Source organism: Xenopus laevis, chromosome 7L (genome assembly GCF_017654675.1).
Source record: "Xenopus laevis strain J_2021 chromosome 7L, Xenopus_laevis_v10.1, whole genome shotgun sequence".
NCBI classification, from domain to species: Eukaryota; Metazoa; Chordata; class Amphibia; order Anura; family Pipidae; genus Xenopus; species Xenopus laevis.
In genome coordinates, this window is record NC_054383.1 from 127,680,574 (window position 1) to 127,824,752 (window position 144,179).

Below are 144,179 nucleotides of genomic sequence, written 5' to 3' on the forward strand. Positions count from 1 at the left end.
AACATTTATTAGTTAATAGTTTAGTAATTGAGACTAGTTTATCTGGGTTGAACCTGGAAGCTGCTTGGGATAATACTAAATAAAGTAAATATTCCATGCCCTGAGTTGCTGCCAGTGGCCACAAATATACAAAGAATTATCCTGGACATCTTTAAATGAGATAAGCGATGTACTTTTGAGGCCCATAGTGCTTTTTTGTGTTCATCTCATATGAAATTTTATATATCCTGGACACTGATAAGTATAAGTAATATATTTCCTGGCTCTGGTTTGGTGACTGTGCTGAGAAGCATATAAAACATATTTCAAGGTCCTGAGATGCCACCAGTGCGGATCAGTATGCATTGTATATGTATCTTCTCTTTCAGTAAATTTTCAATGTAATCTTCCTCAACCAATAGATGCTCTGAATTACCTTCTATTAACCCAAGATATGCTGGGTTGTGAACTTCCACTCCTTCCTGCTGTTGCCTCCACACTCTTTTGTACTATATAAAGTGGGTCTATTCTAACAGGGCCAGACTACATGTGGGGATACAAAGAAGGACTGAACCTTATGCAGGCATCTTAAATGCATTCTAATAGCCATGATGCATTAAATCAATTGTTCCTCTGTTACCAAATGCATTCCTGTGTCTCCAATAACAATATTAATTAGATTTCCGGCCAGGTAATAGCAAACTACATGTCAGGTTTTTATGGATATATTTTCCACCTCTCTTCCAATTAAAACAACAGAGTCCGAATTGCACTTGGTCACATTAACTTACATACTGTAACTTGTACCTCAATTTACTCCCAGGTGTGCTAGCTTTATGAACCTGTCTACACCTCAATGTATTATTCTAAAAAAAACAGTAGAGATTCTTTATACTTTATAATAAGTCGCCACTAGTCACCCATGCTTATCTTGAGTGTCCTAGGGGTTATTTATTAAAGTCTGAATACCAAAACTCAAAATATGTGAGTTTTTTTAGCTCAAATTTTTTGTGATTTATTATACCCCGAGGCTGCTAAAAGTCTGGATCTGAAAATACTCCATCTTCATGCTGTCGGGGTCCTATAGAAGTCAGTGGCAAAGGTCCCATTTCAAGTTTTTTTTTGTTACTTCGACCATCGAATAGGCTACTTCGACCTTCGACTACGACTTTGACTTCGAATCGAAGGATTCAAACTAAAAATCGTTCGACTATGCGACCATTCAATAGTCAAAGTACTGTCTCTTTAAAAAAAACTTTGACTATCTACTTCGCCACTTTAAACTTACCGAGCACCAATGTTAGCCTATGATTTAGGTTTGGGAGAGGTACCAGGATTTTTAGGGGCACATTTACTAAGCTCGAGTGAAGGATTCGAAGTAAAAAAACTTTGAATTTTGAAACCAAAAGCAAACATTAACATAAATACATAAAGTCTGTGCCACATGCATGCACACAGTATAGCTAGGTGTGCTCTAATATTCTAAAATTTGTTCACATCCTTGTATTTGACAGCTTCAAACTATTTCTGAATGATAAATATTTGCCTTCCTTTCTCTCAAACTCTTCTGGACTCCAAACTCCCTCAATCAATGGTACATGATTAAGCTCTTGTTAATTTAAATGGATAGCACTTTACTCATAAACACCAACATTTCCTTGTAGTGGTGTATTCAATACGTTAAAGAACAATAACTATAAAAGTATTTAGAAGTTGATCAACAGAATATTTGCATAAGATAATTAAATGGTGATCTGAGAATAAAGGGATTTACATTTGTATCCAATTAAGGTTTATGTTTCAGTAGGGATTATTTACCTTACATTCTTCTTCGCTAAAATGATTAGGGCTGATTAGAATAGAATAGTGTTAATCTTAAACCTTCGATACAGCATAACATGCATTGTATTAATGGATTCATCTCCCCTTCTTTAAATAATGATATTTTTAAGCTATTGCGAGTTGTTTTCATTTAAAAAAAATTAAGTTTGACAGCTTGTCTATGAGTTTAAAAGGAATAAAAATTGTCCGCCAATTGGGTTCAGAGTTCTTTGACACATAGGGGCCTATTTATTAAAGGTCGAATTTTAGTGGTTTTAGAGGTTTTTGAACCCACGAATAAACTCACAAACTCTAAGGGTCAGATTTATTAATGATTGAGTTGTATTCAATACAAAAAATTTAAGGTGTTCAATGGTATTTTTCAGTCAAAACACAAATTTTCAGGTTAAAAAATAAAAAAAATTGGGGTTAAAAAAACCTAAACTTTTGAAGAGTTTTTGTAAAAAAACTCTAAGTTTTACGATTTATTATACCCCAAAGCTGGAAATAGCTTGAATCCAAAAATTATCCAGCTAAACCCTGTCAAGGTCATGTAGAAGTCAATGGCAGAGGTCCCTTCAACCATTTGAAGGAAGATGTTTATATAGTTTTTTTTCAGTTGGTTCTGCTTGAAAACTTTGCGTTCGGGTTATTCAACTTGAATTCACTGATTTGAGTTATAAGTTTTTTCTTAAATCAGAAAAAAATCAGGTTGTGAGTTCATTGGAGGTATTAAAAATCTCACATAGCTCTTAAATTCGACCTTTGATAAATAAACCCCTAAAAATGGTGCTCTAAATATTCTGAATACCTCAAAAATCTCTAAAAAAAATTGATATTTTTTAGACAATTCCTAACATAAAAAATGTGAAAACCTCTAAAAGTCCAAATTGATTCAAAGTGGTCCAACAAGATCAGTGCCTCTCCCATTGACTTCTATAGGACCTCAACAACTTTAACCTGGCAAGTTTTGCATCAGTGGTTTTTGTGGTTTTTTAACTTAATAAATATTGAATTTTTAGAGCTTTTTTTAAACTTTTCTTTTTAGAGATTTGTTATAAAAAAAAAACACAAATTGATTGTTAGTAAATAGGCCCCATAGTTACATTTGTGCCATAGACATATTCATCCAGCTCAGCCATTCTAATAATGTATAACTCATATTCATGACTAATAGTTAATATTAGCAACATTCCCATAGTAGTTTTTGAAACCATGAATGAACTAATTTTCTCTAGAACCATGAATGCCATGTTGATTTATTAACTTATCTGAATATAAAAAGAACAGTGAATGATGCACTAAAAAATATGGAAACCTAAAAATGTAAGTTTTTCAGACAATTACTAATACTAATAGGATCAGCGCAACTCCCACTGACTTCAATGAGCCCTCAACCGCTTGTTGTTTTACACTTTCTAAATCATTTAGAGGAAAAATTTGATTTGTGAAAAAAATAAAAATTACAAATTTAATTAATAGGCCCCTTAGTCAAATATTTAGTTGATAAATAATCCAAATCTTCTGGATTTGTTAACATAAATAATTTTCAAAATCATTAGCCTTGTGTGAATCCAGTTCACTGTATTTGTCTAGAAAGCAAACTTGTTAGTTTATGTTTGGCATGCCAGTCCTCTGTAAAGTCTTTATTGTATGTAATGAATTCCTGAATAGCACCTCTTTATAGCTATGTGAACTGATTTACTGCTACCAATTTGGAACTTTAGCTTTCATCAGCTACAATTTTAACCCTAATACTGCTACCACATTCAATTTTGTTGCTCATTTATTAAAAAATGCAAATTTTAAAAACTCAATCAATTAAAAATATTTGAAAAAAACAGCTCAAACGCAGTAAAAAAAACATTCTACCAATTATTTTCAATGAGTCTGCAAAAATTAATCTTGAAACGTAGCTTGAAATATGGTAATACCATTCCCATTGAATTCTACAAGAACTCAATATCTTTTCAATGCTGAGTTTTCAAGTTATAATTCAAGATTAAAAACAAATTCAATTTAGCGATCAAAAACTAGGATTGCAGTAAATTTGAATTTGAAAGTTGATAAATTTTCCCCTTAGGGGCTGATTTACTAAAACTCAAATTTATCTAATTTTTTCTGAAAACAAAGTCAACTTAACTCCCTTCCACAATTTGAACTCATTTATCAAAATTTTTTTTTGAAAAAATCAGAATGACAAAACACAACAAAATTGAGCGTAAATTTGTATTGTTGAATTGACGCTTCAAAAATTCGATTTTATTGAGTTTTCCCTGTGAAAACTACTTTTCGGATTATTGTCTGAAAGCACCTAATTTTTCAGATTACCAAGCGCAGATCACGATGTCAAGAAAACAACTTCAGTGACATCTACCATTGCCTTTGACATGACCGCGACAGGTTTGAGATGGCGTATTTTCAGATTCTGATTTTTAGCAGCTTTGCTGTACGATAAGTCTCAAGTTTTTTTTTCCATGAAAAATTTTAGTTTTCCCCCTAAAAACCTTGACCAGAAAAAAATGAGGTTTATAGTTGGGCCCCTTAATGTGTGTGTGGGGAGTAGGCACCCAGCATTGACAGGAACCTATTGTTTCCTCCATGGGGAATGCAGTCCACACCTAGGGGCTGATTCACTAACTTCGAGTGAAGGATTCGAAGTAAAAAAACTTCGAATTTCGAAGTGTTTTTTGGGCTACTTCGACCATCGAATGGGCTACTTTGACCTTCGACTACGACTAGGACTTCGAATCGAAGGATTCAAACTAAAAATCGTTCGACTATTCGACCATTTGATAGTCGAAGTACTGTCTCTTTAAGAAAAAACTTCGACCCCCTAGTTCGCCATCTAAAACCTTCCGAACTCAATGTTAGCCTATGGGGAAGGTCCCCATAGGCTTTCCTAAGTTTTTTTGATCGAAGGATAATCCTTCGATCGTTGGAATAAAATCATTCGAAGGATTTAATCATTCGATCGAAGGATTATTCCTTCGATCGTTCGATCGAACTATTTGCGCTAAAATCCTTCGACTTCGATATTCGAAGTCGAAGGATTTTAATTCCCAGTCAAATATCGAGGGTTAATTTGCAAGGGAAAACATTAAAAAATAATATTAAATTTTGCCAGCAATAACACTGAAAAGACAAAGATTCATAAAATATTTTCAAATCTTAGTAAATCATTTTCAACAAAGCATAATTTGTCGCTGACTCCCAAAAGCTGTCCAATTTTTCATCATCAGGGAACACAATCATGAGTGTCAAACATCCAGCGGCACATTTACTTAGCTCGAGTGAAGGAATAGAAGAAAAAATACTTTGAATTCGAACGTTTTTTTTGGCTACTTCGACCTTCGACTACGACTTCGAATCGAATGATTTGAACTAAAAATAGTTTGACTATTCGACCATTCAATAGTCAAAGTACTGTCTCTTTAAAAATATTTCGACCCCCTACTTTGCCAAGTAAAACCTACCGAACATCAATGTTAGCCTATGGGGAAGGTCCCCATCGTTCGATCAAAGTATTTGCGGTAAATCCTTCGACTTCGACGGTTAATTAACCCTCGACCCTAAGTAAATGTGCCTCCCATTGTCTCTCTAATACCCACCATACTGTTCTTGACTCTCAGTTCTAGTTTACCCAACTTATTTGAAGGACTGTGTAAGCTGATAGAATTCTACTATTTTTGTTATTATTGGGGCATTCTGTGTAAACACTATTATGTACTTCCCTTCTATGCCATTGTTCCTGCTTTGCCAATATTTCCCATCTACCATCAATAGTTGCTGACTTCTTCTAACCTTCCTATGTATAAGCACTTAGCTCCATTGTTATTGGTCTATTTCATATGCTTTTACATACTTTCAAACCCCTCTATAATTATTCTAAACATGTTTAATCTGTTTTAACAGATATAAAAAAATAGCCTGACCTCTACTGAATGGTATGCTGTTCACAAAAAAGAATACTTCTCCCTGGTTACTGGCATGACTTGTTCCTTGGATTTGTTCTAATGTATGCATTAATAAGGAATCTTTCAGTAGGTATGCAGGTGTGGCTCCAAACAAAAGGTTTATATATGCATTTAATTGATACATAGTAAAGTATTTTTATTTCACTGGAACAATCTGTTTTCAAAAGGAATCATTCATCGTCATTTAAAATCTTGCCTTGACCTAGAGCATACCTAGCATTCTTACTGTGCAGACATGTGGAGGCCTAATAATCAAAGGCTGGATGTTTGTGGTTTTAGAGGTTTTTGATACCACGACTAAACTCACAAACTCTAAAACCACGAATGTCATGATGTTAATTAAAAGATCCAAATAAAAAAAATCACAATCGGGAGATAATGTTGAATGAAAAATATGATTACCGCTAAAACCTCTAAAAATTCTGTTTTTTGAACTATTCCTAGTGGGAAAAAATCTGAAATCTGTAAGGAGCACTCGCCGGCGCTTCCTTTAAAAATTCGTGGAAAAGATCTAAATTGATTGTTGTAGTATATGGGACCCTTAGTTTGTGGATTTAAGGGTTTTTTTTTATCAATGGTTAAATGTTTTTTATACCTTGACTGAACTTAATGAACTCACAACTTGAATGGTTTGGAATTTAAGAAGAAACCCGAATGGAAAAAACTTAATTCAGCAAATTTGAGATGCGAAACCCAGAAACTCGAATGAATAGAGTTTTCAGTGAAGAAAAACTTGAATTGTCCGAGTTGATCAAGTTTTCAGCAAAACCCTCGAACTCTGAAGACTATTAACATCTTAAATGGTTCAAGGGACCTCTGCCATTGACTCCTACATGACCTCGACAGGTTTTAGATGGTGTATTTTCAGATTCAAGCTATTTCAAGGGTTGGGTAATAATAAACCTCAAAAACTCTTATTTTTATGGAAAACATAACTTAAAACCTTAATAAATAACCCCCCCCCCTTATTGTTTGGCTTTCCATCGAAAGCAGTGACTTGTAACCATTTCTTAGGGGCAAATTCACCAAGGGTCGAATATCGAGGGTTAATTAACCCTCGATATTCGACTGGGAATTAAAATCCTTCGACTTCGAATATCGAAGTCGAAGGATTTTGCGCAAAATACTTCGATTGAACGATGGAAGTAATAATCCTTTAGTCGAACGATTAAATCCTTTGAATCGAACGTTTTGAAGGATTTTAATCCAACGATCGAAGGATTATCCTTCGACCAAAAAAACCTTGTAAAGCCTATGGGGACCTTCCCCATAGGCTAACATTGGGTTCGGTAGCTTTTAGGTGGCGAACTAGGGGGTCGAAGTTTTTTCTTAAAGAGACAGTACTTCGACTATCGAATGGTCAAACGTTTTTTTGTTTGAATCCTTCGATTCGAAGTCGTAGTCGATGGTCGAAGTAGCCCAAAAAACACTTCGAAATTCGACGTTTTTTTACTTTGAATCCTTCACTCGAGCTTGGTGAATTGGCCCCTTACTGTTCTAGTCTTCGTTCTTTACAGCTTAAAATGTAGGTCTGGTGGGCCGTGAGCAGTTAGGTGGAACTACAGAGAACTGGATCCTTAATCAAAAAAAGCCACTTTATAAAAAGTGCAGTCAAGAATTCACAAGATACGAGATCTACAATTGAGCTAGAATTGCAGGCACTTTAAATATTTTAAAGAGCATTGGATGCCATAACATCATGCCCAGTGGCAACATGTCAGCACAATAACATCCAGGTTTATTGTTGGAACAAAAAAAAATTTATATAAAATCACCTTTATGCAAGTCTTAAAAAATTTACTATATGCAAATAAAATTCTCACTGTAATAACTACGTAACAATATTACACTTTCAAAGTTTTTTTTATAAATGTAATACAATTCTACCAATAATGCAAGAACATTCGGGGCCCTGTTTATAAATAGCTGGGACTGTGGTTCTCATATAATTTCTGCACTTAATATTTATTTTAAAAAAACTATTTCAACACAAACCTTTTTTTTTTTTTAGCAAATTGTTGGAGTATATAAATTCTGAATATTTTTTTTTTTTATTTGACCTGTGCAAGGACATTTGGGGCCCTGTTTATAAATAGCTGGGACTGTGGTTCTCATATAATTTTTGCATTAAATATTTATTTTAAAAAACAATTTCATATAATTTTTGCATTAAATATTTATTTTACAAAACTATTTCAACGCAAACCTTTTTTCAGCAAATTGTTGGAGTATATAAAGTCTGAATATTTTTTCTTATTTGGCATATTTATAAGAGATTTCAAGACTTTACAGCAAAAAGTTGTGAAAATTAAAAACCTTCATCAAAAAAAAAAAACTTTATTTTTGCTCGCGGAACATTTTTTTTCTCGCATTGGAGTCTATGGGGCATCATTTTTTAAAGAGAAACTTGGCAAAAATTTGGCTCATCGCTACTATGAGCATCTTTAAATAGTTCAAGGGACCTCTGCCATTGATTTCTACATGAACTTGCATGTTTTAGGTGGAGAATAGTCAAATTAGAAATGTTTCCAGGGTCGAGGTGGGATAAATCTCACATTTGAATTTAAATTCGAGCTGGTGGTTTTAAATTCAAATTTGTAAAATTTTACTAAAAATAAAATTCGAATTTTAATTTACCATTCGAACCTTAGTAAATCTGCCCCTACATATTGTATTTATCACTTGGGGGCACATTTATGAATGGTCGAATATCGAGGGTTAATTAACCCTCGATATTAGGCTGTCGAAGTAAAATCCTTCGGCTTCGAATATCGAAGTCGAAGGATTTATCGCAAATACTTCAATCGATCGATCAAAAGAAAAATCGTTCGATTCAACGATTAAATCCTTCGAAACAAATGATTAGAAGGATTTTAATCCATTGATCGAACGAAATTCCTTCGATCAGAAAATAGCAGAAAATAGCTAGAAAGCCTATGGGGACCTTCCCCATAGGCTAACATTGTACCTCGGTAGGTTTTACTTGCCGAAGTAGGGGGTTGAAGGTTTTTTTAAAGAGACAGTACTTAGACTATCGAATGGTCGAACGATTTTTAGTTCGAAACGTTCGATTCGAAGTTGAAGTCGTAGTTGAAGGTCGAAGTAGCCAATTCGATGGTCGAAGTAGCCAAAAAAAACATTCGAAATTCGAAGTATTTTTTCTTCTAATCCTTCACTCGAGCTAAGTAAATGTGCCCAATAATGTGGTATGCATACCTTTGATTTGTCACATGTGAAGATACAAGTGCATAAACATGTGAGACTGATTTTATTGGCAGGCACACCTTTGAAAAGATGCTTATTGAACACAGATAAATCTAAACTAAACTGGGTGTGGAAAGTGGCATATTAATGTACAGGACAAAAGTGTAATATTTTATACAACTTCTACAGAAAGGGCAAGGGCCCCATTCAGCCTTCTGGATTTTCTTGCTCTGCAACTGCCAGCCTTGCCAGCATTGTACAGCCAGCCAAGGCTGTCATTAGGATGATGGATACTGTATTCTTACAACATCTGAAAGAAAAAACTTAGTCCACCTCAATCCAGAAGATTGAGTAACTAAACAAAGCAAGTTACTTAACTTCCTGCTGAACTAAAATAATTAAATGATTAGGATGTAAAATGTTCCTCCTAAAAACATGTTTCTATGAACAAAAAGGGAGTGCTACAACAGGTTTAAACTATAGGATCCTGCAAGCCCTGGTGCTTCCTTCAAGTTCATCATATCCTACAGCAAAGTATAAAGATAAAGTTCCTTGACCATTTTGGAATTCGTCTATTATAAAATATTCTGGTCTCCTACTGGCCTTTAGACAAACATGGGAACCATTTTTTATTACTGGTAGAATCTGGTTAAGCTGGTATTTACATGCATGGCTTTTTTTTCACCTAATGGGTTCCAAGAGACACAACTTGGGAAGTCCCATGAAGAATAAAAATACTAACACATCAGCACAGTCAGGAAGGAATTTTTTTGGAGAGGCTTCAAATGGGGTTTTCGCATTCCTCTGGATCAACTAGCAGTTAGGCAGGTTAGATATTATGGTTATATATTAAGTTTGAACTTGATGTACGTGTGTCTGTTTTCAACCTAACTTACTATGTTATGTTATAGCAATAACAATAAACTTTATACAAAGAATAATATTTCTTTACATTTCCTTTGACAAAGGCAGCTGCTTCTAAATAGCAGGTACAAAACATAATTTCCAGTGGTGTAGATTTTCTTTTGACAGTCCCGAATTGTGGACATAAAAGGAGTAAAGGCTTACCAGAAAGTGGGCAGGGATTAGTGCAAATTGGGGAGTGTCTAACATGATCTTATTAGTGTCGTCCAACTGTTTCCAAAGAGCTGGCCAGTTATTGACCATACAACATGTTCAGGGGCAAGATTATATTTTAAAGAGGTAACTTGAGCTGTAGTAAGTGGCTTGAGATCCCGCAATGTTGGGAGGTATGTGTATAAAACAAGAGAGGAGCCATATGCTTGTATTTCTACCAATATCCTCTCAAAGATGACTCACTTTTTAGGGTAGTCTCACTGGGGATCAAAAGTACTGGTGATCTTAACATCATTGCATGTGAGATTGTTCTCCTCAGCTTCTATCCAGCTCTACTGGAGCTCCATGACTCTCCCTCTGAATCAGCTCAGCAGATGCACCCTCTTCCCTGAATCCCTTGCAGTTTCTCTATATTTTGTTTTACAGAATGGATGTTGAGAATCATTTAATGTTTTTGTGCATACTGGGAATCTACCCCCTACTGTAAATGATAAGGATATTAGAAGTCACTGAGGGGTTCTGTGACCATATAAAGTCACAAGGCTGCAGGCTGAGTTATACAGGGAACTCTGAGTATCACTCATGTATTATAAGGAATAATGTACCCCCTACTGTAAATGATAAGGATATTAGAAGTCACTGAGAGGTTGTTCTGTGACCATATAAAGACACAAGGCTGCAGGCTGAGTTATACAGGGAACTCTGAGTATCACTCATGTATTATAAGGTATAATGTATCCCCTACTGTAAATGATAAGGATATTAGAAGTCACTGAGGGGTTCTGTGACCATATAAAGGCACAAGGCTGCAGGCTGAGTTATACAGGGAACTCTGAGTATCACTCATGTATTATAAGGGATAATGTACCCCCTACTGTAAATGATAAGGATATTAGAAGTCACTGAGGGGTTCTGTGACCATATAAAGGCACAAGGCTGCAGGCTGAGTTATACAGGGAACTCTGAGTATCACTCATGTATTATAAGGGATAATGTACCCCCTACTGTAAATGATAAGGATATTAAAAGTCACTGAGGAGTTCCGTGACCATATAAAGGTTATGAAAAGTCACATTCTTGCAACTCTTCTGAACCGGTTCATGGCTGCTTAAACCTTATTCAACCTGCTCTCGGTTACATATGACACAAGGCATTTGTGATATCAAATGTACTTCCTAAACAATAATCCCATGTCTATGGTAGTAAAGTTATTTACAGTATGAAATTATAATCCAATTGTGATAACAGCACCTAAAATTTCAACAAACAAAAAATGCATAGACACAACAATTAACCCACAGAGTGAGCTGTTTATGAGTGAGGTGGAATCCACCCAAATGTCCATTTGATAATGGAAATGGTAACAAGCCATATAATTAAGGACTTAGTGCATAGCTTGAAGTTCAGGATGAGTATATGCAGTAAGTAGATATATATAGATGTGTCTTTTTCTTTCATTTTCCTACTGCTCTATATCACACCTGGATTGTTCCCTTTCTGTATGAATTTGCCTAATGGAAATAATAATAAATATCAATTTATATTGCTTTACTGGTTTATTTCCCCACGTAACTTTTTTGGTCTTACCCAGGCCGGGCACAAAATCCTTTTCAACCTGCCAAAGGTCTTGTATTTTGTTTATGATCCCATTACAAGAAGCTGCAAGGGAGTATGAGCACCTCCAGGACTTTTGGCTCCTTCTAAGGCTATCTCAAAAGGCAGGAGTTTGATTTAAAGGTAAACTAACACAAATATATCTATCTTAAATCCAAGATTGCTAAACATCCCAGCACTGCAGCTTACAGCAACAGAGGTAGTTGGGCTGTAACTTACTCTTTAGGGTTGCCATGTTTACACCACTAGAGTTGGGCGAATTTGACTCGTTTCGTTTCGCCAAAAATTCGCAGCCGGCGAAATGTCACTGATGCCCATTAAAGTCTATGGGTGGCAAAAAATTTTTCGGCGAAACAAGGTGAAAAAATTCGCCCATCCCTATTACCCACCGCAAACTCAAGGTAGGGGGCAGGTGCTGGCATCACTGGGAAGGACAGTGAGGTCATGGGGGCAGGTCTGTTACATCACAAGGACAGAGCTATGATGTGGTGATCGATCAATCACTATGTCCATTTCAGAGAGTCACTGTCAGGATCTGTAAGGGATTTCTATAGGGAATGGAGGGCAGAAACTGTGACAACCCACATGAACTGAGAAAAGAAAGGTTGAAGAACGGGAACAAAATCGCGATGGAGCAGGCGAAGGCACAAGGACAGGCTGGAGTGGGACGGAGCAGGCATAGAATCAAGGACAGACTGGAATGGGACAAACCAGGAGAAAAATCAAGAACAGAGCAGACAAGACTGGATCTTGTGACCTGGTGTTTAGGGCAAGCAGCCAACAACCAGTAAGTGCCAAGATCAAATCCCATCAGAACCTGTGTCAACTCCGGAGAGTTTCCAGATTAGGAAAACCGGGCAGGCAGTTTCGACCCAGACTGTTCAGGTCAAAATCGGACAGGTGGAAACCCTACTACTGTTCCTGATATGCCCAGTGAGCTGCAAACTTTCCTGCTGGCAAAGATCATCTTCAAATAGCATCGCTGAATTTTAAATCATCTAAACTGGAATTTACCATGTGATAATTGTGTATAAATATATTTTTTTTTCAAATCAAAATAAAAAAAAACTATTTCATCCCTCAAATATTGGCACAAACTGTAAGTAGACACTTACATCGTTGTTCCCAACATTTTAGACAACATATGAGACAACTGAGCCCATGACCCCCCATTACCCAGACACACCCAGTTCCCACATATTCCTTGGGCTACCTGCCCAGCCCACTTTTCCTGCAAGTTCTGACCCTTTTGGGGTCCATGGTCTAGGACTGTTTCTCTGAGATATGGACCATTGGGAAGTATAAAGAGAAGTAAGGTTGTCCTTTCATCGCTTTGGGCAAAATGTGCAGTACACTGAAACAAACTTAAATTGCTGTGCTGCTCCTGTGTCCAACCAATCCTGTGCTACCTGGGAGAGTAAAAAAAAATGGCAGTGTGGTGCTGCCCAGCCAAGTACCAGGCTACTCTCATGCTACTCTCAACTGTTACCCTTTGTACAAACACACAAGCTTCAACAGTCTTGCTGCACTAAATCACAACACAGGACACAAAACAAGCTGGAGAAATATAATATCAAGTCAAGGTTGATGTAATGAAAATGTAATCAGAACACCATGCTCTTTAATTAAATTGCATCAGTTCAAACAGAGGGAAATACCACTATAATTAACCACTTGTAATTATGACTTGCGTCTGTAGTGTGTAAATAGAATGGAATTACAGAACATCTAGAAGCACCGAGTTCTTTTGATCATCATCATCATCATCAAGAGCTTGAACTGAAACAGAACTCTCATGTTTTAAAGCAGAGACAGAAGAGAAGATACGGGGAGATTAGTCGTCCGGTGGCAAATCGCCTCTTCTTCGGGCGACTAATCTCCCTGAACTGCCTCCCCGCCGGCTAGAATCTAAATTGCCACAGGACGGCACTCGGGGCACTTCATTTTCCAAATTCGCCTGAAGTTTCCTCGTGAGGCAACTTCGGCAAACAAAGCCCCCTGAATGCCATCCCGCGGGCGATTTACATTCTAGCTGGCGGGGAGGCCGTTTGGGGAAATAAGTTGCCCAAAGAAGAGGCGATTTGTCGCTGGGTGACAAAATCTCCTCGAATCTTCTCGTCTGTCTCTGCCCTTAGGGGAAATAATTTTGAAACAGCACCACCGTATTTTTCTTATTTCTTAAAAGCCTTAAATTGTGCATACGGGCATCACAGCAACGTTTCAGGCCTTGCAGCCTTTTATCAAGCTTGATGCCCTAAGGGGACACCATATTTTCCTAGAAAAGTCTAGAAAAGTCAGGATATTGCTTGGATTGTAACTTTGCCATACTGGGGTATTTAAAAGGATAATATACCTGATTCATAAATGACATTGTCTATGTATCTCCAATACATGCTCCTCATGAATACAGTGCTGCCGAATGCAGTTTGTGCTACCTCATCATATTGACACAACTTCTGGTGTATCCCTGGTTCCTTTTAGATGGTGGCCCTGCACCAGGGAATACAAGATACTCAGTGTGCCTCTATGGGGCAGATTTACATAGGGTCGAATATCGAGGGTTAATTAACCCTCGATATTCAACTGCCGAATGTAAATCCTTCAACTTCGAATATCGAAGTCAAAGGATTTACCGCAATTAGTTAGATCGAACGATTTTTCTACGACCTTCCCCATAGGCTAACATTGCATCTCGGCAGGTTTTAGGTGGCGAAGTAGGGGGTCGAAATTTTTTTAAAGAGACAGTACTTCGATTATCGAATGGTCGAATATTCGAACGATTTTTATTTCGAATCGTTTGATTCTAAGTCGTAGTCAAAGGTCGTAGTAGCGAATTCGATGGTCGAAGTAGCCAAAAAATTCATTCGAAATTCGAAGTATTTTTTCTTCTATTCCTTCACTCGAGCTAAGTAAATGGGCCCCTTAGTGTCCGCTAAGTGCCTCAAGTTTGTCCTGTGCAAGCTTCAATGCATGTGAGCAGCTTTACAATGGTTGCAACTACACTTTATATGTATCTAGAGAAGACAATGTTGCACAATTTTACTTAAACAATAAAAAAGCTCTTGATAATTCATAATACACTCTTAAAAGAAGATTATAGTCGTTACAGAGCATGTATAGAATACCTGAGGGAGAGAAAAGGCATCCCTATAAATCACCTGGTACAAAGGCACGACAAGAAGGATAAATTCCACACGTTAATAGAAGGATAACGGCTTGACTGGTCCCTGCTTTGTAGATTTCATACATTCCATCAAGTGCATAGACTGGGATATCATTTGGTTCCGGTCCAGCTGAAAGGCGCATAATGATGACCAGCTATGCATTTTTTTAAAAAAAAAAAAAGACAATAGAAGAGGCAAATGGTTATTAAGTGATTAAGCTTGGCGCTGGCAAACTTTAACTGACCCCAAAAAAAACTTTGCTTAAAGGGGTTGTTCACCTTTAAATTAACTTTTAGTATGATGTAGCGAGTGATTTTCTGAGACAATCTGCAATTGATTTTCATTTTTTATTATTTGTGGTTTTTGAGTTATTTAGCTTTTTATTCAGCAGCTCTCCAGTTTTCAATTTCAGCCATCTGGTTGCTAGAGCCCAAATTTCCCTAGCAACCATGCATTGATTTGAATAAGAGACTGGGATATGAATAGGAGAGGCCTGAATAGAAATATGAGTGATAAAAAGTAGCAATAACAATAAAGGTGTAGCCTTACAGACCTTTTGTGTAAGAAACGCCGGGAGGTAAGCAAAGATCTCCCGGCGTGTCTTACACAAAAGCTCTATAAGGCTACACCTTTATTGTTATTGCTACTAGGTCCGCTCATATGCGCAGGAGCGCACTTCTGCATCTGAGATCTGGCGCTGAGTGTCATTACGTCACTATGCAGCACTGGTTTGAATCTTTTGGCGCCAATTATTCTTTAAAAGCCTGATCCACCATTTTGATAGTACCCAAGCTAGGCTTCAGTTGTTCCTGCTAAAGCATTTTTGACTTTCGATCTTCTGGTTTTTACTTCTGTCTGACCCTTGACTACAATTCCTGCCGCCAGCCTTGAACCCTTCGCCTGATTCTCGACTTCTCTTTCCCTTGCCGGTACCTCGCTTACAGGCTTGTTTCAAGTTACGCACATCCTTGTTGGTTTCCCCAGCAGAAAGCCCGGGGGCCCAAAATGGCGTCGGTTAATACCGGAATCCACAGGGTCCACCTGTCCATTCAAGGGCATCCTTCGTTTAGCAAGGTTCCTGATAACGTGAATGTTACAATTTGTTATTTAGATAGGGTCAGTGACCTGCATTTGAAAGTTGGAAAGAGTCAGAAGAAGTCCAAAAACTATAAAAAATTAAAACCAATGGAAAAGTTGCTTAGAATTAGTCATTCTTGACTTAAAGGGGAAGGAAACCTAGTCGGCGCAAACCCCCCACCCCCCCACCCGTTTGTTGCCCAACCTCCCTCCTCCCCCCTGGCCTACCCGTCCCGCTGGGCAAATGCCCCTAACTTGTTACTTACCCTTCTGCGCAGGTCCAGTCCAGGGAGTTCACAGACGACATCTTCTTCCACGCGATCTTCTTCCTGCTTTGAACGGCGTTTTGGCGCATGCGCAGTAGGATAATTTCGCCAGTACGGATCTACTGCACATGCGCCAAAAGTCACGCATATGCGCAGTAGATCGTACCGGCGAAATGATCCTACTGCGCATGCGGCGTTCTAAGCAGGAAGTTTGCGCCAACTAGGTTTCCTTCCCCTTTAAAGGAGAAGGAAAGGTTACAACTAAGTAAGCCTTATCAGAAAGATCTACCTAAATATACCAGTAAAACCTCAAAGAAACACCACATCTTTTTCCTTCTTTTGTGTACTCATGGGCTTCAGTATCAGACTTCCTGCCTTCATCTTAAATTTTTGCCCCGGGCGTGAGCATGCTCAGTTTGCTCCTCTCCTCCCCCTCCCTTCTATGCTGTAATCTGAGCCCAGAGCTATAAGTGAGCAGGGAGAGACTCAGGTAGGAAGTGAAGTCACACCAAGCTAATACTGCAGCTGCTATCCTAAAAAGAGAGCTTCTAGAGCTTTTTACTCAGGTATGGTAAAACATTCTACAGAATAAATATATCATTCTAGCTTGCACTATCGCAGCTAATATATTGGCAATAAAATGCCTCCGTAGCTTTCCTTCTCCTTTAAATGTCCTTTAATAAAGAAAATGAATATTATTGTTCATTTTAGTAGTCATCAACAGAGTGACAAAAACATCCACTGAGAATTAGACTAAGAACAGAAGAACTCAGCATCAGCAAAGAAATGATCCTTGCTATCAAGCACCAAGGTTATGGAATAATGGAGAAGTAATGAGTAATATGTACTTATTTATTTCAATAACCAGTAGAAAATGATCAATAATAAATAATGTAAATATGAATAAATTACTAATCTGTATTGTGATTTTTAAATTGTGAGTGAGGCCCTAATCTCAGGTACAGTGGCGTCACTTTATAGGAAGATTCCTCTATAGTTAATGAAAAAAATCCCCTCCCCAGCCGCTCTCTTACCTGGGACGCAAGTCAGGCGGGAGTAGGCGGAGTCGGGGGAGTGAGCCAGGTGGAGGTGGGACATGGGCGGGAGAGAGGCAGGACAGGAAGTGGGAGGGAGAATGGGGATTGGAGTACGTTGGGCCCTTCTGAAGATACTTTTGCAAGGGGGGCTGCTCAGGTAATTGACGGTAACACAGAGCATGTGCTGGTAATCAGTAGAAGATGGGGAGCTACTAGTGCATATTAGATTTACAGTTATTCTTTGCTAAAAGGCCCTGGTCTTGTATAGAAACCCAAAACCATAGGTGTAGCTAGGGTTGCCAACTTTTCCCCCAGTGGAGACCGGGCAGGGGCGGGGCCATGACATATAGGGGCTTGGCTGTGATGCGGAGGGGCGGTCCATTACTTTGAGGGGAGGGCTATGGCGCGGTGATCAGCGATTGGCCAATCGCCATGTCAGTCATGGGGAATTCTGCCCGGTTTTCCATATTTGTAAAACCGGACAAGAAAGTTTTGACCTGGGCAGCCCTTCAAAATACCTGGCTGTCCGGGTCAAACCCGGACAGGTGGCAACCGTAGGAGTAGCATTTCTAGCCTAATTCTTTGTTGAGCTTTACTTCACCTTTAACAGGTTTAATTAAGAAGAACCTGCCCAGTCTGATCATTGCCTGTGGTGTAACCTGTAATCATCCTATTGCAGCATCAAATCTCATGTTGCGCTAGTACTTGCTGGAATGAATCACACACTTACATCTCCATAAAACACCTGGGTGCAAATAGAAATTCATATAAATTGCCATAATACCACGCCACCGAAACTTGAATGTCATGTTGAACTAGGACAATAGCAGCCTTGCTCACACCTTTCTTGGTGCCTCGGGGGGTTGGGGCAGAGCGAGCCTGGATATGATCCAGTTTCACTCGAGCGGTAATAACTATCTAATTATTAGCCTTTATTTATATAGCACTGAGATATTCTGATGCACTTTATAGAGATTACCATTCATTCACTACAGTTGTTCACCCTTAAATTAACGTTTAGTATGATGTAGAGAGTGAGACAATTTGCAAATGGTTTTCATTTTTTTTATTTCGATATATAAATCTTATTCAAATCAATGCATGGTTGCTAGGGTCATTTGGACCCTAGCAACCAGATGGCTCAAATTGCAAACTGGAGAGCTATTGAATAAAAAGCTAAATAACTCAAAAACAAATAATAGAAGATAAAAGCAAATTGCAAATACATCATACTTAGGGGTCCGTTTATTAAAGCGCGATAAAAATATTCGCACAAAATATAGACAATTTGTGGACTGGCGCAGTCGGGGCCCACCGGGTTGTGAACCTCGGGGGGCCTGTGCGCATGCGCAAGTGGCGATCAAACAGCGCCGCACAACTTTTATTTCCGTTCGGGGGGCCAATCTAGGACCGGGACTGGACCGGGGCCCACCGGGTTTTTTCCCGGTTTCCCGCCGGCCCAGTCCGACACTGGACAAATATGTTTTCACCAGTTTACTAACCTGCAGTAAATATAAATGTGCTAATTTTCTTGAGAAAAAATATGTTTTCGCCAGTTATCGCATTCGCTGAAAATAACGCTACGTACACATTAAGGCCTGGTTTACTAAACAGCAAAATGTGCAAAAGACTAAATTTACACAAGAATATTCGCAACATTTTACCGCCACCTATGTAGTGGCGTAAAAGTTTTTTTTCGCCAGAAAATTCTTAAGGGGCAGGAAATATCCCATAATACTTTTTTTTTTTTACCCATCATTCTTTGCTGACAGGCTATCTGGTGCAACAGCAGCAGTTTCAGCTCAGAGTCGTATTATTGGCAGCGGCATCACAGTCCAAGGATTCGTCAGCCTCTACACTTTTTTGGTTTCATTGTGATTCGCTACATTAAACTGTGCATTTCTGTGAACTAAAGAGATTGACTGGTATGATTTCTTGTTCATATGATTCTGTTGGCAGAAGGGTTTATATGATGCATAAATGTCTGATTGGTGTTACTCTGGTAATGTTGTTGGATGGTATAATCATCAGTCAATAAAGTTTATGAGTTTTGAAGATGCATTTCTCGCCATAAATGTCACAGTAAAAATTGCCATAATAACCGCCATAAAACAAGACTATTTTATAGCATAAACATTTGCAAAAACGTAATTTGTCGCCAGAAAATTCGCAACTCGCTAAAATTACTGCTAACGTAAGCTGGTTTGTGATCGCAATGACTTCTGAGCGCATCGCTGTTTATTAAACTTAGTCGCTGCGAATATTCTGGCGGAAAAATATTCTCAGCGATAACATGCGGAAACTTAAAGTCAGATTTAGTAAACGGACCCCTAAAAGTTAATTTAAAGAATGCAAGGATTCAATGTGCCAGAACAATACAATTTACAATAAGCAGTAATACATATGCACTAGACATCATCATAGTCCTTTACTTCCAAATCCTCTAACTATTTCATTTAGTGTAATATCGCTAATGACCCTTCCTGGCAGATATTACGTCTGCTATATGTTTTTTTCCCAAGGTTACTGCCTTTATCTAGCAGTTTACTGCATTTAAGTAAAAAGAGGCCACCTTGTGGGTGACAACACAAATTGCAGTTTTTAAACAAAAACAAGGAACCCAGCTAATTTTAAGCAATTTTGGTTGATATAAGTATAAAGGGCAGTAACAGCATGGAATGAACCCTCCATACACACTCATAAACAACATTTACTTGCCATTAAGAGCCAACGTTGTGCTCAGTCCTATCAATTCATTCTTAGAGGGACCCAAAAGAATAAGAAAACCCAATAAGCCCTTCATGCAAGGAAACATGACCAGAACATTTCCCTTTCGTGGGTGGTTCAACAGTCCAAGCAAAGTAAAACTCCTTTGCATCAATAATCAACCTACTATATCAGGACTAACTTAATAACTACAATGTGTGCAATTAAAATGCATACCTCCCAACTGTCCCGTTTTCAGCTGGACCGTTCCGCTTTTGCATACCTCCCAACTGTCCCTTTTTCGGAGGGACAGTCCCTCTTTTGACAGCTCAACCCGCAGTCCCTCATTTGTACTGGAAAGTTCCTCTTTTCTCTGCACTGAACAGCCAGAAAAAGAAACAACGTTTCTCACTTTATTGGCTTTTAGCAGAGAGCCCAGAACAGCTAACAGGTGCAAATAAGATACTTTGTAACAATTTTGAGACACAAAAACACAGTTCAGATAAGAAGAAATATTTTCAAACTTTCATAACCTGCCAAATTTTGTAAAACAAACATGGTAATTAGGGGGTGTGGCCACAGAAAGGGGTGTGGTCAAAAAAATGTCTTTTGCATTTGTACTGAAAAGTCCCGACTTTCTCTGCACTGAACAGTGCATACTGAGTCGTTAAGTTTCATTGAACTGACAATTTCCACTTGGAATTGCCAAATATTAGTCACCCCAAGTGATTGTATTTACATACCTGACACCAGAGCTGGTGCTCAAAACTGCACCGCCCCGGGTTTATTCCAGTAAGGACCACGGAACGATCCTCTTCCATCTTCTTCTCTCTTCATGTGGCTGCGCATGCGCAGTAGAGCTAAACTTTAATGAAAACGTTGTCTATTTCATTCTACTGCGCATGCATTTGCCTCGGGAAATTTCAAGAAAGAAGAAGGCGGAAGAGGAGCGCTCCATGGTGCTCACTGGAAGAACACCGGGCCGGTGAAAGGGGCACCAGCCCAGGGGGTGTCAGGTAAGTAAATACAATCACTTGGGGTGCCTAACTTTTGGCAGTTCCAATGTGGAAATTGTCAGTTGAACAAAACTTTAACAACTCAGTATGAACTCAAAGTACCATGATGCTTAGTGGTATTTTTAGTGTGCTCCATGTGTCTAAAATCAATTTGACCTGGGTACTCGGGCATTTGAACACCACCTTTTTGTATGAAACTTAGAAAATATTCCCAAAGCATGCTTATAAGTTAAAAAATACAAGTTTATCTACAGCACTTGTGGGATGATATTGAGAAATTACTAACCAGACTCACTAACCTAACCTTACCTAAAGATGTTTTAACGTTTCTTTTAGGGAAGCCATTTCCTCGGCTGCCCAGACAGTCCCAGACCTTAGTCAATCAGATCTTGACGGCAACCAGATTGGCTATAGCAGCCAAATGGAAGGCTTTAGATCCCCCGTCTTTGGCTGAAGTAATTACCCGGGTAAACCATAATCGCCTCTTTGAAGAGAGGATTGCTTTCCTTCAGAACAAATCACAGCAACATTTGAGGGTCTGGACTGTTTAGGTACTCGAGGGTCTGGCGCACTGAGACTTTTTGTTTTGTAGTTTGCCCGAGAATGTCTTTGATTATTGCCATGATCTATGCGGGAATCTTACTCATACCCTGCTGATATTAGCTACGTTGGAGTTGACTAACCTCGGCTGTTTATTTTGTACCTTTGTCCCTTCTTTCCTTCCCTCTTCTTTAGTCTATATTCTTTTCTTACTCCCCCTCCTACCCTCCCGTCTGTCTCTTCTTCCTTTTCTTCTTTACTTTTTTCCTTTTAACCTACCTTCTTTATCGAAAAGGCCTTACGCAAATAGCAATTGTTTATTTCTGCTTACGATATGCTGTTTTATGCTGTAAGGCTCATGATTGTGTATGTCTACTTTATTCCATAATAAAAATTTTAAGTTACAAAAAAAAAAAAAAAAAAATACAAGTTTATTACATATTATAAAAAGTCAAACAATCCCCTCATGGCGCCTAACGCATTTCATGCTTACTTAGCACTTAGTCATAGGCAATCTCTAACAAGTCAGTTCCTTTTTAATCCTTAAATACTAGCTGTTATAGACCCTCCCCACAATAAAACCAATCACAATCTAACACATAGGGGCAGATTCACTAAGGGTCGAATTTCGAAGTAAAAAATACTTCGAAATTCGACCCTCGAATTGAAATCCTTCGACTTCGAATATCGAAGTCGAAGGATTTAGCGCTAAACGTTCGTTCGATCGATCGAAGGATTTTTCGTTCGATCGAACGATTAAATCCTTCGAATCGAACGATTCGAAGGATTTTAATCCAACGATCGAAGGAAAATCCTTCGATCAAAAAAAGGTTAGCAAACCTATGGGGACCTTCCCCATAGGCTAACATTGATTTCGGTAGGTTTTACCTGCCGAAGTAGGGGGTAGAAGTTTTTTTTAAAGGGAAAGTACTTCGACTATCGAATGGTCGAATAGTCGAACGATTTTTCGTTCGATTCGTTCGATTTCGTTCGTATTCGAACGAATTTAACCAATTCGATGGTCGAAGTACCAAAAAAATACTTCGAAATTCGAATTTTTTTCATTCGAATCCTTCACTCGAGCTTAGTGAATCGGCCCCTTACTGTATGTTGTATATCATCCATTAGAACCAGGGCTATTGGCTCCGTTTTTTAGTTGTCATCATATGATGTAGACGTTACACAATCCATGTTTCGGGGTATTACAAATAAATACAAGTACACAATGTAAAAAGATATAAAAAGTAGTAAATATAATTATATATAGCAAGTTACATCAAAAGTATAATTCAGTCCAAGTGACAACCTGGTTCGTAAATGGAATATCCAGTATACTTCTTTTTTACGCAGTTTTATCAAAAAATCTCTTCCTCTGATACCTATTCTAATCTGTTCTATTCCTTGTATGGAGAAATATTTTAAATGACATTCCAATCATTACATTCTGCAAAATGTCTAGTGACCTTGGTTTTGTTACTTAGCTTGATATTGCTGACTTTAGTATTTCAGGATTAAAAAGGAACTGAGTTGTTAGAGATTGCCTATGACTAAGTGCTAGGTAAGCATGAAACGCGTTAGGCGCCATGAGAGGATTGTTTGACTTTTTATGATATATCATAAACTTGTATTTTTTAACTTATAAGCATGCTTTAGGAATATTTTCTGAGTTTCATAGTTATACCTCTGTTTGGCCACAAGCTTGAATTGTCAGACAGGCCGGAATCAGGATAGTAGAATGTAGAATAGTCAGTGGATAAGTAAAGGTCGGATTGGAGGGGTCAGAGTAGTCACAAGCAGCTACCTTGGTCATCAACAAGCTGGTCATTATTATGAGCCCTACAGAAAACAGAATTCCCTCACCTAAACCACATATAATAAAGAACAATGTGTGGAATAGAAATGTTTAGAACAGTGTCAACATCAGCTGCCATAGACAAGAGCAGCAACAGCCATTCTTTCTGTCAGAGAAACTTTAATTTAGGTTCCTCACATGTTCTTGAGTCATCCGTGTCCACCACCCTTCATAGCCTACACTGATAGCACTGCTCACAACCTCAGTTACCTGAAAATGCAAAATACTCTGCCAACTTTAATATTTTCTTCTTTGTCTTCATTTGGATACAGGGTTTTCCATATTGTTGGAAAGGTGTAGTCTAGAGCAGTGATCCCCAACCAGTAGCTCATGACTAACATGTTGCTCTCCGACCCCTTGGATGTTGCTCCCAGTGGCCTCAAAGCAGGAGCTTATTTTTGAATTCCAGGCAAGTTTTGGTTGTATAAAAACCAGGTGAATTGCCAAACAGAGCCTCAATGTAGGTTGACAATCCACAAAGGGGCTACTAAATGGCCAATCACAGCGCTTATTTGGCACCCCAGGAACATTTTTCATGCTTGTGTTGCTCCCCAACTCCTTTTACTTCTGAATGTTGCTCACGGGTTCTAAAGGTTGGGGATCCCTGGTCTAGAATATAAAGAATTGGCAGCACTCCCAGGCCTTGTATAAAACTGCCTTTATTCTTTCATGTATAGCAACAGCAACGTTTCGGACCTGCAATGGTCCTTTTTCAAGCTGACAAAGCATAATTGATCATTACCAACAGCTTCCTTAAATAGCAAACATTATCATGCCCTCCAGTGGTCACAATATTTATTCTAAAAATACATCAAGCAGGGTAATGTCCACAATACCACACCATGATTGTTACATATTTCACATCAAAAGTATAAATATATCAAGAAAAGATTCTAGGGCTCACTTAGCTGTTTAGCCCATCAGCTCCACTTGTTGTTTCTTATTCACCACTGAGGATTTAAAAACAAAGGATAATATTAAAAACAATTAAAAGAACAATACTACAGAATGCCATGCAGTCAAAATATGGTACTTAACTCATATTCCTTGTTTAAACCCCTTGGTGCTAGTGTACCCAGCCTTTTAATCCAACCTGCTTTACACCTGAGGAGCTGTTTCACTCTATCCCCACCCCTTCTCCATTTGGGGACATGCTGTAACACCTGAAATCTCAATTGTGCCACCCCGTGGCCAGTGTCCACAAAATGGCACGCTACTGGATTTTGTCTCACATTCCTTTTTATATCCGATTTATGTTCACCAATTCTATCCTTTAATTGTCTGGTTGTCTGACCTATATATAACAATCCGCAGGGGCACTTAATTGCATATACAACATAGGCTGATAGACAGGTATGAGATCCTCTTATCTTAATAGCAGTTCCTTTATGTGGATGATATATTATATCCCCCTTCACACAACTATTGCAGTGTCTGCATGATAGACAGGGAACGGTGCCATTTTTTGCATCACATAGTGTTTGTTGCCGAAATATCTTCTTAGGACCCACATCACTCTATCACGCAGAGACTGTGCTCTCTTATACGAAAAAATTGTGTTTTTTGAAAAACTGCAACATTGGGACAGTCTACTTTCAGAATGTCCCAATCTTTTCTTACAATCTTCCCAGTCTGATTTGATAGAACATTGTAGCTACTGGTAAAAGCCACTCTTTCCCCCATTTTTGGTTTTGGTGTCTCACGACTCTCCAATAGCACTTCCCCTTTATATTTCTCCAAGGCTTTTCTCGGATATACTCTGTGTGCCAATTTGTTCTCCATTTCACCCAAATCATCCCTTTCTGATACTATTCTCTTAACCCTAGAAAATTGGGACTTAGGCACTGATCTTTTTATATGTGCTGGATGAAATGAGGAATACAACAGTATTTTTGTCTGTAGGTTTTACATACAGATCGGTTTCAAGGATATTCGCATTTTTGTACACCAATACATCCAGGAAATACATTTTTTGTAGATCTGAGTGTACAGTAAATTTTAACAATGGTAAGTATCCATTCAATTCATTGTGGAGAGACGAATGTGGCCCCACCCACACCATAAAGATATCGTCTATGTAGCGAAACCATGATCTACAGTATTGTTTAAAGTCATTATTTTGATATACATAATTCTCTTCGAAGTCTTTAACAAAAATTTTAGCATAGGAAGGGGCCACATTCGATCCCATCGCCATTCCACACTGTTGTTCATAAAAAACATCCTGGAAAAGAAAATAGTTTTTCTCAAGGATCAATCTTAATAATGTAACAATAAACCATTTCTGTGCCCCATCCCAACAAGGATCACTATGGAGGCACTTTTCTATCGCCTCAACACCACCTATATGTGGTATATTTGTATATAGACTCTCAATGTCTAGTGTGACAAGATAGGCCTCTTTTTCGACATTTTCAATCTCCTTGAGGTTAGTCAAAAATTGTGATGTATCCAAAATAAATGACTTTTGTATCTCTACATATGGGCGCAGAACTTTATCCAAAAAAATTGCTATCGGATTAAACACTGACTGTACCCCTGCCACAATCGGATGTCCCGGAGGGCGTTCTATATTTTTATGAATTTTTGGCAGGGTGTTCAGTACAGGTGTCACTGGGTTGGGTTGTTCTAAAAATTGATATCTATCACCTTGTTTTCAACCGCTTCCTTTAAAAGAGATTTTATCAGTCTCTGGATATTAGGGAGGGGATCAGTGGGCAATGGAATATAAGTCTTGGTATCTCCCAACATTTCATCAATGCTATTAATATAATATGACTTATCCATTACCACCACTGCCCCTCCCTTATCCGCCTGTTTTATCACTAAATCTTTGCGGTCCTGCAATTTCCTTAATATAAATCTCTCATTTTTATTTAAATTAGTCATGTTGTAATTAGATTTACCATCATTATACATTTTTTCCAATTTTTTTATATCATCACTCACCATACCAATATATGTATTGACTCCCCAATGGACCTTATCAGGTGTATAATTACTTTTAAGGTGTAAATCTAACATTTTCAATGTAAATCTATTTTCATATTGATCACAGTCATTACCTTCCAGTTCATTTGATATTTCAGTTGTCCCAAAATGTGCTTTTAATTTGAGAGTTCTAAAAAAACGTGCTAGTTCTAGATCAATAGTGAAGAAATTGTGAAGAAATTGTTTTTAGAAACTGTTCTAAAATATTTTATTCCACACATTGTTCTTTATTATATGTGGTTTAGGTGAGGGAATTCTGTTTTCTGCAGGGCTTATAATAATGACCAGCTTGTTGATGACCAAGGTAGCTGCTTGTGACTACTCTGACCTCTCCAATCCGACCTTTACTTATCCACTGACTATTCTACATTCTCCTATCCTGATTCTGGCCTGTCTGACGATTCTCTGCTTGTGCTGGCCTGGCCTGCCTGTTCCTGGTGGTGTTCTTCCTTCCAGTATCCTGGTGAAACAATGGTGCCCCTTTGCTCGTCCAGAATCGTTAGCTTTGACCTCTCTCAAATAAGACCTGGCGGCATCCGATTAGCCGAGGGCTCCTCCCGAGGTGAAAGGCGGCGGTTAGAGGCAGAAGTGAGAGCTGAGACCAGGGAGCTTAGCTTGGGTTCTAGATATAGGGTGCCAAACATGACACCCTGAATGCTTAGGACCTGGGGTTTTCCGGATAATCAATCGTTCTTCCGGATAATTCTTCTCCGTACCTTAAGTCCACTAGAAAATCATTTAAAGATTGAATAAAATACAATAGGCTGGTTTATTTCCAATTATATTTTAGTTTGGATCAAGTACAATGCCCTGTTTTATTATTATTGAGAAAAAGTAAATCCTTTTTAAAAAGCTCATTCAGAGCTTTCTGGACAACAGGTTTATGGATAACAGATCCCATACCTTTAGTCATCCCCATTGTGTACTCTTCCCATCAAATTACCATTACCTTTCCTTGACTAATCTTGATGTAATGCTAAGAAATTATTCTTTGTTTTCCAAGTAGGGTGATACTCTATGGGACATATATATATTTCTTTTTTTGTATATAACAGCTTAACTTAATATGGAATACTGGTCTTTCTACTCCTTTTTACAACAGTCATTGACTTGTGTTTCCAAAAAAAGCCGTTTGGTTGCACCCTTGAAAAGACCTTCTTTTGAGTGAAGGTCAATACACGAAAGATTGGCTGCAGTGTAAAGTGCAAATACAGTGTAGGGAAAGAAGTTTAATTAGTTCAAGTAATAATTAAAGACCAGGTGGCCCATTTACTAACAGTCTAATTCCTGGCGGTTTTTCCACTAATCTCTAAAAATTTTTAGTTTTCCTGTTTTTTTTTTAAAAGTGCTAAAAATTCGAGATTTATTAAGTGAAAACCTTTAACACAAAACTTTGGCAAGTAAAAGTCTTATATTCCTGGCATTTTTCCACGAATAATGAATCAATCAATTAAAAAATGAAGAATTTATTATGACATAATGCGTTTCGTGCCTGCTGGGGCACTTACTCATAGGTTGAATGGCACATCCCTGTACACAGGTTATAAAGGGGCTGTGACCAATCACAAATCAACAACCACATGTTATCACTTTATTCAATCAATGATTATCCACCTAGTGGTTAAAGCGCTAAATGTTGCCAACATATCTGTGCAATACAATGTGCAAAAAGAAAAAAAGAAAAATAAAGAGGAATAAAAACAAAAGAAAAAGGGGAAAATAATAACATAATATATTCTGTACGTGCTCCTCAAAAAACACAACAACCATCCTTATATGCAAAAATATTAATGAATAGTAAGAAAAAAATAAAGAAAATAATAAAGAAATTAATTTCTAGAAATAAAATAAAGAAATAATAAGAATAAAGGTTGGTGGGAAGAAAAGTTTGTTTATAACACGGATAATCTGTTTAAACATCATTTTGTATTCTTTGGTAGATATATCGATGACCTAAAGATTTTTTGGCACCAACACAAACCATATTATTATTTTTCTGGATCTTTTTGATAAATAGGCCTCCCTCTATAGACTGCCTGGTCGTTTCAGGCAGGATCCCAAAATATTTGTAACCCCCTCTGAGGAACCAATAGGGCTGAAGTTGTGCTAAACAAAAAATAAACATGCTAGACACCCAGATTTTGCTTATATAGTGGGTATTTTATTGGTTCTGTACAAGGTGCTTATAGTGAGCATTTTATATAAAGCACAAGAATTTTCACTGCATGGAAAGTAAACGGGATTCTGTTTTACTTGCAAATTGATTATAACCTTGCACAAAGGGAATGACCACAGATATATGTTGGCTAGTGTATAGAGCTGAAAAGATGAGAAAACTATGGGTTAACACTAACTTTTAATAGCTTTTGATGTTGACAAAATACAGAAAGACAAGCAAACTCAAAGAGCCTCAAAAAGCAATCTTTACTTTGCTAATAAATCCGAAGGTGGCTCAACATGTCCTGTTTGTTGTCACCCATATTCCTTCAAATAGCTGACGTTACCAAGATGATTAAAATAAGGAGATCTTATAGGAGATGCTTCAGTGAAAGTTTATAAAATTTAAAGGACCACTTCGTCTGTATTCACTAGGTACCAATAGAAATGCATTTCATATTATGCAGGGTTTAAAGTGCAATAAATTGTGCAAAATCGGGAATTTCTTTTATCATTTCCATGTTAATGACTCCCAGAGGCCATATGGTAGAGTTGGAGGCACTCAGGAAAATTCTTGATCTCTACAGGAGACTCAGGAGTGTGATATTAAGGGACCATTTACTAAGAATCAAATTTTGATGTTTTTCCACAAATCTCAAAAAATGTGTGGTTTTGCAATTCTGAGATTAATATGGGGGCCGATTCACTAACTTCGAGTGAAGGATTCGAAGGTAAAAAACTTCGAATTTCGAAGTTTTTTTTGGGCTACTTCGACCTTCGACTACGACTTCGAATCGAACTATTCAAAGTAAAAATCATTCGACTATTCGACCATTCGATAGTCTAAGTACTGTCTCTTTAAAAAAAACTTTCGACCCCCTAGTTCGCCATCTAAAAGCTACCGAAGTCAATGTTAGCCTATGGGGAAGGTCCCCATAGGCTTGGCTAACTTTTTTTGATTGAAGGATATTCCTTCGATCGTTGGATTAAAATCCTTTGAATCGTTTGATTCGAAGGATTGTATCGTTCGATCAAAGGAATTATCCTCGCGGTGATCGCGGTGATCCTATTGGACCGTTCTAAAACAATTTGGACTTTATTTTTTTTTCGCTAGGAATTGTCTGAAAAACTTGAGTTTTTCAAGGTATTCACATTTTATTTTGGCACATCGTTCAATGCAATTTTCCTTTCGTACTTATTGTATTCGGATTTTTCAATAAATGTCATGACATTCGTAGTTTTGGAGTTTGTGAGTTTAGTTGTGGTTTCAAAAACCTCTAAACCCACTCAAATCCGACCTTTGATAAATAGGCCCCTAAATGTGCTTATAGAAAGTCAACTTAGACTTTATGGTCAGTCTTTATTGGGAAACCCAGCCAGAATCCGACTGATAAGAGAGGAGAAAGGTTTAACCCTCTCCATGCAGGCATTTGTGACCTATCCATGGAACTTGGTTCCATACAGATCAAAGAGTAACCTGGAAATTAAGGATTAAGACTTGGTTTTGTGCTATGTATGTGGGGCAGGTTTATCTGCTCAATTCAACACCAACGAAGAAGCAATGCCATAATTTGGATTGGTGCACCAAATGGAATGCAAATAAAGATGGGAAGAAGGAAGACCATGCAGAACAGAGATTCATGGGTTGGTTCTGTAGAACCAGTTTATTCCTAAACTTACTAGTTCTAACATCACACACAACAGTCCGAGTGCCATTTTTGTAATGGACAGATAATGAGCTATATAAAAACCTCTATAATTAAAAGCACTTTATTTTGGCACATGCCTTCACTTCCCTGAATCAGAGCTACCCTTTAGTGGCATTTCTAACTGCCAGATATGTGGCATGCTGCAGTTTACAAGTCAGACGGGCCAGACGGCTCTACAAAACATTACAAAACCTACCCAGGGCACTAAAGGTCATTCGAGTCAAGTTAAGTCAAACTTAAGAAGGATCCAATCCGGGGGGTATTTGTGTTTTGAATGCAGTGGATTTTCATACTTACAGCCATATTGCAAAGCAAATCATCCAACTCAAGTAAAAATGATTGGGGGTGTGTAGTCCATTATGTTGCCTTGCACTGAACCCACAGAACAGCCCACCAAACATGCTTGCCCCAATGGATCCTTTGCACAAAGCCTAAGTCTTAGGCAAACTCACCGGTCGCTTAATTTACACAGCTTAAAGGGAACGCGCACCTCCGTTTCAAAAGAAGTTACATGATGTTTCCAACTATGATGAAATATTTTGACATTTGATAACTTGATCCATGAGCAAAGATATAGCAAGTACTCTGGGTCGCATTTCTACACAGGAAATAATTACTTACGCAACTGATTAGGTTAATTTGTAACTCATGACTGAAATTCTGATCAAAAGACACATATGTGGTAAGCTGTACTTAGAATTACATAGAGGGTCCAGGAGACCGTGCAGAGTGTAAAAGGGGTGACAGCCACATGCTTTATAATTGTGCTATAAGTGAAGTTCTTTTATCAAGGGACTGCTGATTGTTATGGGTGTTATCAATGCCACCTACATACTTAGCAGCCCCAAGATAAATGATACCCAAAAGCATTATTACTGGGATTACTGACAAATTAATAAAGTGGATCCTTGGTGGCCAGCCTGTAAAAACTCTAGCAACAGCTACAGACCTAACAACTACTGGAAGATATTGCAAGCTGTAATAAAAACAGTTGCTGGACGGACACAGCTTGGACATTCTAAGAAAATATGAAGCACTTTAATCAACTTCTTCAATGGTAGGACCAGAGGAACCACCAGTTCCACCACCTGCCCCAGCCCCAGGGAATCCTCCAGGCATCCCACCAGGCATTCCAGCCCCACCAGCACCCTGGTATAGTTTGGTGATGATGGGGTTACACAGGTTCTGCAGTTCCTTTTGCTGATGCTCATATTCCTCTTTCTCTGCCATCTGTAACACAAGTAAGTGAATAAAATGTAAGTAAAACTAAGGTTCTTCAAGGAAAAAGACTAAATACGAAATAAGATGTAGTTACGCCCATGTGAGCCATTACAGTTACAACGAGCAATATATAATTTTTATGAAATGTCTAATAATGTTATAATCAATCCTGACACACTTCATGGAAGAGTCACAGATACAATCTAAAATATTTTGTTTAAAGGAGAACTAAACCCTAAAAATTAGTATGGCTAAAAATGCCTTATTTTATATAGTGAACTTACTGCACGAGGCTAAAGTTCCAGCTTGTCAATAGCAGCAATGATCCAGGACTTCAAACTTGTCACAGGGGGTCACCATCTTGGAAAGTGTCTGTGACACTCACATGCTCAGTGGGCTCTGATTGGCTGTTGAGAAGCTAAGCTTAGGGCTCGTCACTAATTATCCAGCAGAAAATGAGCTTCCCCTGTAATATAAGCTGATGCTACAGGTTTTCTGATTATTAAATTCTGATGCTAATTGCACTGGTTTCTGTGCTGCCATGTAGTAATTATCTGTATTAATTACTAATCAGTCTTATATTGTGACATTTCTATTCTCTGCATACTGTATATTGTGAGTGGGTCCGTAAGCTTAGTAAGTGAAAGCAGCACAGAGCATGTGCAGTGAATCAGCAGAAAAGGAGATGGGGGAGCTACTGGGGCATCTTTGGAGACACAAATCTTTACTGCTAAAGGTGGTTGCCTTGGGCTCTTTATTTAGGCTTTAGTTCTCCTTTAACATGATAGCTTTTTTGGTCCTGCCCTCATTTGTTTATTTCATGCTTGCCCCAATCAGAGTAAATAAGACTGGACAAGTGGAAAAACAGTACCTGGTTCTTGTCCAACCAAGAGATGACTTCATTGCATTTGTCTAGGATTTTTTGTTTGTCATCTGCACTTATCTTGTCATTCAGCTTTTCATCCTCAACTGTGCTCTTCATGTTAAAAGCCAAGGACTCCAGAGAGTTCTTGGCTGAAATCTTATCTCTTTGGGCTTCATCTTCAGACTTGTATCTGTCTGCCTCTTGTACCATGCGCTCAATCTCTTCCTTACTCAGCCGGCCTACAGAAGAAGTGGAAAGTTAATTGAAATTGACTTTTATCAAGTGAGTACTCCTTTTCAATATAGTTATCTTCTTTAAGGAAATGTACTAGCTCTACCTTTGTCATTCGTGATAGTAATCTTATTCTCTTTCCCAGTGCTCTTATCCGCAGCTGATACGTTCATAATTCCATTGGCATCAATGTCAAAGGTCACTTCAATCTGGGGAACCCCCCGGGGTGCTGGAGGAATGCCGATTAGCTCAAATTTCCCAAGCAGGTTGTTGTCCTTGGTCATTGCCCGTTCACCTTCAAATACCTGTAAAAAAGCCATGGATGCAACTGAGAAGGCAAAAGTAACATAAGAAGAAGAGGAACCACCAGCCAACACTAAAGGTGATCCGAACTGTGGACTTTATTCGCACAAGTTGAATATTTACCAGATGTTTCTCTAACTTAACTGGGTGATCAGGACAAACTGTGAATAAGAAGACCTTAGGTTCTACAAAAGCTCATGCCTACTTATGTTCTTGGTGGAGCTTTTATTACTGTGACCTCTACTAACAGGAGCGATTCTTCTGGAAGCTGGTGGTACTTACCGTTACTATTCAGTCTACAGAGAGCTCCACCTCATTGTATCGCAATAAAAAAGAGGAAATTCAGAAAAGCATACCAGGAGTAAAGCTTGTACAAGATTATTCTATACAAATTCTCCCCTACTACTGAACCAGGTATTTGCCATTTGACACATTGAGCCACTGGCCAAATGTGAAGCCATAAAAATCTCTTGGACTATTGAACTATTAGATTTTGACTATACAAGTTCAAAACAAGAAGCAATTGTTATGCTTGTTCTTTGTGATTTTAGAATGATATGTGATATGATGTTAAATCAATTAGGAAACATATTAGACTTCATAGGCAATTGGGAGAGTATCTGGGCAGCTGGAAAAGATTTTCTACAGTTGAAGCCCAGAGACCACCAATCGCGGGAGGCCATAGCAGTGACGTTTCCCAGAATTCAATAATATGCAACATACCTGAATCAAGACACCTGGCTGGTTGTCGGAGTACGTAGTAAATGTCTGGGTCTGCTTGGTGGGTATCGTTGTGTTGCGTTTGATGAGAACAGTCATGACTCCACCAGCAGTCTCAATGCCCAGAGACAGAGGAGTGACATCCAGCAGAAGCAGGTCTTGAACATTTTCTGACTTATCCCCAGAGAGGATAGCAGCTTGGACAGCTGAAGGAAAAAAATATATTTGGTGTAAATATATTATCTCGCTTTTATAACAAATAGTATCTTGTATTGCCACTTCTGCCTTCTGTCTTGTAACCCCTTAGAACAAATCAGATCTCTAACTGAATTACATCTCTACAACTTACTGCTGATTGGTTGTTACCAGCTATTAGACCACTGTATTGTAATACACACTGCTTACTCCATACCTCTTATTATTTGCACAGTCTTATACATCTCACAGGTTGAAGCTAGTCATTACCAAGCCCTAGGGGACCATACAAGCAGAAGATTCCTTGCATTAAAATCAACCAGGATAATATATTGAATGACTTCTAATCTGCTGTGTCGAATACACTTTTAATGCTGTAGCACTGTGATATAATTCCTATATTCAGGACCAAAATCCTTTAGGAAGGATTCAGGCAAATCCCAGAATCAAAGGGAGAAAGAAAGCCCAAATAAATCTAAATTCTCTAATCACAGATTGGATTCAGCTGAATCCCAAACTGAATCTAGGATTCACAGCATCCCTAAATAATCTATATCTGTAATTTTATATGCTGTAGCACTGTGATATAATTCCTATATTCAGGACCAAAATCCTTTAGAAAGGATTCAGGCAAATCCCAGAATCAAAGGGAGAAAGAAAGGATTCACAGCATCGCTAAATAATCTACGGTATATCTGTAATATTATATGCTAAAGGGGCCCGTAAAAAAATGTTGTACCCCTAGAGCAAAGGCTTGAACACAAAATGTATCAAACCTCTGCTGTATCCTAATAATGATATTCCATTGACTCTAGTTTCAAGCCTTACATATTTACTCACCTGCACCATAAGCAACAGCCTCGTCTGGGTTTATACTCTTATTCAGCTCTCTCCCATTGAAGAAGTCCTGGAGTAGCTTTTGGATCTTGGGAATGCGTGTGGAACCTCCAACGAGAACAATGTCATGAATCTGTGCCTTGTCCATCTTGGCATCTCTGAGGGCTTTTTCCACAGGCTCCAGTGTGCCCCGGAAGAGGTCTGCATTGAGTTCTTCAAAGCGGGCCCGGGTTAGAGAGGTGTAGAAGTCAATGCCCTCATAGAGGGAGTCTATTTCAATACTAGCCTGGGTGCTGGAGGACAGGGTGCGTTTTGCACGTTCGCAGGCTGTGCGCAGGCGTCGGATGGCACGCTTGTTCTCAATAATGTCCTTTTTGTGTTTACGTTTGAACTCCCCTACAAAGTGGTTCACCATGCGATTATCAAAGTCCTCGCCACCAAGGTGTGTGTCCCCAGCTGTGGATTTGACCTCAAATATACCATCCTCAATTGTAAGAATGGATACATCAAAGGTGCCGCCTCCAAGATCAAAAATCAGGACATTTCTTTCACCGCCCACCTAGAGTAATAGCAAAACGACAAAGTCTAAGGCAGGTTGAAGATTCTGGCTGTGGTCAGCCTTTGTATTGGCCCAAAAATGTTACCTTCTTGTCCAGACCATATGCTATGGCAGCTGCTGTTGGCTCATTGATAATGCGCAGAACATTGAGGCCAGAGATTGTCCCTGCATCTTTAGTCGCCTGTCTTTGGGAATCATTGAAGTATGCGGGAACTGTAATCACAGCATTGTTGATTGTCTGATTTAAAGAAAAGAATTGTATTTAGACTTGGATCACAATGTAGCATGCACTCATACTCCATCTGCAATTCCGTTATGGAACGTGAGGGTGCTCACAGGTCTTGAGATAACCATTAAACATTTTATCAGCTTCTCTTATTTTCACCTTCTCACCTTTCCTAGATAGGCTTCTGCAATCTCCTTCATCTTGGTAAGGACCATGGATGATACTTCTTCTGCATAGAATGTCTTAGTTTCTCCTTTGTATTCAACTTGGACCTTGGGACGTCCTCCATCGTTAATAACAGTAAAAGGCAAGTGCTTCATATCTGAATGAACCACTGGGTCATCAAAGCGACGGCCAATCAACCGCTTAGCATCTACAATAAGGAAAAATGAGTAACACCCTTCTGTTATGAAATACATGGTTGTGGGGCTGTTCTGCTAAGTTCTCTCTTCAAAATGAATTCCATAAGGTCTCAAAATCCTGCAGTGATGTTACAATAATAGCCCATGACTATGTGTGTAACACAAAAGGTGTAAGGTTATAATAATTAGACATAATAAATACATTTTTACTTAATTATACTGCCTGGTGGAAGGTGGCCTTTTGAATGCCTGCTCTATAAATTTATAGTTTGGACTGCCTCTTCCATTACTTGGTGAGTTACTATTTGATGTTGAACTACCATTCTCTGTCTAGATGTTACAATAATAGCTAGCATCATACATGGCAGAAGTTCTACTATCTACTAGGGATGCACCAAATCCAGGTTTTGGAGCCTGGCAAAAACGAATCCAAAACATCATGTCCCATTTCATCGCACAAACAAGGAACTGAAAGAGTGTTTATTCTTTTTTACTCTCTTTCCCCCTGTTTCCCTCATTTACATAAGCAAATTAGGGTTCGATTTGGTTTGGTATTCACACGAATCTTTCACAAAGGATTCGTGATTTGGCTAAATCCTAAAATAGTGGATTCACTGCATCCCTACTATCTACTTTATGAGTAGAAAAAAATGAAAGAAGAAAGAGGCTAAGAACTGATTCATTTTAATTACAATTAGCTTTAGCTTTAGCCAACACTTAGTGGACCAGATGTTGTGGCACCAATGCTTACCAAATACTGTGTTGGTTGGATTCATTGCCACCTGATTCTTCGCAGCATCACCAATAAGTCTTTCAGTATCGGTAAAAGCCACATAGCTGGGAGTGGTCCGATTTCCTTGGTCATTGGCAATAATCTCTACCTTGCCATGCTGGAAGACACCAACACAGGAGTAGGTGGTGCCCAGGTCAATACCAACTGCTGGACCTTTAGACATCTTGTTTCTGAGAAAGAAAATAATTAGTAATTATTACTCGATATTACTGTAGACATGGATAAAAGGATTAATCACAATGCAAACAATATAAAGCTACTCTACACAGGTAAAATGTTTTTAGCATTCCTCATTATAAAAAGCTTTAAATTGTTAATCTGAATAGTGATGGGCCAATATATTTGGCAGGCATGGATTTGCGCCAAATTTCTGGATTCCGCTGGTGTCAAAATTACAATTTGGTTCGGGATTCGGTCAGGATTCGGCATTTTCAGCAGGATTTGGATTCGGCCGAATCCTTCTGCCTGGCCGAACCAAATACGAATCCTAATTTGCATATGCAAATATGGGGTGGAGAGGGAAATCTCGTGACATTTTATCACAAAACAAGGAAGTAAAAAATGTTTTCCCCTTCCCACCACTAATTTGCATATGGAAATTTGATTCGGATTTGGTTCGGTATTTGGATGAATCTTTCGCAAAGGATTCGGGGTTTGGCAAAATTGTTGCGTGTCAAAATAATTTTGACGCCAATTGACTTTAATGCGTTTCGCAAATTTTTCGGGACTGAATCGCCCATCACTAATTCTGAATAATAGCTTTCCTGTATTTATTAATGTTTGATTAGACTGTACCTGTTGAGAATAAAGAGCAACTTTGGTAAAAAGAACAGAATCAAGCGACAAAATTAACAGTGGAAATTAAAATGGCCTGTTAATTACAAACTGCTGTAAAGACTGGGTTTCCTTTATCTGGACACTATTTCTGGGATGTCTGTAAGAATTGATATCTTATCAAAGTTACAACAACCAACCACTTTTTTTCTCTTGACATTTTACATCTAGATACTTAATTAAACTGGGACCAAATTATGTGTTTCATCTGGGACAGACCTGTAGCTAACACTTTCTGAATCTCTATTTATGGGATCTGTTATCCAGTAACCCATTATCCTGAAATTTATGGACTGGTGTTGGGAAGGGAAAGATGGAGATGCTCATGACTGCTATAATTCATTAATATAGACCTGATATAGGCTGGAAATAAATCTGGCTCCAATACCCTTCAAAATGTGCTACAGCCATTTCTCCAGAATGAAACGTTTCACTCTCGAGCATAGGCTAAATAGATGCTTAGCTTTAGGGATGCACCGAATCCAGGATTCGATATGGGATTCAGCCAGGATTCGGCCTTTTTCAGCAGGATTCGAATTTGGCTGAATCCTTCTGCCTGGCTGAACCGAATCCTAATTTGCATATGCAGGGGCGGGGAGGGAAATTGTGTTACTTTTTGTCACAAAACAAGTAAAAAATCTTTTCTCTTTCTCACCCCATATATGCATATGCAAATTAGGATTCGGATTCAGTTCAGTATTCGGCCGAATCTTTCCCAAAGGATTCAGGGTTTGGCCGAATCCAAAATAGTGGATTCGGTGCATCCCTTCTTAGTTTAAGGGGAAATATCACGGAAATGAAAATTTAATATCCTCTCCCAGCATCTGATTCTCTTCATTCTGTCTTCATGCAGCAGTTGGGTGTCAGATATTCATTGACAGTTAGATCCAATATATCTTATAGGGGGGCTTCCTTTTGCCTAGAAGATGTATTAGAGCTCACTGTATTAAAATCACCAGACATCATGTCTCTCTTCATGCAGAATCTGTGCAAAAGGCAGTTATTTTGTTAGATTTTGTTTGTACTGGAATCAGTTATTTGAGTGAGCTCTAATACATCTGCTAGGAAAGGAGCCCCCCTATAAGATATATTGGATCTAAAGGTGGCCATACACGGAGAGATCCGCTTGTTTGGCGATCAAACGAACGGATCTCTCTCCGATATGCCCACCTTGAGGTGGCTAATATCGGGCTAATCCGATCGTGGGCCCTAGGGCATCGGATCCTAACGCATGGGAAACGGGGGTCGGATCGCGGGACCGCATCAATGAACAGATGCGGCCGCGATCCGACGGGATTTTTTGTCCCATCCGATCGAGATCTGGCCGACTTTCGGCCAGATCTCGATCGGGGAAGCCCGTCCGGGGCCCCATACACGGGCCAATAAGCTGGCGACTTGGTCTGTCGGCAGCTTTTATTGGTCCGTGTATTGTCAATGAATATCTGGCACCCAACTGCTGCAAGAAGACAGAATGAAAAGAAACGGATGCCGAGAGCGGAATAGTGAAGATAAACTTGATTATTTCAGAAATTATGCAGAATATTTAATTGATTGTAATTAGAAAGTGTCTTATTTCAGTATGATGATGCTTCTATTAAATTTAATTTTTGCAATAGTTCCCCTTTAAATGCCAGTTTCATTTCCCTTCACTCACAAGCAGAGGCTAAATAGATGCTTATTCAAATGTCAGTTTCATTTCCCCGCTGCAGAGAGAGGGGCAGAGCCTGGCCTTGGGCCCCTGTTCACATTTCATTAATTTCTGCCGTGAGCAACTGACAGAGAGAACTGGGACGTCCTGGAAAGCGCAGTTCTTTGGCAGTGGTTCAACAGGCAAGGCTAGGATCTTGGCCCATCAGATTGGGAGGGTGGTGCAGAAGCAGAGTGTAATGCTAGGCACCAGGGTAAAGCGAAGAGTAACAGCAAGAGGGAAATCACTGGAATCTGTTTAATATGTTGTGTGCCTCTTTTGCTAATAATTAAATGAGGATTATATATTTATATATAGAGAGAGAGAGAGAGAGAGAGAGAGAGAGAGAGAGAGAGAGAGAGAGAGTTCTTATGCCGAATTAAACCACGCATTTCACGCGATCAGATTAATTCAGAAGGGGGATACTGTTCCCATTTAGTACGAGGATATAAATAGGTCTCACTAGTAACATGTTCACTGGAGTTTTCCTTTTAGATATCATCCAGGAAAAGAGAGGGAGGAGATAAAGCGACTGGTGGAAATGAAGACACCTCTGATAGAGAATGAACTGAAATCGGACTTCCCAGTTGCAGTGACCCCAATCTTAATATTAATTTAAAAAGAAAAAAAATGATTTTATTGAATGTATATTGGGAGGGTGGCTTAGAGCTACATTGTGCTTAAATGGGCAAAATATTATTTTTAGGTTTACATACCCTTTGCTTTGAGGGCAAAGCAATTCAGTTAACAGGTCCCATATGTATAGTAGGCAGTCGCATAATCCTTGTTCTTACATGGACTTATTTTTTTAGTTAGGGTAAGTAGGCGTGTGTTTGAGTGATAAGCCTGGTGAGTTACATAAGGGAGTGGGTGTGACTTTCTAGAACTCTCTATCACAGTGTGCGCCAAAATGATTCCCCCTCGGGGATTCATCGTTAGCTGTGCAATGCTCTGACCACCCGCTAGCATTCAATGGGTATTGTGAATAAAGGTGTCCTTTAAGTCCAAAAGGCAGAAGGAATTTGGCAAATTTATATATCCCACAGAGAATTATCTCATGCAGAGCTGTACAGCTGGATTTACATGTTAGAGATGGGTGATTAGTTCAGCAACACCTAAAAGTCTACACGTTTGGAACCACCTGCATCTCTCCCTACTATACCTGCTATCCCACAGTCACACTCCCTTCCCAGAGACTATTATCCCACTGTTACTATAGGCACCATCTCTCCCTACTATACCTGCTATCCCACAGTCACACTCCCTTCCCAGAGACTATTATCCCACTGTTACTATAGACACAATCTCTCCCTACTATACCTGCTATCCCACAGTCACACTCCCTTCCCAGAGACTATTATCCACTGTTACTATAGGCACCATCTCTCCCTACTATACCTGCTATCCCACAGTCACACTCCCTTCCCAGAGACTATTATCCACTGTTACTATAGGCACAATCTCTCCCTACTATACCTGCTATCCCACAGTCACACTCCCTTCCCAGAGACTATTATCCACTGTTACTATAGACACCATCTCTCCCTACTATACCTGCTATCCCACAGTCACACTCCCTTCCCAGAGACTATTATCCACTGTTACTATAGACACCATCTCTCCCTACTATACCTGCTATCCCACAGTCACACTCCCTTCCCAGAGACTATTATCCACTGTTACTATAGGCACCATCTCTCCCTACTATACCTGCTATCCCACAGTCACACTCCCTTTCCAAAAGCTACTATACCCACTACTACTACATGCCTGCACAGTGAAGGGGTAAATACTTAGTGTATTACTAAACTTTCTGACACTCTTTTCAACTACAGCCGCTCTCTGTTGGACCCAGCTATATTAAATTCTCAGGGCATTTGCCCCTGTGCCCTAATGGCGTCAGTTAATAATTTCCATATCATCATCAACTTGTTAGAAATACACTTGGACCTAAGGAATAGCTTTTTTTTCTGTCACAGTCATTAAGAGAGTCTAACTAGAACTCGTTGGTTTCTTGTCTATTTTACAGCTCCGACCTGCAGTCCTCAGGGACGGAAAAGTGTCCTGCGTCAGAGCACTGAAAGAAAATGAATATTTGCAAAGCATGTCATTCTCCTGTCGCTTGGATATCAAACACCGTCCCTTTCTAGGGAAGTCACGGGCACTTTTGCGGATTTCGTCTAAACTATCTCTACCGTGAAAGAGTTAATCCTGCAGCGAGCCCATTGGTGCAGCAGCAACACTGGGATCTGATTGTTTCTATCACTTATAGAGGAACAGTCTGTTTACATGTCTCTGTCATGCTCAGTCTGCAGTTCTGCACACACACACATATATATATATATTCACATATATATGCAACATATACATTGCTCCGTCTGTGTGTCTGTCCTACACGTCTGAGTCCTCCTCACCTGTGTGAGTGCCGTGCCTTTTGCTCTCTGCCTCTCACTCTCACTGCCTCTCAGTCTGTCTCACTCTCTGTCTAAATATTCTGTCTTTTCCCCAGCCCTGCACAGCTGTGACGGTTTCAGAAGCTTCTGGACTTCCCTACGTTTCTCTCTCTACTCCCCTTTCTCTCCCCCCGAAATGTCTGGCAGTCACGCAGGCACAAATAAAGGCAGGGAGGGCGGGAGAGACGGAATTGGAGTAGGATAGACAAACTCAGGCCTCGATATGTCAAACGATGGCAAGTTTTATAACATTAGCGCCATGGATGAAAGTGAAATTAAAAATGAAACGGTCCATATATTTTTGAATTGAGAAAAAGACTTCCTGTAACTTTATTTTAGTTCAATAGATTTTCTCCTGCATTCTTACATTTCTGATCGATCGACTGACTGATGTACAATAAAAGCCAAGCAATTTATATCACTCGCAATTCAATAGTCAAACTCTGCTTTCTACAGACTGTGTTCATAACAAAGATTTTTTCTCCACCCCTATTAATTTTGTTGTTAACTAGGAGTGGTGTTGCTGGTGGTTTTCTTTAATCTTTACAGTTGGATTTGGAGAGAGAGTTGTTGCTATTGATCAAGCGGCAGAACAAGACATTGGGTGTCCCAGTGTAAAACAGACAGCTGGGCCCCCATGTTGCTCAGTTCATGTATTAGAGCTCACTCAAATAACTGATTCCAGTACAAACAAAATCTAACAAAATAACTGCCTTTTGCACAAATTCTGCATGTAGAGAGACATGATGTCTGGTGATTTTAATAGAGTGAGGTCTAAAACATCTTCTACATCTCCCTATAAGATATATTGGATATAACTGTCAATGAATATCTGACACCCAACTGCTGAATGAAGAGAAACGGATGCTGAGAGAGGGATAGTGAATATAAACTTGATTGTTTCAGAAACGGTACAGAATTTTTAATTGATTGTATTTAGAAATGCCTTATGCTGAAGCCTATATTAAATTTATATTTCCACGATAGTTCCCCTTTAAGGATAAGATCAGCCCTTACATACCTTCCCCTGCTCATGAACTGAGCATTTTAGGAGATGCAGTTAACTCACAGACTCCAACCACCTTTAGTTAAGGCTCCATTTCAACATATTCCATTATTTAATGCTCTTATGGGGTTATGTAATAAAAGGCACTAAGTTTGCCCAGGGGCAGTAACCCATAGCAACCAATCAGCAGGTAGGATTTACTACATTAATATCAAGACATTTTTTCAGCAGTAAACACAGTGTTTGCCAATTGAAATGGAAAGTGTTGGAGGTAGTTCCAAAACCAGTAAGAGGTGGGGATTGGAATTAAAAAAAATGACTCCAAAGGGAAGCCAGGTGGATTAGGCGCTTAGATAGTGGGATGAATGATCAATACAGTTTAAGTTGCTTATTGTAACAAAAGTCATGTTAACCTTTCTGTATATTGCTTTTTTCGCAGATATTAAGACTATAAAGATTTAAGCCAGTTATACGCGACCTTATACGGATCTCCTGCCGTAAATGTGGTATGGGTGAGTTACAGGAGATAAATTACTAAAATGTATGCTGGGGTAAATATTGTACTATAATCCGCATAATATATGCTGGGTCACATAGGGAGTGTTGAAAAATTGGGACATATTAAAGACTTTGGGTATTTCTGTATCCCTTTGACCATAGGATGTCTTGCCCTTACACGCTTGATTCAGGTTTCTTTTCCTGGGACAGACATTATGTGCAGTGTCTCATCATTAAAGGAGAAGGAAACCCAGTCGGCGCAAAAACCCTCCCCTTCCCTCCCGTGTGTTGCTTCCCCTCGCTCCTGCCCCCCTGGCTTACCTGTCCTGCTGGGCAAATGCCCCTAACTTGTTACTTACCCTTCTGCGTAGGTCCAGTCTACAGAGTTCACCGACGCCATCTTCTTCCACGCGATCTTCTTCCTGCTTTGACCGGCGTTTTGGCGCATGCGCAGTAGGAACATTTCGCCGGTACGGATCTACTGCGCATGCGCCAAAAGTCACGAAGTTTTCCAATTTCACTTCGTGACTTTTGGCGCATGCGCAGTAGATCCGTACCGGCGAAATGCTCCTACTGCGCATGCGCCTGTCAAAGCAGGAAGAAGATCGCTTGGAAGAAGATGTCGTCGGTGAAATCCGTAGACTGGACCTGCGCAGAAGCAGGACAGGTAGGCCAGGGGGGCAGGAGGGAGGGGAAGCAACACAGGGAAGGGGGGGAGGGTTTTTGCGCCGACTGGGTTTCCTTCTCCTTTAAATAGGCCAGGTTTTAGTTAGACAGTGGCCTGCCTAAAGTGACCTTTTTTGATACCTTCTGTTCCTTTTAGGAAATTGTTTCATTGTTTCTATATTATTGGACATTTTGTTCCTTCTTAACATTGGACATTTTTTACCATCCTGGTCTTATCGAAATTAGATACAAATAAATAAAGATGAATACAAGATTGGGATTTTTAACTTTTGTATGCTGCAACGTTTTCTATTTCTTATATTTGTGCACACAATTATGGTCCGAGCACTGGCTTCACTATTTATGTGTTAACAATGTTACACACACAGATACAAGTGTCACTTTACCCTTTCACTGCTAGTCAGCACACCCACACTATGGACTGCAACTCCCAGCAGCCTCTAGCAGAGAATCCGTGTTACAGATTGTGGCTTCAAGCTTTTGTATTTTTTATTTATTACTTCTTATGTGTGCATATATTTATGCTGTGAGCACTGGCTTCACTATTTATGTGCTGTAATATCACCTATATACACACCAATGTTGGAAAATGTGTTAGTACATTTTTCTTTAAATTGATTACCCAAACTGCTGTTGTATAGGTCAAAGTGCAATTGAGTTTTAAATGGGTGCATGTGTTAAAGGGCATGTAAAGGCAAAAAAATAAAATCCCATTTTTACTGAACTTTAATGAAAAAGAAACCTATCTCCAATATACTTTAATTAAAAAATGTGCACCGTATTTATAAGAAACCTGACTGTATGCAGTGAAATTCTCCCTTCATTTACTGCTCTGGATAGGAATTGTCAGACGGTCCCTAACTGCTCTGCAGGGAAACAATCATACTTATGAACAGCAGGGGGAGCCCCCGCCTTACTTCCCAGCCATGCAGAACTCAAGCAGCTTTGTTTATGACGATCCCTAAGCAGCCCAGACCACACTGAGCATGTGCACAGTCTTAGTCTTGCAAAGATGTTTAACAAAGTTACAAGATGGTGACCCCCTGTGGCCAACTTTGAAAGCATAAATTATTTGTTTGATTAGTGGTGCAGTCAGTTCATGTTTATATTTAGTATACAAAATACAGCATTTCTAGCCTTATTCTATTTTAGACTTTACATGCCCTTTAATGGTCCTTATTCACTTGATAAAGGATATTGAACCCGAAAAATGTTGTGTTTACCACTGCCTGGAATAAAAAGTTGTTTGCAGTAATACTGCTCGAGTTCCTCTTCCTTCTCTTATACTTGGATCTTTTGCAGCAGTTGCAGCACAGAGCAACTATTAAGGAATTGGACACATAAACTTTGGAAAAGCTGTGCTAACCACCATCCCCCTCTTCTATTTTAGAATTTACTAGTTATGTGTTTAATTTGCCCGGGGCAGTAACCCATAGCAACCAATCAGCAGGTAGAATTTACTAGGCATGTGTTTAAAAGCAAACGTTTTTTTAGTTACTGCTCTTGGACAAACTTAGTGCCTTTTATCACATATGGGGGTTAATATCTTAATTACGGATGCACCGAATCCACTATTTTGGATTCGGCCAAATCCATCTTGGAAGATTCGGCCAAATCCCGAACCGAATCCACATATGCAAATTAGGGGCGGGGAAGGAAAAAGTGGAAAAAAAATTGGTTTACTTCCTTGTTTTGTAACAAAGTCACATGAAATCCCGCCCTCCCCACAATTTGCATATGCAAATTAGGATTCGGATTCGGTTCGGCCAGGCACAGGGATTCGGCCGAATCCGAATCCTGCTGAAAAAGGCCGAACTGAATCCTGGATTCGGTGCATCCCTAATCATAATACTGTAAATGGTGATAAAAAAGTGATGAGTACAAACCGTGGGTGGCCCATACAACTGCAGACAACTTACAGTTCATTTACTATGATCCAGGACATAAGTACAGAACACAAAGCGGTGCAAGATTGTGCCCCTCGGTGCTTATTTAAAATGCACTTGCACACTCTGCACCTACAGCCAAATTAGAAATCTGGTGCTGGGTTCATAGCTCAATGCTACTAGGGTCTAGGGTTGCTAGACCTCGAAAAAAATACCGGCCTTCCTATGTTTTTATGGTTTTTACCTATAAATAACATTGGCATCAAGCAACATTTTTACCGTTCACACCGGCAGAATACAGTATGAACGTTTCCATTCATCAAGTGCTTGGATCCTCGACAATCCAATCAGTGGCGTAACTCTAATATAAAGCCAGCTAATGAAACTGATATCACTGTATAATATACTGTCAATTAATGTTATCATGTGACGGGTGGAATGGTGATCTGCAGTTTTCCACTGTAAAGACAAAAACAAGGGAAATGTGCTGCCATCTTGTGGTTGACACGATGTATTGGCTCAGCTCAGACATCACTAGGGCCCCAAGCCAGTCTGAATACTGAAAGGGTGGAAGGTATGGGGATCAAAATTTAAAGGGGTGGATCACCTAAGTTAATGTTTAGTATGTTATATAATTGCTAATTTTAAGCAACTTTTAAATTGGCCTTCATTTTTTTTTATAGTTTTTGAATGACTTTTTCTTCTGACTCTTTCCAGCTGTCAAATAGGGGTCACCGACCCCATCTAAAAACAAATGCTGTGTAAAGCTACAAATGTATAGTTATGGCTATTTTTTTATCACTCATCCTTCTATAGGCCCCTGTCCTATTCATAATACATAATTGCATGGTTGCTAGGGTAATTTGGACTGTAGCAACCAGATTGCTGAAATTGCAAACTGGAGAGCTGCTGAATAAAAAGCAAAATAATTAAAAAAAAACATCAAATAAAAAACCAGTTGCAAATTGTCTCAGAATATCACTCTCTGCATCATAATAAAAGTTAATTTAAAGGTAAACAACCCTTTTAATACAGAAAAGGGAAAAGGAGATTCATTTCCCAAGTTATTATTTGAATCATAACACAAACATCTATTGATTGCAGGCCCAGACTGGCAATCTGTGGGTTCTGGCAAATGCCAGAGGGGCTGCTGTAAGTTGCCATAGACACTCACTATTTATTGGGCTGGTGAAGTGCTGTTTGGGCCTCTGTGTAGCTGAAATGCCAGGGCCTATTTTGAATCTGATTGTGATTTAATTAGCCAGGGGAAAAAAATGGCAAAATACTCTAACCCACAAAAAACAAAACATTTTCTCTTATGGAGGAGCCATAAGATTAGTTAGTACGAGGATAATGACAATAAACTGCTTCATGAATGACTGTAGAGAGTCAATTATTAAATGTGGTTTCATTTGTACAGCATGTATGTAGTGGAAGACTGATTTTATTACTAACAGTTATAGGGATCCCTACGTATTTAAAGAAGGCTGGCGCTGGAATAAAAGGTGGAAATCATAATACAACCTTTGGTATGTGACCTGTTACACTCAGGCAGCTGCTGTAGAAGTAGAAGAAATTCACCCTATTTACAGCTTCCCAGAATCCATAATTCCCCAAAAACTAGCAGACACAACACAAATCCTGTAATATCCATTTCACAGCAGGGCCCAGACCATCTGGTTCTTTTCTGCCATCAGCATCTCCAACAGCCTTCACGTTACTAACATTGTATCATTTTCATCCAGGCCTCAAGCAGCGCCATATACCCAAATGTAGAGTCCTGCGCGGGTCCATTTTTTGGGACCCGAACCCGACCCGTACCCGCAACCTGCAATCCACAACCCGGACCCGCATTCTTACCCGCTTGGACCCGCTACGCGACCCTACCCGCAAGTACCTTCTTCGCAACCCGGACCCGCTGACCATCAAGAATCAGGAAGTGTTGTCATTGTAAACCGGAAGTGCCGTCATCTGAAGTAGATGTGACCAGAAGAAAGGAGTGAATATCGATATTGAGAAGACTCGCGGCCTGACCCGCAACGCGCAGAATCGCCGACCCACACCTGGAACTTCTAAACGCAACCCGCAGGGTACCGCGGGATTTTGCGGTACCCGACCCGCTGCAGGACTCTACCCAAATGTTCCATTATCATGTCTACGTGATTTGGGTGCACTGTCCCACGTTCCCCACTAGATGGCAGTGTGTTAGATCTCACATAGACCGAGGTGAGTGGGAGGATGGACCAAGGCAGTATATATAGAAAAGTTGGAGGGGCAGGCTGGTATTTTTGGCCTGTGGGACAGAGTGGTGCCGGCTACAGGCAATAGTAGTAATGTACATACCAGGGATATACAGTATAATGTGCCCTTAATACTTTGCTGCACGTTTCTTTACCCCAACAGCCCCTCTAATCCTGGGCCCAGCCCCCAACTAGGGCAAATCCACCTGAAACACTAACCTGGGCTGACATTACTGAGTTGGGAGCACTGAGGTACAGACTGACTGTTCCACTGCGTGGGGAGGAGCCAGAGTTGCCAGGTTTCCAGCCAAATTGGGCTACTAATTTAAAGCCCAGGCTTGTTTTGAAAGTACAAACTAGCCAAGCTAAGGATTTGGCCTACTTTTTGGGCTGGTTTGTATTTTCGAAACCAGCCAAAGTTTTTTCTTGCCCTAATGTGCCAAGCTTGAGTCTCCCAATGCATGTTGGGTAATGTAGTGTTTGTTTAACAATTTGCCAACTTCCGAGTTCAATGTAAGACTACAATACCCAGCATGCAATGGGACTGACTTGGGTAGAAGTCGGGAGTTACTGGATTTTGGGCTCTGTACCCCAGTCTCCCATCACTCTTAAGCATTCTCAGGTTTTCTGGTGACTTTCCTCAATTTCAGACAATTTTACGACAAAAATCTGCTGGTCACCAAAATGTATAGAGGTTGAGCTGTTATTTATTGAAACTGTATATGTATTAGGCCTCCTGGGCCCCCTCTGTAGTTACACCCCTGGTGAATCTGTCCCATTTTACTTCATGGAAAAATGTGTGAAACAGTGAAAATGTGAAAAAGGCGTATTTTCATATATATTCATTTATTTTTTAGACTTTTTTTCACTGCACATATTGTGCTATTTTTGGGCTCTTGGCTAGTTTTGGGCTGATTTTGTAGTTGACTTTGGCTGGTTTTAAAAATTGGACCTGGCAACCCTGGGAAGAGCCCTGAGGTACAGACTGACTGTAACATTAAGTGGGGAGTCCTGAGGTACAGACTGACTGTACCATTAAGTGGGGAGTCCTGAGGTACAGACTGACTATACCACTGAGGGGGGGGGAGCCCTGAGGTACAGACTGACTATACCACTGGGGGGGAGCCCTGAGGTACAGACTGACTATACCACTGGGGGCAGGACCGCCATCAGAAATCGCAGGGCCCCATACATCAAAATTTCCTGGGCCCCCTGGGCTGCGCCCACCGCAAGCCCCACCTACAGGTCCGCCCTCCCCACCACACAGTAAAAAAAAAAAATAAGATATTGGTGGTCAGGGCCCCCCATAAAAAAACATTTGTGGCCAGGGCCCCCCCATTAAAAAATATTGGTGGCTAGGACCCCCATTAAAAAATATTGGTGGCTAGGACCCCACATGAAAAAAAAATTGGTGGCCAGGGTCCCCCCTCCACACATTATAAGAAAATTGGTGACCAGGGCCCCTTAAACGTCCATGCCTTCCCGAAGTCAGCAGCTCTCAGAAAGATGGAGGACCCGGCTAATCAAGTAAGTGTGGCGTGGCCGGGCCCCCCTTACCCTCGGGGCCCCCTACAACTCTCCCCCCTGATGGCTGCCCTGACTGGGGGGGAGCCCTGAGGTACAGACTGACTGTACCATTAAGTGGGGAGCCCTGAGGTACAGACTGACTGTACCATTAAGTGGGGAGTCCTGAGGTACAGACTGACTGTACCATTAAGTGGGGAGTCCTGAGGTACAGACTGACTGTACCATTAAGTGGGGAGCCCTGAGGTACAGACTGACTGTACCACTGGGAGGGGTTGGGGAGTCCTGAGGTACAGACTGACTGTACCACTGGGGGGGGGGAGCCCTGAGGTACAGATTGACTGTACCACTGGGAGGGGTTGGGGAGTCCTGAGGTACAGACTGACTGTACCATTGGGGGGAAGCTCCGAGGTACAGACTGACTGTACCATTAAATCGAGTTTCACTCACTGTAATCTGTAATTCTGGTCTTTTATTTGTTCCACCAAAGGGACCGTCATGATGAGGGCAAAGTTCGCCTCGGTCCCGCCCTAAAGCCTTCCCCTAGCGTCACATTGAGCGAGTGACCCTCCCGTGACATAAAGTTACAGTGTAAATCCGTGTTTCAGAGAAGCTCCGGCGCCTTCGTTCCAGTCGGAGGCGCTAATCCAGGCCGTGTGTTACCGAACGCCCCGCCTTCTCCCCAGCCATAGGGCACAGGATGGTAAACGGCAAATCAAAGGCCGGACTGGATTCCCACCTTCCTGCTAGCCTGGCGCTCTCCTCTCCTTACTTCTTTATCGGTCCCCTCCTCCCCGTTGCATTGTGGGTACTGTAGTTCTAACCGCACCGCTTGAAATGTCGGAACTACGGCTCCCAGCATGCTGTGTGCCTCTGAGATTGCGCTTCCAGGTCAGCGCGACTCTAGTCTGTTCCTGGCCGAGAAGGAGAGCTGGCGGCGGGGAGCACGAGGCCGGTGGCCAATCCGTAATCGGGGACTCGGTATTTTTACTCGTAGGGGACCCCCCGTGGGTCACGTGACTGCCAGCCGGGACTCGACGGGCAAGGTGAGCGGGGGCGGTGATTGGTTATCTAGAAGGAGTGAGTTACCGCCCAGGATGGGAATGATGTGGGGTTGTACAGTCTGCACTTTACTAACTCTCTTCTCGCCCAATAAAATAGTCACATTGTTTCTATTATTCATTTTACTGATGCCCAAGAGCTGAACTACAATTCTATACCCCCCAGGCAGCAGCTTGCAGGGAGTTGTTCACCTTTACATGAACTTTTAGTCTGATGTACATGATAATATTCTGAGACAATTTGTAATTGGGTTTCATGTTTTATTATTTGTGGTTTTTGACTTATTTTGCTTTTTATTCAGCAGCTCTCTGCATTGCTATTTCAGCCATCTGGTTGCTAGGGTGCAAATGACCCTAGCAACCATGCATTGATTTGAATAAGAGACTGGAATATGAATAGGAGAGGCCTGAATAGAAATATGAGTTATAAAGTAGCAATAATAATACTAATAATAATACATTTGGAGCTTTATCAAGCATTTGTTGTTTAGATGGGGTCAGTGACCCCCCCCCCATTTGAAAGCTGGAAATAATTAGAAGAAAAGGGCAAAGCATTAAAAAGCTATCAATAAAAATAATGCAGACCAATTGAAAAGTTGCTTAGAACTGGCTAATCTATATCATACTAAGGGCAGAGACACACGGCCGGGGAGATTAGTCGCCGGGCGATAAATCTCCTCTTCGGGGCGACTTATCTCCCCGAATTGCTTCCCTCCAGCTAGAATGAAAATCGCCGGCTGGATGGCACTCAGAACACTTCATTTTCCGAAGTCGCCCGAAGTTTCCTTTTGAGGCAACTTTGGAAAATGAAGAGCTCCAAGTGCCATCCCGCCGGCGATTTTCATTATAGCTGGAGGGAGGCAGTTATGTTGCCCCAAAGAGGAGATTTATCGCTGGGCAACTTATCTCCCCGAATCTGAGCGTGTGTCTCTGTCCTAAAAGTTAACTGAAAGGTGAACCCCCCCCTTTAACAACAGCTGGGGGGGTGGTGCAAGTTGGACGTTCCTGAGCTCCCTACTTGCTTCCCTAGTGTCAGCCTTATTGCAGTGCCAGGGAGGCAGTGAAGGCCTGTGATTGGCTGTTATTCCATTACGAACAATTGCACCTCCCACCTGCTTAGTAAGATGCCTATTAGGATCCTGCAATGGACCGATCCAGGGACAGATAGTCCTTTAAATACTACAGATCCTTTCACCTAAACCTAAAGTAATGTATAGAGTGTTAATAATGCAAAGTATTGTGTCAGGACTGATGAGTAATTGAAACAGTTGTCTAAGTCATTTAAAGAGCAACTTGAGCTGGCCATATGTACATTGTTTGTTACTAAAGCCTCCTACACGGGAAACCAACCCCTAGACCTTGCTGGAAGCCTTGATTCTGTGGTATGAACTGTTATAGTGGGGTATTTACTGTTTCAGTATCCCTGCATGGTTCTGATCTCAACACCATCGGCCTTATTTACTAAGATTGAGCAAATTCGAACCAGGGCTGGTAACAACACGTTCGTTTATTTCTTTCCGGATATCCCTGTTTCCTGGTCTTCATTTGAGCTCATGAATGTGGATCTGACTTAACATGTAAATTCGTGTCCCACAAAATGCCTTACTGTAACACTGAACTACAATTCCCAGCATCCCTCCAACCACAACATCTGGTGGGCTTGCTTGTATTTTAACCTGGACACTAATAGAAGTATTCACACCACTTGCAAATTCTGTGCAGCAAATCATCCACTGAAATCCGCAGACTCTGATAGGTTGTCCTTTATTGGCATTGCAGGGGGGCCAAGCGCTACCATGGAGCTAGAGCAGGGCATCGATGTTGGCGCTGAAGTGGAGCTGAAGGACGGGAATGTTCCTCTGGATGAGCCCATTGCATTAAGGCTGGTAGGTGGCTCCCTTATTGTTGTGCCACAAGAAAGAGCTGCGCTGTGTTAAACCATTGACTTTCCTGCAGATTTTTTTAATGTGCACAATTTAAAGGGAATGTAAACCCAAATATAACATTTTCCATTATGGAAGCAAATTCTAAGTCACTTTTCTAATGTGATTGCTATGCAAAGCTGTATGTGTCCTTTGCTATTGTCTGCACTGCTAGATCTGACTACATACACCACTGAAACAGTAGTCCTTCAGCTTGTATTCGATTTCCTACACCCCTCCAGCTGGGACTCCCAAGTCCCACAGTTCCTTGCACACTTGTGATTTGCAGTCTTTAGAGGTCTGTTCATCACAGAAGCGTAGAATGCATTGTCACTTCTACATGTAGTCAGAAAATAGCAAAGGACAGACAGATACAAATTCTGATAGCAATTGTTATATACTACAAATCCCAGCATGCACGGTGCCAATTTGTTAAGCACTCCCTAGTGACTCTGGCCCTACATGTTTAAGGGTTTTTTTTTTTCTTTTGGGCTAAGAGTCCAAACAGACAAAGCCACAGGTGCAATTTTCAGTCTGCACAGATCATCCTATATGAATAGCGCCGTTCTGGCAAAGAGATCTTATCTTTTAATGTATGAAATTGTTCTTGCTACGTAATTACGGCATAGGCAGAGAACAAACCAGTAATAAATTCACCTAATTTTCACTTAATTTGCATTAACTATCCTAAAATAAATGCACTTGAAAAATTTGTAGGAAAAACAATGTTGTGTTCATTCTATTATTGTTTTTTGTAACAACTCTTTTAATGGCACTTTACTTTTAAGAAAATATATTTGACTTTTTTTATGAATAATTTATCCATATTGTCTCTATTATTTGCATTACTTGAGAGATGTATCTTGCTTATAAAATATATAGTGAATAAAGTACCCCCTCTTGTAAAATATAAGGATATTATAAGTTACCAAGGAGTTTCATGACCATATAAAAACACGAGGCCGAAGGCCGAGTGTTTTTATACAGGTCATGAAACTCCGAGGTAACTTCTAATATCCTCATATTTTACAACTGGGGGTACTTTATTTATTATAATACACAAATTTCAATGAGTCATGTGACAGAAATGACATCAGAACTCACCGTTTATAACTGATGACATCAGAACTCACCGTTTATAAGGATATAATTTACAGGATATTCATGGCTTTTGTGTATTATAATCAATTATCATCTCTCTCTCTCTCTCTCTCTCTCTCTTGTCAATCAAAATCTGACTCCAACTCCTGCATGAAGAGTGACAGATGCTGAGGGGCATAGTGAAGAGTAGCTTGAATATTTTAGAAATGGTACCAAACTTCAAATTGATTATATTTAGAAAGTTTTTTTGTATCCATGAAATTAAGTTTAATTAAGTAATATTTATGGCATCTTCACAGTGCTGCTGTACAGATCAGGATAATTATTAGTCTGTTTAAAAGTGCCAGTGATGTGCAACGTAGACCCCTCTTATTGGTTCTATCATTGTACAGCATCTTCAAGAAGCAAAAAATCATCCAAAACAATTGGTGTTCCTGCCATTTAAGCATATCCCTTCAACAGTAATTAATTGTTTTTCGAACTGCTGATTTATTTCCATTTTGTGTGCCTTACGTTGTGTCCCCACCAGGAAAATAAGAAGGACTTGCCAGCTTGGCACACTCTACAGTATTTTGATGAATCGAGTAGTGACGAGAGCTTGGACGGCGATGCTGTTGTTTCCTCATCCTCTGATGACGAGAATCCAGAAGCAGAATTGATAGAACCTGCAGTCGAAATTGAGAGCCAAGAACAAGTGAATCAGAAGATAGAGAACATTTCGATTTCTGAAGAACCACAACAAGGGCTACACCATGATAACCCACCAATTGATAATCAGGCGGTGCTTTGGAGCAATGAATGTGTTCAGGATCAAGTTTTTCCTTTTGTGGAGGAACTAGTTATAGCAGAATCTACTACAGAAGAAAATGTGGAGTTGAGCCCGTCCTCGGTTTCCCATCAACCTTCTAATGTTAACCATGCCTCCTCAGAAATGGGATGCCTCCCCAAAGAGGACATGGGCTTTTCTGTAGATATTAATAGTCTAGATACTCACGAAAAGAGCCCCAGAAAGTCATCCCTCAAAATCCACAACTGTCCAAGATGCGGCCGGCAATTTCGAAGGTTTTCTGATTTAGAAAAACATTTCTGCTTGAAGATGGTAGACTTCCTCAAAAAAAGTGTTGATAATGCTGGTCACGGAACGAGCTCTTACAATGATTCGGAAAGGGCATTGGAGCAGGTGTGTGAAAAGGCACAGAAGGAGCTTAAGATAGCACAGGAAATGAATGAGGAAGAGATCCGCACGTTTGTTTTAGGGGACACGCTAGACAATTCATCAGACAGCGAGAAAGGCTATTCAACTGATAGAGTAATAGCATCAAAGAGCAAATCAAATAAGCAGACAATGCCCCTTCAGTTTAACTGCGACAAATGCGGGCGTCAGTTTGGAAGATTTCGAAATATAGCCAAGCATACATGTTGGGGCAAAGACCCCAATTTAGCCAACCTGCAGACAATCTCTTTCAAAGCAGACTCATCAGAATACGTAGCGAAAGGGAAACAGGAAGCCAGTAGCAACACTAGTCCGAGCCCCTCAACATCACAAGGCCAGGCAAGTAAGATGCCTCAGAGGACACCTACAGGGAAAATCATAAACAACAATTATCCCCCTGGCACTGCCAACAAGTCCTACACATGCCAGCAGTGCGGGAGAGTGTTCGAACGAAGCTGTGCATTTTCCACCCACATCCGTTGGCATTTAAAAGAGTCAGAGCTGGAACTTCGTGCCAAAATTCATGACCAAAAGGTAAATCTAGCAAAAAAAGCGATTGCAAGTGAGGGTGGATCTTGGCAAACGATGAAAAATCCAGTCATTGGATTTGAGGATGTAGACTTGCCTTTTTCCTGTGACGAATGTGGCCGTTGCTTCAGACACAAGGGCAACTTGGTTAAACATCTAAACTGGCATATGAGTCATAACTTTCATGTTGCCGCCATGAAGGAAAAGAACCTTGGCTTGGGCCTCTATCCACCTGAACCATATTTTCCAGATCTCCAGTACACCCCGGAAATGTTGGCTAGCATGCAAGAGGAGGACGACAATGTCATTGGTGAGGATGAAATAATCCACCATTTCATAGATGAAGACTTTGTCCGGGCATCTGATACCAAAAAAACAGCCCGGGAAAAACAGCGGAGCCATACTGCTGCTGGAAAGGGAGAAGCGCAGAAGTCTCTTCCACAATCCATGTCACATGCGTTCATGGTTCAATTTTCCAAAAGGCCAAAGCCACCTCTGAAATGTCCAGACTGTGGTGTTCGCTTTTACCGGCTCTCGCATCTCAAGAGGCATCAGCACCGGGTTTCCGGCCGCAAAGTTCCAGTCAAAAGAAAGCACAAATGTGATTGTGGCAAATCCACAGTAGGGTCACTGCACTTCTTGCGGCACCAACTGCAGCACTTGAGCGACACTGGATTTATCTGTGAAATGTGTGGACAGGCTTTGTGCGGGTACCACCAGCTCCGGGCACACAGCTGGATCCACCCTCTTGTGTCACGTTTCCAGTGCAGCTGTGGGGCAAAGTTTTCTCAGCTCCCCAGATATTTATGGCACTCCTTGATGAACAATTCAGATCTCAAAAAGAAAGGACAGAAGAACAAAAAAAAAGTAAAGAAGGGCAAAAAACAGAGAAAGACTAAAGCATAGGCTGCTTTTTGGGGGTTTTCATGTTTCCTTTTTTTTTTTATGTAGTGGTTTTTGTAATGTCAGTCATTTTCTATGTAGGTTATCCATAGTCTCATTCTGACCACTGAAGTGCTGGTCTTATCTTTTCCAAGAACTTCTACTCATGTCCAACTGCAGATGCTATGCTGTCTAATGCATAAAGGCTAGCATGGTACATGATTGTTGTCACGTTTAAATAACGAGTTATTTTTTTTCCGTGTAAACATGAACTAAGACGTAACTCTCATGGAACTGATTATACTGCCTCGTAATACAGAGGATTCAACTTTCTAATGAGATCTATCTTCATCCGTTGAGAGGACACAGTACTTAACATTGAAAAGCAATCCGATTCCTCAGAATTTTAGATAATAATGTACAGGTCAACTCTGGGCACTGCCAGTCAAAGCATCTCCTCCTGATCTGGCTGGGGTGTTGTGGGACACAATTCAGGAGGTCCATCTAATGTCCATCTAAGGTCCATCTAATGTCTACAGTTCCTAAGTGTTTCGAGCAGTGGAAATTCTATTCCCAGATCATGATTGACTTTTATGTGACTGAGAAATGTGAATTAATAGTGGATATTTTTAAATACTATAAACATCACAAAACCTAAATTATTCCTCCATGCGTTGTGCCAGTGAGAGTCGACTTTGAAACGTGGCTTTACATTGAAGAATAACATTTTTGAAGTACATTTTTATAGATGCTATGCAGGATTAGGAAGCTTTTTATTTACTATGCAGCTCCAGTTCTATATTTAGTGGCAACCTTTCTGTATGAGAACATCTCCATTTTCTCTGTCCCATTTGGGTTTTAACCTGACCAACACGTTTGCTGCTTCTGGAGAGCTTGTCTCAGATCCAGACCTCATTCAGAGTATGACTTTGAGAGGGATACTCCTAGCCAAATTCAATATATTCACATGGATATAGATACCCACTCTTAGGGTAGTCTGCTAATGTACAAGCAGTCTTATTCCTTACCAATACAGACAGAAAAAAAGAAATAGACAAGGTCTTGGATAGGCAATCTTATCCCATACCCATAGTAATTTACAAATGCAGATGGGGTTCTTGCGGATGACTTACAATCCCAGTTCTAAGATCGTTCTTCCAGTGACATACTGTAGTTCCTGCCTCACAGTCTTATGAGTTGATGTTGCGCTTTAAGGCAGGAGTAAACCCTACTAGACTGAGGACAAATATAAAGTGTGACCCAGGACTTACCCTGCCCTCCCAAGCCTAAAGTCAACTTCAGAGAAAGTGGGGGGGGGGCCTGAGTTAAATCATTGAGCAAGTCATTTAATTAGTTGTGGTGAGTGAAGGATGTACAAAAGATGAGAGATTAGACTATCCAGGTAGTACCACTATCCCTTTAACAAGGGGCAACACAATTTTTTGCACTTATCTAAAGTAACAACATATAATTGTTGGGTCTCATTCTTTTTAAAAATATGCCCTTTTAAAATTACTAACCCCGGGTGATGGATAGACCTATGTGGTGTTGCCAGCTACTTACTTTTCTGGCAAAGTCAAGCTCCTGGCAACACAGCCAGGCCCCCTCTCCAGAGGTTGAATTAATTTAACAAGTTATTTTTGTACTGACACTAGTTTTAATAAACATTATATTTGGGGACAGAATGTGTAAAGCAGAGATAAAGACGCTGCCCCCTGTGGTTGCAAAGTTTGCTCAGTCCCGTGTGAGTATGGCAGCACACACACCCCAAGTAACATAACTAACACTACATGCCAAGGCAGTTAAATAGATTCTGTCATGATTTTTATGATGTTGATTATGTTCCTAAATTACACTGTTTACACTGCAAATAATTAACTCTACCATATACAATTTCATTCATGAGCCGATAAGTGTATTTTTTTTAGTTGTAATCTTGGTGTGTAGGTCATTTTGCCTGGTCATGTGCTTTCAGAAAGAGCCAGCACTTTAGGATGGAACTGCTTTCTGGCAGGCTGTTGTTTCTCCTACTCAATATAGTGGGACATGGATTTTTACTATTGAGTTCTGTTCTTATATGTACCAGGGAACTGATATCTGGTGACCTCCCCATTGTTCTGCTGATGGGCTGCTGGGGGGGAGGGGGGGGGGAAGGGAGGAAGGTGATATCACTCCAACTTGCAGTGCAGCAGTAAAATTTGAATTTGAAGTTTATCAGGGCACAAGTCGCATGACTGGGGGCACCTGGGAAACTGACAATATGTCTAGCTAGCCCCGTGTCAAATTTGCAAATTAAATATAAAAAAAATATGTTTGCTCTTTTGAAAAATGGGTTTCAGTGCAGAAGTCTACTGGAGCAGCACTTATACACAAAATTAAAGGGATACTGTCATGGAAAAACATGTTTTTTTTTTCAATGTGTTGCACTACTCTGTGGATGTCTGATATCGCATCCTCCATATCTACCATTGCAAGTGCAAGGCAGTCATGAAGGTGTGAACACGACGGTTGGGGATTATCCTGCTTTTTTGTCTCTGCCCTGTACAATACTCTACGTGCCGCATTAGTACATTGCAAAGAGCAGTTGATTCTAGTCATATCCCGTATACTGCTGTATTTAATATCAAATATTTTGTTCTGCTGAGATTCAAAATCTTTTACCTATGATTCTTTGTATGGTACAGCATGCTCTTATAATAAAAATGAATTTCCTTTCCTACTGCTGGTATAAAGTTTTGTTAATAAAGCTTGGTATTCCATCTGATTGTATATCAATCACTTTATCTGTGACTAACATCAGATTTTAATATCTCTTTGCTTATGTTTTCTACAAAAGGGTAAAAAAAAGTACATTTACTGCATTTCAGAACATTTTCATCTAAATTGATGTTTTTTCTTTTTTTAATGGAGCTCTTCTGAATTGCTGTTTTTATTAAGTGTTAGGAGCAGCACAAATATTTATCAGGTGGTTTGGGGGCTGGACTTCCGCTATGACATCAGCACGCCCTTATTCTTTCGCCGGCTATTTGCTGGCCCACTTATAAGAGATGGGCGAGCTCTGTGACCTGGTGGGAAGTGATTTTCAATCAGTAATTCATCGATACCTAGCAATAAAAAGTAGGGATGCACCTACACTATTTTGGATTCGGCCGAACCCCCGAATCCTTATTTAAAGATTCGGGCGAATACTGATCCGAATCCTAATTTGCATATGCAAATTAGGGATGGGAAGGGGAAAACATGTTTTACTTCCTTGTTTTGTGACAAAAAGTCACACAATTTCCCTCCCTGTCCCTAATTTGCATTTGGTTCGGCCAGGCAGAAGGATTCGGCCGAATCCTGCTGAAAAAGGCCGAATCCTGGGTTCGGTGCATCCCTAATACAAAGTAGATTTAAGGGTAAACCGCACCTAGTATAGAGTGCTTTAGGTATACTGGGGAATGGATGAGAGGAGGAATTTATCTCCAAAACCTAAACCATTACCTATGCATAATCTGCTGTAAATGCCCAAAGTGAAGAGAATAGGTGCAACATAACTTTTGGATGTCTTGGTTGAGACCTAGAAGGTCGTGCTTAATTGAACCATTATTCAGTTAGAGAGGGTACAGGGAAGGGCAACTAAGCTGGTAAAAGGTATTTTGAAAATCTTAGCTATGAGGAAAGACCAGGTCAAGTTGGGGTTGTTCACGCTGGAGAAGAGGCGCTTAAAGCGGACCCGTCACCCAAACAAAATTATTCCAAATCCTATTTCATCATGTTAGTCAAGCAAAATGAACTTTAATTACACTGTATAAATTATTTGAATCTTGTTTCCATCAGTCTGGGAACTCATAATTATAGCAACCAGGAAGGAGCCATTTTGTGGACACTGTTATTAAGGCAAGTCTTGTATCATCTCAGAATCTTGTTTGTGCACCAGAATGGGGGACCTGATGTCCATCCCCATGTCCTGGCTACACAATTAAATCATTAGGAGAGCTCAGGGAATGTAGGGAGAGCGGTGATATCTAGGAAGTGCTGAATGGAAAGTGAAAGTAATTGTTTGCCCCGCCTCTGTGCCTAGGCATAGAGGCGGGGTAGGCAATATTTGATTGACAGCTGATATTTTTACATGAGTTTCCAACAGCTATGAACACTTTAATAAAAAAATAAATTGGATTTCATATTTAATTTAAAAAGGACTTTTATTATACAGATTTTTATGTCTGGGTGACGGGTCCGCTTTAAGGGGTGATATGATAACTATGTATAAATATATAAGGGGATCATATAATAATCTCTCTAATGCTTTATTTACCAGTAGGTCTTTCCAGCTGACACGAGGTCACCCATTCCGATTAGAAGAAAGGAGGTTCCGGCTAAATATTCTGAAGGGTTTTTTTACAGTGAGAGCTGTGAAGATGTGGAATTCTCTCCCTGAATCAGTGGTACAGGCTGATACATTAGATAGCTTTAAGAAGGGGTTGGATGGTGTTTAGCAAGTGAGGGAATACAGGGTTATGGGAGATAGCTCATAGTACAAGTTGATCCAGGGACTGGTCCAATCGCCATTTTGGAGTCAGGAAGGATTTTTTTTTCCCCTCTGAGACAAGTTGGAGAAGCTTCAGAAGGTTTTTTTTTTGCCTATCTCTAGATCAACTAGCAGGTTTTTTTAACCTAACTTACTATGTTACTAAAATTTGGCAAGCTATATGGGCTATTTTAGCCTTTTCAATAGTCCGAATGGGTTAATATCCATCTTTGTATTACTCACCTCATTTTTATGCCTAACATGGAATTCTAGCACATGCAAGGCACAATGGTGACATTTTACTTGGGAATAACCATCAGAAGTCAAGGAAAGGAGTCTACTCTAATACAGGATCTGAATTAGAGAAGTGTTTGGAGAAGTAGCCATAACATTACTGGAATTGGTGGTTTGAGCAGATGGGCTGGGTAACTATATGTGCAGTTAGCTGAGAACTGTTTATTGTCTCACCCTGTGGCTGTCATTTAATCAAAGGAATGCTGGATGAGCAATCAATAGTTTATCTGACTGTGCCCAAAGTGAGAGACTAGGGACATATAGCACATACCTCCCAACTGTCCCTTTTTCGGAGAGTCAGTCCCTCTTTTGACAGCTCAACCTGCAGTCCCTCATTTGTACTGGAAAGTCCCTCTTTTCTCTGCACTGAACAGCCAGAAAAAGAAACAAAGTTTCTCACTTAATTGGCTTTTAGCAGAGAGCCCAGAACACCTAACAGGTGCAAATAAGATACTTTGAGACACAAAAACACAGTTTAGATAAGGAGAAATATTTTCAAATTTTTATAACCTGCCAAATTTTGTAAAACAAACATGGTAATTAGGGGGTGTGGCCACAGAAAGGGGTGTGGTCAACAAATTGCTGCGCTACGTGCGGGAAAAAAATTTTTGTTCCTTTTTTTTTTACTTCCAAAATGTTGGGAGGTATGATAGCAGACCACTTGGCATTGGGTATCAAAGCAACATGAAAGAAATTGGAAACCCTATAATAGTCTGCTTTATCTTATCGCACACCTGATATACCTATAGGCTGTGTCCCAAAAATTGCACCCCAAACTGTTTAAATTGGGTCTCCACAATCTCTGTAAATCATGTGACTGTTCTTTCAATTACATAAAGATTAAGTGATTCCAAACCAATTTTGTCTCGTAAAGCAGATTGTCCAAGATAATTTGGGTCCCTTGAAAACCCCTGAGAAACGAAGATGAATTATTACTGGTTTACACGAACAAAGGCAGTTTATTCTGTTTTAGCGGCTGCAATGTTTGCGGCAGTTATATTTTTGGCCATTAGAGGGACCTCCTGCACCGTCACATCACTTACTTGTTCATGTTGTATTAGGATTATAATTTCTTTCTTGCTAAACCCTGCCAGCCAATTTGGTCACTGGCAAACTTTTACTACCAGACATTTTTTGAACATTTTGTGCTCTTTCAATGTTGGGGCCTTTCCTGGGGGTGAATTACAGTTTACCCAGCTAAACACTATATTGTGTTTTTCAGGACAACCTAAAGTTTCAAAATAAACTAGAATTTTGATGCAATTCTACTTCTGTAACAAGATATAGGCTTCTGAATGTGAAGAAATGAAAAAAAAATTTTTTCCCTGATATAAACATATGGTCAAAACATCATTTATTTTATGCAAGAAAATACAAATGATTTGAAAAGTTCCATGAATGCGTGAATACCAAATATACATAGTTTTATGGAGATTTCTGGCTTGAATAGGTCAAAAACTCCAAGCATTACACTATTTCCAAAGCGCTGCTCCAGAAACCTGCATACTTCAGATTTCAAGGACATAAATTCCACTAAAAGTAGGTTTACCCTAGGAAACCAAACATTTTTGCAAAGAACAGATTCTGACAAATTTTCTGACCTGACCTCAAAGCTTTCATTTTGCAGCATTGTATATCTTGCGTATCATTAGGTACGAAAATAAATCACCCTTAATTTGAACGCCAGAGGTCTGCTGAACAGTTTAACTTATGTGGCCTCTAGGGCCCCAAAAGGAAGACACCCCATTTGATACATAATTTCTGTCATTCCAGCACATTTACTGCATTCTATGTAGGGTAAAGCTACAAGTAGGCTAACCCCAAAAAAAACATATTTTTGGAAAGTACACGTTCCCCATATCCAAAATGGTAAATGTGTCTTATATATACAAAGGCAAATCACCCTAAATATGAACACCAGAGGTCTACTGAACACTTTGATGCCCAATATGCACAGAGATACTAAAGTATGTGGTTATGTACGGACCCCAAATAAAAATAATGCACATGAATTTTTTCACCTGCCAACTCTGCTTTTGCAAACACAGCCCCCTAACTGCGTATTATGTGTCCTAAGACCACCTAAGTGTACAAAGACCCCCAGAAAACCATATATTTTTGTAAAGTACACATTCTGATGAATCCAACAAGGGTAAAGACTTCTTTCTACACCAAACTGCAAAGCTTTTCTAAACAAAGAGGTTTTTACGACATTTCTGAAAATCGCCTAAATATTTTGCAATTTGCTGCATTTATCTCACACAATGTTTTACATACAAAGGAAATTCACCCTAAATATGAATGCCAGAGGTCTACTGAATAGTTTGATGCCCAGCATGCATAGATTTGCCAAAGCCTTTCTATACCAAAGTACCAAACAGCAAAGCTATGCTAGATATACATGAGGAACAATAATGCAGGGATAAAATTGCAATAAAACCACAAAAGTTAAGGTAAGGAGGGCATGGAACCCAATCAAGAAAGCAATAGTAACTGTGTAGAAGTTGGAGACAGCTTAGATGGGAGAAACTATCCATGAAGCAACTCTAACCCTTAACTAAGGTGTTCCAGAAAGTTGGGCTTTGTGTGGCAGGTCCATTGCAGGAATAACTTCAGTGCGTTGACCAGAACATGTGATCTGCTAGTTGCTACAGGTTACTAGACCTTCACCACACTTTGTACCTTTTATTTCAATGTCCCCATACAGAGATTTTAAACGCTGTGATGGGCAAAGATTTAGACGTAGTAAAATCTGTAGTTAGTAGGAGTGGGAGGCATGGAAATATAATAGTGAACCAAAGAGAGTACAGTATGTGCCTGGTTATGGTATACCTAAGTCAAAATATTTGAATTATTATGAGTTTGTTCTCTACTTACGTTAAAAGGTTAAGTGTTTGGTTTAGTTTGTAATTAGCAAAGAATTTCAATTCTTGGCTCTTGTATTAATTTCATTTGGGAAGAAAAGGAAGTTTTAGCTTCAGCTGCTGAAAGAGTCATAGTAAAGTTGTTTATTTCACTTCTAGAAAATACCATATTGGGGGATGGAGTAAATAATTTTATGAAACGTTTGTGTTTATCAAATATAACAATATCTATCTATGGTGGTACTGGAGAAGACTGGAAACATGTTATCTACCATCAATCAGAGCGCTGCTGAGATTGTGTGACATCCCCTCTCCCAAGTCTCAATACCAGGAGAACATCTACAACATCAGGCCATTAGTCTCAAAATGGGACTAGTGATACATATTTAAAGGGATACTGTCATGGGAAAAATTAGCAGCTGGAACTTTAAGGGAGGCCCAAGCCAGAACAGTAACACTCCTGAAGTCTCACCACCTATTTTATATTAAAAGGGATGGGGGGGGGGCAGGAGGGAATCTATTTCCTACATTTCTGGGTGGTGAAACCTTTACATGTACAGTAGGAAGAAATGGCCATTCAGCTACAATCACCCTTCCGTCGAGTCCCTCTACTTACTACCTGTGGGTTAAATCACAACATTAGTCAGACAGGAGCCCTGCATAAAACTCAGTGGTTGGGAGGTGGGGGCAGGGCCATTCCATGATGTAGTGTCCTGCTCTGCCCTCTATCCAATACTGTGTGTTCTGCACTGTGTGGGCGGGTCTTGCGGGTGGGCCCAGTGGAGGGGCGGTAGACAGAGGCGGGCCCAGCCTGGGCCTCTGCTGCCAGTTACAACTGTGTTCTGCTCTTCGCCTCTCCCTCCATTACTCTGTGTGTGTGATTATGCGGACATATAGGCAGGGACTGCTGACAGACAGAAGAAGAGCTGGAAAACGTAAGTCACATGCTCCCTGTGGCCTGCCCCTAGAAGTATGTGGAAGCACGAGTGAGGGAGTGGAACTTGCAAGCCTAATAGTAGTTTGTTTGAACACCGGGTGGCCGGGCCAGCGGGCCCCCCCGCGCCTGCGGGGTCTGCTTCCTCCCTAGTTATGCCACTGTTCTTAGATCTACCAGGCAGCTGTTATCTTGTGTTAGGGAGCTGTTATCTCGTTACCTTCCCATTGTTCTGTTGTTTGGCTGCTGGGGAGGAGGGTGATATCACTCCAACTTGCAGTACAGCAGTAAAGAGTGATCAAAGTTTATCAGAGCACAAGTCACATGACTTGGGGCAGCTGGGAAATTGACAATATGTCTAGCCCCATGTCAGATTTCCAAATTTTCCATTGAGAAATGGATTTCCGTGCTGGAGCAGCACTATTAACTGACTTTTTTTTTCCCATGACAGTATCCCTTTAATTCCCTTGGACACTATCAGGTACATTATAGTAAAGTGTGTTTTTTGAAGCAACACCAACTGCGGACCTTAAGCTGGCCATAGACGCAAAGATCCGATCGTACCAATCCTCGATTTGGAGAGTGTGTGGAGAGTCCTGAGATTTTTCATACCACAAAGATCGGTCGTTTGGTCGATCAGACAGGTTAGAAGATTTCTGTCGGCTGCCGATAATATCTCTGCATGTATTGCTGATCTTACGATCTTCAGAGGGAGACTGTCACCAGCTTTTGTCGGACATAACTTTCGTACGATTGCTGTCAGGGGCAGAACATCGGCTGATCTGTTCTTTTTCTACTTTATTTGATCTGAATGGTTAGTGGCACGTCGGGAGATGGGGAAGTCCGATCGTTTGAGGATCAGATCTTTGCATCTATGGCCAGCTTTAAGCCTGCCAGCTCTTCAAAATCAAATACTAGAAACAAGTTCTTCTCCACCAGACTTAAAGGGGTGGTTCACTTTTAAGTTAACTTTTAGTGTGTTATAGAATGGCCAATTCTAAGCAACTTTTCAATTGGTCTTCATATTTTTTATATATATATATGAATTGGCTTTTTCTTCTGACTCCTTCCAGCTTTCAAATGGGGTCACTAACCCCATCTAAAAACAAATGCTCTGTAAGGCTACACATTTATTATCATTGCTACTTTTTATTACTCATGTTTCTATTCAGGCCCTCTCCTATACATATGCCAGTCTCTTATTCAAATGAATGCATGGTTGCTATGGCAATTTGGACCCTATCAACTAGATGGCTGAAATTGCAAACTGGGGAGCTGCAGAATTAAAAGCTAAATAACTCAAAAACCAGGAATAATAAAAAAATAGAACCAGTAGAATATCACTCTCTACAGCATACTAAAAGTTTACTAAGAGGTTAACAACCCGTTTAAGGGGTCGTTTGCAAAGCAGAACAAAGTGTGGATTAAAAAAAAGTCTTTGCACAATGTGTCCCATTGTTAAAGAATGGTCCTTTTTGGATACAAAGGATTTAGTTTCAGTTGAAAAAGCAATGTAAAACAGGAGATGCATTTGTCCAAACCATTCTCTCTAAGAATATCTGTACACGGAGATGGCCTATCCTTTTCAGTGCTGAGAAACGTGATGCTTTTTCTGGTTCAATATGAAGTGTTTCAGTGAATTTTGGTACTACATTGTGCTACATTGAAAAAGAAATCCAGAACAATTTGTCAATTTTTTTATTTTATAATTCTTGCAAAATATACAAATGAATTTTATATACAAGACGTGACTGTACAGATGCTGGCAATAGTAATAAGGCACATTAAATATAACTACTTAAGGGCAAATGGCCATAATCTATATTAGAACATTCAAAAATAGTAAATAATGGCAATAACATGAAAATCCCAGCCAGCTAACAATCTCATTGTAGTTTGTATTTAAACTGAGAGACCACCTCTAGAACTCAATAATGCTCATGTCATTGGTTCTAAAGACATACAGCGAAATATATGTATATATAATATAATATTACATACATATATTTTATATATATGTATATATTTAGATATGTATATTTGTCTCCTCTAAGGCACTACATTTATGGCTATAATTCGTTTCATATTTGCGTATTACTTCTGTTCATCTCTCTTTTTTTTTTGTTTTAGTTAGCGTTCTCCATAATCTGTCCTCACTGTGGTGGCTGGAGGAGTTGCCAGAGTGTGATACTCATCAGCCTCCAAAGGTTTAACACCTGAAAGCCCACTTGCTTTCTCCATCCATTTTTCACATGAGTTGGCCAACTTACAGCCCTTTAGATGTTTTTTAATTTTAAACCCTCAATTCACATTGTGAATTTTAGACCACCATTGGTTGTCCATGCCTCTACTAGTACAACAAGTACATCAACCTCTCGAAGAAGCTATCTGAAAGGGACTTAAAATCTTGGAAACAATAGGAGCACAGATTTAGGATAGCACTAGAACTACTTCATATTAAAATTAACATATATACCACCATATTATTCTTGAAATAAGTGCTCCTCGAAGACAGGGCTCATGTTTAGTGATAAAAAGAGCTGGGCTCTTTGCCAGCAAAGAGAATAAAGTAGGCATGGCAAGCTCAAGGTCTTCTTACCATGAACACCCGTCCCAAGTGGTAGAACAAACGCTGGTGATCAGGAATGTTTTATAAGTGCCTCGAATCTCCCATTGATGTAAACTAGGAATCAATTCCTCTTTACAATTGGTATATATATATAAATATGCATTGTTTATTCTAGTCTACCCAGGTCCAGTAAGACTCAGCTAAATGAAACACGATGCTTCATCAAGATATAAAGTGATATAATCAAGTAAAATGAACCCTATGAGATGAGTTCCATCAGCAGCCATTTTTTTCAGTGGTAAAGCACTATTTCGTTAAACCCTTCAAACAACGAAGGGGAATGTAAATGGAAGATAATTCTAAAGTGGTAAACAAACTTCAAGAAAGAAACTCAAGAATGATCCAGGAACTCCAGAGTCCCCCCTCTACAAGGTCAGTGGGAAAGCTGTGAAGATTCTATGGTCGTCACGATGAGCCGACTGATATCATCCAGTTTCTTGTCTAGCTGGTCGATCCTTTTCTCCAGTTCTCTGTGCGATGAGGTGAAGTTTAAGTCTAGGTCGTACATGATCATCTGCATCTGGATGGGGGAGATGGTTATTAGGAACCGGTGACAAGGATTTCCTTCAGTTGTGATTTTTATAGGGGGTGGAATGAACAGAAATAAGCAATGACTATTCTGGACCAACAAAAGAAGAAACCACAGCCTTCCAAAATCAGCTGGTGGCTCCACTAAAAAAATAAATTTGTAGAGCAGTGAAAACAGCCTGTACCGTATATAAAATGTCAGAGCAGTTTGTACTTCAACTGCCAGACTAAATATAGTTTCCTGTGGAGAAAGTGATGTCGATTTTAATATGCTGTGAAGACCATGAGTAATCTACTACCCTGTTTCCATACTGTTAACATTCACAGTGGCTACCCTTCACATCTCTACTGCGCCCTTCTGAATCCTGCACACAGATTTGCAAAGACTCCTACAAAGTTGGGTCCATGGACCCTATCTCTGTTAGCTATTCCCCAAGGCCACTGATAATTACCATAGTCAATGTTCAGGCCTCACCAGTTTGATTTATCATGGATGAGTCCATAATTTGTATTTAAAGTGTCTGAAAGAACGTTGTAAACATTTATACAATGGCTGTATAAAAAGTGTGATTACTATAACAACCATATGTCATGCTGTATATGAAGAACATTCTATTTGGCTTCCCATTCTCAGAAGCCTTATGTGGGGAGCAAGGAGCAGAGCTGGGTGAAGTAGTACATGCACCTGAAGCAATACCACTTGACCTCCTCCTTAAAGGGCATGTAGAGGCAAAAAAATAAAATCCCATTTTTACTTTCTTTAATGAAAAAGAAACCTATCTCCAATATACTTTAATTAAAAAAATTGTACCGTTTTTATAAGAAACCTGACTGTATGCAGTGAAATTCTCCCTTCATTTACTGCTGTGGATAGGAATTGTCAGACGGTCCCTAACTGCTCTGCAGGGAAACAATCATACTTATGAACAGCAGGGGGAGCGCCCGCCTTACTTCCCAGCCATTCAGAACTCAAGCAGCTTTGTTTATGACGATCCCTAAGCAGCCCAGACCACACTGAGCATGTGCACAGTCTTAGTCTTGCAAAGATGTTTAACAAAGTTACAAGATGGTGACCCCCTGTAGCCAAATTTGAAAGCATAAATTATTTGTTTGATTAGGCTTGTGGTGCAGTAAGTTCATGTTTATATTTAGTATACAAGACACAGCATTTATAGCCTTATTCTATTTTAGACTTTACTTCCCCGTTAACATCTCCTCCTTCTTTTTGCACTCTCCCCCAGTCTCCTATTCCTGCTTCCCCATGCTGGTGCTCACAAACCTCTACTGGAGGCTCACTTGCACACAGGTGTAGGATGCTTGTTAACTCTCTTCATCGGAATCGCATCCCTCACCTCTTGAGCCCTAGGCAGCTACCTCTCTTGCCTACACCAAGTCCCTGGCCCTGAGAGGGAGTCAACCTTGACCTCACCAGAAATACAAGAGTGACTGGCCTTACAAATTGAGAAATACTACTCTAAAGACAGATCTATATGCCTCATAATAATAATATCTGGGGCAGACATAATCCATGGAATGTAGTCTGGTAATCACATTATCAAGGAGGGTTGGCACAAGAGGTTTTTTTGGATGTTCACACATCAAAAGAAGGAGCCAATTTAACAACCATGCAGACTTTGAATAAATAAAAGCAGGGTCCGTTTACTGAGCTGTGGAAACATGGAGCTGAACTTTTCCAGATGTTTAGCATTTAGCATAAACATATTCCTTATGAAAGTAAATGTAACTCTAACATCTAGATCATATGAAACAATGAATACATGCTAATTATATCAACTGGTTCAGCCATGTTTGTGCAGGCTTCAGCTCCCCTAGGGACTTCACACCGCAAGCTTTCGTTAGATTTCCGTTAATATACTTCAACTTTCATTTGAATAAATACAATAAGTATGAAAAGACCCATTCGATTTTCGTAGAAAAGCGAAGGATCATTTTTAATGGGACTAGTGTATTTGTCTATAGGACCTCCTCATGTATGATGAAAGTTAGCAAAGTGACTGAAGCCTTGAGGCACCAACTCTAGACTTTGTTGTTTTTGATATAGTGCCCCTAAAGCTTAATTGGAAAATTATTTTATTATGGATATTCAGGGTCACGGATAACGTAAAACATTTCCTGTTGAATTGTGATTAGTACGAGGGTATCCCTATCTGGAAAGCTTTTATGATTAGCGATGATCAAATATTTTCACCAGCCATGGATTCGCAGCAAAATTCCGCATTTTGCTAATTTTTTACCGAAACTGCAGCAAAAATTTGCAATGGAAACATTTCCAGCGACAAAAAAAGTCGCCAAGACAAAAAAGACAAAAAAAAAAAAGACAAAAATGTCACCTAGATGAAAAAGTCACCATAAGAAAAAATGCCCGTCGACAAAAAAGTCGCCATAAGATAAAACCCATTCACCTGTTAGTAAATTAGCATGTCCCTGCGGATGGGATTTTTGGTGAATTTTCGCTAGGGAAGGCCATTTCGCCTTTACATAAATCTGCCCCATTGACTTTAATGCATTTGGACAAAAAAGTCATTGAGACAAAAAAAATCGGCACAAGAAAAAACGCTATTAATTTTACTGCATTTGGAGCGAAAAAATAGTCACGTGCGTAAAACATTGTTAAAATGTTTTTCTCGCCTATTAACTTTGCAATTTTTTTTATCATTTGGAAATTTTTTAAGCAGTTTTGCATATTTTTCAGCAAAGCGAAAGGGGACAAATACCCTCATCACTATTTTTGATGTCTCGCTGTATAGGCTATGAGCAGAAGGATTCTTGCTTCTTCTTCTTCTGTGCTCAGTACTAGGGATGTAGCGAACGTCGGAAAAAAAGTTCGCGAACATATTCGCGAACTTGCGCAAAAACGCGAGCGGTTCGCGAACGGTTCGCGAACCCCATAGACTTCAATGGGAAGGCGAACTTTAACATCTAAAAAAAAAAATTTCTGGCCAGAAAAATGATTTTAAAGTTGTTTAAAGGGTGCAACGACCTGGACAGTGGCATGCCAGAGGGGGATCAAGGGCAAAAATGTATCTGAAAAATCTGCCTGTGTGTGCTTGGAAGAGATAGTGTAGGGGGAGAGCTGTTAGTGATTTCAGGGACAGATGATAGTAAGTTTGCTGGCTAGTAATCTGCTTGATACTGCTCTGTATTGGAGGGACAGAAGTCTGCAGGGATTTGAGGGACATTTTAGCTTAGGTAGCTTTGCTGGCTAGTAATCTACTGTTCTCTTTAAACAACTGCCATACGTTGACCTTGTAGGCATTGTTTGCCCAGTTTTTTTGGACGCAGCCACTGAAGCACAGTTGCCAGAAAAAATATGCCATATAAATGCTGAAAATAGTCATTTTTCGCCATACGTTGACCTTGTAGACATTGTTTGCCCAGTTTTTTTGGTTGCAGCCACTGAAGCACAGTTGCCAGAAAAAATATGCCATATAAATGCTGAAAATAGTCATTTTTCGCCATACGTTGACCTTGTAGACATTGTTTGCCCAGTTTTTTTGGTTGCAGCCACTGAAGCACAGTTGCCAGAAAAAATATGCCATATAAATGCTGAAAATAGTCATTTTTTGCCATACGTTGACCTTGTAGGCATTGTTTGCCCAGTTTTTTTGGTCGCAGCCACTGAAGCACAGTTGCCAGAAAAAATATGCCATATAAATGCTGAAAATAGTCATTTTTTGCCATATACGTTGAGTCAACGTATGGCAAAAAATGACTATTTTCAGCATTTATATGGCATATTTTTTCTGGCCTCTGTGCTTCAGTGGCTGCGGCCAAAAAAACTGGGCAAACAATGCCTACAAGGTCAACGTATACACTACTACAGCGGTGGATACGGATTACGTAAAATATATTATGGCTGCTTGAAAAAAGTCACTCCGGTGTTTTTTCTGGAGACGGTAATATTATGGATATTTAGACAGAATGTGAACAAGGTCACACAGCTAGATGGCGGGTTGAAGAAAACACTGTGCAAATAATGCCTACAAGGTCAACGTATACACTACTACAGCGGTGGATACGGATTACGTAAAATATATTATGGCTGCTTGAAAAAAGTCACTCCGGTGTTTTTTCTGGAGACGGTAATATTATGGATATTTAGACAGAATGTGAACAAGGTCACACAGCTAGATGGCGGGTTGAAGAAAACACTGTGCAAATAATGCCTACAGGGCAAATAATGCCTAAAAGGTCAACTTATACACTACTACAGCAGTAGTAAAATAAAAAAAAGTAAAATAAAAAAAAAATGAATATTAAAAAAAAAAAATTAAAGTTGGTGCTGCTGAACTACTAGGAGCAGCAGATTAGCACACCAGTCCCACTCCCCAACACTGCTAGACTAATAGCACTGGGCTCTTATAGTAGTAGTAGTAGTAGTAGTAAAACAACAAAAAAATAAATAAAAGCAGTCCTTACAAGGACTACTGTTATTGCAGCAGTCAGCAGATGAGATCAGAAGCAGGACAGCTGCCCACTGCAGCTACATACAGAGCACTGCAGTAGAAGGTAGATTACTAGCCAGCAAAGCTACCTAAGCTAAAATGTCCCTCAAACCCCTGCAGACTTCTGTCCCTCCAATAACAGAGCAGTATCAAAACGATTACTAGCCAGCAAACTTTCAACTGTCCCTGAAATCACTAACAGGCAGCAGCTCTCTCCCTACACTATCTCTTCAGCACACACAGGCAGAGTGAAAAAACGCTGCAGGGCTTCGGTTTTTATAGGGAAGGGGAGTGGTCCAGGGGAGAGCTTCCTGATTGGCTGCCATGTACCTGCTGGTCTGGGGTGAGAGGGCAAAAAAAAGCGCCAACAATGGCGAACCCAAAATGGCGAACGTCACGCGACGTTCGCGAACTTCCGGCGAGCGCGAACACCCGATGTTCGCGCGAACAAGTTCGCCGGCGAACAGTTCGCGACATCTCTACTCAGTACAAGGGAATACCAATGCTGGGTTTATGGTATCTCTAATTTGCAAATTTAGAGGCTGTTTCTGTAGAATTGTACTTAGTACAGGAGAATACCTATGCTAGTATAGATTTATGGTACTGTATTTCTCTGTACAGGCTAGGAACATTTGCCCAAGGTTGGTAAATGAGGTCGGAGTATTTAATTAACTTCACATTCAAACTCAATGGTACTTCAGGTGCTGATCTTCACAAGATTGGTTGCTTTCTTTTGTTTTACTTATGTCCAACAGCTGCCACTCTTACCTTGGAAATGTCCACCATGGCATTCATCTGATCCTTCAGATTTTTGTGGCTTATTCGACGATGACGGAACCTGGGGCACAAATCAATAAATCAGCGTAATCTCCACTTAATCTTTTAACACCTTGATGGCATCCCACCAAGGAACCTTGGAGTAAAGTCCTTACTACAAGGAAGCTTCATCAGTGTGGAAAAAGCTCAGCCCCACTAAGAGTTTTAAGGAAATACCCCCGAAGAAGATGCATAAACATCTGAATTGCCAAAAATAAATATAACTGCATTCTTATTTACACAGACATACCTGTTTCCACATAATGAAAATTACCCATGACGGTCTCTTTTTCATACTAGTAAAAGGCATTTCCTAGATCCCTAAAAACTGGCCATAGACGCAAAGATCTGATTCGTACGATTTTTGGACCGTGTGTGGAGAGTCCCGACATTTTTCGTCCGGCAGAGGTCAGTCCTTTGGTCGATCGGACAGGTTAAAAGATTTCGGCTGCTGATAATATCTCTGCATGTATTGCCGATCGTACATTTTCAGTGGGAGACTGTCACTAGCTTTTGTCAGACATAACTTTCGTATGATTGGTGTTAGGGGCAGAACATCGGCTGGTCTGTTCTTTTGTACTTTATTTGATCTGAATGGTTAGTGGCAGGTCGAGAGAGATGGGAAAGTCTGATCGTACGATCGGATCTTTGCGTCTATGGCCAGCTTTAGGCACACAGTGTAATGCAACCCCTCCCTCACCTGAATTGATGGACTCAGGCACTTGAAATCCTCTGCTTTCCATAATGGCGGTGGTGCACAGACTCTCTGGAAAGCAGAGAGACTTCAATTCCCAGTATCCATCACTTCTCAATGGAACAAGGTGAGGGAAGGGTTGCATTACACTGTGAGCCTAAGGGGATCTGGGAAATATAATTAGATTGGAAGAGACCCAGTACTAGTAATGCAGTAGCGAAAGTAATTATAAAATTAAAAAATCTTTATTAGGCCATGCATTAGCCTGACGCGTTTTGTGCCTAGATGGGTACTTACTCACAGACACAAAAACCTATGGAAGAAAGGATTCATTCATGTCAATTCAGGCAAATGCAAGAAGACAGACTTACACATGAATGGCTGTAAGCAGGTTCCTCTGGTGCTGCCGGGTTTTAGCCTGGTCTTCTTTCTTAGTGTGTCGGTGCAGAAGCCATGCCTCCCCAAGCACATTAGCAGCAGCGCATTTGATCTATTGAAACATATAAAGATAAACCTGGCTTAGCTCGGCCCACCTTCTCTCCATCATTCTACCAGTGCTCTGACACCCCATACACTGTAATTACTGTGACTACATGGGTTGTACAGGTACAACACTACTCTTTCAGCATGACCCGTGAAGTTACCAATACATGACAAAGCCTTAGTATGGAGGTGAAATGATCATCAGGCATTTCTGCACTTTATTAACTGCCATGCTATTTTATTTTGTATAGAGTTAAGGACTGGAGATCTTGCAGCTATTAGGAATGCCTATATAATCTGAATGTTGGTGGGGCAAGTTTTGTACAGGGCCACAGCTGATTGCCTTTCCTACCTGCAGTTACTTTTTACAGTTTAATTTCCATTAAAATTAGAAATTGATGGAACAAATGTTCTTTGATAAATTTATGGCTTATGACCAACATTCAATGCTTTATTGAACTTTCTACCCTTTATGTATCATAAATAGTGAGCAAAAGTGAGTCTAAGTTAATTTCAGTAGTGGGGCCAATAATCAGATCACCCACTGGCCAGTCTACATACAAGTGGATATTAGGTCTTTGGCTTACATTTTTTTCCACCTAACCAAATTGATGTCTGAATGAGCTGAGTAGATAGGGACAGAGCATGACATGGGTCAGTGGGATGCCAGACATACAGTATTAGAAAAGGTTGAATCATCAGCCAACTATGGGACTCTATTGTATATCTTCTGAAGCAGTGAGACCTGAGGATATGACAATAGAGTGGAGGGTATGGTTTGCCGTAATGGGACTTTGGCCATATCTGAAGAAAGTAGTCATTTGTACGAAATAAATACCTCCTCAAATTTTATAATTAACTTTACAAATAATGCAAATGTTTATTATATGCATTTCCCTATATTAAACACAATTAAGCCAAATAAAAAACTGGCAATTTGAGATCCTGTAAAAAAATTATGAAATCTCAAACACCTTACTGAGTCTGATTTCTTTGGCTCACAGAGTAATACCTCAAAATGCAACCCAGAAAGAAAACATTCTTACTATAGGGCTCCATCTAGACATACCTCCCAAAATATGAATGTGCAGAACAATGCAACATCAAACAAAGCAAATAAAATAAAAAAGTATTTATAAGCCCTACAAGTTACAAGGCCACACCATTCTTGACCCCACTTCAGCCCTAGTGCAGGTTGTGGGGGCTTGCAGGTACCAAGTTACATCACCGATAATTCCATTTTTTTTTTGTCGTTCAACATGAAGATCTGTCCATTATATGTACTGCAGATTATTCTAATACTTCTGGTCCCTGGTGGTGCGTTGGTTATTACTGCTTTGGGACCACACATCAGGAAATAACCACAACAAGAGGTTACTGTGTAATAGAACATCATGCATGTGTATAATGGGTGAGGGTCGTAAAAGCAAAAATAAACATTTCATAACCTGTTGTTAGGGGAAACAGATGTAAAGAAGCTAAAAACTGGCGCCAGGTCATTTCACAACTGCTTGAGAGTTAAAGAACATCTAAAGGGGCTTTGTTTTATTTTCTAACGTCTAGTGACAAGTGCAAGTTGAAGCAGAGTTTTTATCTTTAGAGGGCACACTTTTGCTAATTCAAATAAATAGTGCTAAATATGTTTGTAATGCTGCAGCTAACAGTGGGTATCAAGAATCAGTTTGCCCTGTGTTCTTAAATGGAACATTGGGACAATTTAGGCCACAGCTTCAATATTTCATGGTCAAGGCCACTTAAACACAGATATGTCCCTGCTGTATCCCTTTCAAATAAACCCCACAACAGTAACTTGTACTTGATCCAGACTAAGATATAATTAATCCCTATTGGAGGCAAAACCAGCCTTTTGGGTTTATTTAATGTTTCCATGATTTTTTAGTAGACTTAAGTTATGAAGATCCAAATTACAGAAAGACCCATTATCCAGAAAACCCCAGACCCAGAACATTCTGGATAACAAGTCCCATACTTATCCTAAAAAATTGTTAAAGGACCAGTCATTTTTAAAAATATGTTAATATATATTGAAAAAAACACCAAGACAACTTAAACTTTAAAATAGCAAAGTCTTTATTAAGAAATAACCAAAACCAAAACTCCGCTTGTGCTCCTCTTCAGAAAAGGCGATCGGGCGATCCATCGTGCGGCACTCAATTTCTCCTCCCTGCCTTCCTTGTAGGAGATAGCCAGGGAGGAGAAATCGAGCTCCGCACGATGGATCGTCAATCTGTCGCCTTTTCTGAAGCAGCAGCAGAGTTTCGGTAAGTTATTTCTTAATAAAGGCTTTGCGATTTTAAAGTTTCATTTGTCTTGGTGGGGTTTTTTTTTTTCAATGTATATTAACAGATTTTTTTATAAAAAAAATGTTGATGTTACTGGTCCTTTAAATAAACACAACAGGCTGGTTTTGCCTCCAATAAGGATTAATTATATCTTAGTTGGGATCAAGTATAAGGTACTGTTTTAGAGAAAAAGGGAACATGTTTTAAAATGTTGAATCATTTGATTAAAATAAAGTCTATGGGAGACAGCCTTCCCATGACTTGAAGCTTACTGGCTAATGATTTTCTGGGTAACAAATCCCATACCTGTATTTATAACATATATATATATATATATATATATATATATATATATATATATATATATATATATATATATATATATATATATATATATATATATGACTTATTTTTGAGGTAGCGTTCCAAAAGCAATCTTTTATTAAACACAGTTTGGCCAGTCAATAGAATGCAGGAGGGCCCCCAGTTCGCATTCCCATTCTAGCTGCTTACTTTCCCTTTCTAAACAAAAGGAAGCTTCCCCCCACCCAGACAAACTACTATAGCCAACGAGTTTCCATGAGCCCTCACATAGCTTTCTCTCTGTAATTCTAGTCCCCATGTTATTTTTAAGCCCCTCAAGCAAGGGATTCTATAGCTAATTGGCTGCCACATGAGTCATACATTTTGGGTTTTTTCTGTGTGCAAAACTTAATTGCTTCCTATGAGGAAGTTGAAGTCTTGTGATGCAGCTATATAAAGAAACCTGAGGTCACACCCAAGTATTGTCCGAGTCGTCAGACTCGAGCTGTTCCGAGATCTCTATTTGGATACCAACTGTAGATTACACCTTTCCCATATTATACACCAAATTGTATTCTCTATCACTCATTTCACTCAGGGTTATGCTTTCTAATATTTACTTGTAGGATGGTAAGCACATCTATATTCTAAGGTAGTGATCCCCAACCAGTAGCTCGTGAGCAACATATTTCTCACCAACCCCTTGGATGTTGCTCCCAGTGGACTCAAAGCAGCTGCTTATTTTTGAATTCCAGGCTTGGAGGCAAGTTTAAATTGCATAAAAACCATGTGTACTGCTGTGTAGAGCATCCTATATACTTTCAGTCAACATAGGGGGTACCATATAGCCAATCACAGCCTTTATTTTGTACCCCCAGAAACTTTTTTCATGCTTGTGTTGCTCCTCAACTCTTTTTACATTTGACTGTGGCTCACAAGTAAAAAAAGGTTGGGGACCAATGTTTAAAGGCTATACATACAGTATGTTATCCTTCTGCATTTTCTTTTTTAATGTAACTTTTTTCTGGTTGCAAAGATCAATACGATTGATGTACTTCTGCTTAAATCTGGTAATTCTCCTTTTATTCCATAAAAGTAACCAACGTCCTTCATTTGTTCCTAAATTTTCATTGGAGTTAATCATTAGCCAAGATCTACACCTGGTTCTTGCATGTTACCTGCTTCATGTAACGTATATCCATCATAAAGGTGTGAACGTGCTTTTCAGCCTTTGTGAACTCCAGTTTCTGAGCAGCCACTGCAACGATGAGAGCGGTGCAACCAACCCCCTGAAAGAGACAGGGACAATATGGTGAGTATCGGTGGCAGCAATCCTTAGAGCTCAGCCAAACTGCATCCAAAACCTTCTCTTCCTTGGATTTGAATATGCAAATTAGGATTCACATCTGGTTCAGTATTTGTCTGAATTTTTTTTCTGAGGATTCATTATTGGCCCAAATACAAAAATTATGGCATTGATGCGTCCCTAAGGATGCTTAACCTATGAGATAGGGCCCAAAAATTATTTTATGTTATCCCTTTTAGTGGGTTAAAACATATTCTTTAAATAATTAGTAATTCAGATAAGAAGGAAGATTTACTACCTGCAGTTTTTTGCACATTGCTCCCTGGCCTGCAAGTAGAAGAAATGACTTCTTCTTCATGAGGGGCTAGAGGAAGGAAGCATGTCTACCCCTGCCACCCTTACCTGACCCCTAACTTGTGCATCATTCAGACATGCAATTTAGAAGCTGCCAGTTGATGCAGGTCACAATAGGACATTGTATTTATTGCCTGCCCTATGTCGATGGTCACAATTCTGGAATTTTCATTGTATTGTACCAGGTTCTATAGAAGGGGTTGTATTGTATTTCTGCCTATATACAGTATTTTTGAGAATTACAATATTTCTAAACATGTTGCACTCATCCACTCCAGCTACTCCCTTGATTCTTACCATAACTCCAGTAGACAGGCACACCAATTTGCCACAAATGGTTTTTGGCACCATGTCCCCATAGCCAATGGTTAAGAAGGTGATGGGGATGAGCCACAAGGCACTGGCCATATCTCCGTTGGGAACGTTGTTCCTGAAAAGACATTATTAGATAAGTCACAAGCAAATATGTCAGTGGGAGACAACCCTATCCACACACACACACACAGTGACCTAAAAAAGAAGAATTACTTTCTTCCTGATCCAATGGGTACATATAAAACCAATCAGATGTTTGCTTTACAAGAGTAGATTGGTTAAGGCTTCCTTCATATAGATCACTGATCTATCATATAGATCAGTAATCCCCAACCAGTGGCTCTTGAGCAAAATGTTGCTCTCCCACCCATTGGATGTTGCTCCCAGTGGCCTGCAAGCAGGTGCTTATTTTTTAATTCTTGGTTTAAAGGCAAGGTTTAGTTTCATAAAAATCATGTGCAATGCCAAACAGAGCCTCCTGTTGGTTGCAAGGCCACATAGAAACTACCAATACCCAATCACAGCCCTTATTTGGAAGCCCCAGGAACTTTTTGCATGCTTATGTTGCTCTCCAACATTATTTTACACTTGAATGTGGCTCATGGGTAAAAAAGGTTGGGGACCCCTGATCTAGATCATCTAGACTAGTACTATTTTTTTTGTACCTAATAGTTTTATTGAAATTTTCCATCAAAAAAAATACAAAGAAGAAAAACATTCAAAGAAAAGAAAAGAAAAAGAAAACAACAAAAGGAAAAGAAAATGAGTGGGTCAGCAATATATAAAATAAGATATACGAAAAGACATAAGAAATACATACAGACTTAAGTAGTTATATAAACTTGCCAGTCAGAGTTTACACATGGGATATAAAAGGGTAGCCAACACGATGACCAAATTGAAGAAGCAGACCAAGCAAGAAAACATACAAAACAGGGCTGAGGTCATAGACCAGAACTCCCCAGCCTGGTTTGGTATTCAATAATGAACAAATAACTCTACACCTAAGTTACATTCCGCATAGACTAGTACTATTAACAACTTTACTACAGATGCTAACATAAGTTCTTCCCCATAGTAGGCCCACGTCTGCAGGATCATATGAGGGCATAGATTCCCTTTACATTTAATATTTTAAAAATGTTTAAGCCAACCAAAAATCTTAAATTCAACTACCAGTGGCCACTGACCTCTCACACACAGACAGAACCCAGGAGGAGACAATCCAGAGGCTTATGGACAATATGAGGAGGACCTTGCCAGGGCATGTGTTCATCAAGACCTTCATCACAAACTTGTACTGGAATTTGATCTTGTTGAGGGAGCCGATGCTTCTGTACGAGGTATCCCCCAGCATGCGGCTATGGAGAAGAACAGTTCTGGGTAACAGATAGACTCGTAGGAACATGAGAATAGACAGAAATATGTCTACTTCAGAGAGGAACTCCAATGCCTGTCTTTCAGAGTTGCTTCCCTGTTCCTCCACACACTGTAGTTCATATGGGAAGGGATGTATGGCACACACCGCAACCTCCAGTAGGATCCAACCAATATTCTTCACATTTACAGCAATGCGCCAGTCTTGCAAGGAATTGTCATTCATAAAGATCTGTAGGTAGAAAGAAATAATGAGATAAACATCCCACCACATTATAATGCCTCATAATTATACTGATGCAACCCCTGGGAGTGCACAAGGTCCACACTGGCCTTACATTTTTTTCCACAACATTGTTTTAAGTACCGAAGAACACTTATGATGGCAAAGAGGTCTGTTCCTGCTGAATTGTTCTTAGTGTGAGGATTACATATGATGACATAGTTTATTTTACGTCTGTTTGAGGGGAGGGGCTTAGATTCAATCAGAGTCCTACAATGATCACAGCCTTGGTTTGTTGAATAAGGTGCAAGCACTGCCTAATTTTGTATCATATTTTCCATTTTGCCCCAGGGCCCCTACCTATTAACCACTGGATCTGTAACATGGATCTGTAACATGGAAAAATGTGCAGTATTTCCACGTAAAATAACCACAAAACAAAATACACAGGCTAATGCAGCCACGTGGTTCTGCTTGTATGTTTGTTTTTCATCACAGACATATTCACTCCGGCTAATTTCCCATTTATTAGTAACAATAATTATGTTTTTTACCCCCTGCCGAGAGCTTGTATTGAAATAAACACATTACAGCTCCCTGCTCATGGCATTCTTTCAGTTAGTTACATTTCCTGACAGCTACAAGGTCTCCAGACTATACAACTAGTCATGGTTTGAAACAAGCTTGTCAATGGCCAACCAGCATGGCCGTCACTAAAGAGAGGGCAAGCCCAGGAAATGATGACGAGGACCAGGAATTGAAAAACCCAGTCCTAATTGTTGCACAATTCCATTATAAACACGAAACAGGTCATCATCACAAGGCTTGTGGGTTAGGTGATCCCTAAAATCTTTTGTGGGAGAAAGTGACTACTAGTTATGCTGCAATTTATGAGTAGTAGTTTAGGTAGGATTTTGAGAGCTGTAGGAATATACATTTGGGAAATATTCCAATGTGCTATTTTATTTCCTAAGGAGTAATAACAATAACCCTGACCATGCCACTTACTCATCCCCTACCAGATGTAATACTTGGAACTCCAGGAAGGTGGGCAGATCTAGTCAAGAGCAGCAGATTGCCTAGGACTAAGTGCTAGGTAAGCATGAAACGTGTTAGGCCATGTGGGGACATTTTTTGATACTTTTTAACGTATTAATAAACTATATTTTTTTACTACAAACATGCATTCTCTTGGGATTGTTTTCATGAATTTTGAGGTTATACCTCTGTTTGGTCACTAGAGGACCCTAGCATGCGACTAGAAGATTTACTGGTTCCTATCTCCCATCAATTTTGATATTTAAAGCACTTTACAGCAATATCTTGTTTGATCAACTTGTGATCTCCATCTCCATTTAAGAAGGTGCACTGCCTAGAGGGACCACAGTGGTCAAATGCATTGGTGTAGCATGGGCATTTGGCTACCAGCTAAGATGGTGACTGAACTGGTATAGCATTCTAACCACGGGCAACCCTAATATTCCATATGGCTCCTGCTTCAAGAATTTGTTAAGGGAAGCTAAAGGTCATAGGTTGCAGGGTACATGTCCAGTATGTGCTTTTCCTTGGGAAAAGTGGAGGAGGAAGATAAATGGAAGTGAATGAATAGCTGAAGCTACAGCTCATAGTGCTGCTGCCCTTTGCATTAGTACAAGCACTTATGTGCACTACCTGTCTGGGTCCATTGCGGTTGGTTCTGCCAACTGAGTAGAATCCCCATTGAATCAAAAAATTCATATCTAAATAGACCACACTCCTGATCTACCATGGTCATGCCCTGTACCCAAAGATGCCAAAGATCTGACCAAACACTGCCCACTTCCCAGCAAGTCTGGGTCACTGAAGGACCTGGGCTCCCCCAGGAATACAACACTACCTACATTTGGCATTGCTCTATTTATGAGGTGTGGGCTAAGGGGTTGTCCTATATCCGACCCCCTTACTTGCCCTTCATTCATACTCACAAGTAATGGAGCACAGGCAGGTGCAGGGTGCAGAAGAGCCTTGCTTTTACAGTATCTCCTGCCCTATACAGAAGGTAAGGCTAAGTGCAGGGCACAGGTAAGTATTTTCTCTATGAACATCTGGGGGAGTTATGTTGCACCCCTTAGTACTATAGCACTTGCATCAGAAGCACTAATAAATCAGGACTGATGTTTTTTTGTAAAGTGGAGCAACATGCCTTGAAGAGGAACAATCCACCTAAAACTTTTAAACCAGTGGGTCCCAACAACACCAAATCAACTCCCAAAATTGTCCCTATTCCCTTTCGGTCAAATGAAAAAGCTGAGCAGCCAAGTTGGTGATTTGACAGTTCCAGGCTCTCGGGTTCTCATTGCCCAACAAGACCACACACACTGCAAGTCAATCTGGTTCTAAAGTCCACTGCAAAAAGAAAGACTTACACTCGCACACCCTGGCCGTCCAGACTTCAGCGATTCCCAGGTGCTCGATGCTAGAGGGAATGGGCAACCTCAGAAACAACGTAGAAATAGGACACACCGTCACAACATGGGTAATTCCAGCAGGTAAAACCTTGCTCGTTTATTGCGGATGCAACGTTTCGGGATGCTTGAGAAAGGGGTCACGCCCTGAAACGTTGCGTCCGCAATAAACGAGCAAGGTTTTACCTGCTAGAATTACCCATGTTGTGCCGGTGTGTCCTATTTCTAAAGTCCACTGCCCTTGCTCCTGAACAGGGATCAATGCCCCTCTGGGGAAGAGACGTAGCCATTTGGCTATCAGGCACTCAGGAACAGGGCCTTTTTTAGGCATCACTTTGATGTGGTTGTTTTTTTTTAATATTAAAAGAACAAAAGTATTGTTAAAATTCACTTTACTGGACTACAAACCCCAGCATACTTAGCCTGTCCTTTCTCCCCATGTTTGATTCCAGTGTAATATAATGTCCCCAAAATGACACAATAATCTCTGAATGTAAGATAAGTGCAAGATGGCAATCTTCATTCTCATTGGTCGATTCGCTTGCATCTGTACTTAAGTTTTTGGTCAGTTGAATTCCCATCGGTGAATTTGTTTCCATGTGTAATTATGTTTTTTCTTTACTTGTATAAAGAACTAGGGGGCGCAGTGGGACAGCTTTATAGTTGGGCTTAGTGTTCCTCTCAAAGGACCAGTAACATAATTTTTTTTTAAAAAAGAATTTTACTGGTCCTTTAAGAGCAATGCATTCCATAGCAACCAGATTGTACTGGCCTGAAGAAGAGCAAAACAAAAGTTAAGTAACATTTACAAACTGCCATTTACAGGATCCGTGGCTCAGTGAGATATAGGTTAAGTCTGGAATCCAGGAGAAAGATAAGTCCTATCAGGAATACCCAGTTAGTAGAGGTGGGGCTGAACACATGGATACTCTATCCGCCCATACTCGGCTCACACTCTGCAGATTAGATTATATACAAACAAAGAGAAGTTCTAACCACACATAACATGTAAACTCCAGGGCATATTGTTCCTGTACATAAATACATGCAAATATATATTTCCTTGCCAAACAGTCTCTGTTTACACAAGATCAGGAAATATGGAGAACACACAGTCTTACAAGGGAGAGAGAATCATATCTGGGTAACAACAATGTTTCTTGCTAGGGATTTGGAGATAGCTACTTAAAGTCAGTTTGCAATTAGTCTTTTTTTTTTTATTGTTTGTGGCTTTTGAATTAAGGGTAAACCACCCATTTAAAATATTTTTTTCCCTTCTTTACAGGACTGTTAAATACAGAACAAGGCATTGTGGGAACTGGAGTCTTAGCTGCCAGAGACTTGACTACTGCTACATTGCAGTTAGGACGAGCAGTACAGGGAGTAGATAGGGGTAGACACTACTTTCAATAGCAATTACAGGTTCCTTCAATCTTCAGCAGACACAAGTAATTTACTGAACAGGGTGTAGCCTGTGCCCCAGCAGCTCAGCAAACAAATAACTGCCAGTGTATTGCTAATTCACATCCTGCTCTGTGCTGGCAGTGAGGATAGGTGAGAGCTTTAAGATTAGTCACTCATGTCTGGCATGGCGGTGTCTGTCTGTGATATGAGAGAGTCATATGTATTCACCAGTATAATGCAGGGTTGGTGAGTGCTATGGCCCATAGGTTTGGAGCAAAACTGGTTTACAAGTTGTGCGTTCTTGTAAGAGCTTACTAGGTGCCTTCAGTGGTGGGATCCCAGTGAGTTCTAGTTGGGCAGTTGGCACAGAATGGTAATCCTTTCATAAGCAATAGAGGGCTAGCTCAATGATTTATTGCTAGCCTCATCATATTCAATAGAGGGCTGGCTCAATGAGTTTATGGTGGGCAGCTTGCAAAGAATGGTAATCCTATCATAGGCAATAGAGGGTTAGCTCAATGAGTACTTGGAGGGCAGCTGACACAGAGAATTAGTCTCATCAAGGCAACAGAGGGTTAGCTCTATGAGTTACTGGTGAACAACTGGCACAGAATGATAGCCTCGTCATATTCAATAGAGGGCCAGCACAATGAGTTCTTGGAGAGCAGCTGGCGCAGAATGTTAGTGTCAGCATTGAGTTTAAAATGGGCAGTTAGGAAAGTATGGTAATCCTATCATAGGCAATAGAGGGTTAGTTCAATGAGTTTATAGTGGGCAGTTGGGAAAGAATGGTAATCCTATCATAGGCAATAGAGGGTTAGCTCAATGAGTTCTTGGTGAACAGCTGGCACAGAATGGTAGTCTCAGCATTGACAATAGAGAGTTAGTTCAATGAATTCATGGTCCACAGCTGACAAAGAATGGTAGTCTCAAAATAGAGGGTTCCCTCAATGAGTTCTTGGTGGGCAGCTAGCCTTATCATAGGCAACAGAGCATTAGCTCGATGAGCAATTGCTGGGTAGCTAGACAGCAATGGTAGTCTTCATAAAAGCAAGAGAGGGCTAATTTACTGAATTCTTGGTGGTCTCATCATATGCAATAACGGTTCAGCTCAGTGAGTTCTTGGTGGGCAGCCAGCACAGATGAATAATGGGGCTGTGTATGAGTGGTGTGTAACCGGTGCCCAGGTAGGTAACTGATTAAGCATTTCACTAGCATAGCAATAGTGTATTTATTACCAAAAACAAACATTATGAAATCTTGGGTTACAGCCACCATATAACACACAAACAATTAATTGGTAGCTTGGCATAACATTGAGCTCTGCCTATAATAGAGCATTTATCATCACTGGTCCCAACCACTGTAAAACCAAACAGCACCCATCCAAAGAGAGTAATGAGTAATATTAACAGATTTCCGTGACACAATATGTCTCTTCATTAAGTATGCTCAGACAATACAACCACAGTGTGAGATTATGATTTATTTATATAGCTTAATCTTTGCCCACAATGCTGAAGAAAGTAAGGACTACATATACAAGGGGTTGGGTTTCTAATATCAAACCAAATACAACAATACCATAATTAACATGGAAGAAAAATGGTTGTTTTAATCGGGTGCAAAATACAGAGCACATCAATTGCCCCCGATGCAGCCAAGAAGCTTTAATGCTCTTTGACTTGCAACAATATATGAGTCCTTACCTCTCACCACATGAGAAGTAATCTTTTTAAATGAACCAACTGTAAAATAGCAAAATAACAGTGAACAGCAGTATTAAAGTGCAAGCAAAGTGATATTGACGCATGGCCATTTGGTTATGGCAAAGTCTAAGAGATGTGGAATTATCTGTATCTTTCCTGCCAAGAGAAGAGAAGTGCGAAGAAAGGTACCTGAATCTCCTTGAGGTGGAAGGCAATGATCAGAATAATCAGGATTACTGTTGAGATGCTTACGCTGCACTTCACCAAGAAAAGGTATGGAAACCACTGGAAAATAAAACATAAACAAAATATTAAATATATATTTAAAGCTGGTGTTTCATTACAACCATGTTTCCTGATTAAAATCATGCTTAGGGTCCTGTGATCCCATAAAAACAATATACTTGACCAGGTATAAGGTATAAGACCTCATAGAGGACTTGACCAGGTCTATAGCATGAAACCTCATTGAGGTATTGACCAAGTCTACGGCATGAGACCTTATAGAGGACTTGACCAGGTCTATAGCATGAAACCTCATCGAGGACTTGACCAAGTCTACGGCATGAGACCCTATAGAGGACTTGACTAGGTCTATGGCATGAGACCTCATTGAGCACTTAACCAGGTCTATAGCTTAAAACCGCACAGACGACTTGACCAGGTATATGGCATGGGTTCTCATAGAGGGCTTCACCAGGTCTATGGCATGAGAACTTATAGAGGACTGTTAAGGGGTTATGCAAACAAGGACTTCACCAGGTCTATAAGATGAGACCTCATAGAGGACTTCACCAGGTCTATGGCATGAAACCTCATAGAGGACTGACTGCCGGTTCTTTATTAACAAAGTGAGCTGAACTACCTGATGTCTTGATTAGGAACAGTGGTTTAATGTGATGTTGGCATCAAAAGCTGATGCAAAAAAATTCTCATTGTTTGCTGTTTAATAGAAACTTCAAAAACATTCAAGTTAAATAGAAAGACAGAAAAGAATAGTCAGTAAGGGATAATTGTGGACAAAACAGGGAGGGAGTAGTCAAGTACAATTGACTGAGCACCACACAGACATTGCTACTGAGGTCACAACGCAAAGTATAAACATGTTATTGCTCTTAACAAGGTACCTGAGTGAGTACAGTTGTTCACAGACCTGACAAGGGTAAATAATGGTATGATCAAATGAAACATCATTCACCCTGTTCTCAATAAACAAAGGAACACAAGTAGCATGTACCGTATGATCTCTATAGGCTTGAGTACTTAATTCTCACACTGAAGAGTTTTAGTAGCCCTGTTATTGTGTGAGGTGTATTTACTTGGTGTGGGTAAGGATACCTTATTTACTGAGTGGGCAAAATAAATGCCAGTAAATACAAAGCCATTCAAGTGATCATATCATGGTGAAAATATTACTTTCCTGATGGGAGTGGAACATTCCAGAATGTCCACACCAACAAATCCCAAGTGTTCAATTAACGGTGAACAATGCGAGTTAAAAGGCTTGGCCGTGCCAGTCAACAGATCTGAGCACTTGGAGGGGTTTACATCACAAAACACACAAATAAAAAAACACAACCACACACATAATATGTTCACGCAGTCGTCAGTGTTATTGACTATGAAGGCCATTGCATTCTATGTTTCTACATTCTATTCAAATGAATGTGGGAAAACTCTTTGCCAAGTAAGAGGTTAAATCTCCAATGGATAGCCATCAGGTTTTCACATGTTAATTCAATAATAGAATCATTAATCTAATTGTATGTCATGCCTACAGTTAATGATGGCAGTTCAATTGAAGGAAGCAGGTAGCGTTGGAAGTGGCACATTACATCACTTCTCGCTGGTGCCAACGGGAGCTATTATTTGGCAAAGGTCCGATTGACTCTCTCACCTTATGATGTACAAGTGACTGCTCTTCAATTCACATTGTTCTTTTAAAAAAAAAGTTTGCTTTGTGTTCCATTAAACCTCAGGAAGCTTTCATGTAACCAGGGTGGGAGAAAACTCATTCTGTAAGTTTCCCAAGACTACTAATGCTTTCCATGTGCTTTAAGTGACTCTTAAAAGGGATATAAACTAAGGTAGTGGCGTAGGCAGGAGGATTTGGGGTCTTAGGGATCCATACTGATTTTTCCAGTTAATTGCAAGCTCTTTTGACAGGGATGGGCTGCCCCTCTAAGCTGATGGTGCAGCTGATTTGGGGAGAGGATCGCTAAAAAATTGAAGGTGAGCTTTGGGGGTAGTAGAAATGGGAAATACTTTTGAAAATACAGAAGCTTAAATGGGGTAATATTAAAAATCATGTGGACAATCTGGGATACTATTAGAAAATTCAGCTACACACTGGTTGCAGTTTGAAATCAGTGCAGAACAGGAAGGCAAAATGGTGGCGTTGAGGTGGAAAGGAAGCAAACTGGTAGCAGTATTTGATGTATACTCACTAATGCAATCTGGACTGGTAAAAGGGGTGCTTATGGGTTAAAGTATAGGTGACAAAGTATGAGAAATATGAGAGATCAAACTGCAAAGTGCAAAAAACTAGGGCAATACACTTAATTTTTGCACCCTTTTAAAGGAGAACAAACCCTAAAGTAAAAAAAAAAACCCTACCTTACAAAGGCCCCCCTCCTCCCCCAGCCTTTCTCCTCCCCCGGGCAAATGCCCCTTAGTCTTTACTTACCCCTCGGTACTTATTCTGTCCAGCAGAGTTCACGGGCGCCATCTTCTTCTCTTCGATAATCTTCGGGAAGTATTTGCCGTATCGGCGCATGCGCAGTTGGAGCGATTTCCTGCTTCACGACAACTGCGCATGTGCCGAAACTCACAGAAATTTCCAAAGCGCCGGGAGAAGACCCGTAGATCACCGAAGCGGCTGAAGATGGCGTCCGTGAACTCTGGACTGAGGGGTAAGTAAAGACTTAGGGGCATTTGCCCAGGGTAGCAGCTAAGTTTGGGGGGAGGAGGGAGGGTCTATGTAGGGTAGGGAGGGAAGGGTTTTTTTAACTTTAAGGTTTGGTTATCCTTTAAGCGCAGATACATGTGGCCACCCCCCCATGAATACAGTGCTCCACTGTATTCATGAGAGGTGGGCTTTGGTTTACATTCCCCCTACCTGTCCCCTGACTTGTGTGTCCTTTGGACATGCAAGTCAAGGTGCTTAATATTGTACTTACTGACCCCTATGGTGTTACATGACTAGGCAGAAAAAAAGGCTATACCAGGTTTCTGACGTACATAGAAAATGAGGAGGCTATGTCCATATGTTAATTTGAAACCCAGTATAAAGTAAGAAGCTGTGGTGGGACCTAGTGATAAGGCTAAAGCCATAAGGGTATAACTTTTCCATAATGTAAATCAACAGGTAAGTTATTGTAAGGGCATGTTCCAATATAAAAAACAAGTTTTACAGTCTGAGTTTGATAGTTACAGGCCGGCAAGTTTGACATCTGTAGTATGAAACTTATTTGCAGGTTTTTGGAAATCATATTTAAGATTCTTTTGATACAAGACTTGTATAGGATGTTCTTATGTTAGAGACAGTATTGACCAGCTTTTCATGATTCAAGTGTGTTGTGGAGCCCTTCATCCCCAAGTATATTGCATTTGTTCCTGGGATTTATTGATTTTGGGCTGACTGTTTAGTCGTCAGATTCTTTAAGAGCGTTTTCACTGTCAGAGAAAACAGCATTTTATTTGCTTAAATAGGTAACTTGCTGGCTACGTCCTTCATCCCAGGCAGTATGTACTCAAGGCTTTGTCTTTCTCTGCTACTTAGTGACAAGCATATACATTCTGCTCCACCCAACTATAATAATGAGATATTGTGGTGTTGGAGAAGAATGATATTAATTACAAATGTTCTGCTCATTATTAGCAAGTGCCAGTGTGTAAATAGCAATACCTGTAGGGAATAGTAAGAGTTTGTCTGTCTCTATATTAACTTGGCCCTGAATAGGAAAATACTTAATAAATGGAGAGGTTATTAGGCAACACCACAAACTTATTTTTTATTTTTTATTTTAAGGGTTTCCTTCTATAGAAGCTTCTTGTCCATTTTTACAGATACCCCATCATTTTCCTTACCTCCTCCCAAACCCCACCTGCTACTCCACATAAGTTGATTTGGTCAGGCAGCAAAAAAATGACATAATTATCTCTATATGTAAGATAACAACAAGATGCCTAACAGTGCTGGGAACCAGAATTTTTATTGGGCAATTCCTTTGCATCTATAATGTCATTTATAATCAGTAGAATTCTCATTGGTGAATTTTTTTGCATCTATAATTATTTTTTGTTGGCAACTTGAGTTCACAGCCCCTTTAACACCAATCCAAAGTGCAACATTCAACATTATAGGCCAGATTTGTTACCCAGAAAGCAGCATTGTATCTGGTATAAATATACTTTTGAACAGACGTCTTACCTGAAGTCACTTAAACACATGCCGAGGAAACAAAAAGAAAATGGGCTGGAAAAAAACAGCAAAAAAAAAAGTTTGATGCTACTGGAAAGGTAATCTGACTTTTCAGCTTCAAAAAAGTATAGCAAAAAAGACATCGGGATATCAGTTGCATTTATTGGAAAGTTGGAAAAATATGTTATATATAAATACATAAACTCTTAGGGGAAAATTTACTAAACTGCGTAATTTTGCCACTTCGCCAATTTACTATCAGTGGCCCTGGCAAAGATTCGCCAGCGAATTAGATAGAGTAGTGCAAATCCGCAGCCTAACGCCTGGCCAAGTTGCACTCTGGCGAAGGGGCAAATTATGCAAATTTACTACGTTTTTTTTTTGCCAGAGTCGACTTCGCCAGGTTAGAGCAGGCGAAGTGCAATAGAGTAGATAGGAGTTTGAAAAAATAAAGTTGAAAATTTTTCTAACTCCCTAAAAAACGCGGGCGTGTTTTACTTTTTATAGGATGATAGGCTAAAAAAGATTGAAATTTTTTTTTAGGGTGCTTCCCCCCTACATTTTATAACATATGGCATCTTAACTATACTGTGGGAACATGTGTAGGGCATTAGAACACCCCTATATACTTTTATTAACTTTCCCTGGGATTGCGCTGCAGCATACACATCCATTCATTTTTAAATTTGGCACCGTATGCAAATTAGCCTTCGATAGCGCAACTTCGAACGGCTGCTTGTACTATCGCTTGCGCAACTTTGCAAGCGTTCGGTAACCTGTGCGCAACTTCGGATCTTTGTGAATTTGCGCAGCCCTGACGTATCTACACCTGCCACAGTGTTTTGTCGAAGGCAACGCTGCCGGATTTTCGGAGGTAAGTAAATTTCCCCCTTATTCCCTGTGCCACATATTTATGTTTATTATTCGGCTCCTTTCCCTTTTTCCCGTAATCTATATTATTTTTTGACCAATAGTTTCCAGGAGATTCCACCTTCTGACCAATACAGAAGGAAGAAGACTGACGCTTTACAAAGTGGTGCTGATGGGAATTTGCCGAAAAGGGAAGAAAGAAGATAGATGAAGGTTAAACTTGAGAGGAGAATGAGAACAATATCATCAGTGCTTCACCAACCAGTGGCTCATGAGTAACATGTTGCTCTCCAACCCTTTGGATGTTGCTCTCAGTGGCCTCAAAGCAGATGCTTATTTTTGAATTCCTGATTGGAGGCAAAATTTGGTTTCATAAAAACCAGGTGTACTGCCAAACAGAGTCTCCTGTAGGCTCCCAGTCCTCATAGGCGCTACCAAATGGTCAATCACAGCACTTATTTTGTGCCACCCAGGAATATTTTTCATACTTGCGTTGCTCCCCAACTCATTTACAGGTGAATGTGACTCATAGGTCTATAGTTTGGGTATTTTTCCAACTGATCCTGTACACAGTTGTTGAAGATGAACTGAGCTGCTGCCTGTGGGAAGTGATCTAGTAGTTTGTCCATTAGCTGAAATAAATTTAGGGAGAGATTTCTTTAGTCTTAGTTGGCTTAGTCGGTTGTTCCCAGTCAGAAGAATTGTCAATGATGCGCCAGGCTGGGCGATTATCTGCAATGTCAATATGTTTGTTATTTATCCTTTTTAAACTCCTAAGCCTTTGTCACAGGCTTTTGCTTCCCAATGGACTTTCTGCAGACTACAGTGGAGGGCAAATTGGAGCAGATATGGTGGTGGGACGACATGAGTGTTGGTTGAAGGTTGTGATGGCTGTGATTAGATGTAAAAAAAATTTTGAATGTGAAATAAATCTTTGTCCTTTATTAAAGCTTGTTACTCATTACAAAACTGGAAACAATGATGACTGTCATGGGCAAAGAACACAGTTTTGTACAAGAGGGATTTCCATGAATAGCTAAATCTGGCCTTTGAAACATTGGTGTTCTCATGTAAGGTTGGAATATAACTAATGCATTCTGCATCTTTTGATATGTTCAAATTGCTATTTTTAGGGATCTTTGGGAGTTGGAGGATATAAGAACCCATCAGTACCCATTCATGTCATTTCAGGGGCTCCCATTGTTAATATCCTACTATAAGTTGAAGCAGTCAAGAATATTTAAAAAACAGACTTGGCATGAAAATGCTGATCTATGGTCAGAGGAGTGACATTACTATCACCAAGGAAGGAATTTAGGAACACACAGAAACTGTGGCACACATTTGATTTCGATTTTTGCATATAAATCCGCTCTCCTGTCTTATGTTCTTAACATCCTCTGTCAAATATAAGCAATAGATTTCCTGCCATAGTTGATGACCAGAAAGCATCCGTGGAAGAGTTTTCATAAGTAAATACAAAATACAAAATTATATTATACCCTAAAACATGCTTTAAACCACCAGGGTTATTGTCTCAATCGGTGTGTGCTGGCAGATACTATGAAACATGCAAATACAATGCATGGCTGTGTAATCTCTGCAAGTGTGTGTCTACAGCAAGGGTCCCAACCTTTTTTACCCATGAGCCACATTCAAATGTAAAAAGAGCTGGAGGGCAACAGAAGCATGAAAAATGTGTAAAATGAGAGTTTTGATTGGCTATTTGGTAGTCCCTATGAGGACTAGTAGTCTACATGAGGCTCTACTTGGTAGTACAGTGGTTTTATGCAATTAAACTTGCCTCCAAGCCTGGAATTCACTAATAAGTACCTGCTTTGAGGCCACTGAGAGCATAATCCAAGGGGTTAGTAAGCAACTTGTTTCTCGAGAGCTACTGGTTGGGGATCACAGGGTCAACTGCAGGGACATGGGAAAATTAGGGATTCGCTATAGGGGCACTGGGAGTTGGGTGCAGCACTGCAAAGAGCATTGTGTTATACAAAGGGACACTGGTAGACAGTATGCATGGTGCTCTGCAGGGATGTGGATGCCCCTAGATACTTGCTTTGGCTTTGGACAGAATGAGATCACAAGCGATGAATTCACTTGGTCACCCTGTGTCATTGTTTCCTTATGACACTCAATACCCATATAAGCATTCAAGTGTTTTCTTCCCCTATAGCTGGTTTCTGCTTTAGTGATATTCCTATGGTTCCAACAGATAAATAAATAGCAGAATACGAGCAGGGCAAACATGTTTAATCTGTATCAGATTCATGAATAAGTCTGTGTGTTATTTCTCACAAGGTGTGTCCTTAAGCATTCAGATATCATGGAGGATTTGTGTGTGCCTGTGGTTCGGCGCTGGGTAAATAAAGATTTAATGACCACGTCAGTCTCACTTAAAAGATATTGCATTATTTTATTCTTAGCCGACAGGGCTGAAATGCTCAAGTGCGTAGCTATAAACACGCCATAATAAAGTGAGAGGTTATAATGATACAGTTCTGCTCCTGAGATATACTATTCATTTTCCTATGCCAAAGAGATCAAGGGCAACTAAAGCCTTAAAACCTATTCTGCAAACATCTGTTATATACACACAGTCAAAACACAGTTTCCTCTTTCATACACCAATCTAAGTGGCATATTAAAACATTTTCAGCCAAACAGTAGGTTTCTAGCTTGATGTACAGGTATGAGATCAGTAATCTGGAAATCTTGGAATTAGGGAAAGGCCGTCTCCATAGACTCCATTTCATGCAAATAATCAAAATGTTTTTCCTGTTCTCTGTAATAATACAGCCGTACTTGTCCTTGATCCAAACTAAGATATAATTCATCCTTACTGAAAGCAAAACCAGCCTATTGGGTTTAATTAACATTTACATGATTTTCTAGTAGACTTAAGGTATGAAGATCCAAATTACAGAAAGATCCATTATCCAAAAAACCCCAGGTGCATTCTGAATAACAGATACAGGTATGGGACCTGTTATCCAGAATGCTCAGGACCTGGAGTTTTCCGGATAATGGATCTTTCTGTAATTTGGGTCTTCATGCCTTAAGTCTACTAGAAATTAATTTAAACATTAAATAAAGCCAATAGGCTGGTTTTGCTTCCAATAAGGATTAATTACATCATAGTTGGGATCAAGTACAAGCTACTGTTTTATTATTACAGAGAAAAAGGAAATAATTTTTAAAAATTTGGATTGTTTGGATAAAATGGAGTCTATGGGAGACAGCCATTCCGTAATTTGTAGCTTTCTGGATATCGGGTTTCCGGATAAGGGATCCTATACCGGTACCTGCAAGTTAAGGGTACTGCAGGAAATCTGTATTCTGTATTCTTGTTTCTTATTGTGATAAGCAAAGCTTTTAATTTATTCAGGCACACAAAAACCTTAACCTTAATGGGCTTTAATCTTACCCAAAAAGATTGAGGATCTTCTGCTGACCCAAGTGCCAGGAACTTTTGTACTTGAGCTGCCCTAGACTTTACACCACAAAAACAACCCATTAACAATAGTGCTTAGCAACTCATAATAAAAGGATAATAACATTTTCTGAAGCTCATACAGAGGAATATTCAGGTAAAAGTAGTGCAGCACCACCTAGGTGGCCTTGAGCAACTGGTGGATGGGTACCTCCACCCATTGGTGGAATGTCTGTCTTTTTATATATTCACTTTCTGAAAATATACATAAATGTGTGGAATGGGATGTTTTTCTTTGAGTTGAAGTCTTGTTAGAAACGTGTTAAGTAAGGGAGCTCTATTCTAGTATTTTCATGAACTTAGAATCCAGGAAGATAAATATTTATCTACAATAATGTGTAAAGAAGTTGACACATTGATTTGTTGTCTCAATCATCTCAACCCACCCAATGATTTTGTTATATTTTGTTTGAATGCAAATAATGTCCAACATGCCTACATACATCTATCATGGGATCATGAGCATTTTGTTTATGGCACTGCTAGTATCTCTTCTATTAGTAAATTGGTTTATACCATAGATTGGGGTGTGGGCACTTTGGTGGTGATGAGAAGTGTTTTTTACATGGTGCCATTTCTTTTATACAGGGAGAGCCATTATATCATGTAGTAGGGGTACACACCATGTTGGGGTACTGATATGGTTTTAGCATGTTTGTTTGCATCACAAAGGTACTTATATATTTATTCCAAACATTAAAGCAGTGGATGTTGGACTTTTGCAGGTCAAGACCCCCTTGGAGGTCCAACCTTGGTCTATGGTCCCTTATAGCGTATAACAAGATTGGAGATATAGTAAAATATCTTTATATAAATTATTCAGCCATAATTCCAAGAATATCAAGCTGGGCTCATCTGCAAGTCAAGAGCAGGTAAGAGTGTTATCAATGGCTGGGACTATAGTCTGTATAATAAGCTTTACCGATAAATGAGATAAGGGAAAACTGGGTGCTCCTGGTTGATCAAACCATATATGAACGTATATGGCATACAATACGCAGTCAAGAAATTTCAGTGAACAGCAAGAAAAGACAGGCTTATACACACAGAACACATGGCCTAATGAAGTATATTAAAACAATTAACACGGGCTCTTTTAATTGGTTAAAACCAAGGAAAACATTATGAAGTTGAAAGGGAGCAACAGGAAGTACTTTCAGCAGTTGCAGTAGGGACAAAACTGTCATACACAGAAAGTACCACATAAGCAAATGTTTGTCCAGTTCAGCCAACCAAGTTCTAGGCAAAAATCTGGCTGAAATAATTATTTAAAACTTAAATCAACAATTGGAACCCACTGTTGAGCAATCAGATTTCACACCCAATGGGTTTTCATTCCTTTCCAACAGATTTCTAAACAAACTCCAATCAGATAACTAATCTAGGCCAGACAGCCAATAGACTGTCGAGAGATTCAAGATTGTGAGCCAATGGCTGCCCCTGGAGAGACATCAATTCACCAAAGGAATTGCAACATGCATAGAATAGATTAATAGACAAATCTAAGAACCATAATATAAATATGCACTTAATTGAAAAGACCGCCTAAAACAACCACATGTTTTCTCCCATTAAATTCTGTGTGCCATTGGTCCTAATCTTTTGTTTGGCCTTTTAATGAGACATAATGTCCCTTAAAGGGCATGTAAATTCTAAAATAGAATAAGGGTAGAAATGTTGTATTTTGTATACTAAATATAAACATGAACTTACTGCACCACAAGCCTAATCAAACAAATGATTTATGCTTTCAAAGTTGGCCCCAGGGAGTCACCATCTTGTAAATTTAAATATCTTTGCGAGACTAAGACTGTGCACATGCTCAGTGTGGTCTGGGCTGCTTAGGGATCGTCATAAACAAAGCTGCTTGATTTCTGCATGGCTGGGAAGTAAGGCGGGGGCTCCCCCTGCTGTTCATAAGTATGATTGTTTCCCTGCTCAGCAGTTAGGGACCGTCTGACAATTCCTATCCACAGCAGTAAACGAAGGGAGAATTTCACTGCATACAGTCAGGTTTCTTATTAAAACGGTACACATTTTTTAATTAAAGTATATTGGAGATAGGTTTCTTTTTCATTAAAGAAAGTAAAAATGGGATTTTATTTTTTTGCCTTTACATGCCCTTTAAATGTTCCTTGAGCTCTTTGATGAGAACATCCTCTGCTCCGTTTCGTACACAGAACAAAAAAAGGAAGTATGTATGTTTGCATTTAATAGACAAAGATCTTTGAAGCCCAGCAGGAAACCTGGTAAAGTTAAAGAGATGAGATCAGGAGATGAAATACTGTTTGTCATGAACTCAGAAAGCGGCAGCACCACTTTGTTTGGAAGAAGTTTCTCAGGCGTAGATGTCAACTAAAAACCCCATGTCATCAGGGTGATAGTGATCCAGGGTGACAACCTTATTTCATGGAACGATTTACTACTGTGGTTGTCAGACTTTTTCAGTTCAAGCTCCCTTTGGAGGTCCAACCTCTTTAGAACTTTACAGATATAGTAAAATATTGGTATATTGACTATATTCAGCTATAGTTTTAAAAATATCAAGGACAGGAAATAAGTTTTCCCCTAAATTCCACCCTAACTGACGTTCGAGCTGGGCTTTAAGTCTGTCTTGGAGAGCAAATAGGCATAGTTCCCAAATCTTTCATTAACTGGCAACCCTCATGACTTTCCCACAGTTTCGGAACCAAACCAACTTCAGGGCTGCATTAGTAATATTTTTTGGAGATTTGGGAAACCCTTCTGAGCCACAGCAGTAGCAGTGAGAGAGTAGAAAGTTGTAAATTAACGTATGCTATTGTTAGTGCAATGGATTTGTAAATTTACTCGAAAAGGTTTTTTTCCACTGTATCTAAATAAACATCACCAATGTCGCAACAAGCCCCATCTCTCCCAAGAGACCTGGAACAATGTGGAGTTCCTGCTTCTGAAGAAGGTTAAAAACAAAATCATTGCAAAAGCCGGAGAGAGGCGTCACTCACATAAACTCTTTCTCACACATCTCAGTGGGAACATGTGCTCCAGAACAGCTTCTTATTGTGCCCTGTTTAAAACTTGCAAAGCTTAGTTCCGCTACAGTTCCACTTTAATAGACAAATTATGCCGATTTCATGCACACCTTCTCTATTTTATCTAATTGTTTATATTTAAACATAAGATATACCATATTGCTTATTAACCTACTTCTAACAGGGTATATAACAAGTATCATAGTAAGGGTTACAGGACCCTAGCTGGAGGCTTGAAGGCCATTTAGAATTTATAATGGAGACACAGAATGCAGACAAAAATGTAATACAATTTTGTAAATATGCTTGGATAACCAAGAAAATGAAGCATGTGTTTGATGGATGACCAGTAGTTTTGGTACGGCTAATGGTTAAGTCACCTTGCCTTGTGCAGTGAGTAGACAAGTCTTTTTTCAAAAGACTTTTAAAACACATCAGTTAATAGTGCTACTCCAGTGCTACTGCACTGAAATCCATTTCTCAAAAGAGCAAACTGATTTTTTTATATTCAATTTTGAAATCCAACATGGGGCTAGACATATTGTCAATTTCCCAGCTGCCCCAAGTCATGTGACTTGTGCTCTGATAAACTTCAATCACTCTTTACTGCTGTACTGCAAATTGGAGTGATATCACCCCCTCCCTTCCCCCCCAGCAGCCAAACAAAAGAACAATGGGAAGGTAACCAGATAGCAGCTCCCTAACACAAGATAACAGCTGCCTGGTAGATCTAAGAACAACACTCAATAGTAAAAACCCATGTCTCACTGAGACACATTCAGTTACATTGAGAAGGAAAAACAGCAGCCTGCCAGAAAGCATTTCTCTCCTAAAGTGCAGGCACAAGTCACATGACCAGGGGCAGCTGGGAAATTGACAAAATGTCTAGCCCCTTGTCAGATTTTAAAAATTGAATATAAAAAAAATCTGTTTGCTCTTTTGAGAAATGGATTTCAGTGCAGAATTCTGCTGGAGTAGCACTATTAACTGATGTGTTTTGAAAAAAACATGTTTTCCCTTTAATTTAATTTCTCACTATCACTCTCCAAACATAATCACATAAGGTTATCTATCTACCTGTTTGGTTTGTATCTATACATATAGGATAAGAAATGTTCTATAAGGTCTATAAGTTCAATAAAATCCAATATTAAACTTCCTTATTGTCTCTAAGTTTATGATCTGCAGATGTCAGTGTTCAGCCTGGGTGCATTTGGTTCATGGCGAGACTCAACACCTGCCTCTTTCTATGTATTATCTTTTTAAAAATGCCACTGACTCAATGAAAAAGTCACAAGATCAACACAAGACTGAATTTATCTTTTTATACCCTGGTACCACTTGGGCTCCTGATGCAAGAGTTACATAATCCTATGTATTAAACCAAACTAAATCAGAACCAGAATTTTTTTTTTAAATGACGCAATTTTTGAGTTCTGGGTAATTAAACTTGGGTTACTTAAAAGGATTCTGTCATAATTTTTATGGCGTATTTTTTTATTTCAAAATTACACTGCAAATTATTCATTCTACCATATAAAATTTTGTTCCTGGACCAACAAGTGTAATTTTTTTTAGTTATATTGGTGTGTAGGCTGCCATCTCATTTTGCTTGGCCATGTGCTTTCACAAAAAGAGCCAGCACTTCATTTCACTTTCAGACAGGTTATTTTTTCTCCTACTCAATGTAACCGAAGGAGTCGCAGTGGGACTTAGATTTTTACTATTGAGTGCTATTCTCACCCTACCAGGGAGCGGTTATCCTTTTACCTTTTATTCTGTTGTTATCTGCTGGGTGGGAGCCTGGGAAAGGGAGGGACACCACTTCAACTTGCAGTGCAGCAGTAAAGAGTGACTGAAGTTTTTTAGAGCATAAGTCACATGACTGAGGGCACCTGGGAAGCACATGGGCACCATAATCAAAAATCTTAATCTGTGTATCACAGTTCATAGTCGGCATGTAATATAGCAGGATATACTTCTAACTTCTTTTGCAGGAGGAGATGGTACTCTGAGCATTTTAACTCCAGGTAAGCAAATAGATTCAGTAGAAGCAGTTAATGAAAATCTGAGCTTCATATTATCCAGCCAGCATACAACAAAAATATTTTTCTACCCTGACACCACTTGGGCTCCTGGGGCAAGAACTGAATTGTCTAGGAGGCTTATATCTCTCCCTCTAATTCTACATTATAACAAAGTGCTGGCCATGGATCAATGGGACACAAGTTTTACCACAATTAGAAGCTCATGTACCTGGACAGGAGGAGGTGATGCAGAGCAGTGTTTTAACCAATTTTGAGCTAGAGCACCTGCCAGGTTCTTTTATAATAAACTGGTCATGCCACCATTGTTCTCGAAAAACATGTGAGGTTCTGCCAGCGTGGAAGTTGGCACTTCTGAGAGGCCAGTCAAATTAGGCGTTAAGAAAAAAGTGGAAAGGGAGGAGAGCAGAAGATAAGTGGAGGGCACACCAAAATAGACAGGTTCATTTGATTTGCATTTGATCCACCATGTTTTTTTGCTTATAGTGCTGTTATTTCCCAAAATTGCAATTTCCTATCATCCCATGTCTTGCTAATTGTTGTCAGAGTGACTGAACGTGGATGTCATGTTCTCTGTTGGAGTCTAGGAGGCCCAGTCTGAGTCTGAACAGAGATGTCTAGCTGCGAGTTCTTGCTAGAGGCTGGTATTTAGAGCGGACATCTCTACTTTAACCTATCAAAATGTATAAAGGTTATTCTAGGTCTGCTGCCACCGAAGGCTCTTTGTCAGCAATGGAAGTGCTGAATTAGACAATGTCCTTAACTTGCTTCATAGCTGGAATAGCACTGGGTGTGCCCTCCATTACACCCAACACGTCTCCCTTTTAGGAGCTCTAATTCAACAACAGCTGGCAGATGTCTTTTTATGATGTTTTGATGATGTATGCTCTCAGCTTTACCACCAGATACATTCCTGAGAAGCCAGTTAAGATGTGAGATCCCTTTGAGTGCCTTCCATGCTTTTTACTTTGCTAAGTAGGTTGTAGGGTTGCTGGGAGTTGTAGTAATAGTGATAGTAGTAATAATAATAATAACATTTGAAAGGCCACAGGTTGAATAATTCTGAATATATAGGCCTCTGATCCTTGTGTTCTAGGTTAATGCCCTCTGTGCCTAAAGCCAGCCCTGATGTTGACTATTCTTCTAATTTAAGTAGTAGTTAAATTATCTATAAATCCACTCCTATGCCCAAAGCCACACTAGGGAATGAGTAATGCTACACAAAGCACTGACCCTGTGAGTGTTTATTACCCCAAGGGGGGTTAAATGATTCAAGGCATTGGCAGCCTCCCTACATGTCATGCCAACAACTGGGATAGTCAGTTATATGAGCACCAAGTCCATAAATTTCAATATCAGCCAATACCTGTCCAGTGTGTTGCTATCAAAATAGCAACAAAGGCAAATTACTTACTAAAAGTGGTTGGCTACAGTGGTATATGTGCACATTTGTACCTATAAAAATGCTGTACAGTTAATGCTTGTGCCTTGGCATTGTATCATTATTATTAATTATTGTGCTTCCAACATACATGATCTAGTCCAGTGTTCCCCGACCAGTGGCTCGAAGCAACATGTTGCTCATCAACCCCTTGGATGTTGCTCCCAGTGGCCTCAAAGCAGGTGCTTATTTATGAATTCCAGTTTTGGAGGCAAGTTTTGGTTGTATAAAAACAGATGTAAGGCCAAACAGAGTCCCCTCATAGGGGCTACCATATAGCCAATTACAGCCCTTATTTGGCATCCCCAGGGACATTTTTATGCTTGTGTTGCTCCCCAACTTGTTTACATTTGAATGTGGCTCATGGGTAATAAAGGTTGGGGAACTCTGACCTAGACAATAAGTCTTCCATTGCTTGTACGTTTATTGTGGGGCAAGATGGTAACCTTCAGTGTAGGATGGCAATAGTTAGACAAGATGGTAATAATTGGGCAAAAGGGTGGTCAATGCCATAGGTCAAGATGAGGACAGTGCAGCAAGATGGTAACTGTAGGGCTGGATTGTGGTAGAAGGCAAGATGGGAACAGTAGGACAAGAGGGAAACTGTTGGGCAAGATCATGACAGAAGAGCAAGATGGTGACTGTAGGGCTCGATTGTGGAAGTAGCTAAGATGGGAACAGTAGGGCAAAAGGGTGACTGTTGGGCAAGATAATGACAGAAGAGAATGATAGTGACTCTAGATTGAAATGTCAGTAGTAGGGCAAGAAGCAGCAGTAGAGCAGAATCAGTGTCGGACTTGCCCTCCGGGATACCAGGAAAACTCCCAGTGGGCCAAGGTGTCAGTGGGCCCTCCTGCTTCTAATCTTTTGACCTATTTCATGGTCATTCTCTATTTCTTTATGGGAATAAAATGGCTTAATAATGGAAGAATAGAGAATAGTATGTAGAGAAAAGAGACTAGGAGAATGATAAAGAGATTAAGTGAGGAGAGGAGGTATAATAGTTTGGAAAGTGGGCCCTCAACCTAAGGTTTTCTGATGGTCCCCTGGTATCCCAGTCCAACACTGAGCAGAATTTAGAGCCTACAGCTAGACACACACTGCTCTAATAATAGGTAAAATGTTTACTCCTTGTGTAAATGTCACTGAAGTGTTGGTGTCACATGGGCAGGGTATAGGCATTTTCTAACACATTCATGCATGATGCAGGTGGTATATATAAAAGTACCGTATCATAGCATGGTTTCCCTTGCAGCCAAAGGTCTGCCCATTGAGCCCTGAGTTTCACACAATGAAAGACTTATTGACATTAGATGCTACAATGCCAAGGCACAAGCTTTAACTGTACAGCATTTTTATAGGTGCAAATGTGCACGTATAACACTGTAGCCAACCACTTTTAGTAAGTGATTTGCCTGTGTTGCTATTTTGATAGCAACACACTGGACAGGTATTGGCTGATATTGAAATTTATGGACTTGGTGCTCATATAACTGACTATCCCAATTGTTGGCGTGGAATGTAGGGAGGCTGCCAATGCCCTCAATCATTTAACCCCCTTGGGGTAATAAACACTCACAGGGTCATTGCTTTGTGTAGCATCTAATTTCAATAAGTCTTTCATTGTGTGAAACTCAGGGCTCAATGGGTAGACCTTTGGCTGCAAGGGAAACCATGCTATGATACGGTACTTTTATATTTACCACCTGCATCATGCATGACTGTGTTAGAAAATGCCCATACCCTGCCCATGTGACACCAAAACTTCAGCAACATTTACACAAGGAGTAAACATTTTACCTATTATTAGAGCAGTGTGTGTCTAGCTGTAGGCTCTAAATTCTGCTCTACTGCTGCTTCTTGCCCTACTACTGAGATTTCACTCTAGAGTCACCATCTTGCTCTTCTGTCATTACCTTGCCCAACAGTCACCCTCTTTTCCTACTGTTCCCATGTTACCTACTACCATAATCCAGCGCTAGTTACCATCTTGTTCTTCTGTTTTACAGCTGTAGTACTATATTTGGTGCTAGGACGGAGCACCAGTGGGACAGACATAGGACCAGCTATACTCTCCACCATGTATAAACTTACAGCTTGTGACATCTTGTTCTTCTGTCATTACCTTGCCCAACAGTCACCCTCTTTTCCTACTGTTCCCATTTTACCTACTTCCATAATCAATCCAGCCCTACAGTTACCATCTTGCTCTTCTGTCCTCATCTTGACCTATGGCATTGACCAGCCTTTTGCCCAATTATTACCATCTTGTCCAACTATTGCCATCCTACCCTGCAGGTCACCATCTTGCCCAACAATAGACTTATTGTCTAGGTCAGAGTCCCCTAACATTTCTTACCCATGAGCCACATTCAAATGTAAACAAGTTGGGGAGCAACATAAGCATGTAAATGTCCCTGGGGATGCCAAATAAGGGCTGTAATTGGTTATATGGTAGCCCCTATGAGGAGGCTCTGTTTGGCCGTACATCTGTTTTTATACAACCAAAACTTGCCTCCAAAGCTGGAATTCACAAATAAGCACCTGCTTTGAGGCCACTGGGAACAACATCCAAGGGGTTGATGAGCAACATGTTACTTTGAGCCACTGGTCAAGGAATAATAATAATGATGATAATAATAATAATGATACTGCACTTAAAGGGGTTGTTCACCTTTACATTAACGTTTAGCATAATAAAGAGAGTGATATTCTGAGACAATTTGCAATTTATTTTCATTTTTGTTATTTGTGGTTTTAGAGTTATTTAGTTTTTTTATTCAGCAGCTCTCCAGTTTGCAATTTCAGCAATCTGGTTGCTGGGGTCCAAATGACCCTAGCAACCATGCATTGATTTGAATACGAGACTGGAATATGAATAGGACATGACTGAATAGAAAGAGGAGGTTTTTGTATCTTTACAGAGCATTTGTTTTAAGATCAGTGACCCGCTTTGGAAGCTGGAAAGAGTCAGAAGAAGAACATTATTCAAAAAACTAAAGAAAGACCAATTGAAAAGTTGCTTAGAATTAGCTATTGTCTAACATTCTAAAAGTTAACTTCAAGGTGAACCTCCCCTTTAAAGCATTTCTGGCAAGTTTGGCACAGGTCAAGTATTTTTACTGCTTACCGTGGGCCAAAGTCCTTCACCCCTTTTACGTATAGCGCCCCCAACATTGAGGGTGCACTCAAACATAGTAGTGGGTCTACAATACTTTACTGTTTATTCTTATTACAACTCAATTTAAACATACCCAAGGATGCCCAAAATCCAGAGCTCGGCTTAGGGTAAGATCCCAGCATTCTCAGTTGATGAGGATTTTGGGAGTCCTTCCTAGTTTCACAGCTGAGAGATGGCTGATTGTAAATGCTGGTGTAGCACAACTATCCTAAATATAAATCCAGCTGACTGTAAAAAAAATACAAATATAGATATGTTTTACATCCTCTTTTACCAGAGCTCTACACACACAGACATGCCTTTAGTTTGTAGAATGCTGTATTATGTCCTCTTCCCCATTAACTGTAAATATCCGCAAATAAGGAAACAAAGGGCAAAGTACAAAAGTGCCGAAAGTTCCCCTGTAACATTTAGGGGGTTATTTATCAAAGTCTGAATTTATCTCAATATTTTCTGCTACAAACTCTGCTCGAGTTTTTTTTTACCATTATTTATTATCACATTTTCCCGAAAATTTGCATTGCAGGAAAACATTTGATTTTCTCGATTTTTTTGGGGGGATTTTTCACCCGAAAACTCCGGGGTATTGCACAAAACCCGGCGCACATCAAAAAATCATTGGGACTTCTCCCATTGACTTATATGGTCTGAGATGCTGGATTTTCAGATTCTGGCTTTTCCATCTTCGGGGTTTAATAAATTCAGAAAAAATTCTTGATTTTTTTTAAAAGTCCGATTTTCTAAAAAAAAAAATCACACATTTTTTTGTGATTTTTGCATTTGGAGTTTAGTAAATAACCCCCTGTGGTCAATGTGCCGGATTGAGATAAATATTACAGACATGGGATCTGTTATCTACAAGGCTTAGGACTGGGGGTTCCAGATATGGGGTCCTTCTGTAAAGTGGAGCTCCATTCCTAACAGCATTTAAGCATAAAGAAGAGGAGTCTGTCGCCATCAGCATGGGGTTTAGGCAACCGAATGTTAAACCCCATGGATGTTATAGAGATCACACTGAAATTGTAATGTAATTTGTCACAGATGTAATCACTGCAATGGAATTTTTATCACTTCTGATGAGGATAGAGTGTTGTGCCGGAGGCAATTGATGACTAAATATACGGAGAGATGCAGCTATGATAGACTAGCAGGCACTGCGTGAGTGTGTGAGACCACAGAGAGTGCTGACTCCGTTCCTACTGTATTTACTACCTGCAGCTGTTCTTGCTGTTTAACTACAAGTTGGTCAGTTTCTGCTTGTGAGCTGACCCCAGCCCTCTCCCCCCCATAAACGATCACTTTTACAGTCCTAGAAACTCGCCCCACGGAGCCAGATGAGTGCATGATCAGAATAAGGGCACATAAGATATGACAAACCAGCGGATTAGTATATGATTAAAGACGGATAACACAAATACATTGCAGCACTGAAGACAGAAGGGGAGTTGTAGTCGGCCCCATCTGGCAACAAAATGTTTCTCTGTTCCTAGAGATGGCTGTTCGGGGACTTAGGGGTACACACATATGGAGTTTAATTTATATACGAGTATGTATACAGTGTATATATATATATATATATATATATATATATATATATATATATATATATATATATATATATATATATATATATATATATTTATATATATATATATTTTGCCATAGGACCATATAATTCTAACTATGGAATCACTATGCCAGGGATGTAACCACTCGCTGAAGTGTTCCTATCAACAACTTGCCCTACTGTTCCCATCTTGTCCTACTGCTGCCATTTTGCCCCACTGTCATCACCTTCCCTATTGTCACGTCCTACATAGTGATGGGCCAATCTGACCTATTTCGCTTCTCCAAAAATTCGCAAAACAACAAAAATTCCCAGAAATTCATTAAAGTGTATGGGCGACAATTTTTTTTTGACCAGTGAGGTGGCGCAACAAATATTTTTTTTTTTTTGCACAACAATTCTTTTCACCCATTCGAGTTTATGGGCATCATTTTTTGGCAAACATTTTTCACTCATCTCTCTCTTATTTTACAGTCAATATCTTCCTAAACTGTGATAATCTTGTTGCCATCTTACCCTTACTCTACTGTCATCATCATGCCCCCCAGTCTCATATTGCACCTACCTTGCCCTGCTGCCGCCATCTTGCCCGGCTACCATAATGTCTCCTAACTGTGGGGATAATTTAATTAAAACCCACATTAGATTGTCCCCTATTCTTCTTTACCTGCAGGGGCCCCTATGTGTGTCTGCTACAAGTCTGCCACTCAAGTGCCCTTGCCCGTAGACCCTTGCAGTGCAACCACTCACCTGACAGTTGGAGTACCACATCACCTCAGTGTGCACCACCATGAGAACAATCCCCAAGAGCGCCACCAGTATGGTCCAGGCGGAAAGCTTCTTCTTGGTCTCCACCAGCGCCTTCCTTCTCTTGAACTTGCGCAGGTTTTCGGTGGGGTCATCCCGGATGATGTGCACTTTGTGGGAGTTGAGGATGGCGTTTTCGGTCGGCTCTTTGGGTTGCATGTCACCGTGGGCTGATTTCTTTTGGGATGCAGGAAGGCATGTTGTAAACAGAGGCCAATGACCCTGTCCCATGTGCTTTTCTGAGTCAGGCTCCAGTGCCCCAGCCCAACCGGACTTTTAGAGACAATAAAGGAAACCCACGGCTTCCTGTGTTTTTGGTTTGGCAGCAGGGAGGGGATGTTGGAGAAATCTGCTGCCTTAGCCACTGCTTACCTACCCCTCTTTCCGTCACTCTTTCCCTTTCTCTTTTCTGTTTCTTTTCTTGAAACTTTCCTTTGGAGCTTTGATCTGCTCTAACTAACTGTCATCTCTACCCTGTCCCCCAGTGTCATGTGACTGTCCCCTCTCCTCTGCCTTCTGTTTTCTGCCTCCTCTGCTTTGTTTGTGCCTCTCTGTAGGGATCTGCCACGCTCACCTATGCCTTGTCCCTGGCTGCTGCGGGGCCATCACCCTGTATAAGAGCAGAGGCTGAATTTGCATAGCAGGAGTCTGCAGGGGGTGGGAGGGGGGAAGGCGGCACTTGGAGCAGAAGGGATTGAACATTCAACTTTGCAGGAGAACTTTCATACGGGCAGAGGAGGGTATCAACGTTTAACAAACTGGAGCTGGGTGCAGGGGAATGGGGCTGCACAGGAGCAAGGCAAATGCACAAACAAAATACCAGGAAAAAGTCTAAGGGCAAAAACATTTGTAATTGTATTGGTTTATTTAGGTTTGCAGTGCTCCTGTTTAGAACATAAACTGTTCTTGTTGCTACACTGACTGCCCTCGTTAACAAGGGTTTTAGTCCCATAGAGCCTGCAATCTAATAGAATTTTTTTTGTATTTCTAAATGGCTTCAAAACAATTTACAGCAGCAAAATTATATTAAAGATAAATGGGGTTATGTAATAAAAGGCACCCAAGGGCAGTAACCCATAGCAACCAATCAGCGGGTAGTATTTACTGGTCACTAGTGATGGGCAAATCTGTGGCGAAATTCGCAAAACAGTGAAAAACTTGCGAAACGCATCAAAGTCAATGGGCGTCCAAATTATCTTGACGCACTTCAATTTTGACACAAGCGACAATATTTATATGCGTGACTATTTGGTCCAAATGCATTAAAGCCAATGGGCGTCTGAATAATTTTGACGCACAACACTATTTACGCGCGCGTCAAATATTTTTTTGATGCAGTGGATTTTGCCGGCAGCAAGTTTTTGGCGAAGTGAAATGGGTCAAATTCGCCCAAGCCTAGTTACTGCTCCTGGGCAAACTTACGGGGGAATTTAATAAAAGTCGGTAACGGAAAAAATATTCGCAATGCTGAAAGTTATGCCTTTGCGCGAACAAATTTTGCTTTGCGCGAATTTAATATAGCTTTGGCGAACCCGGAAACTGTTTAGCGACCACTTCCGACAGTGGAAGACTGTTTGCGAATTTTATAGTTTGCGCCAATGTGCAGTAAATGTAATAAAACGTACTGAAAATGTCTTTATGTTTGCTCCAAAAGATTATGACACCTTCAAGCATTTCTTAAGAGTGCGCAAAATTCGCAATGCAATAACAGTTTAAGGAACAATATTACATTGTGGATGTGGATTTTTATTCTTATTGGTGCGAATTGTTTTTGCTCTTTGCGACTTTACATTCCCCCATTAGTGTCTTAAATTACATATAGGGAGTAAGTTTCTCTGGGAAATAAAAGTAGAATAATACATTTGGGTCTGGCAATTGTGCGCAGAAGTACTCCTCTCTCCTCAAATGTATACTTAGATTGCAAGCTCTGTGAGACAGGGATGTCCTTCCTCTTGTCTCTTAACACTCAGCACTTAATCTTAGATATAATTTTATGTTGTTTTTCTTTCTATTGTTTTATTGTTCCCATTCATGTGTTGTTTTAATATGCAGCAGTGAGTATACGTGCAGCACTATATCAAGAAATACATACATTTATACATACATGATAAACCCACCTAACCTTCTATTTTTTATGTGCCAGTGACAATTTCTGGACCCAAACACAGACAGAGACTTCGATGAAGGGGGTGTGGTCAGGTGTAGGCACGCCCCCAAGACTAGATCTAGTTTTAGTGGTGACCTTTTATTTCAGTTGCTCTCTCTTTTTTATTTTTTACCACTTCTCTCAAATTTACATTTCTTGCCATTTGCTTGCTTTAAGTAAAAGGTAAGTTCACGGGACCAGTAAGGCCTCAAGCCACTATTGCTGATGAAACGCCAGCAGATCTTAATAATGAAAAAAAAAATGTCAATAATTTGAAAAAGTTGCATTTAAAAGCAGTATCTGTCTCTTATTCTTCTCTCCGCTGCTTGTCCTCAATGCTGATACCACTGAAACATTCTTCAAACAGGGGGTGGTGTTATGGAGAGTTGAGATCTCCTTTTACAAACTTTGAATTCCATTTTTTCATTGTGCAAAAACACATTTTGTTAAAAAATATTTATTTTGGGTGTACATCTCCTATATATATGCCTTTCCCAAAACACACACACATTGTTATTATATACCTTTCATACAAGCCAACATTTTTTCACAATTAAACTTTGGTGCCCCCAGCTGGAGAGAATGTATATTACATCCCAACACTTCCCATCAAGCTTGGCAGAATAAAGATCCCAAAGCCTTCGACTAAGTGAGGATACATTGGGGCTCATTTATCAACACTGGGCAAATTTGCCCATGGGCAGTTACCTATAGCAACCTATCAGTGTTTAGCTTTTTAAAGCCAGCTGCAAGTAAAACAATGAATGCAGCGATTGGTTGCATTGGGTTACTGCCCATGGGCAAATTTGCCCAGTGTTGATAAATGAGCCCAAATTCTCTCTTCAGCAGAACTGACTCAACTCTGTAAAGTTGTTGCTGGACTAAAAATCCCAGAATAATGTAACATATAATGAAGATTGAGGCATGCTGGGAGCTGTAGTCCAGCAACATCAGGGTTCTATTCTTAAAGCAAAAACTTTTCCAAAAGCCAGTGGCTGCATTAAAATGCATACAGCGCCCCAATGAGAATCCCAGCTGATCTGTATAAATCTGACTCCCTGTAATTGGATTTTGAAGCTTAAAGCCCAGTTTCCCAGCACTGAACAAGTCTGTCCTTTATCCCCATGTCTGATTCCAGTGTAATATCATCAAGAAAAAAAAATTACATAATTCTCTATATGTAAGAGAACAGCAAGATGCCTGACATGGTGCTGGGAATCTGAATTCTCATTGGTCAATTCTTTTGCATTTATAATGAAGCTTTTGATCAGTAGAATTCTCATTGGTGAAATTTCTTGCATCTATATTTTCTTTACCAGTATTTATCCAAAATGTATATAAATTAGGGCCTCATGGGGCCCGTATACCTCCTATAGGGTCTGCTTCCACTATAGTTACGCCTCTGCCTGCCACATATTCTAGGCTTTCTGCCAAAAGCCAATTAAGTTTTGGAAACTTTGTATCTTTTTCTGGCTGTTCAGTGCAGATCAAAGAGAAAGTCGGGACATTTCAGTAAAAATCTGGGTCTGCGGGTTGAATTATTAAATTCGGGATTGTCCAGCATAAAACAGGACAGTTGAAAGGTATGTGCTTTGGTACAAACATGCACGCAATACTGTGGGTGGGTGTGAGCAGGGTCGGACTGGCCCGGTGGGACACTGGGAATAAATCCGGTGGGCCCCATCGGGCCAGACCCCCTCTCCCGATCTCCTGGCCCTACAAAAAAAAATATTTATGGTGCCGCACATCGCCGTTCGCGTATGCTTGCGGCTCATTTGTGCATGTGCAGCGTCCGGAGGGGGACCTGGACATCAGCACTGGACAGGAGTTCTGGTGGGCCTCCCCTGGCACCATCCATCCCCTCCATTGAGTGCAACCCAAAGGGACAAAATCACGTGTTCCCTCAAGTAAGAAGAACTACAATCACTGCCCTGGGCCGATGGGAACATATACCTCCCCAGGACATAGGTTACACTTCCTCACTGGGCACCTTGATGTATAAAAATGTTGCCCAATCATCAGGATAGATCCTCCTCGCTTGAAGTGCAACTCCCAGCACCCACTGACAGCCAAGGCAGCTCTAGTTCAATGTGACTTGTGCATGACTGTGTCTTTGGGGCCAATGCTTACATGATCCCCCCTTTACAGGAGAGTTGATTGGGTCAGCCCATATGTTCCTTAGATCTGTTTTCCACCAATGCACAATTGTTTCATAAAACATTCAGCCGTGAGAAAATTTCCACAAGGAACTGTGAGACAGGAAAGGGATCTCAACACACGGGAGGGGGGGGAGGGTTTTTGCGCCGACTGGGTTTCCTTCTCCTTTAAGCTAAGCCTCCCTTCTCTCAAGGGTAATGTCCTACAGGGAGGTGTTTCTCCTCCTACATGGCTTATATTATATGGTCTCTTACAAAATGACCTATGTCCTCTTTCCAACAGTCTCAGTTTTAAGATGTTGCAGAGCTTGCACTCACTATTCCCATCTCTCCCCTTAGGCCAGCATAACTTAAGGGCAATGAAAAATGGAGCCATCACTGAAATATGTCACTTTCCATTGACAGTGCTCAACCTTCTCTTTGCCTCTAGCAACTTGTCACCGCAGTTAATGTTTAGTTTGTTTAATTTACTCATTCCAAGGCATTTAGTCACAGTTCCAGGGAAAAACAAGATACAATGTAGTAATTGTATTTACCAGAACTAACTTACTACTGGAAATCCATAGCACTAGGAGTCTCAACACAAAGGTCTTAACAAGAGTAGCAATGTGTAATGTCATTCGGTTTTGTTATTGCCAACAGTCGATACTGGCTATTCATTTACCAACATTATTGAACTTTCTTCTTCCCTAAATACCTGACCCAGTGATGGCACTTTACTTAATGAACTCAATGAAGAACAGTGACCCGGCAGAACATTGAAGCCCATTGTATAATGTTAGGGCAGCTACTATACAATCTAAAATGGGATTTAATGTCTTTTTTAGTCTCTCTGAATGGGGGTTATGAACTTACTTTATTCCTGCAGGACTGGGCTTGTTACTAAGGGGAATTAATGTAAGGGGAATTTATAGATACCTGAGAATTCTAGGCTGCAGACTCACAACATTCCGTGAACCTTCTTTCTTCTTTATTCTGTCACAACCTCCATTTTTCTCTAATTTACCATCTTCATTATTTTCTTTGCCCTGATTTTCAAGTTGCTCATCTCCCCCCCCCCCCTTACTATGGCCCTCATCTCTCTCACTTTCTTCCTCTCTTTCCATACATTCTCTTTTCCTAGTCTGACTTACATTTTCCATGCACATATCTCTTCTATCCATTTCTGCCTCACCTCATATCTTCCAGTCTTCTTTTTGCCTTTCACTTTATTCTCCCAGGTCCCTTTCTCTGTTGCTTTCCCCTTCCTATTTTATTTAGTCTATTCACCTACTGTTGTGTTTGCTCCTTCCCCTTTATTCTCTTTTGCTATCACCATTTCTCCCCTTCCCTTTTTCTCTCTCCTTCTATTATACTTCCATTCTGCTCTCGCTTTCTTTACCTCTGCCTTCTACTCTTCTCACACATTTCCCTTCTGCCCCTTCCTTCTCTACCTTCTTCCCTTCTGTTTCTCCTTCCTTCTCTACCTTCTTTCACTTCTTTTTCAAGTACCATATGATTCTTCTTCCAATTCCCTTCTCTTTTCTCCTCTAAATGTATTTATTCTGTCCTATACTCCCCCTTAAAATGTGCTCACTCCTTCTCTAGCTACTTCCACTCTCATTTCTCTCCATCAATTTCCATCCCATATGCTCTCCTCTTCTAACTTGAGCATTCTCTTCTCTATCTTCTACTTTTCATCTGCACTTTACCTTCTCTTCTATTCTGCTCTACGTTTGGACTTTTTATCTGTTCATCCTTATACATTCTCCCTTTCGTTTTTCCCCTCCTTTCTACTTTAACCCAATGTGCCCCCCAATCTTGACTACATGATATTTTTAGACCACCGTGACTCATAGCTGGCCCGACTATTACATTTATTATTCCATTTGGAGTATCATACCCATGATAAAATCAATTTCAGCATTTAAAAAATAGGAATCTTCTAAATGTAGAATGGCTCTTCACCTTTTAATACCAAGGAAAGCACCACATTTTCACCTGAAAATACGCAGCACAGAGGTAGCACCAATAGTCTCCCTCTGGTCTTGAACGGGTCATAAACTCAAAAATACATTTTGCAGAATAAAAAGAAATTATTAGCACCTTTCCAATATACATTAATTGCACATTTTTAATGGTGTTAAACGTATGTGAAAGCAGTGTCTGTCTCTTGCTTCTGTTTACTAAAGGGGTAGTTCAGCTTTAAATTAACTTTGAGTATGATGTAGAGAGTGACATTCTGAGATAATTTGCAATTGGCTTTCTTTTTTTATCATTTGTGGGACTTGCCTTGCAAAACACACAGTGACCCAAATATTCATTGTTATTTTTCCCTGTGTCGATTCTTGATGCATTATTTGAAAAGCACATTTTACTTCTATGTACCGAAATGTTTATATTAACGTGGGGTTTGACATGAGAAAATAACCAGTCGTTCCTTCCCATCTGCCCATTAGTTAGTCCTGAAATAAGATAGTGCAGCTTGTCAGGCCACAAATATAGCAAAGCCCCAGGCAAGAATAAAAACCCATATTTCTAAAGAATTTCTCCAGAATCAGAATTGGCTGATGTCCAGGGAACTGTGTCTCAATATTTCATATACAACTAAAATCAAATGGCATTAATCTTTCTGTTACTTTTTTGAGTGATTAGAGGAAGGGAGGTTTCATCATTAGCATAGCATGGGGCTGTATATTGTAATCGGATCTATTGACCCAGCCCTCTGTGGGACCATTGAAATCCTGCAATGTTCAAGGTGGCAGTGGGTTCTTGATCCCAACTAAGACATAATTAATCCTTATTGGAGGTTAAACCAGCCTATTGGGTTTATTTAATGTTTACATGATTTTTAGCAGACTTAAGGTGTGAGGATCCAAATTATGGAAAGATCCGTTATCCGGAAAACCCCAGGTCCAGAGGATTCTGGATAACAGGTCCCATACCTGTACCATGGTTTGTAAAGTGTGAAACCTGGCTGGCTAATAACCGTACTCTAGCATGGAACTGGCCACAGAACAACATGGTATCCCTAATGAAGTGACCAACCAGATTCAGATTGCATGTTATTATTATTAGTTAATCCAAAATCTGTCCATGTATAGTCAAAGAAAGTCACAATTTACCAGGTGTTTGGGCCTCTGTGTACCTGAAATGTCAGGACCTATTGTGGATGCCAGTCCAGAAGTGAAGACAATTGCCTTTTGAAAAAGCGAATTGCGAAACGTACGTCAGGGCAACTGACGGTCTCCTTGATTTTAGCTTTAAATCACCGGATGGTGGGGCGGGATTGAAACTATCGGAAAATCTTTTTAATAATATTCTCAGACTCTTTTTACTTATCTATTTTCTATTCTAAGGACTGTGGGGTTTGCGGTTTTGTAGGTTAAGCTAGCCTCTTCCAAACAGATAGGAAGGTACAATTGAGACCGCAGCCCTACAGGTCGTTCTACATCTTTGTGGTGCTCCTAGGGACTTAGAAAAAATTATTAGTTACAATCTTGGGAGCAACTCCACCCTCTATATAATTTTCACTTTTCCTCAACTTTTAATCAAGAGGTTGATAACCAAGGTTTTTTTTAATTGTGACCACAGTAATTAACTTTTAGATCTTAATCAATTTATGCATAAGTCACTAAATGACTAATTAATTGATGCACATGGCACTTTGTTAATGAGAGCACATCAGAATTATCCACAATCGAATCGACTGCACACGTCTCTTTATATTGTCTATTTTAATAAATTGCAATAGTAAACCTCTTATCGGTTAAATCGATTGGGACGTTGAGAGTGAATGAATTAATTTATGAATGAATCGGAATCCTTATAAAACACTGGCACCTTAAAATAAAAGGGATTGAATTGGAGTAATTAACCCCGAATTTTATTCTGGTGGTTATTGATCTTGTGGGTTAAACCCGAATAAAATAACAAATGATACCAACCGATAAGTTTCTTTTAGAAATCTTTATTGTGAGGTCCTTGAAGGTGAATGTTGCACACCACTTGTTATATCTAGTGGAGAGGAGTTAAATCTATCAAACCACAATAATAAGCAACATTGTAGTTTGCTAACCTGGTGTTATCAGTTCATCTTAAAGACTGCAAACATAGTTTCAATTCGGACTATTGCAATAGGATAAGGGTATCCTTTTCTAAACCATACAACGAATTGAAACCAAATTATTCTTTTGAGGGAAGTGTTGAAATTATAGAGGTGTAGTAATTGATACAGTTACAAAACAAGGTTCCTTTCTTTTCTTCTCCTTTTTTATATAATTGACTTATACCTTGTGTGGCTGTAGAGTCTGAGCATTTAATTACTCATTGTAAGAGTTAACCTTTTCCTTCTAATAAAAAAGTTTCAGAAAAAAATGGCTTACTGCTTCCTCAAGAATCCCACAACCGGAACAGCCATGGGCACCAATGATAAGTGAATTTTTAGGGGGTCCAGATAGGAAGCAGCTACTGAGCATAGACTCACCCAAGCTACCTTCTCAAATACAGAGGAGTCTCTCAGTTAAAGAGAGACTGTAGAGGATTCGGTGTGCCCAAAACCATGCAGGGCTCCTCAACTGCAGAAATCCAGAACCAAAAAATTGAGAAGGTACACCGCCCCATAAAGTAAAAACTGCTGTTTATTGAACCATTAAAACACAGGTGGCTAGAGTGTAATGGACGCCTAATGTGTTTTGGGAACAGATAGGCTGTGATTAAGGGGTTTTCCTGAAAAAGCGTGCTAAAGGAGTCTATATTGGGTCCACTTTTATTTAACCCATTCATTAATGACTTGGAGAAGGCTCCACCTTGAATATGCCGTGCAGTTTAAGTCTCCAGTGCTCAAACAGAATATTATAGAATTAGAGAGGGTCTAAAGAAGGGCAACTAAGCTGGTTAAGGAAATGGAAAGGGTTTCAGTTATGAAAGACAGCTGGCCAAGTTGGGGTTGTTTACACTGGATGCCCTTAAAGGAGAACTAAAGCTTGACTAAAGAAGTAGCTAGAAATGTTGTACATGATGTTTTGTGCTTCTGTACCAGCCCAAGGCAACCCCAGCCCTTTAGCAGTAAAGATCTTTGTCTCCAAAGATGCCCCAGTAGCTCCCCATCTTCTTTTCTGCTGATTCACTGCACATGCTCTGTGCTGCTGTCACTTACTGAGCTTAGGGACCCACTCACAATATACAGTACAAATAAAATAGAAATGTCACCATATAAGGCTAATTAGTAATTAATACAGATAATTACTACATGGCAGCATTGAAACCAGTGCAATTAGCATCAGAATTTAATAATCAGCCCTGATTTCGGTAAAGAAACAAGACTTTGCATTTCACGTCAAAACAATTCCAAAAGTTTAAGTGCCACAGCCGACCTAAGGGTTCCTGATGGGAAGTCTAAGAAGATTCTGCTTGTGGTGAGGGACTGAAATTGGACTGTGGAATTCATCAGGCTAATTTCAGCCCTGTCTGGCCCTAACCTTAAGCATATGATAATTACAGGGTTGGATTGGGCTGCTACCCCAGGGGCTCCCACACCCCCTCAGGGGCCCTCGCCCGCTCTCTCAACCACTGCCAGCCCCTCCCCCATGTGTACTTTATCCCTTTTTATCACGTTAATTTGGGAGGGACCACCAGTCAATCACTTTGAAAAAACATGGATGGGCTCATTTACTATGGGTAGGGGGTGGCACCCAAAATACAACATGCATTTGATCACTCAAATCCTAGCCCATAGATAATACTACAGGTATGGGATCTATTATCCAAAAACCAGTTATTCAGAAAGTCTCCATTTTATCCAAATAATCAACATTTTTAAAACCGGATTTTTTTCCGGTGTCCTGCCAGCACTGTCCGACCCTGGATAATTAGAAATAAATATGTACGGTATATAATATATAATAAACTAAAGCAGACACAAGGGCATCTGTTCTGATTAGAAGAAATGAAGTTCCACCTTAATATTTGCAAAGGGCTCCATCGTCTTATTGCATCTTGGAGTCAGGAAGGATATTTTTTGGAGAGGCTTCAAATGGGTTTTTTTCTGTTCCTTCCTCTGGATCCACTGGCAGGTTTCATAGACCAAAAGTTTGAACTTAATGGACGTGTGTCTTTTTTTTCCAACCTAAATGACTGTGTTACTCTGTAGATCTATGAAACACGACGTTGGTAACAGGAAACCTCACCTTTTGATTCCTCATTTAGCACAACAATCTCAATGCACTTGACGTCGGGTTGTGGAACAACAGGGGGTTCCTGTAATGCAACGAGGCTGATAGAACAGGGCAGGTAGGTGATACTTCATTGGTGGCTTCCTTACTTTTGCAGTAATGCTTATTTATTTATATATTGTGATGGGTGAATCTGCTGTGTTTCGCTTCGCTGAATAATTTGCGAATTTCTGGTGTAATTCGTGGAACGGCGAAGAACTGTCTTGCTGAGCGCATTTTTTTTTGGACGCACATCTGTTTTTTTTTGACCAGCGGCAAAAGAAGTCACGTGTCATTTTTTTGCCGCTGTTTTGAGAACAAACTCACTGCAAATTCAACAATGGTGAAATTTTTCGCCCACCATCACTATTTATATAATGTATGCCCTGTTTTTCATGTCATTTTTACCTCCAAGAGGCCCTGGCCAAATACCTGCCCTACCCTAATCCTGCCCTGCTCGTTAGCAACCTCCTAGAAACATTATTATAAAACTCAATATCATAGTCACTAACTCCTAACATCATACTTGGCCCTTTATAAACCTTTATAGTTCATTAACACAACAAACAAACTGCCGCATTACAATCATTTTATTATTAGGGCCCTTTTCTCATTACATTTGGGCACAGTGTCCTGGTTACCTAGAGAAAGCTGTCAATCACAGCCCATCTATAAAGCAAACATGGCTCTGCTGGGTCTTCCTATTGTCCAGGAGCCCTGGCATCGTTTCGGACAAACTAACAGAAAAAGCCCAAGGGTTCCAATAATGCAAAAATACTCATGAAATATTACATTTATAGGCAGGAATACTTAGGAGGAGATGGGGGTTCAATGACCCTTATTAATTAAATTTTCAGCATGCAAGCGGCCGTAATACAGGTATTGGACTTGTTATCCAGAATGCTCGGGACTTGAGGTCTGTTGGATAACAGATATTTCTGTAATTTGGATCTTCAAACCTTAAATCTACTAGAAAATCATATAAATGTTAAATAAACCCAATAGGCTGGTTTTGCTTCCAATAAGGATTAATTATATTTTAGTTGGGATCAAGTACAAGCGACTGTTTTATTATTCCAGAGAAAAAGGGAATCAATTTAAAACATTTGAATTATTATTTGGATAAAATGGAGTCTATGGGAGAGGGCCTTTACGTTATTCAGAGCTTTCTGGAGAATGGGTTTCCGGATAATGGATCCCATACCTGTACTGCAACTGCCAGGGGGGATGATTCTATAAATGACATTTGTACCAATCCTTGGACGGGCTCGTTTACTATGGGTAGGGGGTGGAAATGTGGGAGCACTAGGGGGTTCAAAATTGTGCCCCTTTTAGCTCTTGACCCCTCACCCATAGATATTACTACTGCATTGTGTTCCTTGTGCTGGCATGTAAAGCAGACCACATCCATAATAGGGCCCTCTTCTTAATGCATGCCCTAAATTTGTTCTCTCTTGCACCATAAGACCCCTGCTGCTCCCATATTCTGAATGGTGCACAATAGATGCCCATAGACGACTCATGTGCTGTCCCTCCAGCATACTGCATGCAAAGGATTCTTGAGCCCTATACAATTTATTGGTAGCAAGGCAGGTTGTGTCTAATTTTTACATACCCACTGCTATAGGGACCATATCCATGTATTTAACTTAAATATAGGAGGAGAATAAAGGTCCTCCTTCCTCTTGTATCTCACTCCCAGCTCTTAAATATGCAAAGTACATTGTATATAGATATGTTCTCTGATTGTGATATTCTCTATCTGTTGTCTATTCTCCTAATGTATTGTTTAACTGTAAAGCTCTGCTTACATAGGTAGCAGTATATCAGTACAAATACACATGGAGATCCGTACCTACATTGTCTCTAGATGAATGTGCTAAGATACAGTTTCAGATCTGATTGCACAGCAAAGCTTTACTCAGCATTAGAAAACAACTGCTTGCAGCTCTCAAACCCTGGGTTAAAACAGGTGCGGGACCTGTTATCCAGAATGCTGGGACCTGGGGTTTAACGGATAACGCATCTTTCTGTAATTTGGATCTTCATACCTTAAGAGCAGAGACACACGTGGAGATTCGGGGAGATTAGTCGCCCAACGACAAATTGTCTCTTCTTCGGACGACTAATCTCCCCACCGGCTAGAATCTATGGCACTCGGAGCGCTTCGTTTTCCAAAGTCGCCCGAAGTTGCCTCTAAATCGCCGGCGGGATGGCACTTGGAGCGCTTCATTTTTCAAAGTCGTCCAAAGTTTCCTCGTGAGACAACTTCGGGCGACTTCAGAAAACGAAGTGCTCCGAGTGCCATCCCGCCGGTGATTTAGAATCTAGCCCAAAGAAGTGATTTGTCCCCTGGGCGACTAAATCTCCCTGAATCTCCATGTGTGTCTCTGCCCTAAGTCTATTAGAAAATCATATAAAGATTTAATAAACCCAATAGGCTGGTTTTGCTTCCAATAAGGATTAATTATATCTTAGTTGGGATCAAGTACAAGCTATTCGTTTATTATTACAAAGAAAAAGGAAATCATTCTTAAAAATGTGGATTATTTGGATAAAACGGAGTCTATGAGAGACGGCTGTTCCGTAACTCGGATCTCCCTGGATAACAGGTTTCTGGAAAACGGATCCCATATTGTATGCGATCAGTGTATCACTAATGAAACAAATTGTGTTGCAAATCATGTATATTATAAAGTTTTCTAGTGTCTATAGGTGATATAAGGTGATGGCGCCCCCTTGTGGTAGAGACGCACTTTGCAACGTGGTTTCACTAAAAGACGATTGCCGGAAATGCCGCTGGAACGCCGATAACACACACACAGATACACAAGACAAAAACTTGCTTTTCAAAAATCATAAAAGTTTATTGATATTAAAATACCAATGTTTTCTATAAAAATATATAAAATTAAGAAATAAATACACTTAGGCTCCTGTCCAGCAGAAGAACTCCTCTATACATGTCTGAATTCTATACACGTGGCAGAAGTACACGTATGTTAATATTTGCTGTATGTGAATGAATAGTCTTTCATCTCTCCTAAGTCCCATCAGCGGCAGTAACGGCAGACGTGTTTGCCCATCGGAACAGGTTTGCTTATGCAATATATCAACTCTTCTTCCTGATGGAAGCCAATTAAAATGGTCAATCTTTTCATTTTCTTCTTTGTAAACGAAACTCCTTCTCTTCTTACTATTGGCCCCAATGTGCCTCCATTCTTCCTCCCAGTGTGTCCTGCAGGTGGCGCCCCTCTTCTGTGGCTTCTCTAGGGAATATAACTACATCCAGTAGTTCCGCTCACAGCGTTGTACATATAGTCTGCTGCTCTCCAAGTGGGGATCCATAGTGGGGAAGAGGTTTTGTATAAGGGTCTAGTGGTCTGGAACAGGAAGAGAAGTCAGTGTGAATATAAATGCATTTAGCTGAGAAAGCTACGAGTAGTTATGCATTAGTTATTGACCCCATGCTTCATTACTGCACCTCAATTTTTTGGTTTCTCCTCCACGCCACAGCTTTTTCTTATAATTCCCCTGAAATACCTTCTATGCTCCACTACACCACAAGAGCCTGTGACTAAAGGAGTTATTTACTAAACTCCGAATGCAAAAATCGCGAAAAATTTGTGATTTTTTTTTATAAAATCAGACTTTTAAAAAAATCACGAATTTTTCCGAATTTATTAGGGATGCACCGAATCCAGGATTTGGTTCGGGATTCGGCCTTTTTCAGCTGGATTCGGCCGAATCCTTCTGTCCGTCTGAACCAAATCCGAATTTGCATATGCAAATTAGGGACGGGAGGAAAATCACGTGACTTTTTGTCACAAAGCAAGGAAGTAAAAAATGTTTACCCCTTCCCACACTTAATTAGGATTCAGTTTAGTATTCGGACAAATCTTTCGCAAAGTATTCGGGGGTTCGGCCGAATTCAAAATAGTGGATTCGGCGCACCCCTAGAATTTATTAAACCCCCAAGGATGGGAAAAGTCAGAATCTGAAAATCCTGCATCTCAGACCTGTCGAGGTTACATATAAGTCAATGGGAGAAGTCCCAATGATTTTTTGATGTGCGCTGGGTTTTTGGGTGAAAAATCAAAAAAAAAAAATCGGATGAAAAATTTAATTTTTCACAATTTTTTCAGATTTTTTCCCACAAACAAAAGTTTTTGGGAAAGTGTATTAATAAATAAGCCCAAAAACCCGTGCGGATTTGGCCTGAGTTTTTTTTCAGAAAATATTGAGATAAATCCAAACTTTGATAAATGACCCACTAAGTTTCTGTAGTGATTGAAACGTATAGGATCAATGTGAATTTTAAAGGGATTCGGTCATGATTTTTAAGATTTAGTTTTTATTTCTAAATGACAGTTTACATTGCAAATAATTCACTCTAAAATATCAAATTTCCTAAACCAGCAAGTGTATTTTTTAGTTGTAATATTGGTGTGTAGGTGCATCTCAGGTCATTTTGCCTGGTCATGTGCTTTCAGAAAGAGCCAACACTTTAGGATGGAACTGCTTTCTGGCAGGCTGTTGTTTCTCCTACTCAATGTAACTGAATGTGTCTCATTGGGATCTGGAATTTACTATTGAGTGCTGTTCTTAGATCTACCAGGCAGCTGTTATCTTGTGTTAGGGAGCTGCTATCTGGTTACCTTCCCATTGTTCTTTTGTTTGGCTGCTGGGGGGGAATGGGAGAGGGTGATATCACTCCAACTTGCAGTACAGCAGTAAAGAGTGACTGAAGTTTATCAGAGTACAAGTGACATGACATGGGGCAGCTGGGAAACTGACAATATGTCCAGCCCCATGTCAGATTTCAAAATTGAATATAAAAAATCTGTTTGCTCTTTTGAGAAATGGATTTCAGTGCAGAATTCTGCTGGAGCAGCACTATTAACTGATGTGTTTTGAAATAAAAAATGTCTTTTCCCATGACAGTATCCCTTTAAATTCGACAAATAAATATTGTTTTTACTTTATTATGATTTGGCCCTGTGGATTCCTTTAAATGCCGGATAGCCCCATTTCGTTTGCCTCCACTACATCTACCCAACCGCTTTAGTCAGGCCACTTCCTTACCGGAGTTTGGCAAATCCCACCGGGGGTCCAAGCCGTCTGATGTGAGTAAAGGTGGGTCAGTTCCTCTGCGCTGCTGTCGACCCCGCTGTCCATATCTTCTCCCACGTCGCCTATCGAAGATGCGAATGATGAGCTGGGGCTGGTGCACTCGATACCACTATCTAATGAGGCAGTTGGGATCTCGCTCTCCAAACTCGTTGACATTGTGCGATTGTCCCTGGGATCAAAGCTCGCCACGGTGTATGGGTGACTATACTCGCGCAACCTGACGATTAAATAAGATGTTTCAGCTATCGGAGGATATACAACAAATCCACATTCCTTTCCCTGACATTTGGGCATAATTTTCCCTGAATGTGGACATGTAGCCGACATGTTTAATTAAATGTAAACGTGTTTGTCATCTCCAGATGCTTCTCTGCGTATTTTTATCACTCCTGCCACAAAGAGCAATAGAAATGAGCAGGGAGGCATCAGGAGACGATTCCTGTCCGAGTAAACAAAGCTTCTGATATTCTCTATGACCACTGCCCAGAAAGAACAGCAGAGGGCGCTACTGTTACACGTTCACTACATTAATTGTTAAAATAGCATGAAGTCTAGAAAAAATAATGTAAACTGCAATAGTGCCCAGAAGAGCATTTTGACATTTAGTTATATTGTTGTCACCCGTTATAGTTTCCAGCAGGATTCGGCCGAATTCTTCTGCCCGGCTCAACTGAATCCGAATCCTAATTTGCGAATGATGGGTGACTTTTTGTCACAAAACAATGAAGTAAAAAATGTTTACCACTTCCCAACTCTAATTTGCATAAGCAAATTCAGATTCGGTATTCGGCTGAATCTTTCGCGAAGGATTCGGGGGTTCGGCCATATCCAAAAGAGTGGATTCTGTGCATCCCTAGTTAAAGGATAAGTAAACCTTAAAAACAAGTGAATGTAAAATTGATGAGGGGGCTTTTCTAAGCACTTTTGTCATTTACATTCATTATTTATTTTTCTTTAATTCCAAGATATGAAAGGATACATGTGCTGTTAATATGAATGTGTACATGTGACTACTTGGTGGTCAGACTGATCAGAAAATGACCAGCAGGTGGCGCTGCTGTAACGAAATTAATTCATATTAACAGTACCCGTATCCTTTAATATCTTGGAATTAAAAATAAATAAATAATGAATGTACATTGCAAAAGTGTTTAGAATAGCCCCCTCATCAATTTTACATTCACTTATTTTAAGCCTTACTTATCCTTTAAGCATTCTGAACAAAATCTAATTAGTTCTTTCCTTGACCCAGTTCCTCTGAGGACCAGGTTGCATACAATTCCGAAGTCTGTGGCCACCAATTCCCTAACATTTCTCAGTGGGGGTTACTCACCGGCAGCAAACTTCATAGGGGTCGATCCATAGCGTCAGCTCTTTGGGCAGTGCCAAATCTGCGTATGTGATGCCACAAAGGGCACACGATTCCAGGATACTTTCATCCTTCTGATGCTGGTTGATCCGGATACACCTAGAGACAGAGATTAGATAAGTCAGGACTGAGAGTGTTTAAGAGAAAGAGAGAGAGACAGTGTGAGTGTGTAAGAGAGAGAGAGTGTGTAAGAGATAGACTGAGAGTGTTAAAGAGAAAGAGTGCGTGTGAGTGTGTAAGAGAGAAAGACTGAGAGAGAGAGAGAGAGAGAGAGAGAGAGAGAGAGAGAGAGAGTGAGAGATTAGATAGATAGAGAGAGAGAGAGAGAGAGAGAGAGAGAGAGAGAGAGAGATGATAGATAGATAGATAGATAGATAGATAGATAGATAGATAGATAGATAGATAGATAGATAGGTAGGTAGGTAGGTAGGTAGATAGATAGATAGATAGATAGATAGATAGATAGATAGATAGATAGATAGATAGATAGATAGATAGATAGATTAGAGAGAGAGAGAGAGAGAGAGAGAGAGAGAGAGAGAGAGAGTGAGTGTAACTGAAAGGCTGTGAGTGTGTAAGAGAGAGAGTGTGAGTGTGTAAGAGAGAGAGTGTGAGTGTATAAGAGACAGACTGAGAGTGTTTAAGAGAAAGAGAGTGTGTGTGAGTGTGTAAGAGAGGAAGACTGAGAGTGAGAGAGAGAGAGAGAGAGAGAGTGTAAGTGAAAGGCTGAGAGTGTGTGAGTGTGTAATAGAGAGAGAGTGAGTGTGTAAGAGAGAGAGTGTGAGTGTGTAAGAGATAGACTGAGAGTGTTTAAGAGAAAGAGAGTGTGTGTGAGTGTGTAAGAGAGGAAGACTGAGAGAGAGGGAGAGTGTAAGTGAAAGGCTGAGAGTGTGTGAGTGTGTAAGAGAGAGAAGGAGAAAGTGTGAGTGTGTAAGAGAGAAAGAGAGAGTGAGATTACCAAAGCAATATTGTTCCCATGAAAGAAAGAAGAAAGCTCAGCAGGTCAGTGTCTTTATCTTTATCTACACGGAAATAAATGGACATCTTGTACATTCAGGGCTGCAACAACTATTATCACTATTTGCTTATTCAGTCCTCGGGTGTAAGAGGAGCAGAGATAGGGTTAAACACCCCCCTTTATGCCCCAGGTAAGAACAGAAAGGACAGAGTTGCTAATCAATCTAATGAGCTCATTATAATTCGTCCCACAATGAGTATCACACAGGAAAGCTCATTCACTAATAGAAATAAAGGAGCAGCCAATGGAAAAAGAAACTTTATTAATGCTGATTGTGACTACTGAATACCCAGACTATAGACCCAAACAATGCTGATTGCGACTACAGAACACCCAGACTATAGACTCAAACAATGCTGATTGTGACTACAGAATACCCAGACTATAGACTCAAACAATGCTGATTGCGACTACAGAACACCCAGACTATAGACTCAAACAATGCTGATTGCGACTACAGAACACGCAGACTATAGACTCAAACAATGCTGATTGCGACTACAGAACACCCAGACTATAGACCCAAACAATGCTGATTGTGACTACAGAACACCCAGACTATAGACTCAAACAATGCTGATTGCGACTACAGAACACTCAGACTATAGACTCAAACAATGCTGATTGCGACTACAGAACACCCAGACTATAGACTCAAACAATGCTGATTGCGACTACAGAACACCCAGACTATAGACTCAAACAATACTGATTGCGACTACAGAACACCCAGACTATAGACTCAAACAATGCTGATTGCGACTACAGAACACGCAGACTATAAACTCAAACAATGCTGATTGCGACTACAGAACACCCAGACTATAGACCCAAACAATGCTGATTGTGACTACAGAACACCCAGACTATAGACTCAAACAATGCTGATTGCGACTACAGAATACCCAGACTATAGACTCAAACAATGCTGATTGTGACTACAGAACACCCAGACTATAGACTCAAACAATGCTGATTGCGACTACAGAACACCCAGACTATAGACTCAAACAATGCTGATTGCGACTACAGAACACCCAGACTATAGACTCAAACAATGCTGATTGCGACTACAGAACACCCAGACTATAGACTCAAACAATGCTGATTGCGACTACAGAACACCCAGACTATAGACTCAAACAATGCTGATTGCGACTACAGAACACGCAGACTATAAACTCAAACAATGCTGATTGCGACTACAGAACACCCAGACTATAGACCCAAACAATGCTGATTGTGACTACAGAACACCCAGACTATAGACTCAAACAATGCTGATTGCGACTACAAAATACCCAGACTATAGACTCAAACAATGCTGATTGTGACTACAGAACACCCAGACTATAGACTCAAACAATGCTGATTGTGACTACAGAACACCCAGACTATAGACTCAAACAATGCTGATTGCGACTACAGAACATCTAGACTATAGACTCAAACAATGCTGATTGTGACTACAGAACACCCAGACTATAGACTCAAACAATGCTGATTGCGACTACTGAACACGCAGACTATAGACTCAAACAATGCTGATACTGAAACAATGCTGATTGCGACTACTGAACATCCAGACTATAGACTGAAACCCTGTCCTGTCTGCTGGTGCCGTTACTTCTCCTTTAAAATGCAAAGATCATGGACGTCTCATTGTCCCCACGAAGTGATTAGGATAATCAGGGAGATTAACATACTGTAGTGAATATCAATGGCATCGGATTTCAGTGGCTAAAATGTGCCACAATGGCCCCCGTGTTTAATTGTAGCCCCCCTATCCCAAGGTCTATTTCCAAGTCCAGTGACTCTGCAACTATTTGTGTAATAATATATATTCCCATAGTAATGTACTATAATATCACACAGCATTATCATTTACCAACAGAGCATAATTTTTGGGGTACAAAAATGAACTGGCCCCTCACATGAGCACGACATGTTATTACCCATTAAATGATGATGAGAGAGTATTAGTATCAGTACCTGAATGCCTGTCCCTTCATGGGTTTCTCTGGGTACCAGTGTCTCGTGTATCTCCTGCACAGAATCTCCGTCAGACTCTCCCCAAATTCCTCCACCAACATGGGATCCAGCCGGTAGCACCGATTCACCAGAGCCTTCAGGTAATTCACTCCGGCCACTATCTCTTCAATCATCTCCGGTGGAACAAAGATGCTCATTTTAACTGAAGTAACAAAAAAAAAAAAAACCAGGATAAATCGTTAAAACTTCTTGCTCCAAAATATGTGCAATGTTAATCCAATCCTTCCTACAGAGTGTGTATGTGAGAGGCAGATAGTGTTCTATGTGTGTGTGTGTGTGTGTGTAAGACTGTGGGTGTGTTAGACAGTGTTGTTTGAGTGTGTAAGTAACAGATCATCAGTGTGAGTGTGTGTGTAAGAAAGTGTATATGCACAATCAAGGGAGACTGTGAGTGTGTTAGAGGGTGTGTAAGTAACAGATTGCCAGTGTGAGGAGAGTGTGTGTATGTGAGTGTGTAAAAGAAGGGTTGACACAGTGTGTGTGTGTGAGAGAGACAGTTTGTAAGATTGGCAGAGTGTACGTGTAGATGTGTGTGTAACAGAAAGATTGTGAGCGATTGTGCGTGCGTGAGTGTGTAAGAGAAAGACTGCCAGAGTTTATGTGTGTATGTGAGTGTGTATATGTGTGTAAGAGAGAGAGGGAGAGTGTGTGTCTATATATCTGTGAGTGTGTGAGAAAGACTGAAAGTGTGTGTGTGTGTGTGTGTAAGAGAGAAAGGCTGATGGAGAGAGTGTGTGTAAGAGAAAGACTGAGAGTGTTAAAGAGAAATAGAGAGAGAGTGTGTAAGAGATAGACTGAGAGCGTTTAAGAGAAAGAGAGTGTTTGTGAGTGTGTAAGAGAGAAAGACTGAGAGAGAGAGAGAGAGAGAGAGAGAGAGAGGGGGGGGGAGAGGGAGAGTGTAAGTGAAATGCTGTGAGTGTGTAAGAGAGAGAGAGAGTGTGAGTGTGTAAGAGAGTGTGAGTGTGTAAGAGATAGACTGAGAGTGTTTAAGAGAAAGAGAGTGTGTGTGAGTGTGTAAGAGACGAAGACTGAGAGAGAGGGAGAGTGTAAGTGAAAGGCTGAGAGTGTGTGAGTGTGTAATAGAGAGAGAGTGAGTGTGTAAGAGAGAGTGAGATTACCAAAGCAATATTGTTCCCATGAAAGAAAGAAGAAAGCTGAGCAGGTCAGTGTGACTAATAATATAACACTCACAGATACGAATAAACTGTACCCTGTGTCTGATTGTGGCCCTTCTGGGGCCCCTGGTGAAAGTGACTCTACAATAAGGCTGCTGCCTGGGATGGAGACGGAATATTAAGACTCACCAGGAGGCAGATGAAACCCTTCCAATCCCGGTGAGACGCGATGGAGCAGTAGTAGCTGGAGCCCCGGGTTCGGCTGTAGAGAGTACATGCGTTTAGGAGTGGGCGGCACGTTTATATTGGCCGGAGAGGGAAGGGGTCGGTGGCACCTGATTGGCCGCTGGCGCTGTCTATTCACACCTCTCCTATGTTAATTGAGCGGAGAGTATTGTCTGGAACCCGCCCCCGGGCTGCCCGCGCAGCGACTGGGAAATGGCGCTCACCCTGCGGGGCTCCCGCTGTTTATTTACTTTATTTTAGACTAATTCCTTCTTTATATTGGCTGAAACTGCCCCTGTGATCAGATCTCTGGCTGTTGTATCACATTCTATCAACCAGCACTGACTGGCTCCCTACTCATCCTCTACTGATGTCTGAACTACACATCCCAGCATGCACTTGTTTAACTGAAACCTAACAGAGTATGATGTAGAGAGTGATATTGCAATTGGTTTTCATTTTTTATTAATTGTGGTTTTTGAGTTATTTAGCTTTTTATTCTACAGCTCTCCAGTTTCAATCTGGTTGCTAGGGCCAAATTACCGTGGCAACCATGCATTGATTTGAATAAGTGACTGGTCTATGGAGAGGGCATAAATAGAAAGACGAGGAATAAAAATGAGTGATTACAATAAATGTGTAGCCTTACAGAGCATCTGTTTTTAGATGGGGTCAGTGACCCCCATTTGAAAGATGGAAAGAGTCAGAAGTAGAAGGTAAGGGCGGTGGCAGACAGGGAGATTAGTCACCCATTGACAAGTCTTCTGTACTGCGAGCGACTTATCGCCCCGAAACGCCGGCAAGAATGAGAATCGCCAATGGGATGGCATACGTAGCAATTCGTTTTCCGAAAGTCGTCTGAAGTTGCCTCACGAGGAAACTTTAGAATTCCGAAGCGATACATTTGCCATGCAGCCGGCAATTCGCATTCGAATTGCCGGCGTTTCGGGGAGATTAGTTGCTCTCAGTAAAGAAGATTTGTCACTGGGTTGACTAATCTCCCCGTCTGCTACCACCCTAAATAATACAAAAACTATAATAAAGAAATAAATGAAGGGCAGTTGAAAAACTATTAGAATTAGCCATTCTATAACAAACTAAACGTTAATTCAAAGGTGAACCCCCTCTTTAATAGTTAAATAAAATTAGTCATTAGTGATGGGCGAATAAATTCACCAGGTGTAAATTCACGGGAAATTTCCACGTTTCACCGCCAGCGAATAAATTTGCAAAACTCCGGTTAAAATTCGATGGCGTAAAAAAAATTCAGAAAAGTCGCTCACGTCAAAACTGTCGTTTGTCAACATTATTCGGACGCCCATTGACTTTCATGCCGGCATTAAAATTGCTGCGAGCGTCAGAATTTATGGGGGCATCAAAATTCGTTTCACTACTTCTCATATCTGGGCCTGACATCCATTCATAGCCAAGCTCTATGAAAGGCTTCTGCTGCCCCTGCACTACATCTCCCAGCATCCTCCTTGCTCTTCCCTCCCTGGGAATCAGTGTCAGACTGAGGGACCCGGGACCCACCACACCCCACCCCGAGGCCCCAGACGTAAAGCCCCTCCCCACGCCTTTTTTCTCTTGCGGCTGCGCTGCGGGCCAGGGAGGGAGGTCAGAAGCTACACCAAAGGCAACACGCAGGGGCGGGTCTGGGCTGGCGGGGCCCAAGAGTGGAGGATGTTCCCAAAAACAAGACAGGGACATATCTCTAAATGGTTGAACCCCACTTTAGATTGAGAATTTAAATGTAACCCCCCATCTCACACTGATAAACTGACAGTCACACGGGTGACCTTTAGTGATGGGCGAATTTGTCCTGTTTCGCTTCTCCACGAATTTCCTGCGAAATTTGCAAAACGGGCAAGAAATTTGCAAAACACTGATTTTAGCGCCGGCAAATTCGCCGGTGGCAAAACACAGAAATTTGTGCCTGGCGAATAAATCCGCCCATCACTAGTGACCTTGCAAGACCCAGAGCAATGAATACACTGGGGCCCGACACTACCCATAAGACAATCATCATTGTCTCTGAACCAGACCAGTAGATTGGCAGTTGTGTAGCAATTGCCTGATTGATATAAATACATTTAGCCTGGGAACCCCGCCCACTGCCACAGGCTTGTTATAACCCCCATGCAATAGGGGCAGGAGAATAAAACAAAATAAAGCACAGCCAAAATCACAGGGCTAATGTGAAAGGATTATTTAGACAAAACAAAGACTCACTCTGTTGGGACAGGGTGGGGGTTTATTTTTGCAAAACACATTTTTGGAGCAGGTGCCTCAATTTGCATAATACAGGGGGGCACTGGGGAGGGGGTGACTTACCCACATTAAGATAAATACCTCATCCAATTCGTGTTAAAAGCAACACCCACCTTTAGGGCTGGGACACACTGGGCGATTTGGGGAGATTTAGTCGCCTGGCGACTAATCGCCGCGACTTTTCTCCCCGAATGTCTCCCCTCGCTCTGCGCCTGGCTAAAAAGAAAAATCGCCTGCGCTAATCACACGCGGCGATTCGTTTTCCGAAGTCCCCGAAGTTGCCTCACGAGGAAACTTCGGGCGACTTCGGAAAACGAATCGCCGCGTGTGATTAGCGCAGGCGATTTTTCATTTTAGCCAGGCGCAGAGCGAGGGGAGGCATTCGGGGAAGATTGGTCGTGGAAAGTCGCGGCGATTAGTCGCCAGGCGACTAAATCTCCCCAAATCGCCCAGTGTGTCCCAGCCCTTAGATGAGTGTTTGAAATATATAAGGAATAATGTACGTCCTACTGTAATTGATAAGGATATTAGAAGTCACTGAGGGGTTCTGTGACCATATAAAGGCACAAGGCTACAGGCTGAGTTATACAGGGAACTCTGAGTATCACTCGTGTATTATAAGGGATAATGTACCCCCTACTGTAAATGATAAGGATATTATAAGTCACCGAGGGGTTGTTCTGTGACCATATAAAGGCACAAGGCTGCTGGCTGAGTTATACAGGGAATTCTGAATATCACTCATGTATTATAAGGGATAATGTACCCCCTACTGTAAATGATAAGGATATGAGAAGTCACTGAGGGGTTCTGTGACCATATAAAGGCACAAGGCTGCAGGCAGAGTTATACAGGGAACTCTGAGTATCACTCATGTATTATAAGGGAAAATGTACCCCCTACTGTAAATGATAAGGATATTAGAAGTCACTGAGGGTTGTTCTGTGACCATATAAAGGCACAAGGCTGCAGGCTGAGTTATACAGGGAACTCTGAGTATGACTCATGTATTATAAGGGATAATGTACCCCCTACTGTAAATGATAAGGATATTAGAAGTCACTGAGGGGTTCTGTGACCATATAAAGGCACAAGGCTGCAGGCTGAGTTATACAGGGAACTGTGAGTATCACTCATGTATTATAAGGGATAATGTACCCCCTACTGTAAATGATAAGGATATTAGAAGTCACTGAAGGGTTCTGTGACCACATAAAGGCACAAGGCTGAGTTTAAAAACAGAAGTTCAGCATAGAAGCTTTATGTTTAAGTAGGGGCGACATCAGGGGGGCACAGGGGGTACAGCTGTACCGTACCTGGACCTGAAGAGGGCCCCGGCTGTGTTGCACTTTTCTAATTAGCCGGCCCCCCTTAACAGCGAGGAAGTTCGTGTGCTGCCGAAGTGCAGAAGACAGAAAGCCTTGAAAAGAGCCAAAGTTGAAGTCCTGAAGCCACAAAAAGACCTGAAGTTGAAGTCCTGAAGCCATGAAAAGACCTGAAGTTGAAGTCCTGAAGCCAGGAAAAGACCCAACGTTAAAGTCCTGAAGCCACGAAAATACCCAAAGTTGAAGTCCTGAAGCCATGAAAAGACCTGAAGTTGAAGTCCTGAAGCCAGGAAAAGACCCAACGTTAAAGTCCTGAAGCCACGAAAATACCCAAAGTTGAAGTCCTGAAGCCATGAAAAGACCCAAAGTTGAAGTCCTGAAGCCACGAAATGACCCAACCAACGTTGAAGTCCTGAAGCCACAAAAAGACCCAAAGTTGAAGTCCTGAAGCCACGAAAAGACCCAAAGTTGAAGTCCTGAAGCCACGAAAAGACCCAAAGTTGAAGTCCTGAAGCCATGAAAGGACCCAAAGTTGAAGTCCTGAAGCTACGAAAAAAGACCCAAAGTTGAAGTCCTGAAGCCACGAAAAGACCCAACCAACGTTGAAGTCCTGACGCCACGAAAAGACCCAAAGTTGAAGTCCTGAAGCCACGAAAAGACCCAAAGTTGAAGTCCTGAAGCCACAAAAAGACCCAAAGTTGAAGTCCCGAAGCCACGAAAAGACCCGAAGCTACGAAAGGAGCCAAAGAAGCTGAAGAAGAACCTAAGGTAAGTTCCACCGAAATGTATTTTAGTGTACCCCTGGCCACCAATGTTGTTTTGAAATATTCTATGGGGCCCCTGACCACCAATGTTTTTGTAAAAACTTTTATGGGGGACATTGGCGCAATATTTTTTTTTAATGTATAGGGGTGGCCCTGACCACCAATCTCTTTTTTTAAACTTGTAGGGAGCCCTGACCACCAATGTTTTTTTTAAAAAAAACTTTTATGTGGGAACTTGGGTGCCAATATTTTTTAAATTGTAAGAGGGCCCTCGCCACCAATGTTTTTTTTATAACTTGTGAGTGATAGAGTTTACAGTTTTTAGCGCTGGTGTCTGTGTGGACTTTTTACTGTGGTGTGGGTGGGATCTGGGGTGGACGGGGACCAGGGCGCCCAGAAAATTTTGCTGTATGGGGCCCCGTGATTTCTGGTGGCGGCCCTGTGTTTAAGGTTAAATTTCACATTAAAGCCCCATCAGCACAGTAAATGTCAGTGGAACAATAGTGTCTGACCCCATGAGTTCACACCGTGGGCCCCTGAGGAGCCAGACTCTAATAAAGGTGCCACTGGGTGCAGAATGCCAATTACAGGTCTTGTATAGAGATCTCACACTCCTGAAAGGGAAAGTTTCACCAACACATCAGTTAATCAACATAAATAAAGAGGTTTCCTTTCTGCCAGTGACTGTTTGGGTGGCAGTTTGCGTGAGGGGAATTAGGGTGCGGCAACTGCAGGGTAATTATTACTAGAATTTACTACAGAAAATTCATTATTGGCCCCACTCAATTGTAGAAGTATTACATATCTCATGGTGGGAACTGTGGAATGACAGCCATGGCTACACAGCAGCTTGTTTATATAAACTATAGTAGTACTTATCTGTTATCTACTGTGTATCCTGTGCTTGAATGGCTGCCCCCATGGCTACACAGCAGCTTGTTTATATAAACTATAGTAGTACTTATCTGTTATCTACTGTGTATCCTGTGCTTGAAGGGCTGCCCCCATGGCTGCACAGCAGCTTGTTTGTATACACTATACTAGTACTTATCTATCTACTGTGTATTCTGTGCTCGAATGGCTGCCTCCATGGCTACACAGCAGCTTGTTTATATAAACTATAGTAGTACTTATCTGTTTTCTACTGTGTATCCTGTGCTTGGATGGCTGCCCCCATGGCTACACAGCAGCTTGTTTATATAAACTATAGTAGTACATATCTGTTATCTACTGTGTATCCTGTGCTTGAATGGCTGCCCCCATGGCTACACAGCAGCTTGTTTATATAAACTATAGTAGTACTTATCTGTTATCTACTGTGTATCCTGTGCTTGAATGGCTGCCCCCATGGCTACACAGCAGCTTGTTTATATAAACTATAGTAGTACTTATCTGTTATCTACTGTGTATCCTGTGCTTGAATGGCTGCCTCCATGGCTACACAGCAGCTTTTTTATTTAAACTATAGTAGTACTTATCTGTTATCTACTGTGTCCTGTGCTTGAATGGCTGCCTCCATGACTACACAGCAGCTTGTTTATATAAACTATAGCAGTCTTTCTGAAGCAAACACACCCGTTTTACCAGTGCAGCACAACACTAAATTATAATTTCATTACTTTAAAACTTTCATTTTTTTTTCATTTTTTGGTGTTACTTTAAAACTTTCATTTTTTGGTGTTACTGTTCCTTTAAGTAAATCTTCATACAATCATTTAATGTATGTATATCCAATGATTCAGCACACAGGACTTAAAACATGAAAAAATCCTTTTTATTGTGCAAATTCGACATATCCGCCATATATTCAGACCTTTATATTTGTTGATTTTGCACAATAAAAAGGACTTTTTCATTTTTTAAGCAAGTCCTGTGAGTGCTGAGTCATTGCTGTGCACATATATAAAGTACCCCCTCTTGTAAATTATAAGGATATTTATAAGTTACAGAGGAGTTTCATGACCATACATATAAATAAATATATAAAAAGCATATTTTTATACAGGTCATGGAACTCTGAGGTAACTTCTTATATCCTAATATTTGGCGACAGGGGCTACTTTATTTATTATAATACACAAGGTAAACAAGTTTCAGGAAGTCATATGACAGAAATGACATCACTAAGTTCCAATTATAACCAATGACATCACTAAGCACCGTTTATAAGGATAACATTTACAGGATACTCATGGCTCTTGTGTATTATATATTTCTTCTTCAATTTCACCGCATTATGCAGTTCTGGCGTGCGTCTTTTTTATTGAAATCATTATATATATAGTGAATAAAGTACCCCCTCTTGTAAATTATAAGGATATTATAAGTTACCGAGGAGTTTCATGACCATATAAAAGTACGAGGCCAAAGGTCATGGAACTCCAAGGTAACTTCTAATATCCTCATATTTTGCAACTGGGGGTACTTTATTTATTATAATACACAAATATTCAGGGAGTCATGTGAGGGAAATGACATCAGAACTCACCGTTCATAACTGATGACATCAGAACTCACCGTTTATAAGGATATAATTTACAAGATATTCATGGCTTTTGTGTATTATATATATACAAAGTGTATCATGTGCCCCCGATGGAACTTCCATTCTTATGTGAAGAAATTAAATTTTTCAGGCCTTTCTATAGAACCTGATCCAATTATCCCATTAATGATCTCCTCATCTGGGTGCCCCCGTCTCACACTTCTCTCTCTGCACAATTTTCACAAGAAAAGATGCTCTAAGGGCACATACACAGGGGCATTTAATGGCATTTGTTAGAAACGTGTTCAGCTCCTGAGTTTCATGAAGTTCCAAAGGGGGGGGGGGCTATAATGATACAGGGGAGTGGAAGTTGTGGTGCAATTTAGCTGCAGGTATCTACAAGGAAAGAATATAAAGGCCACATTCATTTTGCCTGTGTCCATCTCCATAGCTTTAGGGTGAAATGTCCTGGTGGGACCGGTTGTTCATAGTTTCAAGTGTTGTCCAGCAGGGGGCAGTGATGTCTGTCCAAACAGAGAGATTTGCTGGTGGTTGGGGAGTCCTGCGCAGAACCAATTTGTTAAACCCGAACCCAATCCGCATAATTACCCGCTTGGACCCGCAAGTACCTTATCCACAACCCAGACCCGCAAGTACCTTATCCACAACCCAGACCCGCAAGTACCTTATCCACAATCCGGACCCGCGACCATCAAAAAACAGGAAGTGTTGTCATTGTAAACCGGAAGTGACATCATTAGAGTAAAACTCTCTATTCAGAAGACCCGCAACCCGGAGAACGGCAAACCGGCGTCTATACCCGCTCCCAAAACTCTACCTGCAACCCACAGGGTACTGAAGGTTTTGCGAGTAATCCGCGGGTACCCGGCCAGCTGAAGGACTCTATTGGGGAGTACAGAGCTACATGTGGTGGTGGAACTAAACAGGGGCCTGAGAGTTCCAAATGATTGTACAGACAAAGCAATGAATAATCTATAACTGGGGTGGGAGCAGGTACTGTAATCATGGTATATCTGGGTACCCTTACAGCACACAAAGCACCTCCTGTTCTGGCCACCAAACATTTTTAGGGAAAGGAAACATAGAGAAATCCCAGGGAAGAGCAGATGGGTGGATATTGCCCTATACTATTGGCCGTTCCCAATGAACCTCATAAAAAAAAATATCTGCTACAGATACCATGGGGCAATTGAATGTAGCACTTCCCAATACAGCCAATGAGAATGAAGGATGCAGGGATTATGGCTGGGCCCATCCTGGGACTAACGTAACCCCTTCCATTATAAGTAATTAGAACCAGTTTGGGGGGATGCAGAGGAGCATGGCTGGTTCACAAAGAAATTCTAGTTTTCTCTTTGTTGGAATGATACACATTAGATCCCAGGGGATAATTTCCCATTGCAGTCAGTAGGGGGCACTATAATGATTACACACACAATATACATCAATTAGGGAACAGCTTTGATCAGCAGATGGTTGCTATGGGTTATAAGCCCTAGCACCAATTCTGTCCTGTGATTGCTTCACCTCATTAGTGTCATATACTGATTATAGTTCCCTGTATATACAGGTATGGGACCTGCTATCCAGAATGCATGGGACCTGGGGTTTCCTGGATAACAGATCTATCCTTAATTTGGGTCTTCATACCTTAAGGGGCAGATTTATCAAGGGTCGAAATGCGAGTTTATGGGTATTTCTAAAATCTCCAATCAACTCCCATAAACTCAAAATTCGAAAAAAAAAAAAAAAAAAAATTACCAATCGAAATGTATTTAAAAAATATTTTTTTTTTTAAAAAACGGGTCCACTAAATGACTCTGAATTGATTGCAGGAGGTCCACCATAGGCTAAAACACCAATTCGGCAGGTTTTAGATGGCGAATAGTCAAATTCTTAAAGGGACAGTATATGATAAATTTCAAAATTCAATTTTTTTTTAAATTCGAATCGAATTTAGACTATTCCCAATTCTAAAATAAACTTTATTTAAATTTAAAAATTAAAATTTTCAATTCGACCCTTGATAAATCTGTCCCTAAGTCTACTAGAAAATTACGTAAACATTATATAAACCCATATAGGCTGGTTTTGCTTCCAATAAGGATTAATTATATCTTATTATATCTAATTATATCTTAGTTGGGAATTACAAGCTACTGTTTTATTATTACAGAGAAAAAGGAAATCATTATTTAAATTTTTGATTATTTGGATAAAGTAGAGTCTGTGGGAGACGGCATTTCCATAATTCAGATCTTTATGGATAATGGGTTTCCGGATAACAGATCCCATACCTGTATGTCCAAACCAGGCAAATGTCTGGCACTTGGACTCAGCAGGATGTCCCAAATACTGTCCTTCGTTTTACCAAATCAGCAACCAATCAGACCTTTCCTTTTTGCCGACTGGTAGCTATGGGTTACTAGACCCGGAACCCTCTCCTTAAGGCGCTCTCAATGCAGATGAAAGAAGAGGATGCGGCCGGCCGGTGATATTAGAAGTTTGTATTAATATAATAAATTATTTTCTCTGTTACAAAACCTTCATATTAATATATATATATATATATATATATATATATATATAAAAAAAAACAAAAAACAGTAACAATATAACAATGTACAACAAACCATCGGGGAATGTGTGAGAACATTGGCACAAGGAGAGTATTAATACTAACCCAACAGAGTATTAATGCTAAGCCCTGCAAACATTGCATAGGAAACATAATCATATAATTTAAACGTTATATTTGTAAGTAGAGTTTACCCTCCTTGGACTTTACATTCACATTTCCATCATAAAGCTACAGAAGCTGCCATGTTGCTTCCCTCCACTAAGGGGTTCTCCATAGACACCTCCATCAAGCCAGTGCCTTTGAGAGTCAGCCAATCAGAAGCAATATATTATTATTATGTACAGAAGAATGTGCTACGCAATAAGCCACGCCCCCCATGGAGCCAATTAAAAAACGCAGAGAAGGTGAATTCTGCTTATAATTAACATTAAACATGGGGCGTTGTTGCCCAGAATTCCCCGGGAGCGAGCGGCGGAACTAAATGTGGCAAGAGAATCGGGATATAAGAAACTGTCACCCAACAAACAGGAAAGTTCACTTGGTGCTAATTATAAGCAGAATAATAACCAATTACTTTAGAGCAATGAGGTCAGTGAAGGTTCTGGGGAATTTAGAGATGATTTATAGATCTATATATTACACTAACATACTTAGAAACAGGAGTGACCCATGGTTGCTGCACTACATTTCCCAGCATCCCCTGTAGGCTGAGAATTGCTACTGGACTAAATATGCCAACATTCTGATGCCAAGGGTTAATTAAATAAAAGGCTATAAATAAAGAGAGAAGGGCAGTTAATATACAGTATAAATAACACAGAGTTAAGGAGAGAAGCCAGAGGTTCAGGTTCGTTATCAGTAGCAGCAAATTAACTACAGAAGGAATGAAAGTGATAATGGAGATGTTAGCAGGGGATTAGTAGCTGCTACTGGGAGTCTGTTGGGCAGCTACTAATCTCTCGGAATGATAGAGGCATCAGGGCAAAAACTCCCAGCATTCTCAGCTAACTAGAATATGATTGTAGTTCAACTAGAGCTGCAGCACTGCAGGATTAACACCCCTTCCTCCCTTCTTGACCCAGGACCAGACAAATACACAGGGGTTCAAAAAAAAAAAAAAAAACAGGGATTACCACTTGTCTACTTGCCCACTGTGCCTGTTTGGCTGGATAACATGTGGGCAGATAAACTGTCATTTTTCATGATGTCACAGGGCATTGCCATAAGCTTATCCTGGAGGTTGGCACACATGCCCATTTATAAAGCAAATAACCATTGGCATCCCATTAACATTCAGTTTAGACCTGTAAGAGAATATGATAGAGAATGACTGGGCACCAGGCCAGCACTGGTAAAGGTGTGCCCCCTAATTGGATCTTGGAATGTTGCACCCACATTAAGTTTGCACACCGTAGTAGACCAAGAAAGAAAGTCTGGCTCATATGCAACAGTTTCTTACTGAGAATTCCAAGGAAGCAAGTCTTGGATCTGCAAACCAAGAGCTGCTCTTGATGGACTTTCAACTTGAAAAGGGCACCACCCAGTGGTCTCCGTGTGAAACTGCTGCTCACTCAGATTTCAGGCGGTGCTTTGCAGGGGAGTCCTGGTGGGTTTCCATTTTTGTTGGTATCCTTTGGACTTCCCGCTGGGATAAACCTTTGGGGGTTTCGGGATGTAATAATACAAGGTGACGGGCTGAAAGGCAGGGATGAGGCTCAGTGTATTCCTGGGGTACTGGTAGTAAACGGGGGATGCTGGAGTGGGGCTGTAATAGAATTGGGTGCCCTGCAATAAGAAAAAGGAGAAAATATATCATGAGACAAAGTTCATTAAAATGGAATTGGACAACATGGTGGACCAGTAGTTAGCATTGCTCCATTGCAGTGCAAGGACCCCAGGTTCAATCCCAGCCAAGACACTATCAATAAGGAATGTGTATGTTTTCCCTGTACAGAGTTTTCCTCCCGGTACTCTGATTTCCTCCCAAAAACATTTAGGTTAATATAGGTTAATTGGCCCTAGTATGTGCTGTGAACCGTAAAGGGATACTGTCATGGGAAAAAACATTTTTTTTCAAAATGAATCAGTTAATAGTGCTGCTCCAGCAGAATTATGCACTGAAATCCATTTCTCAAAAGAGCAAACAGATTTTTTTATATTACATTTTGAAATCTGACATGGGGCTAGACATTTTGTCAATTTCCCAGCTGCCCCTGGTCATGTGACTTCTGCACTTTAGGAGAGAAATGCTTTCTGGCAGGCTGCTGTTTTTCCTTCTCAATGTAACTGAATGTGTCTCAGTGAGACATAGGTTTTTACTATTGAATGTTGTTCTTAGATCTACCAGGCAGCTGTTATCTTGTGTAAAGGAGCTTTTATCTGGTTACCTTCCCATTGTTCTGTTGTTCGGCTGCTGGGGGGGGGAAGGGAGGGGGTGATATCACTCCAACTTGCAGTACAGCAGTAAAGAGTGATTGAAGTTTATCAGAGCACAAGTCACATGACTTGGGGCAGCTTGGAAATTGACAATATGTCTAGCCCCATATCAGATTTCAAAATTGAATATAAAAAAATCTGTTTGCTCTTTTGAAAAATGGATTTCAGTACAGAATTCTGCTGGAGCAGCACTATTAACTGATTCATTTTGAAAAAATTTTTTTTTCCCATGACAGTATCCCTTTAAGAGCCTTTATTTGATGACAGTTTACCAGCAGTCTCATCCACGCAGAGCCTCCCTCTCCCTACACAACTCATTACACGAACACTAACCTTATTCTTAGAAACAAGCCCAGGCAGAGGAAACAACAAAATTCCCGAGACTTAACCCCCCCCAGGTGCACAGTGACGCAATCCAGAGAGTTAGCCAATAACACGGTGACTCATACTTCAAGGTCCCGCCTATCTGTTCTTGTGTTGATATTTCATACATGGGAAATTTGAAATGCTAGTAATGTTTGTGTTGCACAGGAAATATTGTGCAAGACTGTGACTGTGTCTTATTAAAGGGGACATTCATATTCATGCAGAGAAAACACCCTTCAGCGTCTTAAGTCTTCTTTTTTTTTTTTATTGAATTTTATAATAATCCAGCAATAAACATGTCAGACAATAAATTGAAATGACAATTTCAGAGTAACAGTGATTTACTGTGCCAACAAAACAGGCAACGTTTCTGACTAACGCCCTGTATCAAGCCTGATAAAATAACTGATAGCCGGAAATGTTGCCTGTTTGGTTGGCACAGTAAATCACTGTCTCAAGATCCGGAGTGCTGCACCGTGTTTTCTCTGGAGTTATTTGTGGGTCCCTGGCAGTGGGAACAGCAGCTTGCACCGACACTACAACAAGCGGATTGGTATAGTTGAGCACTGCCCGTATAAGAGGCTGAAACAATGGGCCTGGCACTGGCAATAGCAGTTTAATCCCAATGACACAGGGCTCTGGAAACTCAGAGTTCCAAATACCCCAAACTACCCCAAACTGTCAGTCTGCCAGTATTTCCCCCTGAATAAAGAAACTGTACTTGCCATCTTTTTAGGGACTACTTGGGAAGCGCTCGTAGTCTTTTTTTTGCCTCCTTGTTCCTCATCCTCGCTGGAGCTCTCCGATGGAGTGACTGATGTGTCTGAATGATAGTCCGACGTCTCCAGGTCCAGTTTGTCCGGGGACTGGGATTTAGGGATCTTCTGGTCTTCTGGGGCTTTCACGATAAATGGGCGGCAGCTCTCCCCCAGCCTGGCACGTGACAGAGAGAGATCAGAAAATTACTCGTATGGAAAGGGCATCTGAAGCTCTTGGGCACAGGGTTGTTGTGCCGTTTTCAACAGCCAGAAGTCTTATGTGGCCTAAATTTCAATTTCCATTGGCTCCCTGATTGCTTCTGGCTTCTCTGATGCTGTGCCCCACTCATTCTACCAGGGGGGAAACAAAATGTGCATCTAGAACCCATGAACCCTGCAGCAGGACACCGAGCATGCACTACACCACCGAAGGACTGGTTGTTACTGGTTAATGAACTGGGGAAAAGTCAGCATATGAGCCGTAAATATGTCCAGAAAACTACAAGACTCCCATAGGGTTGTTGTCACAGGGAAACAAAAAAGGTTATCCCAAAACTCAATATTATATTAAATATATATACTCTTTATTCGAAAAATCATGTTAAAAAAATAGGCATACAGACCACATGGTATTCCGCCTTACGCGTTTCATACCCCCTGGTAATTATTCACAATATTATGCACCAAGTTTAGCCAACACAAGTATCCCAGGTGTCAAAGCTTGTCTAGTCCCATTGGTACGGCACTGCACTAGTCCAATCTTACTACAGGTATAAGAAACCCGTTATCCAGAAAGCTTCGAATTACAGAAAGTCCATCTCCCATAGACTCCATTTTAACTAAATAATCCAAATTTTTAAAACAAATTTCTTTTTTCTCTGTAATAATAAAACAATAGCTTGTACTTGATCCAAACTAAGATATAATTAATCCTTATTGGAAGCAAAACCAGCCTATTGGGTTTATTTAGGGGCAGATTTATTAAGAGCCGAATTGAAAATTGGAATTAGAATTTTTAACTCTCAAATTCGAAATTGTGAATTATCCAAACTCGATTCGCGTTTTAATTTAAATTCTGAGATTTATCAAACTCTGGCCCTTTAAAAATTCGAATTCGACTTCTCGCCACTTAAGACCTGCTGAGCTAATGTATAAGTCAATGGGAGACGTCCAGTGACTATTTTTATGGTGTTAGTAGCCTTCCTGGTATTCAAGTTTTTTTTTCGGATAAAAAAAAACTTGATTCGAGTTTAGTCAAGTTCAAATTGAATTCGATTCGAGATTTTGGGCCAGGAATTTTCGTCCGAGTTTTAGATATTCGTTTTCTTTAATCAATAAACCCCATTCGAATTTCTAGTACAATCAAATTTAATAAAGTTTAAAAAAAACACATGAATTTGAAATTTAAACTTTAATAAATGTTCCTCTAAATGTTTACGTGATTTTCTAGTAGGCTTAATGTATGAAGATCCAAATTATGGAAAGATCCTTGAACCCCCAAGTCCCAAGCATTCTGGATAACAGGTCCCATACCTGTACTGATACTGTACTGGGTAGTTGAACAAAGCAAACCATCTCCATGTCACTACAGCCCAGGTCACCCGTTAAAGGATAAAACATAAGACCTCCCACAATATTCTCTTTTTCCTCCTCACTAAAGAAGGTCAATAATTTAATCAAGCAGTAGCCTAATTCTGTTGCCTATGCCAAGCTCATTATTGCAACAGTCATCATGGTTTATTTATCAAGTACCAAGAGATGATGACACTGTGTGCAACAGTGTGAGCAATAAATAGCCTGGCACGGCCACAAATCACGAGTCGTACGAGGACTTTCTGGTCTGTTTGCTGTAGGGCGGGTTGGACTACTCTTGCATGGCCCACTGATCATGCCAACAGCACCTTATACAATGCCCCTTCTAGTCTGTAACCCTATGTAAACTCATGCTTTCAGTTCGAAATATAAAAATCAGACTTACCGGCAGCTGACCTCTTTGGGGTCGATCCAGAGGGACATGTCTCTCGGCAGAGCAAGCTGAGAGCATCGTAGGCCACTCTGTATACAGGCCTGTAATACCGTATCATCCACAGGGTGGCTCTGTTCTATCCGGATGCATCTGAGCGAGGGGGGGAACAAATACAAAAATCAAGGCAGGGACACACAACCCAGGTAAGAACTAACCAACCCAGCTTGCGACAAATAAAGTTAAAATGAGCCGAATAGGATGGGAGTTACCTGTATGCCTGGCCCTTCTGTGGGGTGTCTGGGTACCAGTGTCCTTCAAACTTGTCACAAAGCAAATTGGTGAGAGTCTCGGTGAACCTTTCCACTTGCTCACTGTCCAGCTTCTGGTGTCGGTTCAGCAGCCTTACAATGTAAGATGCCCCCAACTTCACCTCCTCCTGCATGACTCTCTGTTAGGTGCAAATCCTAGAGGGGACAAACCACAGGTCAGCTAGGAGGCTACAGGCACAGATATGTTCCCCTTTACTAATTGCAAATGCAAGACCTGGAGGGGAACTGACTTCTGAACCAAAGAACAGAAAGGAATACACAAATACTACTTTGAGATGAAATTACATTTACAAGTAGATATAACCAAAGGGAAAACCCATTTCCAGTCAGCGCAGAGCCAGCCCTTTGTGTACTTTCTTATGATGTATTAGCTGAAACTTTTCCTCTGAGCGGGAATTCGGCGCTTGCTGCAAGTAGCAGTTTGGTGAGATTTCTGGCGCAAGTTTGTTTCATCGTCACTTTCCTTCTCATGATGAGGGTTCAAAGGAAAAGCTATAAAGTCCCTAACAGGAATCTTCCTGAGTAAGGTTAGGTGGATGAAGGGAATAGGGTTAAATATGTACAGGGTAAAATGTTTTAAGCCCAAAAAGTGACCAAGAAGCTATCACTAAGCTGGAGATCTTAAGACCAAGAAGCCCAATCTAGGGT

General features: G+C 40.3%; 4 protein-coding genes and 1 pseudogene across 8 annotated transcripts in view; 1 reads left to right on the forward strand and 4 right to left on the reverse strand.

Annotated features, from left to right (window-relative positions):
- Positions 1 to 30,115: 30,115 nt before the first annotated feature.
- hspa1a.L (heat shock protein family A (Hsp70) member 1A L homeolog) lies at positions 30,116 to 49,894 on the reverse strand. Of its 3 annotated transcripts, none has more exons than XM_018226469.2 (9): positions 49,765 to 49,894; positions 36,458 to 36,669; positions 35,512 to 35,717; positions 35,204 to 35,356; positions 34,563 to 35,118; positions 33,531 to 33,733; positions 32,611 to 32,809; positions 32,280 to 32,512; positions 30,116 to 31,417 (listed from the first exon to the last, which is right to left on the reverse strand). In XM_018226469.2, exons 1-9 carry the CDS (start codon positions 49,812 to 49,814, stop codon positions 31,226 to 31,228), a joined length of 2,004 nt encoding a protein of 667 aa, XP_018081958.1. In that variant the 5' UTR covers positions 49,815 to 49,894; the 3' UTR covers positions 30,116 to 31,225. The 3 variants fall into 3 exon arrangements, with proteins under 3 accessions (XP_018081958.1, XP_018081959.1, XP_041425618.1); XM_018226470.2 differs by lacking the exon at positions 49,765 to 49,894 and adding an exon at positions 41,435 to 41,695; XM_041569684.1 differs by lacking the exon at positions 49,765 to 49,894 and adding an exon at positions 39,737 to 40,146.
- A 328-nt stretch (positions 49,895 to 50,222) lies between these two features.
- On the forward strand, positions 50,223 to 56,683 carry LOC108696810 (zinc finger protein 70). Its single transcript, XM_018226468.2, has 3 exons — positions 50,223 to 50,360; positions 52,155 to 52,261; positions 53,928 to 56,683. The coding sequence occupies exons 2-3, from the start codon at positions 52,172 to 52,174 to the stop codon at positions 56,043 to 56,045; spliced, it is 2,208 nt and encodes a 735-aa protein (XP_018081957.1). The 5' UTR covers positions 50,223 to 50,360; positions 52,155 to 52,171; the 3' UTR covers positions 56,046 to 56,683.
- A 9,622-nt stretch (positions 56,684 to 66,305) lies between these two features.
- Positions 66,306 to 107,468, reverse strand: kcnn4.L (potassium channel, calcium activated intermediate/small conductance subfamily N alpha, member 4 L homeolog). The gene is made up of 8 exons (XM_018226471.2): positions 106,768 to 107,468; positions 86,167 to 86,262; positions 80,011 to 80,429; positions 78,803 to 78,935; positions 78,024 to 78,134; positions 74,128 to 74,246; positions 73,015 to 73,084; positions 66,306 to 67,772 (listed from the first exon to the last, which is right to left on the reverse strand). The coding sequence occupies exons 1-8, from the start codon at positions 107,053 to 107,055 to the stop codon at positions 67,626 to 67,628; spliced, it is 1,383 nt and encodes a 460-aa protein (XP_018081960.1). The 5' UTR covers positions 107,056 to 107,468; the 3' UTR covers positions 66,306 to 67,625.
- Positions 107,469 to 120,159: 12,691 nt separating this feature from the next.
- Positions 120,160 to 128,352, reverse strand: btg5.3.L (annotated as a pseudogene). The gene is made up of 5 exons (XR_001932333.2): positions 128,194 to 128,352; positions 126,830 to 127,031; positions 123,784 to 123,918; positions 122,403 to 122,667; positions 120,160 to 120,700 (listed from the first exon to the last, which is right to left on the reverse strand). The product of XR_001932333.2 is annotated as a B-cell translocation gene 5, gene 3 L homeolog (transcript).
- A 9,348-nt stretch (positions 128,353 to 137,700) lies between these two features.
- Positions 137,701 to 144,179, reverse strand: part of btg5.2.L (B-cell translocation gene 5, gene 2 L homeolog) — a 12,165-nt gene continuing 5,686 nt past the window's right edge. The window contains exons 2-6 of one of the 2 annotated variants that reach the window (XR_005962613.1): positions 143,472 to 143,666; positions 143,215 to 143,352; positions 141,204 to 141,411; positions 139,164 to 139,461; positions 137,701 to 139,058 (exon numbers count right to left, since the gene is read on the reverse strand). Coding sequence is in view for 1 of the 2 variants with exons in the window: in XM_041569685.1 (XP_041425619.1) it covers positions 139,255 to 139,461; positions 141,204 to 141,411; positions 143,215 to 143,352; positions 143,472 to 143,644 (726 nt within the window). In the remaining variant the exon portion in view is untranslated. Of the gene's footprint in view, positions 139,462 to 141,203; positions 141,412 to 143,214; positions 143,353 to 143,471; positions 143,667 to 144,179 lie in introns of both variants that reach the window. The other variant, XM_041569685.1, reaches the window with a different exon arrangement.

Excerpts from the sequence above, each read along its gene's own strand:
- hspa1a.L (XM_018226469.2), bottom strand. The coding sequence starts at position 49,814 with ATGACGGTCCCTTTGGTGGAACAAATAAAAGACCAGAATTACAGATTA. Across the intron at positions 36,670-49,764 it reads GACCAGAATTACAGATTACA|AAACAAGATGTCTAAAGGTC; the intron begins GTGAGTGAAACT and ends TTTCTTTCTCAG. Across the intron at positions 33,734-34,562 it reads GGCTGTTGCTTATGGTGCAG|CTGTCCAAGCTGCTATCCTC; the intron begins GTGAGTAAATAT and ends TTTTTCCTTCAG.
- LOC108696810 (XM_018226468.2), top strand. The coding sequence starts at position 52,172 with ATGGAGCTAGAGCAGGGCATCGATGTTGGCGCTGAAGTGGAGCTGAAG. Across the intron at positions 52,262-53,927 it reads AGCCCATTGCATTAAGGCTG|GAAAATAAGAAGGACTTGCC; the intron begins GTAGGTGGCTCC and ends TGTCCCCACCAG.
- kcnn4.L (XM_018226471.2), bottom strand. The coding sequence starts at position 107,055 with ATGGGACAGGGTCATTGGCCTCTGTTTACAACATGCCTTCCTGCATCC. Across the intron at positions 86,263-106,767 it reads TGTGGTACTCCAACTGTCAG|TGGTTTCCATACCTTTTCTT; the intron begins GTGAGTGGTTGC and ends TTTATTTTCCAG. Across the intron at positions 74,247-78,023 it reads ATATACGTTACATGAAGCAG|ATCAAATGCGCTGCTGCTAA; the intron begins GTAACATGCAAG and ends ATGTTTCAATAG.